Consider the following 144,179-nt stretch of genomic DNA (forward strand, 5'->3'; position numbering starts at 1 on the left):
GTCGAAGAGGACGACCTTCCCAGATAGAGGAGTACCGATCTTCGGTCAAGGGTATACGATAGCTGCGCTCCCCTGCTAGAACCTCCAAACAAGCTAAGCTCAAGGTCCATTTGTAGGAGAACGTAGGGTAGTCAAGCTTCCAAGACTCCAGACACATCCAAATGAGGCGCTGCATGTGGCAGTCTGCCTTTCTTTTTCTCTATTGCCCTGCATCATAGAAGTTAGCTTTTAAATAGTAAAATTTAATCAGCATTGATCACGGCACTTTTGAGAGCTCAGGACAGAAAAAGCAAGTCTAATCATTTTACACAGGGGGAGTAGAGGCAGAAATTGTGATTTGTTCCAAATTACACAAAATGCATGAAGTGCTGCAATACAAATGAAACAGACCAATAGTTAAAGTTTACTGACATACAGGCTAGCAACATTTGCCCCTGTAGTTCTATAGATGGCTGTTTAAGCTGGGGGTTGTTACATATACCTGATTCACATTAAACATTGAAACCAGGAAATGAAAGCTAATCAGGACTCATTAATGAGTCCCACCTCCCGACCACCCCCACGACCAATGACCACGGAATAGTAATAATGTATATTGATAAAATATTTCTAGGATGTTTTATTTCACTATACAGAAAAACAGTTTATTAAAATATTTTGCATTTGGCAATTTTAGAGGTAAACATTAGAAACAAAATAAAGAGGGGGAAGAAAGCAAGCCATGCAGACAGCTCCTAAGAAGTAACCAAAGTTGCAATAACAAGGACACCAGCAATATTGAATACACAAAGAGGAGTAATATTAATTGAGCCAATGAACAACTCAAAGACAGAAAAGCTCTTTTTCCTCCCCACCAAGGAACAAGCCCTAGATTCAGGCTATTGGTCTTTGGAATGGAAGGGGTAGGAAGCAAGTGCTAGCAGCCTGTGGCTCTTACAGAGTATTCCCCCTACCCATCAGTAGTACCCAATGCTTTTATAAAAAGGACATATACAATTTGAACATCTCCACTGACAACTGTGGCAGCATGTCACAGAAGAGATGTGATCTTGACCTAGAATAGGGATGAAATAGTATAGTTGGTTAACCAATTAACCAGTAAGCAAAAGCTTATAGGTTAATGGTACAGGCAGTCCCCAGGTTACGTACAAGATAGGGACCATAGGTTTGTTCTTAAGTTGAATTTGTATGTAAGTCGGAACTGGCATCCAGATTCAGCTGCTGTTGAAACTGACCAGCAGCGGCTGAATCGGACACACCTGGGGCAGAGCAGCTGGGGTGCTGCTGGGTTGGTCCCACCGCGCTGCTCCTCGGCGCTACTGGACCAACCCGGCAGCACCCCAACTGCTCTGCCCCAGGTGTTCCCAAGTCAGCCGCTGCTGAAACTGACCAGCGGCTGACTACAGGAAGCCGGAGGCAGAGCTGCTCTGCCCCTGGCTTCCTGGAATCAGCCGCTGATCAGTTTCAACAGCGGCTGAATCTGGACGCCTGGGACAGAGCAGCTGGGGCGCTGCCGGGTAGGTCCCCGCAGCGCCGTACCTCGGCGCTGTGGGGACCAACCCGGCAGCACCCCAGCTGCTCTACCCCAGGTGTCCCCAAGTCAGCCGCTGCTGAAACTGATCAGCGGCTGATTCCAGGAAGCCCGGGGATTCAGCCACTGCTGGTCAGTTTCAACAGCAGCTGACTTGGGGACGCCTGGGGCAGAGCAGCTGGGGTGCTGCTGGGTTGGTCCAGTAGCGCTGCACCTCGGTGCTGTGGGACCAACCTGGCAGCCCCCTAGCTGCTCTACCCCAGGCATCGGCGAGAAAAGCACTAGCTGCGCCCCCCCCCCCCCCCCCAGCAGACCAGGGCGACGCGGAGCGGCTTTTCTTGCCGCGGAGGATGTGGGCGGCAGGACGGTGGCGCATCTCGGCAGTCCCACCGCCCGCGTCATCCGCGCCGAGAAAAGCCACTCCACATCTCCCTGGTCTGCTGGGTGGGGGCGCTAGCTCCGCGTCTCCCTGGTCTGCTGGGGGGAAGCGCCCTCTGCGCCGCCAGAGGCAGCGACAGTGGGGGAGGCACCCCGCACTAGCAGGCCTCCCCCCAGTTTGTAACTAAGGGTCCGACTTAAGTCAGACTGACGTAACCCGGGGACTGCCTGTATAGACTACACACATTTCTTTCCCCCTCCGCAGCCAGTTAATTTTTTAGCTGGCTGGCCCACTGCCCAGCTCAGTCCCAACTCATGCTGGGTCTGGGACCTACCACCACTGTGGCTCTGTATTGCAAGTGTATTAGGAGCCAGGAGGGCACTGCTTCCACCTTATCAGAGGCAGCAGTACAGGGCAACAGGCAGCCAGTCTGTGTGGGGAGCTGGATTTTAAACTGGCTCCCCTCACAGACCAGCTCCCACCTAGCACCCAATGCTGTTCCCTCTGAAACAGACAGCAGCGCAGAGTGGCAGGGGGCTCCTCAGTAGTGGGCCAGGAGCGCACTGGCTGCCAGCCCTGCCCCCAGGGCCTGTAGAATAGTCAAGTAACAGACAAGAATTCATGAGGTTAATCAACTATTCAAGTAACCAACATTTACCATCCCTAGTTCACAGACCCTTTAGAGCTTTATAAACCATGAAGAACATGTTAGAAACTATTTGGGCAGGAGCACTGATACCACATACTGCCAATGTCTCACTTACTGAAGGATTCTACACCAGCTTCAGTCTTGAAATGGGCTTAAGGCCTATATAGTCTCATGCTACATGCTGAAGGAGACCCAGGGTTGAGAAAGCAAGCACCCCCCCCACACACACACACAAGCCCCAGCAGAGGTTCCTGAGACCAGCTCCATATTGTGGGTATTGCTACTGTTTGCTTGGGGTTTCAGAGCCAAATCATGTTTGGCCCTGCCATCAATCTGTAACTCTTAGCTTTAATTGAGATGACTCCTTGTTTACCTGTAAGGCAGCGTTTCTCAAACTGTGGGTTGAGACTCCCAGGGGGGCCCCCCAAGCAACTTAGAGGGGGGTTGCGCAGCTGGATTAGATTTTTCACTTGTGACCCCTCTATCCCGGGCCGAGAAGAGCGGCGGGGCGGCAGAAGGCAGTCACTGGCAAGCCGTGCAGCATGGCCGGGGCCCCGGGAATCCAGGAGCACGGCTCAGCTGCAGGAGGCCGCAAGGTAGTGGGAGAGTGAAGTCGGAGCCAGTGCAGGAGCTGACGCACGAGGGGCTGGCTGGGGCATGGTTCTCCCAGCTGGGAGAGGGTGGGGTCCCTCAGGCAGCGGGCTGGGGGATTGGGTCAGGACAGAGGACCCAGAGGTAAATAAGGGCATGTGGGGGTCAGAGAAGACACGGGAGGGGAGGGAGGGGAGGAGAAAGAAGGCAGGAACCAAAGGGATGCGGAAAAGAGGCACAGAGGAGAAAGAGATGGGGGAAGGAGCCTGCAGGGGGGGAAGGGCATTGAGGACCGCAAATGCCTTAAAGGAACCCCAGGAGGACAAGGAGTCTGGTGAGAAGGGGGGAGGAAGTGACCCAGGGCAGTGAGGGTGGGGGGGGGGTCAACACAAATTCATTTAGTATTTTAGGGGGTTGCGGTCTCTCAAAGTTTGAGGATCCCTGCTGTAAGGAACAGAAACTTCCAAAATGTCACATAAAATACATACTTGGATAAAAATAATAAGATGGAACTTGTAATGCAAAATTGAAAAGGGATTAAATACAAAATTTATTATCTAAAAATATATGTAACTATCCCTAGATATTAGTACCTGAATGGGGGAAAAAACAACACTTAAGTCAACATCTCTTCAAGGAGTAACTTTATTCTGGGCAGGAGGCTCTTTATACAGAAGGAATTAAACATTCTAAAATATCCCCCACCCCCCTATCACCACACATGGGAAAAAACAAATAGAAAAATCTTTGTTTCTTTCAATAAATAATTTTGCCTTCATCTTATGTTACGTACTGTTTCACTAGAGCAGTGTTTCCCAATTGGTGCTCTGCGGAACCTCGGGATTCTGCAAAGCAAAAGTAAGGATTCTATGAGAACCCAGCACTCCCCCGCCTCCTCTTAAAGAGACAGAGACAAATTGCGGTGGGACTTGGAGTTTTTTTTTTTTTTTGCTCAAAAAGTTTAACCTTGGCAATGCTAGGGGTTGCTTGAAATTCTTTCAAGATGAAAAGTGTTCCATGGCCAAATAAACTTGGGAAACACTGCACTAGAGTCATCTGTAGTGTGAACTGGGGGAGAGTTTCTGTGCTAATTTCATTTTATTCTCTGTGCATAACTTAAGAAAAAAAATCAAGATAATAGAGAGTAATATGCCATCTCAAGGTCTGACTCCTTCATATTAAGGTCATTCGTACTTACTACACATGAGTATAAGAAAATGTAAATTGTAAAATAAATCAAAATATATGTAGAATAAAAATGCGGTAGAACCTGCAAAAAGATAGGTAATATTTTGCATGTGATATGTTTTCTTACAAATCTATAGCTTTTAGTCAGATTTTCAATGTAATATACAGCCTCTATTTTTTCATCTAAGTGTCATAAATCAGAGAAAACAATACATTAAAAATGGTGTAGCCCAACCCTGCTGTCCTTATTCAATCAAACATCTTTTGAACTCAGTGTGAAAGTCTGCCAGAGTAAAGACTAGGATTGTGCCCATGATACACTTGCTGCTCAATTAATCTATTATATATCTGTTTAATTTACAATTGAAGTCAGCAATTTTTGAAAGTGAGTGGTTTTAGATTTGACAGAGAGGCCCCATATCTGCAAAGGGGTTTGTATGCAGATCCTTATTCCTGAACCGAGTAACCTTATGAGGCTGCCTTTACAGGATACCTTTGCAGGACTAGTGCCAATTCAGAACCCCTTACTCAGGCAAATTTCTGCTTGTCTGTGTAAGGGTTGCAAGATTGGGCTCTAAGTGCTCTATTCTGCCAATGATAGGCCCTATGACCATTAATGAGAATTTAGGGCATGTGATCAAGCAGAATAGACTATTTATGATCAGCTAGTTAGATATTTGCATAAGTCCAAACATCTCCCTTATTACTGCCCATTCATTCATTATAAATAAATTAAAACAATCTCTAAATATAAATGCAGATTTTGATTTCCAGAGAGGAACAGTCAATTCTTATTCTATTTTTTTTTTAAGAAATGTAAACACATAACTTTGTCCTTTTTCACTTGGCAAACATTTCTTCTCCCATCCCACTCCTTCTCCCAGTATATGCCTCTAATGCTGCTTAATTCAAAATGGCTGTTTTACTTCCTTGTGTTTACATTAACATTATAGCACTGTTGAACTCTCAAACCTATAGATATTTGCTAATTAACTGAAAATATAGCCTAGGTTGTTCTGTGAAGGACCTATGTATATATATTAATTTTAAAATAATGCATAGACCATTTTACTCCTTCATTGCATTGTATAGAGGGCAACATATGCTGCCCACATGTGGTCACCATACATGGAAGAAAGGCACTGGCCTCTTACAGCTGAGTTAGCAGCTGCTCTTTCTCTCTCCACATGAGCAAATTATTGGTGCTCTGCTGATTTTAAAATGGGACAGAGAAATTACTTGAGGGTACACTTTCCATGCAAAATGAAGTGGCTTTTGTAGGGAAATCCAGCAGAAGTAAATACATGGACATGTATTTTCCAATTTAGCTTCTGTCCTTTGGAAGGTGAGGCAGTGTGCAGGTAGAGATGGGGGAAGCTGCAGAGCAACGTAGCCCTAGGTTAACTCAGGAGGAAAGAGGGTCTGAGTGCAAAGAAGAGGCACTCAGCATGGATGCACTGGGGTTGGGCTCACGCATCCCTGTGGATGATCAGGCTCTCTATGAATACAAGGCCGTTACCAAGCCCTTATCACTGAGATATCAGGGAGGGTTTTCTGTATAGTAAAAGACAGATTTGTTTTTCCTCTTTGTACCTTTTTGCTAAGAAGGGGGAGGTGTCCCTTTCCAATGCATCTTGGTTTTTTTTTAAGCTAAGCATTTAGAATGGAGAAGACATTGTATCTGCACTGTTTTCTATTTTCCTGTCAGTAACCCATTTCTTTTGCTTGTCACTTCTCTCCCTCCTCTACCAGTCAAATCCCATCTCAATTAAATCAACTGAGATTTTCCCATGGAGACCAGTGGGCCAGGATTTGACTGTAAATGCTTACGATAGCAAAATCGCCAATAAGACCTTATTTATGGAGATTGAGAATTAACAATATGGGGCGGTAAGGTAAATCTGCACTGTAACTATTAACTGAAGTTTACTGGTCTATGAAAACAGCATCTGGATGCATTAAAGGGAATTAGGCTGGAAACAAAGCCATAGAAATTAAGTCAGCCACATATATAATTTTTTTAACTTTGCTGCTGGTGCATCACAAATACTATTATTCTGCCTGTGAACCAGCTTTGTCATATTCAATATTGCCTCCAATATTTTTCCAACTCCTATCTGCCCTACAAAAATAGGGCTTGATTTTGCTTCATAGAAGTCTTTAAGAATGTTATAGTTGACTTAAATAGGAACAGCCCCCTATGTAGCATGAACAACAACACTTAAACCTGAAGTGGCACTTCAGGCCAGATGAGAAAAACCCACCAAATACTCTTCAAACAGACAGCATTAGAAAGACAGGTGGAATGTAGTCAAACTAGCAGCCTGATCCTGCTGGCCTCATTCAGGCCAAACTCCCAGGGAAGTTAGTGGGGATTTGGCCTTGGGGTTGTAGGTAGGACAGGTCCCAAAACGGACAGGCAAGAAACATTTTCAGACAAACACCAACAAAAGCTAAAGCAAACTGGTTGATAAGCCTGTGATTGGGCCTTAAATCAAACAACCTCCCAAAGGAGAGCAATATCAGGCATTCGTGTTGTCAGCCCAAAGCAGTTGACTTTGCACTTTAGCACCATCCAGCTGGCGCAGCATGGTGCTAAAATAAAGCTGAGTTATTCAGTCTGACTGATGGCCTTGCCTCATACATCCCAATCAGAACGTAACTTGATCACAAACAGTATTTGGTGAATGCCCCTTTCTGAAAATTGCATCTCTGTTGCAATACTGCCTCAGTCTGCTACATTTATTTACTTGTATAAAATATTTGGACCTGACAAAGGAAAATATTAAATTTATCAAGTTCATTACAAAGTTTATCATATAAAATGCCCAAACCCCCAAGACAGATATACAAAATGTATCAGTTTTAAGAAAATAATTGGACCCAATCATATAACAAAACAATTTTATACAAAAAGGTGTAAGATTATATTCAAATTAATACAACTAAAAAAAAGTCTTCAAATGTCTTGCTCAAAGAAGATAAGGTTTCTTTTAAAAAAATCATAGGTTTACAAAATCATGGCAAATGGTCTAGAATTGGTCACCACTTCATGAGAAATGTGCACTGGTTCAACAGAAAATACTTTCTGCAAATCACCGGTGAGCTCCGTACTTTGAAGACCAGTCAGTGCGTCCATGGATTGGCTGAATTGGCGGTGGACGCGGCATTAATCCCGGTGTGCTCTTTGAAGGTGTATTAAATGATGGTCGCCCAATCTGAGGTCTGACAGACTTCAGAGAAACGTAATCTACAGGTGAGAAAAAGAAAAGCCATGAGATAGTTTCAGTGACTGGTTCAGTTGGAGGAATTACTCCTTTTAAGACTGAGGATATAGGATCGGGATACTTTGTCAGGAGCACAACTTCAGAGTCAATTTTTGTATTTTTTCTCTTAAAAAAAAAAAAATCAGGATGTAGAATAATATGGTGAGCCCTGTGCCAAGATTCTTATTGAGGCCAGATTCTCTACTGAAGCAATTCCCAGCTTTTTTTTATACCAGGGACCAGCAAACCTATTCACAAGCTTTTGGCGAACTGGCAACATTTTATTTGCATATTAATTATGCAAATGAATATTCAAATATGCAGATAAACGTTGCCAGTCTGCCAAGAGTTTGTAAATGGGTTTGCTCGTCCATGGTATAAAAAGCACCGGCCCCCAGTGTCAGCCCTAACCCCTAAAGCCCCTCCTCCCTCCCCCACCTTCCCTGCCCCAACCAGAGTCTCCTGCACCCAACCTCCCAGTGACAGCCTCTTGCTCTCAAAGTTCCTTAGTGCTAGCCCCTCTGCCCCAAACACCTCTGTGCCAGCCTCATGTTTCCAAAGCCCCACTGCACCCATTCCCCCATGGTCCTTCATGCCAGTCCCCAATATTAGCTCTGTCCTGCCCCCTCTAGTCCTCTCACTACTAGCCACCCTAAGTACCAGCTCCCCATGCTGGATGTCACAGTGCCCCTCAATGTCAGCCCCTCTGCTTCTTAGAGTCCCTCCACTGCCAGAGCCCCTCCAGCACTAGCCCCACCCCCAAAGCCTTTGTATCTGCCCTTCCCCCCTCACCTAGCCCTGCCGCTGCCTTCCAGCTGCCAGCTGAGCACAGATCACTTCACTGTGTGGCGGGAGGGCTGCACAGAGCCCACAGTGTGCTGGGACCCTGCTAAGCGCCGTTGCAGCCAGACTCCATGTGACGCTTGGTTCCAGCTGAGTGTCGTGGCAGCTGGGCCCCTGCTGAGCGCAGCTGCAGCACTCAGCTGGGGTCAAGTGCCATGTGGAGTCCTGTTGAGCACTGCGACAGCTGGACTACACATGGTGTTTAGCCCTGGCCACGCACTGCAGCAGCCCATCATGCAGCCCCGCCAGCCGGGCCACACAGCAGCCAACAGAGCTGGAACTAGGGCCACAATGAGGCTGCCCTAGTAGGGACAGCCTCACTGTGGGCCCAGTTCCAGTCGCAGCACACCTGGTTGCCCACCAGGCCACTCACCCTGCTGCTGTGTGGAGAACCCCTATGGGCCAAAATCATTAGCAGCTAGGGGCATGGCCTGGAAGTGTGCTGCGGCCCAACAGGTAGGGGTTCATGGCCTGCCACTGGGCTGCAGACCAGTGGTTGGGAACCACTGCTCTACTGTGCCAGGTATATGTTGAATGCAGCAAAAGATAGGGTGCAAATGAACGAATTTGCAGCTTGCTGATTTTATGACCACAAAGGATTACCTGGTACCACTGAATAATGAGCACAGTAGCTCTTTCACTCAAGGGAGGAGTGATACAGAAGTGGACTACTCTGGCTTTGTGCCAACAGTACAGTCCCCCATAACGAAGGAATCCCAAGTTGAAGAGATGTGGTTATTTTACAGCCCCTTTGTATTGATAAAAGCAGTAGAGGAGAGTTGGAGCAGAGCATTAATCTTTACCCAGTGTTTACTCTGCCTTTATTCAAGCTATAAATGGACAATTTAGTGTGGGGGTTCTGAGACTTGAGTTCCTAAATCATTACAGTGCTTCTGAAAATCCCACTGTACAGGGCATTCACCCCCACATTGGCAGAGAAGGGGTTAAAAGCAGCTGGGGGGGAGGGGGGTGCGCAGGAAGCAGCCAATAGGATAGGGACGGTGAAGAACAGCCATTCTGGGCCCAATAGCCACATATATTAAAAAAAGAGCAGAACTAACAAACAGAGTTAGCCATTGGCTGGAGCTCAAGGAGTGAAGCCTGTTTCTCTAGCAAGCTGAGAGACCTGCAGCAGCTTGGACAGAGCAACTGCTGGGAGAGACAGGGAGAGCTAATGGAGCTCCTGGCTGGCTGCTGAGACTGGGTAGTTGCAGGCCCCAGTGCAGGGTGAAGAAGGTGCTGGGGCTACGAAGAAGAGGCCTAGGGGGACATAGCAGTGGTGTGTGACACCAAGACTTGGGGGGTAATAATAGTTGTGCATTCGGGGAGCTATTGTGGGGCACAGGCTATGCTTTTGTTTAACTGGTACAACTGACATTTTATAAACAGTTTAAATATATCAGAATAAACTCAATCCTGCAACGTGAATAAGAGTTGCAAGATTGGGGTCTATAATTAGTGACTTACTTCTTTACAAAAAGTCAAAATATAAAACCTGAGGATTCATTCTATACATGCAGTGATGACATATATGCTAGCCAGAATTCTAGTCAAAATATATATTATCCCCATGATATTAATATATATTAAGCACAAATCTAGTAACAGTAATATAGCCTAAACTAGCCTGTACCATGATCCTATTCACTAAGGCTAAGTATCCCATAACACCTTGTGTTAGCTGAAGTAATAGGCATAAGTAGATAGGAAAAAACTGTCAATATCAGGACATATAATCATTTCTTCATAGCCACAAAAACAGATTTACCCTCACAGATCTATTTATCCTGGTACAAGCCTAGGCGGTGTCTTCAAGCCCCTAAGAAACTGGAATGCATCCACCCAGATGCATTCTGATCTGGAACATGTGGGCTTAAAACAAATAGATAAAGGGGTACATCATGGTATCGGGGGGGGGGGGAATCTAGTTGCAGGTGACGCATAGTACCTTTTGGAATGTAATTTTGGGGAACACACTTGTGCAAGGTGAATGTAACATCACTGCACAGAACTGCTTTTTGGATACAGGTTTTATATGATGCCATTCTCCTGTATCGTCTTAATAAACGTGGCTGACATTGCTTATTTGGTCTCTTAAGTATATTTCACAATGAAATAAAGTGTGTCCAAGCAATGTTAAGTATGGAGTTTGACAGACAGCATTATTGTCCAAATGAGCAACCAACCAAGCTCATAAACTTATACTTACTAGAAGACGGATCTGCAATTGGTGCTAACTGAACCCTCTGCCCAGCAGAGCCCACTTCCTTTTTCAGAAATGAAGGGATATAACCATCTGTCAACCTGCTTGATCCTGAGTGCCCTGAAAGAATTTAAGTGACAAGAAACACTTGAAGTCAGTGTGCAATGTCACATGCACACACCTTACCTAACTGCAGATCTTGCAAAGATACTTCACAAATGGTGAACACTCAAAATTGGGTTAGATCTTACCTGGTGTAAGTCAGTAAGTCAGTCAATGGACCTATGCGGATTCACACCAGCTGTGGATCTAGTCTGTATTTGGCAGGAAGCATCCTCACTCTAAGGCCTAGGCTGCTCTTGAAAGTTAGGTCAACCCTACTATGGCTGAGTGCCACATCTACAATGACCTAACTGCTAGCATACACATTGCTTGGGGAGGTGCAGTTCCTATAGCAACAGAAACCCACATTTAATATTAATTAAGCTAGAGAATAGATGAGAAAAATTGTTTTAGGATATAAAGGTGTAACACCAACCATTTAAACGGTTAATCAATAAGCATCAGCTTCTCAGGTTTCCATTACAGTTACATGCTGGCTCCCCGAATGAGGGGCTGGCAGCTGCTCCCAGAGGATATGTCTAGACTACAGGGTTTTGTCAACATAAGTGGACTTTTGTTGACAAAACTATACCTGCGTCTACACTACCGCTGAGTTCTGTTGACAGTAAGTCGACAGAATGCGGCAGTTTTGTCGACTGCGGTAAACCTCATTCTACGAGGAATAACACCTTTTTTTTGACAGTTATGTCGAAAAAAGGCCCTATTGCATCCACACTGTGCTTTTTCAAAAGAGAGCATCTAGACTTTGTCGAAAAAGCGGCTTGCTTTGTCGACAGAATGGGCTGTAGTCTAGACGCTCTTTTTTGACGGAGGCTTTGTAGACAGTATCTGTTGACAAAGCCTCTGTCAAAAAAAGCCTGTAGTCTAGACATACCCAGGGAGGCTTCGCTGCAGGCTCTGAAATATAAAGCTTATATATAAAATTTTATACTGCAGAGCATGTAACCGTTAGGATTTTTAACAGTTACACAGTCACATTTTTAAAGGGCTTTTTACATCCCTTCTTTGATTACTTCATACAAAGTGCTGTCGAATATATTATCAGTTTAATTCATTTTTCTATACAGTCAATTCTCCCCAGCTATGTGAACTGTTTACATGGCAAGAAGGAGAAGGGAAAAAATTGGAAAGATAATGATTTTACAAAAAACTGGCAAGGGAACTCAGAGACTACATAAAATGATATTAACCAGGTTAGATTTCAAGCCTCCAGTCATACTAAACATTGGGTAGATCAACTTGGCTTTTGGGAGACTAAATTGGGTTTGGGTAACTAGGAGGCCATTACAAAAATTCTCACCCCATTCACAATTCTCTTAGAACGCCAGAGCACCATTTCTTACCTGCATTCGTTCCATTGACCCCTACTCCCACACCTGAAGCTTTTCCAGGCAAACTAGAAGTAGGCCATGGATTAGGCGTAATAGAATCCTTACTTGAACTGGAGACTATACTATTCCTTGTGCTTATCCCTGTTGGGAAATGACAGGGAATTAACCATTAAGAAATCCTTGTTTCACAGACATGCATTATATAGATTTGCACCTGTATATAAATGGAGTTGTTTGCCCCAATAACCTTATCCAAAAATCTCTTTACATTCTACTGTTCAGCATCTACTATACTTGTATCACTTCCTATCCTCTCACACCAGCTGCTTGTTAATGGTGTTACATGGGCCCTATCCCTGCAAAGATAACCACATATTTAGGCCCTTGCTACTATATTGAATCTCACTGAAGTCAGCATGAGTCCATGTCAGAATAAGGATCTAGATATTTATATACTTGTCCTAATCCTACAAGAGTGCTTTGGTATCCTGGTGGGTGAACAATGCTACTTAATGTAAATTCTTATTAAATATCAATATCAGCATAAAATGCTGATTACCAATATTAAGATCTCAAATTAGGAGAGAATTCAAGGTTCTCACAATACCCTCTTCTACTGTGTAATGTGCCTCTTATACTGAAGTCAGAGTTGTGCGCACATGGCAGACTTTTGGGGACAGGTTCCAGGCCTCTTTCTTTTTTAATTATATGTGAGGGCTTAGAGCACGTTTGGGTATGATGCAATACATTATATGTAATTTATTTGAGCTGACTGACGTAGATCTTAAAATACAAACAGCATAACTAGTGATACCAAAAATTCCATTAAAACACCAAGGGTTCCCTCACTGCCCCTGCCCCCTTTGCCCTCTTTTTCCCTGATGCCCACCCCTTCACCATCCTCTGCCCCCATTTCCTTCATGCCCCTGTGTCTCACACGACTTGCTCCATCCTGACCTTCCTCATGCCCACCCCTTCTTTCAAGCCTTCTCCCAGCACCTCCTCCTCCAGCCCCCAACGCCCTTACCCTTTTCCCTCCCAGCATCACCCTGTCCCCGCTCCCAATGACACCTCCCCTCCTTCCTTTTTCCTCATTGTCTGCACTTGGCCCCCTGGCATTTGTCTTTCCTCTACCCTGTCCCTTTGGTGTCTTCCCCTTTCTTTCCCCATCCCCTCCCCCTCCGCATAAGCCCTTTCCTCTCCCAGCCCTCACCCTCCCCTACCTTCCAGTTTGCGGGGCTGGAGTCTGCGCTCTTTCCCCAGACTCCGAACCCTCAACTCAGCCGCATGGCACAACGCTCCAGCACCAAATATTGGTGGAGCCTGGGCACCATGAGCCCATACAACTCACTGTCCATGGCTGCATGAGAAGAAGCTGCTTCTGACACAATCATCCTTTTCTAGCATGCCAGCAGGCATGATTTTCCTCAGTTTCTGGAATGCTAGAACCATCTCATTGTGCTACATAGTCCTGTTTTTTGTTTCAGCTATGCCAGACTAACGTAGCTACATTTCTATCTCATTGTTGTGAGCACCCTTCCATTACCAAAGCAGCCTCCTCTCGCTCCAGTGTTTTTCTTCAAAGCAATAGCTCTTCGCTCTAAGCCGAAGCCGAGGCCCAAAGTATCCATTACCACTTCCCACCGCAATTAAAAAAAAGTCAATATTTTTATACTAACCAGGTAAATACCTAGAATGTTTCAAGTAATGCTGCTTGGCTGCAGAAACTCGCAAGGTGGGTGTGTCCTGCCGTGGAAAGGACACATGGGAAGGTGCACTGTTGCCTGAACCTAGACTGTCTGGAGGCTTCAGATCCAAAATGCTTTCAAATCTGTACCAAGAGAAATCACCATGCTTAGCCCCAAACTCAAAGCTCCACACAGAGTGTTCCTTTCACCTCACCTCCACAAACTATTTGCCCCAGATAAAAGACGATATTGCAGACCATTGGCAAAGTGCCTAAGGGCAGGTTCATGCCACATTGTAAACCTGGGCTTACACTTGCTGGCCCTGGAGCTCACAGACATACTAAGAAGTCTGTATTGCACAGACCTTTGGTCAGTGGCTTGAAATAATTCCACAGTGCAGAATGACAATAGTTGGACCCAAGTCCCAGTGCGACTCAGTTTGGTCCACCTCTGCCCTCCCAGCAGAGTCTTAGGACTCATGTTATAAGTGTTTGCTGACTCACATCAGACTGATGTGCACGCATAAGTTCAGAAAGGGGCTTGGTCTCAAACAGGAGTAAGAGACCAGGTTCAGCGTGCAGTTAGAAATGCCTTAAGTCACGTGCATACCACGGACCTATACTCAATAGAAATAAATCGCTCAAGAGTGGGGGAAAAAGCCATGCCCCTCAGTGACATAGTTATTTCAACCTAACTCCCACCCCTCCCCACCCCCATGTAGACAGCACTATGTCGATAGAAGAAGCTCTCCTGTCAGTGCAGGATAGATGTCCCCAAACTTTTTACCTCATGTTCCTCTTTCCCCTGTCTGTACCCCACCCATTCCTGGAGTTAGGAGCAGGGCTGCAGCTCTGGAAGCAGGGGGACTCAGGGAGGGGTCTAAGGTTGGGCCAGGAGCAGAGCCTTGATCAATGTGCGTAGGGGGTTGGCATTGGGAGCTGGGTGTCACTCCCTTTTCACCTCAGCCATGGCCCCTAGAATGATCCTTCCCACTCCCCTCTTAGAGATTGGAGACCTCTGGTATAGGAGCATCTTCACTTAAATGCTACAACTGCATTGGTGCAGCTGTGGCAATGCAATGCTTGAAACACAGACCAGCCTTTAGGAGCTTAAGTTTTTCCCATTGACTCTGTCCCATGGAAACTGGAATCCCGATTCAACACACAGTACAGCTCAGGCTGTAAAGCAGTAAAGATACATTTTGAGAGACTGGCATAGAAAAATTTCACATGCTAAGCACGCTGGCAACAGAAATCGAACAGAAGAAAATAAAAGCCATTCCAAGCATAAAGTACAGCACGGAAGACTAAAAAAATGCCAAGAACCAGCTGAGAGCACAGTTGTAAATGATCTATTGCCAGTACTATACCTAGGCAGACAGAGCACAGGGAGAGAATGCTAAGGAGCAAGAACAAATGTAGGAGAAATGAATGCAATTAACTAGCTGCGATGGGGTGAGAAGAGGAAACATCAGCTTACCTACAAAGAGCTTCCTCACTCTGTCGCCTCTTGTTTTTCAGATCAGTTCTAGGGAGGGAAGAGCTAAAATCAAAGTCTTCCAACTCATCCCAATCTTCAGAACCTTTCATTGTTCTAGTAATGTGCCCCCATCTTCGCCTAGTCTTTGGTTTAAGTTCACCGTTTGTGTTCTCAGTCCCAACTGGTATTTTCTGTTATTCAAACAAAAAATCCAAAACATTTGTCATACATAGCAGCAGTAAAACAGTTTTTCCTCACAAAGAGTGGTGATCTTGCTGTAGCAGCAGCCCCCCTTCTCCCCTACCAGCTCCTCAATATACTGAGGACCTGGGTCTCTAACTAGGGCCCTACCAAATTTATCCATTTTGATCAATTTCATGCTCATAGGATTTAAAAAACCAACAACAAATAATTTCATGATTTCAGCTATCTGAAATTTCACAGTATTGTAATTGTAGGGGTCCTGACCCAAAAAGGAGTTGTGGGGTTATCACAGGGTTATTGGGTGACAGGATTGCGGTACCGCTAACATTACTTCTGCACTACTGCTGGCAGTGGCTCAGCCTACTGAGCTGAGCCCTCAGTCACCAGCTGCCATTCTCTGGCTGCCCATCTCTGAAGGCACATGGTCAACAGCCACCACTCTCCAGTTGGCAAGCACAAAAGCAAGAGTGGCAATGCTGGGACTCCCCCTAAACCTTGCAATCTCCCTGCAGTTACCTTTTAAGAAAGGACCCCTAATTTGAGAAACTCTGGTTTCCCCCATGAAATCTGTACAGTATAGGGAAAAGCAGACAAGACCAGATTTCATGGTCTGTGATGTGTTTTCTACAGCCATGAATTTGTTAGGGCCCTATCTCTAACAGGAGGAGATGCAGAAGATAGTATGAACACCTGTCTTGGTGAAAGTCCTGTAATGGCAGAAGTATGGAGCTCTTAAGTCTTTTATCTTCAATTTCCATACTTCTTTCACTATACGGGCTATAAAAAGTCATTAGCTCATTTTGAATTTTTAGCCCCAGACTCCACATGTGGGTTTAAAACTGCATGCACATTCATGTGCGTACACTTCAGCTGTCAGCATCCACCAGTGCAGCCTATTTGTCTTAACAGATTTTGCAAGTGCAAATTCTGATATTCATGTCCTCGTGGTTCTTTGTATTTTGTGCAATTTTGCATATGCACAAGGTGAAGGTCACTAGATCCTGCTGAAGACTTGGCTCTTTGTTTCAAATACTTGTGGGCCCAATTCTCTTCTAACTTGGGCCTGAGTGTCATTTACACCAAGACCACTTCAAAATTACTCTGCCACTGTGAAACGGCTTGACGTGAGTAAGCTACAGTTACATCTTCTTTAAGGCTACTTTACAATGCCAGATCAACATAAAGTGGACTTGAAATAAGGCCAACTATTTGTTTTACACTAAAAACACCACTTACTTCAGTGGAGCTGCTCCCAGTTTATACCAACATGATAAAAGTGCCAACCTAATCTTTACCTGTATTTCTCTCCTTTTCATTAAGATACAAAGATGGCAGTGTTGGTTAAGGTACAAACATGCACCCACACACCCCAAATCCCAATTATGGAAAAAATGCACAAAGTCATCAACAGGTCTATCAGTTATCCCAGACACCCCCTCACCTGCTGAGGGACTTGACTACGAAGAGCTGGCAGAACCACCTGAGCAGGCTTGTCCTCTCTTAAATTGGTCACATGGTCAGTCACCGAGGAATCTGCTTTGTATGGATACATGAGGTACTGGGAAGACTGGCTTTGCTGGAATGGTCTAGACCCGAGACGGGCATGGGGCTTTGGAGGGGGCTGTGAAGGAGGGACAGGTTTAACATGGTGCAGTGCTATTTTATCATGGAGATCTTTTGTCTGTTTGCCCAGGTCCTGAATGCAATGGGAGGTGCCCAAGGCACATCCAACCTGGAAGTAGGGATATCGAAGTGCCTAAAAAACACAATAAAGTCAACAGTATTCAATAGGGGAAGCTAGAGTCTGACTTAGCTTAGTCATAGGGGACAGTTCCCACGTTACCTTACCCCTTTTTTTCTTTCCCATGACTACTGAGATATTATTACTAGGCACAATACGTTCTCTTTTGCAGATAAGAGTAAGTATAACCAGCTCACCTAATGTGGTTTGCTGTCCCATTCAGTGGCACTTACACCACAGCAATACCTAAGAACAAGTAACGTCTACAACATGGGCTGAAAGCCAGCTAGGTTTTAGCTCAAAGGCTCCTATACTAAGCTCCCAGAGGCCCATGGTTCAAATCTGCCCAGCGGCAGTTATATAAACTTTAGCAAAGGTTTAACCTCTATGCAAAATCTTGTTCATGTAATGCAAAAGCAGTTTAAAAAAAAAAAGGTTTCCATGCTAGCTTCTCACTACTGTGGCAAAATGCAGTTATTTACTTTGTAGTGCAATAGCGTGCAAAAGGCACTGGTCAGGATCACAGGCAGTGCACAGAAAACAAGAGAAAAAACATCCTCAAGAAATGAAGACTTAAATGTGAAACTATAATCAATAAATATGCTTCACTATGTGATTGAAAAAAAACTGCTAGCACATGCCCAACTTGTATTTGATTCTGGGAGGCACCAGCATTCCCAGTTCTTAAAAGATGTGTCATGTAGCTGTAACGGTTGTGCTCAGCTTTACAGATAATTAAGTAGCTGCTGTTGGGGGTGCAAAAATATTCTTCTCCCTAGCTTCTGCCAACTAGAACAGGCTTCTAACATCTCTCTTCCTCACAGATTCCCCACTGCATTACAATCTTGTCTCATCTGTTTCACAAGAAGCACTCTGTTTGTAATTATTATTATTACTAAATTATCTAAAGAGAGTTAATCTTGCCCTCCCGTCCAAGTTTCCCTCTTCCTAAATTTTGTTTTGTAACTGCATAATTTAAATTTACATATTTTTGCATGAAAGACTCTGTGCAAAATAATGGTCTAATTGTGCTCCCACTGAACTCACAGGGAGCTCTGACCTAAGGCTGGGTTTGTCCACCAAATGCTTGTTTCATTACATAGTGACCTATCATGCACTGAATTCCTTTAGCTGACATTGAAGTCAATGGACTAATCAGTTATCTGCCATATTAATTTTTAAAGCTCATGATTCAACCCTCAGCTCTTTCTGACTTGCAAAATCAAGTCTTTTCTATTATTAAATTAATAGATAAATTCAAAAAAGAGCTTTGTGATAATCTAGTCAACCCTCCTCAATTACACAGGACATAGGACTTCCTGAATTAATTTGTCTGAACTAGACCATCTCTCTCTTAGAAAGACCTCTAATCTTGATTTTAAAATTGACAGTGATTGTGAATCCACCATACCCATCTTAAACTGTTCCAAAGTTTAATGACTCACTATTAAAAAATTACACCTTATTTCCAACCTGAATTTCCTTAGCCTCGATTTCCAGCCTTTGGACCATGTATCCTGTTTAGACTGATCAAGTCCCCCCTTCACTTTCTTTTCTAAACTAAACAGTTTGAGCTCCTTGAGTCTCGCAATCAGGCACGTTTTCTAAACCTTTAATTATTCCTGTGACTCTTGTCTGCACCCTCTTCAATTTACAGTCAGAAGGATAATTAATGGCAGTGTGAGGCAAAGGTAAAATGCAGTGAATGTAGCTAACAGTTGCATAAAGACAGAGTAAAAAAAATGAAAACAAACCTGACTAGCTGTTGGTCGCTTTTTGGGGTCCCATTGCAGCATGTCTCGCATGAGTTGAACAGCCTCACTGCCAGCATTAGGAATTAGGGTCTTTAGGTTGTTAGGTACACACTGGGGCCAACGAAAATTCATGACACCTGCAAGTTGGTAGCCTTCAGGCCAGTTGTTCTGAAAGAATCAGTATTTTGATCACTGAAAAACTCAGCCATAAAGAACTCGGATGTCTAAGTGCCAATACTGTTCACTTTGAACACCTCTCAATGGTCTTTGAGTTCTTTACAGGCTAAATAAATTAACCTCAAAGCACTGCTGTGACAAAACTATTTTTTAAACATGCCATGAAACTGGCCATACAGGATCACACAACAAATAAATGACAGACATGGAAGCTGAAGACTGTTAAGTCTTCCATTTGTTCTACCACTGAACCAGAACAGATGTGTGCACCCAACTGTAAATGAGACTTTAATTTCATAGTAAGGGCCTGAGGACACTGGAAATTTTAAATAATTTTGTCATTTGACAAAACTCTTCTTTTCTGGACACATTTTTTCCTCTCTCATGTCATGATTTTCAAGGGCATAAATTTTAACAATTGACTTCACAGAAAATGAAAGTTTTGTTATTTTTCCCCTGAGATCAGTACTAGGCTATGAAAATAATAAGTATGATGAGGATAAAGTGAAATTCTCTCTTCTATCCGAGGCACAGTATCACTGCGGCACTAAGCAATGCACATTCAAGATTTAGTTATCACTTAAGTTACCTTTTTCGGTGTCCCCAGTACTTGGCATATCTTGAATATAGTATCGATTTCACTGGCACCTGGGAAAAGAGGCCTTAAGGTATAAACCTCTGCCATTATACAGCCAACAGCCCAGATATCAATGGGAGAGCTATAGCTGGTGGACCTCAGAAGAACTTCAGGAGCCCTATACCTATAAAAACAACAGTTTATAGCATTCACAAATCAAACAAGTACTACAACATGGTTCTCTCAAGTAGGACAGCTGTGATCTTTCCTTCTTTGTCTCACTGGAGACAGAAAGCATCCTTTAAAGGATTCCCAGCAAACCCCACCCAACATACAAGATTGTATCTCTTTTAGAGTCAGAGTTCGAAGCCACACAATGTTCCCGGAATGTTCAATTCATCCTGTCACATTCATCCATATTTCTTAGACGCTGCACATCCTTAAGCAATTTAAAAGCCGAAGGCCTGAACCTGTGAGGTGATTCTTAGCTCACTTACTCCCACGTTGCCAATGATTGCAGAATGGAGCCCTGCGTGCAAAATACAGATTTATTCTCAGCAATTGAAGTTGTGTGTCAAGTCTCACACTTCCATTGCTTTTATAAAAGTTGATTTTCAGTGAGGTTTTTTTTGTTAAAGAGAGGACTGAACACAAGCTATACTGAAGATACTGGTCATCAGTGACAAGATTCTAACCTTGATTATGAGGAAAAACACTGTTCCAGCCTGTGGGTCTGTATCTCAAGTTGAAATAAATTTGGAAGTTTAGAGATGGGTTTACACTGCTCCTTTCTGCTGAAGCATGATGTTAGATTTTGCCTCAGCCACCTGCATGAGATGATGAGGGAAGGTGACAATGAAGAATGGATGCTTTTTGTTAAAGATTAAAAGGATGAATGTGAGTAATCTATTAGGATTTGGTGAGTATTTGGCAGGAGCATCTGATTAAACTTGATTCTTTTATCTTCCAATTCCATGCTTGCTTTTACATTGACAGTTTTCCCCTCTGCCACCTAATTAGACTGCCCTACTAGTACCGGAATAGCCTTTTCAATCAATTGCTCCATAGTAATTGTGGTGGCTCTGGCCCACTGTTGGTTTTGGAGACTATTCTTCATATGCACAAGAGATTAAAGGATATCTATTTACTTCAGCTATGCTACTGTCATTTGTCTACATATCCATCATCTTACACATTTTGAAGCCTTTTAATTATTCTAAATTAAAAATCTGATTCACTGCATTTATGGACCCAACCTTATCCTTAGGTTAAGTTAAAACATAGCCAAACATTTACATTGCACTTACCATCTTGTAGATACATAGTCTGTGTAAGGAGGTCTAGATCGGATTTCTCGAGCTAAGCCAAAGTCTGCTATTTTCACAAGTTCTGGTCCCATGCAAAGAAGGTTTTCAGGTTTCAAGTCTCTGTGAAAGAACCCTGCAATTCAAATTAAATGCCAGTTAGCACTGCAGTTTTACATTTATTTGTAGCCTTTATACTCCACCCACTCCCATCTAGATTCCTTCACTTCAGTTGCCACTTTTGGAGGTCCAACAACAGGTCACAACAACCAGAAATAAAATTTAACCTTGCTAGTTTTCATATTTTAGTTATCCCTGGAGGATATATACACAAAAATTAAGATTTTTTTCAAGCAGTGTGTCCAGTTTCCAGCCCATCTTTCTTTAATGGGAATCGAAGATGTGCCATTTTATAGTTAGCATTATGTTGTTTTAATTTTAATAGAAAGCGTGTGGTAAAAATATTAAAATTTCCCCTAGTTTAAACAAAATGATTCTTTATATTACTAGAGTTTCTTCCATCAAAGGCTCTCTAAACATTTCGCAAATATTTAGCTTCCCAGCCATGGTGTAGGGATACTTGAGCTAGACTGAATACAAATGGGAGGGAATTGTAGAAAAGTGGTCACTATGAGTCTGACTACAGAATTTGTTTCCGTTCTTGCTGTGCCAAAGCCTGGACTTCTTAAACGTCTGGGCATGCTGGAAAACCTGTCCTCTAGCAGGCATTTAGAAAGGTGGGGGGAGAGGGGAAGGGATGGGAGCAGATTTCATAAATGGAGGGGCTGGAAGTTGAAGGAGGATTTTCGGGTTATGGCTGAAAGGAATGGTTAACGGAAAAATTGTAATTAAAACTGATTAAAGTTTTTTATTGAAATTTTTAATTTGTGGGTTTTAAGCTTTGGAAAGTGCTTAGAGATCTGGGTAAACACCAAAGAAACACGGAAAAATAAATTAATACACTTCTGTACTCGGATATAAAATATCAAGTATGTGGATATTTTACAATTGGTATAACAGTAAGAATTGTGACTTGTCTGTCTGTTGCAGAAATAGAGAGAGACCCCAGGTCTCAGAACTTGCAGTCTTATGCCATTAGCCAGAAGGCCATATTTTTATTTATTTATTTTATTTATTTATTTAAATATTTTTACCCCACCTTTCTATTTAAAATATTGCCTTCTCTGTGGCAAAATCTTCCAACACTTCCTTGTGACTGATTTCCCAACATTGTGGCAGAAATTATTACAATCAAGAGTACAAAAGATCAGCATAATACACTGGTTTGTCTAGAACAAATTAGTTATATTTTGTACAGCAAAAATATGCAGAACAGACATACAAAATATTCTGCATGCTTGTGCTTTCTTTGCCATACCAATGAGGACTTAAATAGCTGTCCACAACTCATTTTACATTAATGTTTTAAAATATTTTATTTTCCTGTTGTGACAGGTAGAGATTGCTTCTTCCCTTTCAGGGGCATGTCTGAGATCCAATGGTGTGAATGGAGGAAAATAAAGCCATTAGCAGGACATATTTTACAGAAGTAAAACCTAAGAATGTTAAGTAATTTTCATAGGCCATAGTCTCTCCTAGGGATGTGAACGAGTAGTCGATTAACCAATAAGCCTAGGTTATTGGTTAATCTTGTCGACTACTCATGTTGCGCTCTCCCGCTGCCTCTGTATCTTAAAAGTCAGGTCCCCCCAGCACTGGGTCCATGGTGCTCCCTCGCTCGTCGCCGCCTCTATTAGCCTGGGCCCAGTGTGGACAGAGGCTGCTTTGTGGCAGCCTCCCCCACCCCTTCCCCAGCAGTCTGTCTATAGGGAGCTCGGACCCTCCGCAGACAGGGCCTGCTGCCACGCCGCACTGCTGCCTCCATATCACAGGCAGCAGTGCAGGGCAGCAGGCAGCTGGTTCGTAATTGGAGGTGGTTTTTAAATTGGCTCCCTTCATGGACTGGTTCCTGCCTGGAGTGGGGACGGATTTCACTAATTCATGAAGTTAGTTGCCTATTCTATTACCTGCTGTCTAACATCCCTAGTCTCTTCCCCCACCCTCCTCCACTGATCTAGCCTACGGAACTTCAGCTATGCAAATAGCTTAGCTGAAGTGGCGTACTGACTGCAGTGTCATCCACATGGTAAGGTTGGCAGGGGCTGCTCTCCCATCAGCTCCAGCTACTCGACTAGTCAAATAACCGCAATTTATCATCCTTAGGGGAAACATTAAGAGTAAATTCTAAAATTTAAAAAAATAGCTTGATTCAGACAGTGGTTTACTTAGGTTGGTCTTATTAGTGCAGGTTGGACGACAGAAATCAGTTCTTACTGTTACCCTAAGGTTATCAAAGCTATTTATCAGAAGGGTATTTTATCATAAAGTATAATAATGTATGGATAAATTAGATCGTGTATGTGTAAAATGTAACAGTCTGGAGAAGTGCCAGGTAATAAACTCTGGAGATGAAAACTCTCATTTGTCCAAAGAATAGGTACAGCACAGAGAGCAACGGTGCAACTCTTGTCCCGATGTCTCACCAACATGCCTTAGCCTTCACCTGAAACAGTCACCTGGAGGGGCAAAACGATAATTTAGTCTTGAAGCCCAGTCTTTGGGGGCTTTCCTGGGATAGTCAATAAAGACACTCATTAGTGCCAGTTGTACTGGTAGTTTTGTGGTGTGGAATATTCTTCATTAAGATCTGGACAAGTTGCCAGCTTTGTTGAATATCATAGGCTACCAAACCCAACCTGGGATAGATCTGAAAGTCAACAGCTTGTCTCCTATTAGCCCCCATCACTCCATTTAACAGAGGAATTGTATTATTTATTTTAACACCAAACATACAGACATTATCTTGCTCTGTTCAAAATATTTAGAGCCAAAATACAGCCTACCGTGTTTATGGATAAATGCAAGCCCTTGCAAGATCTGATACATAATATTCCTAACTGTAGATTCAGGAAAAAGTTTGTTTCTGTAGGGTAAAAAGGAAAGAAAATTACTTATGGGCCACTGCATCAGATTCTTAAGCTCCTACAGGAAAAGGAGCAGTTAGAAGATTCAGGAAAGCAATTGCAAGCAGCGTACTTTGCCTTTCAACAAGAACCTGTGGTATTTAAGTACCTTTGATACTGAATGCTACAAGTAAAAAAGCTAGTCAATAAACTGAATGGCATGACGTCTAAGACTTCAAACAAAACAAGAAAGGCTTCAAGTGCATCCCACAATAATGTAGCGATTCAGAGACAGCCCTTCCCAGTGGAACACTTTTCACTGTACTTTTCCTGATGATCTTAATTCTGCCACACATCCATTTTACTTTACGCTTTATTGATATTAGGGTCCTCTTTATCACCTTTCCTGGTTTATCACCTTTCCTCTCACCCCTATGCAATAGCCTCCAAGAGGATCTGCTAGGGCAGCAGGTTTATGGATAGCCTTACTGAGGAAAAGGGGGAAAAATCAACTCATGGGCTAAGTGATAAGCACCTGCATCCCAAAGCATCTCAGTAGGCAGGGCAGTGGCCTTGGTTAGTGACATGTTTTGTTAGTCTCTAAGGTGCTGCAAGACTATTTGTTGTTTTTCACATTTCACTGAAAAAAGAGCCTTCCAGTAATGAAACAAGAGGCCTGGACATTTGTGGACTCCTTGTGCCGGATTCCTCCATTAACTCATTGGCCCATCATGTATTTTAAAAGAGAGGCCAGCAACTAGAGTCACACTTCCATTTTAAACTGTAGTGGAATGAAGTTGAGTTTCTTTTCTCCCCTTCAAATGTGTCAACAATTGACAGTTTTAGCTTCGGTTTCAAGAAGTGATCAGAGTTCAACAGGTTTGTAGTTTAAAATTCGTAATCATTTTGTGGGATTTCAGACGTACAATATTTTTTGCACAACAAAGGTCTTGAATGCTCATGTGCAACTGTCTCATGCTCTTTTGTTTCCATGAGTATGCAGAATCAATAAATGCTTGCTAAAAAACCATTTTGTGATACTATATAGGAATAATTTGAATTTGTGGTAGGGTAATCCTCAACTCAGTCAGAAGGAGGATAAGGAATGCTTGGGGGCACAATCAGCCATAACCTAGCAAATCTGGAAAGTTTGCCAACCTTGAAAAGGGGTGGGGCTCCAAAAGGGAGGATCCAAGCCCAGTAAGGATTGGCAATATGTCATAATCTGAGCTAGACCATAGTGCACAGAATGCTTATCGGCAAAGCTACAGAGGAGACTCTGAATAAATACAGGGGCTATCTTTGCTCTGCTGCATTCTTTAGAGCCCAAGGTGGTTGGCCTGATATATAGACAGTGAGTGAAAGGGACATGGGTTTCCAGCCCCCTGAGACTACTCACCTTTTGGCTTATAGAGAACAGCAGTGTGAGCCTGGCCCCTTTTGAGGGCAGGAAGATTATTTTGGTTTGCCCACTTCATTAATGCCCCCAGATAAGGGAGTTCTCTAAAACTTGCATCTGAAGGACCACATCCAACTTCTACAGGAATGTCACCATTCAGGAAAGGACATCAGAAAGAGAGGCCCAATCACAGTACTGTGTAAGTACTCATTTTTTTGAGGTTCAGAGCATCATACAATAAAGGCCTGAGCCTAAACACAATTCCATCTAATTTAGTGCACCAGATCACATCTGGGTATGCATACTAGGCATTCAAAATGTCATCTCAGTGCAGGGAAACTCAACACATGGTCTGTTTGTTTGCGGCCCACGGTGTGTTTTAGGTTTACACAGGGCTCAATATGTGGCCTGCAAGTGGGAGCCAAAACAAAAAAGTAGTCAATATAATGGTCTTCTGTTGATATGCATTTTAGTAGTTAAATTCCTGGACTGTCATTGCTCATTAAAAGTGCTGTCATATGGATGGAAATCGGGTAAATACTGAATTTTATTAATATCAGCAGAACTAACTTAAATGGGGCCTGTGTGTTGTGTGGTCTTGCCTTAATCTTTGTATTCATGCCCATCAGTGTAAAATAAGCTATTTGCATATATATTTGCATGTACAGGCAGTCCCCGGGTTACGTACAAGATAGGGACTGTAGGTTTGTTCTTAAGTTGAATCTGTATGTAAGTCGGAACTGGCGTCCAGATTCAGCTGCTGCTGAAACTGACCACCAATTCTGACTTACATACAGAATCAACTTAAGAACCCCAAGCGTCCCCAAGTCAGCTGCTGCTGAAATTGATCAGCAGCTGATTCCAGGAAGCCCGGGGCAGAGCAACTCTGCCTCGGGCTTCCTGTAGTCAGCGCTGGTCAGTTTCAGCAGCGGCTAAATCAGGACGCCTGGGGCAGAGCAGCTGGGGTGCTGCTGGGTTGCTCCAGTAGCGCCGCTCCTCGGCGCTACTGGAGCAACCCAGCAGTACCCCATCTACTCTGCCCCAGGCGTCCTGATTCAGCCGCTGCTGAAACTGACCAGCAGCGGCTAAATAAGGACCAGAGCAGCTGGGGTGCTGCTGGGTTGGTCCAGTAGCGCCCAGAGTGGCGCTGCGGAACCAACCGGCAGCGCCCCAGCTGCTCTGCCATAGGCATCCGGAGAAAAGCCTAGTCTGCTGAGGGGGGCGTACTAGCTGCGCCCCCCCCGCCCCCCAGCAGACCAGGAAGACGCGGGCGGCGGACCGAGACGCACCGCGGTCCCGCCGCCTGGGTCCTCTGCGGCTTTGCTGCCCGTCTCCCTGGTCTGCTGGAGACCAGCAGACCAGGGAGACGGGGAGCAAAGCCTCAGGGAAGCCGGCAGCGGAGCAGCCCAGGATCCGCGTAAATCGGATCCGCGTAAGTCGGGGACTGCCTGTATATGCAACCACACTTAAGTTGCAGCCCTCGGCATATGCTGCAAGTACCATTGTTGCCCCCGGGGCTTCCAAAGTTAAGTAGCCCTGTTTTAGTGTCTAAATATCCATTTCCATGTGCATAAATGCCTAGTTTGTGTAGGCAATTGCAGACCCTCTGTCTTTACTTTATGAAGGCTCAACTTATTAAATGACCTCTACAAAAGGCTAGTTCACACTAGGGAGTTTTACACTGGTTTTGCTACACCATTGAAAATCCCTAATCCAGATGAACTGCACCCATATGAAGAGGGGCTTGAATAAGTTTGACTTCCTTTGCTGTTCACTGGTGCAACGTGTGCGGAATGAGGATTTGCATCAGATGTATTTTTATTGATGCAAAAATCCCCGATGTAGCTGGGCCCTAAAACTGAGCAAGACCCACATTTTGTACTGTAACTTAAAACTTAAGATGGTGTTTGGAGGCTAAATAGAACTGCATCCTTTAAAAGACACGAATGTCACAGACAGCTGAGAAACATGAAGTCATTTTTATAGTTTAATTTAGCACAGAAATGTGTTTATGATGTAATTTACATACCTTTCTTTCATCAGTTGGTAAAGGTTTTCTTTCATGTATTCAAATACAAAGTAAAGATGATCATTTTCCCTGATAACTTCTTTCAATTTTACTATATTGGCATGGTTTAATTTCTTCAAAGACTGGAAGCACAAAATACAAAAAATCTAATACACTGTTATAAACAAGGATTCCTTTTCACTTAGCTTGAAACTCTTGTTGCACAAGCTAAACTGTTGCAGGTAGCTACAGATTTAAAGACTAGATTTCCAAAGAAAGCCATTCACATAAACCATTGCAAGTGCTCCGAGTTGTGTATGCAAGCTGATTTGTGCAAACGTAATGGCTTTTAATTGTGCTTAGACATACCCAACTGGCTCATTTTTATACACCCTGATTGACTGCATCTCCTTCCAACACAACTTCTCACCAGAAGACCTTCCATTCTACTTGTGCACCTGTACTGCTAGACGTCAGATCAGATTTTGGAATGAACTTAGTCCTTACTTCACCTTTAGGTCTTTTCCCTATAAAATTTCCCACCTTTTCTATATAGGAACAGCATAGACAAATCCTGATTTAAGTGAGTTTAGAATATAAGTGATTAAAGTTGTCTACACTTGTGCTCCCACTGACACTACAGCTATTGGAGCTGTGCTAGTGGTAGCAACATTTGGAAGTTATAGAACAACAGCTGATAGTAACACCCTCGTAGCATGCACCCAGACTTTAGCTGACATTGGCACCACAATTGTTTGCTGTCTCTGGCCTAGCTATCCAGGAACTGAACTAACCTGCATGGAAAGGAGTGCCTGCACAGATGCTGTTGGTAGTGAAGGGAATATATATATATAAAAAAAACTTTTAAAAATCCATACTACAATGCTACTTTCAGCTCCTGTTCTTACAGCACAGCCCTGCCAAGGGAACAGTAAGAATTCAGATGGCTATCTTCTCCCTCGGACAGCTGCTGCTGACTTCAGGTTTGTGGGCAGAAGCCTACTCACCACTAGCTACAATCAATAGTTTTTTACAGGACTAGGAAACAGCATGCAATTGTATTAAGGAAGAATGAGGAAATGGCAAAGCTACCACATACTCCACAGCTCTTACTGCAGTGACTGCTAATGAGGCTCTTCTCAGCAAGGCAGCTAGAATGGGTGTATGTAACTCGTAACTGTTCTAATGTGAAAGGCTGGGTTGAAAAAGTAACCATTCTTGGAATTAACAAGTACCTTAACCTCGCGAAGATTCATGCATTCCTCCCAGGAGTAGAACTTTCTCTTCATCCTGCAGGAGCAGAGGGGAGAGAAATATGGCCAGTGTCACTACAGTCTGAGCTCCATAAGACACTGCACCTCAGTTTCAAACTATTTACATTGCTAGATGAAGGGAAGTTAGGTATTCTTCTACAGTGTGCTATTATTTTGTATACTTTTTTAGCATTCAGAAAACATGCCACAATTTATGGTAAGTGATTTGGATCCCCACATGTAGCCAAAGGAAGTAGAGCGTGATTGTTTTTGTAAACAACTTAACATGTAAATCAGATTCAAAATGCTGAACACAGTAAGTCTATTAAAAACCACTTCTAAATAAGGTCTATTTTTGTTCCTTCTTTCCCTTGCTATTTCCTCCTTTTCTGCACCTGGTGACATAGGTTTGGGACCTTTCACCTAGATAGATGATGGTAAGATTGAGGGACTCTCCATGGTACAGGCACTTCCAAGACCACCCTCGGAGGGTATGTCTACACTACAGCGCTAATTCGAACTAACTTAGTTCGAATTAGTTAATTCGAACTAGACTTAAAAACTAGTTCGAATCAGCGTTTTGCTAATTCGAACTAGCATGTCCACACAGAGTGGACCCTGAACAGAGGTTAAGGATGGCCGGAAGCAGTGCCGGCAGGGCATCAGATGAGGACTTAGAGCGTGGAGCTGCTGTCTCAGGCTAGCCGAGGGCTGTGCTTAAAGGGACCCTACCCCCACCCCGGACAGACAGTTCTCAGGGTTCCCTGCTTGCAAAGCAGTCCTGGCTTGGAGTGCCCTGAGTGCCCACACGTGGAACATCACAGCACTCGACCATCACCCCGGCTGCACTTGCCACAGGCTGCCATCCAGGGGGGAGGAGGTAATCGGGAGGCTGCAGGAGAACTTCCACCCCGAGAAGCCCGCAGAGCCAGCCCAGTCCTCCCCATCAGGGGCGCGTACCCCATTCCTCCCTCACCTCCTTCCACTTACCCTTCCCTAGCCCCCCTTCCTGATGTACAAAATAAAGAAAACGTGTGGTCAAAAATAGAATCTCTCTTTATTGAACAAAACTGGGGGAGACTGGGAAAAAGAGGTGGGAGAGGGGAAGAGAGAGGCTGGGAGAGGGGAGGGCAATTAAAATGATCAAGGGTTTGGAACAGGTCCCATATGAAGAGAGGCTAAAGAGACTGGGACTTTTCAGCTTAGAGAAGAAGAGATGGAGGGGGATATGATAGAGGTCTATAAAAGCAAGAGTGGTGTGGAGAGGGTGCATAAAGAAAAGTTCTCCATTAGTTCCCATAATAGAAGGGCTAGAGGTCACCAAAGGAAAGGAATGGGTAGCAGGCTTCAAACTAGTAACAGAAAGTTCTTCTTCACAAAGCAAAGAGTCAACCTGTGGAACTCCTTGCTGCAGGAGGCTGTGAAGGCTAGAACTAGAACAGAGTTTATAGAGAAGTGAGATCAAGTCATGGAGGGGTATTAGCCAGGGGGTAGAAATGGTGTCCCTGCCCAAAGTTTGTGGAAGGCTGGAGATGGATGGCACGAGACAAATCGCTTGGTCACTGTCTTTGGTCCATCCCCTCCAGGGTACCTAGGGTTGGCCGCTGTTGGCAGACAAGCTACTGGACTAGATGGACCTTTGGTCTGACCCAGTACGGCCATTCTAAGCTCAGGGTTGGGAGTCTCAGTGGACCACCTTGATTTTCATGCCAACCTGCTCCTGGGTGGCCAGGCTGGCAGCTCTCCTGCCCTAGACGGCCACTTTCCTGTGCCTAGTGCGGAGTTCGTGGATGAGGTCCACGATGTCTGCACTAGACCTGGCGGGTGCCCGCCTCTTGCGGTCCTGGCCAGGCTCCCGAGAAGAGGCGGAGGGCTGGGGGGCATCGGGTGGCTGGCTCATGGCGTGCCAGGTGCAGGGTCTGCTGGCTGGGTGCTGGCAGGCTTGCACCTGGCACAGGCACCGTAGCCAGCCCGTGCCCCTTTAAGGGCTCCGGGGCCGGGAGGGGGGCATACGAGTTTCCCTGGTGGTGCCCAGAGTGGCCACCAGGGCAAGATGGGGAGGGCTAGCCTCCCACTAGTTCGAATTAAGGGGCTACACAGCCCTTAATTTGAACTAGTAAGTTCGAACTAGGCTTAGTCCTCGTGCAATGAGGTTTTCCTAGTTCAAACTAAACGCCTATGAAAGTTAATTCGAACTAACGTCCGTTAGTGCGAATTAAATTTGTAGTGTAGACATACCCAAAGTTAGTAGGTACATCACTACTTAGAAAAACCCAAAATAACCGGTTGAGAACAGACCAAATAACTGGGTAGGAAGGAAATAATCCATGCGATAGACAATCACAAAAGATCCATGGTAAAGAATTGTAGCATATGACAGCAATGTAAGCGACTAGTCGACTAGCTGATGAGTATAAACTTAACAGCTAGTTGACTAGTGATGTGACTAGTTGCTTCCCCTCTCCCTTTCTGCCTCTACCAGAGAGAGGCAGCAGGGGACATGGGAGAGATGAAGAAGAAGGAGCCAGTGCTGGAGAGAGCTGACTTAAAAGCTGGTTCCCCCCAGCACTGTCTCTGCAGGGTGCAGGGGAGATAGAAGCACAGCGGGAAAACGGCGCGAGCGAGGACTGAAGCATTCTCTGCTTGCGCCACTTCTGCTGTGATTCTGCTTTTGAAGTGTACAAGAGCCCGCTGGGAGCAGAAGCATTTCAAAAGCAGAAGCCCCGCAGAGAGCATTTAAAATAGGAGCATTTTAAAAGCAGAAGCCCTGCAGAGAGCATTTAAAATAGGAGCATTTTAAAAGCAGAAGCCACGCGGGCCATTGCGTGACTGTACATTTCAAAGGCTCAAGCACCACAGGGAGCTCAGAGCCAGTTACCTGCTGGCCCCACACTCCCTGAGGGGCTTCCGGTTTTGAACTGTAGCAAGAGCCCAGCAGGACTCTTGCTACAGTTCGAAGGCAGAGGTGTCCTTATAGACCAATCGAATAGTCGATGGAAATCCCATCAACTATTTGATTAGTTAATCAATCTAAATTTAACATCCCTAGCACAGGATAATAAATTGAGATCAAGGATATACTGACCTATTGGAAAAAGACACTTCACCATTAGTAAGATGAGAAAATACAAATAAGGAAAAAAAGGAAACTTCCCCAACTAAATATGCATCAAACATACCAATGTCAGCGTAACGTATGATAAAAGTGACTTCCCAGCCTAGGGGTGGTTGGAGAAAGAGATGTAGTCCTTGGGAGGTGCTAGAATGATGGCTGCTGGTGATGATGGGGAAAGCGAAGGTGATGAGGAAGATAATGGCTAACACCTTGGGTTGTTCTAGAAGGAATGGTGTGAGTATATGGTGTGGAAGTGGAGCTGTACATTACCTATTTATCTTATGAAATTGGGGTGTTTGTGACTGTGCTAAATTAATGAATTATCTATATTTGCAAATATACAAGAGTTCCTATGGCATGAATGTTGCATCTGTGCACATCAGGGTTCCCGACCATTTGAACATTTGGCCTGATCCTGGGAAAAAGGACCTGTCAATCCTAAAGGTGGTAACCAGAAATTTATAAGCAATCTTAGATCAGGCAACAACCTTGATTACCTTTTGTGCCCTGTATTCCTTTCCCCTCTTCGGCTACGTCTAGACTGTAAGCCTCTTTCAAAAGAGTATCGAAAAAGAGCGTCTAAACTACAACCCCCCAAAAAAGTCGCTTTTTCAAAAGAGAGCACCCAGGCAGTCTGGATGTTCTCTTTCAAAAAAGCACAGTTTGCATTACATAACTCCTTTTTACGAAAGAGCACTTTCGGAAAAAAAAGATGTTATTCCTCGTAAAACAAGGTTTTCCATGGTCAAAAAAACTGCTGCATTCTTTCCATTTACTTTCAAAAGAACATGGCAGCAGTCTGGACACGGGAATTTTTTTTTTTGAAAAAAAGGCTTGTAGTCTAGACATACCCCTTCTATTCCTCAATTGCTTCACTGTCAAATATCCAGGTTTCTACACCCTTTTTAATTCCCCCTTTCCTGAAGAAATTGTCTCTTCCACTGACCTCACTGAGACCTGTTTTCCTGTCCACTTTGGCCTGCCTCTCCAGCGTGTTAAACAATACGGCTTTAACACAGTTTCAGAGATGGGTCATTCTTTCCTTCCAACTTGCAATAGTACATTTATTGTGTAAAGCATGCTCATTTATTTAAAATGCAGCTAATTTCCATAGTGTAAATGGGCCCAATGTTTTCAGACATAGCTACATGACCTACTGTGGGCAGAACCAGAGTGGGCATGTGCAAGAGCTTGGTCTCACTATTACTGTAGCCATTTTTCAACTTGAAAAGGACCTTGACATTCTGAGTTTTTAAAAATCACGCCAGTTGGCTTTGTTTTGCAGCAATTCTCTGTGCCTGAAGATGCCAGGCTATAGCTTCATTCACTATGCTGGTTTGTTCCACAGGTTCTGTTTGACATGATGGTGAAACCTCAAAGGGAAGTAGTCTCCAGCAAGGTTTTGTGATAGCAAAACCCACATTCCACAAGTTACATGTGCAAACCGCGTTACAGTCGTGATGGCTACAAGAATGGTGGAAAACATTGCTTCTAACCCTTATTATCTGATCTATGTTACTTAGCAGTGAAGATAAGACTGTTGTAGTTTTAACTTGCGTTAGCTGGTTTAAGTAAACTCGTAGGCAGTGCTACCATGTATCTTCACTAGAATGTAAAGTAGGCTAGTTTAACACATTTAAAATATGCCTTTCTTCTTCTAGTGGAAGCACAGCTCCAACATTCATTGACATGGCTAAACAATTACTGTGAAAGCCCTCGGCTAAGTTTAAAGAAAGTGTTATGGCATAATCAGTTGATGGGGAACCTAAAGCTCAGGGACCAGATGTTGCCCCCATCTTGCCTGGATCTAGCCTCAGAGGCTTAGGCTTTCCCTCAGCACTGCGGTGCGTGTGCTGGTGCTCCATCTCTCCCACTGTGGGGCTGGAGCACACAAAATGTATTAGCCTGAGCCCCTACTAGGCTCTGGTGTGTGAGAAATGTCTGTCCTTCTCAGTCCGGGCCATGTCAGTGAGGATTTGGGTTTTGGGTTTTTTTTTGGTGGTTCTCATTTGTGTGCTGCCCACAAATGTGACCCACGAGTAATTTTTCCTGCAGGTCAGCAGCAGGGTTCCCTATAAGGTGCACGCCCAAAAATTTCAGTCTCATTTAAGAACCATGCAGCCCTAGCTGTTCCTAGAGGTGGGGCCACAGCCACGTGGCTGGTGGCTGCCCCGTCCCAGGAGCAGCTGGACAGCCACCACACAACCCGCCTGGCAGCTGCCAGGGCTGGAGCTTGGGCTGCGATGCTAAAAATAGCACTGTGGCCCTGACTCCAGTCCTGGAACATGAGGCAGTTACCTGCCATGAAGCCCTGTCCTCAGGAGCAGCTGGTACTGCAGCTGCTGGTGCCAGCACCGGGGTAGTAAAAAATAGCACCCCAGTCCTGGCTTGAGGCAGGCATCAGCAGTCCCTGTATGTGTGTGTGTAGGGGGGGCCAGCTCCCTGCTGGGACCCCATGGACAGGGACTACTTCAAAGCAGCCTCCCCTATTCCTCTGGGGGGAGGTGGACACGGGGGGGGACGGACGGACGGACAGGGCAGCACGGTGCTGGGGGGAACTGGCTTTTACACTGGCTCCCCCCCCCCAGCACCGACTCCTGTTCCCTGCCCTTGATGTCTCTCAGAGGCAGCAAAGGGGAGGGGCAAGTGAGTAGTCGATACTCCAGTTGATTACTTGCTAACATCCCTAGTAGGCTGAGTCTACATTAAAAGATTACACCAACATAGTTACACCATTACAGTCCCCATAGCACTGATACACAAAACATTAGTTAAGGCTAGAGTAGATACCCCCCCAAAATTTGGGCCTGTCTAAAACACCAACTCACTCACGACAGCTAATATAATCTAATTAGAAAACAGTGTAGACATACCTTCAAATAGCTGATTGAGTCACTTAGGCTACGTCTAGACTGGCCACAATTTCCGGAAAAGCCATGCAAATCAGGTAAGTCAGGATAGGGAAATCCGCGGGGGGATTTAAACATCCCTGCGGATTTAAATAAACATGTCCGCCGCTTTTTTTCCGGCTTGGGGGAAAAAAGCCGGAAAAAAAGCGTCTAGACTGGCGCAATCCTCCGGAATAAAGCCCTTTTCCGGAGGATCTCTTTTATTCCTACCTCAGGAATAAGAGGTAGGAATAAGAAATCCTCCGGAAAAGGGCTTTATTCCGGAGGATCGCGCCAGTCTAGACGCTTTTTTTCCGGCTTTTCTCCAAGCCGGAAAAAAAGCAGCAGACATGTTTATTTAAATCTGCGGGGGATATTTAAATCACCCCGCGGATTTCCCTATCCTGACTTACCTGATTTGCATGGCTTTTCTGGAAATTGTGGCCAGTGTAGACGTAGCCTAAGTGAACTTTTTGCCTGCATCTTTTCTCATGGCAGATTCACACTAGTAGCTCTGCCTTCTGATAGCATGAATCTTTGCTCACAATGAATCTTTGCTCACAGTCCTTGCAATGGCCTTGAGAATAGCCCAGCTGACCTGTTCTGTCCCCTGACACTTGTGTGACCCACAAATTTGCCTCTTTTGTTGTAGAGAAGGACGGGGTGGGAAGTAGGAAAAATACCTGTTAATTACAACCCTACCAACTACCTTTGTGTGTCCAGCTGCTGAGCATTTGCAGAACCAACTGAAGTCAGGTCCAGTTGTGAAAACCTGTTACAGTGTTCTACACTGTTCTCCTAAGTGCATTACTGAATGACAAACAATATTTTGTGGAGGTTCCTCCAGTACTCTGTGCCTATCAATTAAGCCATGTCTGAACTAGTGGCATACCTATGCCACTGTAGTTCTATAGTTTAGATCAGTGTTTCTCAACTTTTTTTTTTAAATAAAGTATCCCTTTTTCACAAAAAAAAAAGTACCCCCAGTACCTACAGTTTTCAGACATGCAAATTTTTTTCTACTATTGCAACACATTTGTTTAAACAACTTAATTGTAGCCAGGCGAGTGATGAAATTTTTGGGCGTAAAAAGTACAAAAATAATAAAACGCTGTAAAATTTTTAAAAAAAATCAGTTTTCTCCAAATTTCAGTTGTGTTGATGTACCCCCCCAGACTTTTATCAAGTACCCCTAAGGGTACTCGTACCACTGGTTGTAAAACACTGGTTTAGATGCTTCCTATGGCAACAGAAGGGGTTTTCCCATTATTCTAGGTAATCCGTCTCCTGGAGCAAGGACAGCTAGATTAAAGGGATTATTCTTCTGTCAACCTACCTGCATTAATGCCAGGGGGAGGGGAGGCATTAGTTTGGCATACCTATCGCACCTCAAGGATGTGGATTTTACATAGCTACCTTGCTCATGGGTATGTCAATTTACATTTTAACTGTAGATCAGTCTTAGAGAGGTGGGCCATTTAAAAAACTCGCTATGTGAATGGCTAGAAATTAAATAGGTGCCAAACAATTTTGGTGAAATGCGAGGACTGTGTATTACAATGGGACATATGTAACAGACAAAAAGAGAGTACTGATTGGGTCACCTCAATATTATAATTGTCCTGGAGTGATTAGACCGTTCATTTCACGTTTCATATAAAGGGGCTGAGAATTAAGATGCAGAGGTGTATATTCTCAGACTTTGTTGCAAAACCAATTATATACACACTGAATGTATGATGTATATTAGTTGACTGTGTACCAGCATAAGACTATTACATCAAGGAATAAAGTGACTCACTTTTTAATGGCAATTAGCTCTCCAGATTCAATGCTTCTCCCTAGGAGGACAGAGCCATACGTCCCATCACCAAGCTGCTTGATAGTAGTGTATCTATTCATGATGTGGATCCTTTAGCTGCAAATTCATTTCAGTCTTTAGTACACGCTTCCCAGTAGCTGAGGTGTTTCTCCTCTGAGTGTAACCAGTTCTTTCTGTGGCAGCATAAATACAGAGTACTCAGGACTGCATGAATAGCCACAAGAGTCATGTTTTCAAGGCTTAGCCTTTAATCTGAAATACAGAACACAATTCACTGGATTTGGGATTTTTGCATTTTTCAAAGTTGGCTTGTTTGCACTCTCCTTTCTTCCCAAAGACATCCAGGAGTACAAATGGGCTATTTTCCTGATTGCCTAAAACTAAAGAGTGAGATTGCGCTCATACTAGTTTAAAACTCAGAACCAGGACCACCTTCCACTCCTTTACACCCTCCTCTCCCAGAGGCCAGCTGCAATGGCAGGGCCTGTAATTTGCATCAGATGTGATGGCAACCCCAATAGGTAGCAGTAAGTAATACTGTAATTACCAAAAGCGCAGAAAGAGTTCTCATGGCCTAGAAATAGCAGTCCCACAGCAAGAGCACTGAACATCTCTAATTATGTGGCAGGACATCTCTCTTGGAAAAATTATTTAGCAAACAAATCAATAACTCACAGGTCATACTGCAGTCAGTCCAGAGCTCTGACAAACCACCTTACCAAGATATTATTTATTTATTTAAATATTTTTACCCCACCTCTCTATTTAAAATATTTGAGGCGGCTTACAAAAAAAAAAATGTTTAAACACAATACAAATATATATACAAATTTAAAATACAAGACCCCAGAGGGACATAAAACCTGCTAAAAACATATAGAGAACACACACATACAGACTCAAACATTAATAAAAGCATGACTCTGAAACTAGCATTGGCAAAAAAGGGTGGCTTTAGCCTGACTCTGAAACTAGCATTGGCATCATGTGAATATCCCGAGGAAGAGAATTCCACAGCCTGGGAGCAAAAGCTGAGAAGGCCCGGTTCCACGTAGATGTTAATCTTATCTCCACAAGTGGGGGAACACGAAGCAAAGCCTCCCCAGCTGACCTCAATCCCCGGGCAGGTTCATATAGGAGAAGACAATCCTTCAGATACCCTGAGCCCAACTCATTTAAGGCTTTGTAGGTCATAACTAAAACCTTAAATTGTTCTCAGAAACATACCGAAAGCCAGTGCAGCTGCAGAAGCACTGGCATAATGTGCTCTGTATAACGAGTATTAGTTAAGACTCAAGCAGCCGCATTCTGGATCAGCTGAAGTTTCCGAATACTCTTTAGAGGCAGCCCCACATAAAGTGCATTACAGTAATCCAGTCTAGATGTAACAAGAGCATGGGGCGCTGTGGCCAAGTCATGCTTGTTCAGGAAGGGTCGCAGCTGGTGGATCAAACAAAGCTGCCCAAAAGCACTCCTGGCCACCAAACGAATCTGATTTTCAAATGTTAAAAAAGGATCCAGGACTCCCCCCAAGCTGCATTCCTGTTCTTTCAGGGGGAGAGTAACCCCATTTAGAACAGGTGCCATGCCACATTCCTGAACAGATGACATCCTGATTCACAGGACCTCAGTCTTATCTGAATTAAACTTCAGCTTGTTTGACTTCATCCAAACCATCACCACCTCCAGACACCGATTTAGATCAGTCACCGCCACACCTGGTTCTTACGTCAGAAGGAAATAGAGTTGCGTGTTATCTGCATATTGATGGCACTGTCCTCCAAAACTCCTTATGGTCTCTCCCAGCGGCTTCATGTAGATATTAAACATCATAGAGGACAAGATGGAACCTTGCGGGACTCCATAGCACAATCACCACGGGGTCAAATAGCAGCTCCCTAGCTCCACCTTCTGAAAGCGTCCCAACAGGTAGGACCAGAACCACTGCAAAACAGTGCCTCCAATATCCAACTCCTCCAGGCGTCCCAGAAGGATATCATAGTCGATGGTATCAAAAGCCACTGAGCGGTCTAAGAGAATCAACAGGGATGCACTCTCCCTGTCTCTCCCCGGCGTAAGTCGTCTACCAGGGCGACCAAGGCGGTTTCAGTTCCAAAACCCAAACAAAAGCCAGACTGAAATGGGTCTAAGTAATCTGTTTCTTCCAAGAAAGCTTGGAGTTGCAACGCCACCGCCCGCTCAAGTACCTTGCCCAAGAAGGGAGTATTAGCAATTGGGCGACAGTTATTCAAAAAATTTAATCCTGGATGAAGGGGGATGACCTGGCTTGTATCTCTGAGACCTGACTGGGAGTGGAGGGAAGCATTGATCTTTCTGAATTGTGCCCAGCTGGGTTCTCCGTACAGCATCAGCCGCGGCTTAATGGTCGGGAAGGTGGGGTGGTAATTGTCTATCGAGATACTATCTCACTGGTTAGAGCCTTGGTCCAACAAAGTGTTAGATTCGAGTGTTTGTACTTGATATTGGGTGGTCAGGATAGGTTGGGTATGCTGCTTTATCTCCAAGTTCCCAGGGATAAGTTTGGCACTAGGAATACATGATATATCCAAATTACTTACCAGACCCATGTCCCGGGTACAATACAAATAAAAGAATACATAAAAAATAAAGATGAAAAGTACTTATTTACCATCATTGGCAGGGATAGAACTACAGATATCTGTGCTTAAATCAAGTTAGTTACAAAAAGGAACAAAATATGACCTATACTATGTAAATTAGACATACCCTTGGAATTAAGCTAAATAGTGGGAAAATAATCACATCTACATGCTCTGTGTTATGTCAGCTTCATGCCTTCTTACACCTCCATTACTAAGAGCTTAATAATATAGCCGAGTAGAAGAGCAGTGTCTTTTGCTATTGTAAACTGACTGTAGTCAACAGATTTGCTGCAGTCGCTTTATGTCCAGGCATGCTCCCTTTGCTGCCTTAGTTGGGAAAACAGAGGACCATATTAGTGATGGAGAGAGTTGCAAATACATTTCCTGCATCCTCATTTCCCAGTAACAGGAAAGCCTGACCAACCTCTGTTAGTACATAAAGATATATTCTGCAATGTTCTGATGGGAGAAAGAAATGTGTCTGATCTGTAAACTTAATGTGCTGATGGGAGAAAGAAATGCGTTCAGGTCAAAGCAGCTGACCTCAAAAAACAATTCCTCAGCTCTCATCCCCCAGCACTGTTCCTTTACTTATGCTACATTGACATAATCAAATGGACCCATGGGAAGGAGACCCTTGAAGAATTCTACAGGGATTTCAACAACTTTCACCCTACCATCAACCTTACCCAGGATCAGTCGACATGAGAGATCTGCTTCCTTGTCACTGCAGTACAATGAAATGATGGCCACATTACCACCACACTATACCAGAAACCTATTGACCATTCTTACCTACATACCTCTAGCTTCCATCCAGGACACATCACAAAATACATTGTTTACAGCCAGGCCCTACGATACAACCGGATTTGTTCCCACAAACAGAGACAAACACCTACAAGATCTTTATCAGGTATTCTTAAAAAACTTAAATACCCAGGTGGGAAAGTGAAGAAACAGACTGACAGAGCCAAACAAGTACCTAGGAATCTGTTTCTTCAAGACAAGCCCAAAGAGGAAAATAACAGAACACCACTGATCATCACCTACAGCCCCCAATTCAAACCCCTCCAGCACATCATTGAAAATCTACAACCGATCCTGAAAAATGAGCCCTCATTTTCACAGGGCTTGGGAGAGAGGCCAATCCTTGCCTATAGACAACCCCCTAACCTGAAGCAATTTTTTTCCAGCAGCCACACATCACACCTCAGACACACTCACCCAGGAACCTACCCCTACAATAAGCCCCATTGCCAACTCTGTCCATACAGCTATAATAGTGACACAATCACAGGACCTAACCACATCAGCAGCTCATGCAACTGTACATCCTCTAGTGTGATATGTAACACCTCTGCTTTGTATATTGGCCAAAACACAAGTGAAGAGTGGAAGCACAGCTTTATCTTCCCCTTGGATAGCTGCAAAAATCTGAAGGGAGGCCTAGAAGAGTCATAACTACAGCAATGGCTTCCCTGATCGGGATGTATCTGACACTGATATAACTACTGCTGGAATACTGTATCCAGTTATGGTGTCCACAATTCAAGATGGATGTTGACATTTTGAAAGTGGTTCAGAGAAGAGCTATGAGAATGATTGACAGATTAAAGTGACTGAGCTCCTTGAGTCCATTTGTTTTAGGATTGAGTTGTGACTTGATTACAGGCTAAAAGTACTTCCATTATGGAAGTATTTCATTATAGGCTTTTCCATCTAGCACACAAAAGTATAACTCAATAGGCTGGTTGGAAGCTGAAGTTAGACAAATGCAGATTGGAAATAAAGTGTAAACTTAACACTGAGGATAAGCCACTGGAAGATCATTGTAGATTCAACATGTCAGGAAAAGTTTTTTAAAAAAATCAAGGTTGAATGTTTTTCTAAAGGATGTGCTCTGCACATTATTTTGGGGATGTTCTATGGCTTGTGTTGTACAGGAAGTAAAACAGATTATCATAATGATCCCTTCAGACTTTCAAATCTGCAAAGTAAGGCTAGGTCTATATACTACTGGTTCTACAGCAGCACAGCACATTTCAAAAGCATGCTACTATAAAATTAAATGAAAAAAATGTTAAAAATCATACTGTTGCAGATGGAAGTTAGTGAGGCTCTAGATGGCCACAAATATCCATACACATGTTGATCAATGGAGGATCAGGGCCTACTTTTGAATGCCAGTTTGCAATATCTGGAGCCTGAAGTCAAATAGTGGCATAGGGCTTTCTGAATCTTGGAAAATCTGGCCCACGTGTTTCAAGTTGGCTAAACAGTGATTTAAGTACCCAAAATTAAAGGATACTTTTGAAACTTTTGGCCTGTTTGGACAGAGAGATGGACAGACACACGCAAAAACAATGGTCAAGTTGAAAAAAAGATGCTGGTTTTGAGTTTTTAAACTTGACCATACTCTATTACTAACACCAGGTGGGCCTTGTCAACATGGAAATATTGTACCCATTTCATTAAGTCAGTTTCTAAGCTGATTTATCTCAACCAGTATAAAGTTTTCTTGAAGAGGCCTTAAGTTTTTAAGCTTGTTTCAGTAATCCAATTTCCTTTTCACTTTGTAGTTCCCTCAATTTGAATCATGGGCACAGCCTAAACTTGGATGCTCCACGCAGATGGAGTCCTACTGAAGTCAATGTGACTTAGCAGTATCACAAGCATGTTCCTGTGTAGATCAGCCCTAATCAGTTTCATTGTTGTTTATCTGATTTACTTTCTGGCTGCCATGGGGTAAGTAAAAACTGCACAATAATATTTGAGGCAGAGATCAGGGAAGTGGAGTTGGCTTGGAATTAAACAAAATGACAGTTTTGTTATAACTTAAAAAAAAAAAGACCTATCACATTGAAAGTCACTAAACTCCAAATAACCCTTTGCTTGTAGCCTAAATTTAAAAGGACACAGTACCTTAAAACAAAACAACCCCCTGCAACTTTGTAACTTCGTTATTGCACATCACCCTGCAAAGGAAGTCTTGATTATTATATACAGGGCATTGTCAACTGAAATGCAACATAATACCTTTTTGTAAAGCCTAATCAATATAAATGATTCCCCAACACTTTTTAAAGTGTCATTGGGACAGTACTTAAGCAAGTAAATATTCCCCTCTTGTGTTTGCAATGAAACAATACAACACCAAGAATCAAAAGTGAAACTGACTATAAAACAAAATGCAACCAATTTCCTTAATTTGCACTGTCAAAAGAGAAATGCAAAAAAACCCAGCATAAACAGTGACAGTGAATTTAAAAAAAAATTCTATTAGATAATTTAAGTTGTTGTTAGTAATCTTTACAAAGAAATGTGTTGTGTTTAGCTCAGTCTTTTGTAAAGCAGGTGTGGCCAACCTGAGCTTGAGAAGGAGCCACAGTTTACCAGCGTACATTGCCAAAGAGCTATAGTAATTTGTCAGTAGTCCCCATCAGGTGCCCCCTCTCCCGTATCTTTTACCCACCAGCAGCCCCACCTATCAGTGCCTCCTCTTCCTTCCCCATGCCTCTTGCCCACTGCAATCAGCTAGTTCATAGCACTCAGGAGGCTCTGTGGGAGAGGGAAGGAGGGAGGGTGCAATATGCTTGGAGGTGGAGCCAAGAGTTGAGCACTGGAAAGTTGGCACCTATTGCTTCAGCCCCAGAGTCAGTGCCTGAACAAGGAGATGCATATTAACTTAGAAGAGCCACAGGTAGCTCCAGAGCCACAGGTTGGCCACTCCTGTTGTAAAGCATTTTGAGATATAAGAAAAACATTACAAACACAAAAAAAACCCTTCAAAGAATCTCTTAAGAATGAAAAGCTTCCATAAACATTTATGAAATTGTCCAAATCACATCCTCTCAGCCCATTTGAATGCCTCTTAGCTGTAACAGCAGGTTAGCCACAATCCCAAAAACAAGTGAAGTTGAAGGTGAGGAGCCTATGACCCCCAAAAGAGGGAGGAGGGCTGATTTAGAGTGCCATCATGCAAACGTGTATGCAGGTGAGTAATTCCACTGAAATCAGAGACTTCAGGTGGGACTACTCATGTGTAAATTTACCTGCATGCACATGTCTGTTAGAAAGAGTCAGGAAATGTTACAAACAAACATGTATGATACTGAGTTGGATTCCTGTGATGGTGGATTTTTCTGTTGAAGAATAGCTACTTTAAAAATATATATATAGCAAATGAGACAGTGCAAACACCTATGACCGAGTATCAGATTTATTATTTGTTCTTAAACCCTGCAAGGATGGAGACAAAACAGCACAATATTTATGAAAGTCTGGCTCGCTGTAGAGATTTTATCTGAAACCTAGTAACTAATAATAGTTAGTTTCTTAACTAACAGCACTTTCCATGAACAACCATGCCATGTATTAGTAAATTTAAATTTTTTTTACCTTTGATCAATCCAGCCCATTGTATGATAGTTACTCAGTATTACACAACTCTAAAAGAAAAATAATTAAGCTCCGTTAATAAGAATTTTCTGTACTGTGTATGGAGAGAACAATTTAACATTTGCCTTATGATTCATGTAATAACAGTTAAACTATCATTTTCAAAAGAAAAACAGACAAATTTGTATTAACTGATCATATTTGTAGGCCATACGGTGTGTTCCTATTTGAATAATATTCATGTACACTCACATAAATGAGGTCATACTAAATCAAAACACCATCTGCAAATCAAATAAAAAATGGTTGCTACTAAACAAGAAATTAGTATTTTGAAGTCTCTCCCAAAGCAGATGTGGGCCTCCTCAGAAAACTTTCATGTACAGCTCTGTTTTAAATGTCACAAGAAAACCTAAAATCATGATATTGGGAGGAGGGTGGACAAATTATTTTAAAAACAAGAAGTGTAAACACAAATCCAGCTGACATACTCCTTTAAAACCTAGCTATTAGAATCAGGGCAAGAAAAACACAGAGGATTAATCTGATTCTCAGCGCTTCCAAATCTGTCATCCTGTCTAGTGACATTTATGTTACAACCTAACAGTACTGCTCTCAAAGACTATTGTTAATTGCTCACAGAGTCCTTGCACTAGATTTCCAGCAATTTTAAAGTAACAGAAAAGCGGTTAAGACAGCTTGTACAACATGCTGTCTACACGTAGAAGAAAATTACACAACAGCAGTAAATCACAACATACATAGTACAAACCCTGCTACAAGAAGCCATGCGGCAAATCCATCTGAGAGAAGCCTGGGCTGATCTAGCTGCCAGAGGCTCATGGCACTGACGCTGAGAAAAAAAGTGTTTTCAGCTCGCCAACCAGCAGAAAAACAAACAAAAGACACTGTGGACAACCAGGAGCTTTCCCTGGCGAAAACTACCCAGCAGCTCCCCTGTCTGGCCTTTCCTTTGCAGTGTTCTCTCTCCAGGGCACTGTAGCCAAACAGCATGGCTACAGACATGTCTTTATTATAGACAGTCACAGGGTAGGTTTTTTTTTCATTAAAAACAATCTCGATGTAAGATAATCCAATTAATTTTAAGACAAATTTAAATATAAAAAATAACAAGCTAATGCAAAAAAATTCCCATTAATAAATTGATATTGAGCTTATATTAAGGCAGTAAGTGTGAATATTTTGTAATGATCAGCCCAAACCCCAATCCTACAAGTTTCCCCATTTTTAATTACTTTACATAGGGAAACTGAGGCATGTGATTTCTCTAATCCCTCCCCCAGAAAACTATACAGGGCAGTATCTGAGTTGGGCTTAAAACGCAGGAATACCATATGCTCAGCATTACATAACAGTGTAGTGGCATGCATACATTTAAAAAGGCTGACTTTGCATAGTTCAGTGACATCAAGTAATAGCTATTTTGCAGTGGCATTCTCAAATTTCATTAATTTGAAAGTATGATAAAACTTCTAGAAATGTGGTTTAAAGATCTGAGAAGTTAGATTTTTATTTCAGACACAAATATCAATAGATCTTGATCATTTAACTTTACTTTTTAATTAACACAAAAAATGAAGTGTCATATTCTGCCAGCAATAAGCATGCATAATTTCCTGTGAAGCCAACAGTCGTAGTATATGCTTATTGAAAGGAAGAATATGGCATTAAATCATTATTGTGATGTCTCGCAACTTTGTACATAACTCTATACCCCAAATGAATAGGCTAGTAGAATTTTATAAAACTGCAGTAAACTGTAAAAAGAATATGATAATATAATGAATTAATGTTTTCATATTCATTATTGAGAAGAACACAAACATATTTTGTGTGTCAGATGATAAATCTTCATGACAATTCTGCAAAGCTGCCCTGTGCTCCTCATTTATCCAAAACTCTCAGTTGTCTAAAACAGGGTCATTTACCCTGAAGTCTATTTATATTTACACTGAATGTTGCTGAATTTATGTGTGTGTGTATACAAAATTAGGCCCAGATTCTACAAGAGACCTAGATCCTACAATTTGTTCCATGTGGGATACGTCCTAGTGCCCATATGGATCCCCAGAAGTCAGTGGGGCTGTGTGTGGTTATAGAGGTCATCCTGTATCAAAAAAAGTGATCAGAGCTTTAGAAATATGTTTTAGGCTTTCATATTCCTACCAAGGACTTTGGTGTTTTGCTGTTGACTTACAGGGAAGCAGAGAAGGATTATGAGACAGAGCTACAGACAAGACTTCCTCTTTTGTCAGCCTCAGTAATGATATTATTAGATTACTTGGGTTTCAAAGAATTTCCACTGTAAGAAGCAAACTTTGATACAAAAAAGGGCAAAATTTAGTCCTCAAAGCCTGGAGCCTGTTTAAATCAATGGGAGTTTTCTGCAATGAATTGCAATTGAAAAATGATCAGGTACTAAATCCATATTTTCACTTGTTCATAACTTTTTATAACATTTTTGAAGTGGAAACTTTTCATCTTTATTTTCAGACCACAAATAAAATAGGTTTGGGAGACTAGAGATATATATTTGTAAAATAGCATTTAAGTTTGTGTGGTGAAAGGGTTGTCAATTATATTTCCTTTCGATTCCATATGCTACTTCAAATGGATTTTCAGAAGTCTGCTTGGCCATGAACTTGCATCAGAAAGGTTGCCAGGTGTCCAGTTTTGAACTGAACAATCCAGTATTTGAGCTTCTTCTGTTTGGGAAACAAATTGAGAAAATATAAATGAGAACATATAAATGTCCGGTATTGTCTAAATAAGATGTCATGTAGATTGTAATGTAATGTCAAGTGTGTTCGGTATTTTTGTTGAAACCATTTGGCAACCCTAGAAATCCCCATGAAAACATGGACTCCGGGTCTTATGCAAAGTCAAGAGGACCTCATATGCTCCAGATCTGGGCTGATGCCTACACTGTTGTGTGGCCCTGTTAAACAGCTGCCTATTTTACCCCAGAGATGTCTGCTTGTCAGTGGTGGGTACAGCGATTCAGATACCTACAGTAATAAAGTTTGTTAGATCAGTTGGATTCTACAGGCTGCAAAAGTGCTGTATCACCAGGCCATTGTACATTATTCTCTGGCCCACTAAGTAATTCTACACATGGCCTTCAACAGTGCTTGGGCCTGGCCTGCGGGCAGGCAGACAAAGCACCAGGCGAACCTTAGCAGAAACACACTCACTGCAACGTGGAGCGGCAAACAGCAACCCCCTTCTTAGCCCTAACTGCAGGGCTACCGCAGCCCGCAGGAACGACGGGTCCCAGCAGCCACTGCTCCCATCTCTAGTTGAAGTACCCACGAGGAACTACATTTCCTAGCATTCCCTGCTCCCTCTTCTATTTGATTGGTCTGCTTAAAAAAAACCTGTAATTCCCAGCGTGCAATGCTTCTCCTCGAGCGGAGGGGCCCACGGAGACTACATTGCCCAGGAGGCAACGCTCCACCTTGATCCAAGCGAAGAACCAGGCAGAATGGCGTGCTGCATGCCGGGACTTGCAGGCCTTACGGCCGACGCTCCGTACTAAAGCGACCCGTGCGCCAGAGAAGCGACGCTCTGTCCTTTCTCTCAGTGCTCGTGGGGGTCCCTCTGGCTAAGGTCTCGGCTGCTCCGGGTCCTCCTACCCCTCACTCTCCGGGAAGATGGCTGCCGTACGCAGGGCCCGCAGTTACTCCCGCTGCGTGGTGCGCTTCTCCGACCGAGAACTCTGCTAAGTCACCCTGCGGGGAGGAGACACGGACCGAGCAGGGGGGCAAAGACCCCGGACAGCGCCGCCTGACCGACTGCAGCATGGTGAGCAGCGCCCGGCCCGGCCGTGCCTGCTCCCTGGTGGCTGCTGCAGCGAGGGCCCCGGGGCTGGGGGCAGGGCGCGGGCCCGAGGCGGCAGTTGTCATTGGCTGCCGGAGGGGAGGGGGCGTCCCTGGCAACCGTCAGTGGTGGGGGTGCGGGAGTTGAGCGCTGGAAGCGCGGCCCCCTCCGCCACTGACCTCCCCGCAGGCGTAGGCCCGCGAGCGCTGTGTCCGGTGGGGCGAGCTCCCTGCGACCACGCGCGCCCGGAGTGTGGGGAACCTCAGTGCGAGGTACTGGAGGATAATGACGTCGAGATACCACCTTGTCCCCCGGGCCAGGCTGGCGGCGTCCAGCTGTGGCGCCTGCCCCAGGCCGGCAGGGGAATAGGAAGCAGGACTGCCCCGCCTTCACAGCCAGCCGCGGAGTAGTCATTAGCCCTATACGTGTAGACGACCCTGTCAGTAAAACGCAGTATAGAGAGACTGAACTCTCCAGGCTGGTTTGAAGGACCAGGCCCCTGCATAGTGCAACTGTTTGCTGCACAGTTCAATCTTGCTCCTTGGCTCTAAGCAAAGCATTGGATACAGCAGCTGTTGGCCTAAGGACTATACTTCCATATGAATTTCTTAAGACCTCAGCTGATCTAATACCTCAACACTGTGCTGGTAGTGGCAGGCAGAAGATCTCAAAACACTTTACCCCCAAGCTGAAAATTATTTCCATTTTATTGGAAATGGATGGACAACATTTTATAGTCTGTTATGGATCTAAGAAGAACCCATTCACTCAGATTTCAGTTCTGTGCTTTAAGCTCATTTTTGGGAGGATATAGTTGACACAAGAGATGGGCAAGCTTCTAGGCCCAAGGGCCACAGTTGGGTAGGGGAAATAGCACGGCGAGCCATGAATGTAGGCCTCGAGTTGTAGGTTAGAGTGTGAAAAAGGGTTGGGGTAGAGGTGCAGGCTCCGCCCAAACAACTATTTACCTTATGCAGATCCTAGTTGGTAGTGCAGTGGGGCTAAGATGGGCTGTCGCTCCCCTCTCCCCCCATTGTGGTCTCTCATCATTCCTGGGTGTGGCCAGCACAGCTGGTGGTAGCAGTTCCTGGGGGAGAGAGGCGCCAGTGCTGCTTCCACAGCTTCCATTAGCCACAGTGCCCTGTTCCCAGACAATGGAGCTGTGTCTACATTGGCACCCTTTTCCAGAAAAGGGATGCTAATGAGACACTTCGGAATTGCAAATGCCGCGGGGGATTTAAATATCCCCCACGGCATTTGCATGAACATGGCTGCCGCTTTTTTCGGGCTCGGGGCTTTGCCGGAGAAAAGCGCCAGTCTAGACGGGATCTTTCGGACAATAAAGCCTTTTCCGGAAGATCCCTTATTCCTGATTTTAAGAGGAATAAGGGATCTTCTGGAAAAGGCTTTATTTTCCGAAAGATCCCGTCTAGACTGGCGCTTTTCTCCGGCAAAGCCCCGAGCCCGAAAAAAGCGGCAGCCATGTTCATGCAAATGCCGTGGGGGATATTTAAATCCCCCGCGGCATTTGCAATTCCGAAGTGTCTCATTAGCATCCCTTTTCCGGAAAAGGGTGCCAGTGTAGACACAGCCAGGGAGCTGCAGGGATGGCATCTTCTGATGAGGGCCACATGCACAGGAGGGGTGGGCAATAATTTTTACGGTGGGTCCACTTCACCCTTTTTGGTAATGGTCATGGACCAGCTCCGTCCCTGGGAAAGGCAGGGCCTCAGACCAAAGGAAAGGGCCTCTGAGGAAAAGAGCCGTTCCCTCCAGGTGCCATATGCCCCTGGTGGGGGGGGGAGGAGACTTCACATGCTCCCTCTGAAGCAGTTGAGGGCAAGCAGAGCACACAAATTCTCTAGAGGTGCCTAGAGGGAACAGCTGGTGGTTTCTTCTAAGTGCCACATGCTCTGCTGTCCCCAGGCCAGTCGGGGCCTGGGGGCAGGGGAGTGCCCAGTCATTCGCTGTTTCAAATGGCTGGTACCTCCTAGGTGCCACGTGCCCCTGGTGGGGAGGAGGGAGCTGCCAGCCGCTTTGAACAGTGAACTACTGTACGCGCTCCCCTGCCCCTGATCTCGATTGAGCTAGAACTGGTGGAGTGGCAGGTTGGGCCATGGGCTAGTTAAAAAAGCTTGGCAGGCCAGATTCGGCCTGCAGGCTGTATTTTGCCCATTCCTGGTACAGAACCTTCTGCCCCTTCCAGCTGCTGTAGGGACATGCCAGCCACTTCCTCGACTGGCCCAGGACCACAGCAGGCAGGGAACCTACCTTAGCCTCCCTCTGCCACTGGATTGGTAATCCTAAAGGTCAGATTGAAAACCCTAGGGGGCTGAATGCAGCCTGTGGGCTGTAGTTTGCCCAACCTGATCTATACCAACTTGTGGACATTTCCCAACTGCCCTTTCGCTGGGCAATATATAGATGTCATTTGACTGAATCTGTTGTCTACTAGTTTTGACTCATGTTTAAGGAGAGTATTTGTGAATGAGAGATCTTATTTGTAAAGAAATATCTTGTGAGAAGTCCTTAATCTTCGCAGAGCTTTTTCTAACCAGACCCAAATTAAAATGCTCCTTAGTTACATGGAGAAAGGTTAAAAAAATAACCCAAAGAAATAATAGCCAGGGCAAGGAGGACAGAGATTTTCTTGTGTCTAAATGTGATGATGTAAAATAATCAAAATTCTGTAAACCTCAGATTAGCTATGGAAAGATGAAGTGTGATTTATTTTAGATGAGTTGAGCATAGTAACGCTTAGTGATTCAGAGAGGCTCGCCTTGTACAGTTACTACTGGTCCTGTGAAGGTCTTAGTTCAGATCTTGGCTATAGTGGTGTTAAATGACAGTGGAGTTTCTTCAGTAAATGGCAGCCTTTGTATTGTCTCAGGAATGCATTGTACAGTTCTGGTTTGCAAGACAGTGATAATTGAGCTCCATGGATCGACAAGCTTATGGGATGTAGCAAGTTCTTTGTAATCAAACCTGAGTTAAAATGACCCAACTTTTTTTAGATTTTGATCTGTATAGTCAGCAAACAAACTGGCTTATTAGTGCCATGTTTCCCCTCGTGACTCTTCATTTCTCTTAACATTCAAAATGTAAAATCAGGGGCTACATCTACATTGGCATGATCTTGCGCAAATACTCTTTAACGCAAGAGTTCTTGTGTTAAAGTATTTGCGCAAGAGAGCATCTACACTGGCATGTGCTTTTGCGCAAAAGCATCCATGCCAGTGTAGACGTTCTCTTGCACGAGAAAGCTCCGATGGCCATTTTAACCATCAGGCTTTCTTGCGCAAGAAATTCATGTTGCCTGTCTACACTGGCCTCTTGTGCAAGAACACTAATAAACCATCTTGTTAGTCTTTAAAGTGCTACATAGTCCTGTTTTTTACTCATTACACTAATTAATTGGAATTTCAGTCACATCAGTAGGAGAAATATACATTTGCAAATTAGAAGTGACTAGTATTTGAATATGTACAGAGTGCAGGTGAAAGGGAGACCAGCGGAATTCAGAACTCAGAGGGTGTAACGGCATCTTGAATGCTCAGCAGTTCTGACAGTTGGTTTTGAGTAGGCTCTTGAAGTTCAGACATTGTGGCAGACTTGATTGCTTGCACTGGAAATGAGTGAGTATAGAATTCTCCATTCCTAACAGTGTTGAATTACACCAAGAGACTACTGATCAGAGTGAAGTCCCAGTGGCAGTGAGGAGTGGTGTTCTTTGCACAAGAAGAGTGAAAATACAGTTGGCTGAAACATAGACTTGGAGGGGAAAAAAAATTCTACCAAAACCATCATGTAGAAGGTTACTTAAAATAACTTGGGTATTTTGCTCCAAACAATTGTCCTTTCTAAAGTTTACCAATTTGTTTAGTCAAAGCAGCCAGTTACTTGTGTAAGTTTTATTGGAGTCATGTCCTCCCTTCCTTGAAGATATCAATTTTTGTTATGTTTATAGAACACTGTGATATAGTGATGGGGCACTGTAGTCCAGTACAGTATACAGTGTTGAATAGGATGACAGGGCAGAGTTCCATTATAATCCAAATTTATGAAGCACTGTTTGTCAGCAGAGTGAAATATGCAAATGACATCTAGCTAATCTCTGCGTTAACCCATTTAAGTGAAGTGCAAAAAAGGTCATTATCAGTTTCAATATCATTTCCCATTCCATTATTCTATCAGCTTAATATCAGACTAAATTACTTTTAAGTGGCAATAGAGACATGGAGGCGGAACAAGGTTTTCTTGTAGTGTGTGTGCGCATGCGTGTGCGCATGCAGAGGTTACTCACAAAGTAGTGAATGTGCATTTCGCGGCTTCATATTAATGAATAACTGTTCTCTATTAGGCAGAAGCTGAAGAAGATTGTCACTCTGATCTGATAAGAACTGATGACAATGAAAGGCCTGGTGAAGCAAATCTTCAGGTACATCTAAAGTAGCATTCTCATTTTAAAACATATTTCACTTGGCATTTTTTTCCACAGTAGAAAAAATGTTTCCACCTTATTAACACAAAAAAGACAAACTAAAACAGCTTTGGAATTTAGATTACTAAAATACACACTGAAGTCAAAATTAAATGAGGGAAGCATAGTATGCTGACTTCACTTGTTTTATGCCACATGATCCTCCCCATGAAAAGGCAAACTACAAATTATAACCTTTATCATAGTCAAAGCTAATTTACAATAATGTATTCATAACAGTAATAATTTTATATAGAAAAATGGCTTAAGATTACTATAAAACGATTTTAGCTATTGTTTGCTTAAAATATATATGAATGAGTAAGTAGACTTATTCAGACATCTTCAGAAATAAAACAATGAGATTGTTTCTATGAATTTAGGCCAGAATTTAGTTGTTGCACAAAGCAATCGTGGTGATTACATTTTCTTCTTCACGCTGAATGATTCAAACAGAAGCAATTGCATTGGTGGAACTAAACTGTCCATAAGCCATAGAATGTGTGAGAGACTTTTCTGGTAATTCCACTGTAAATGCGACGAGGAGTCCTGTGGCACCTTATAGACTGACTGAAGTGTAGGAGCATAAGCTTTCGTGGGCAAAGACCCACTTCGTCAGATGCATGTAGTGGAAATTTCCAGAGGCAGGAATAAATATGCAGGCCAGGATCAGGCTGGAGATGACCAGGTGGATCCAATCAAGGAGGATGAGGCCCACTTCTGGCAGCTGATCTGGAGGTGCTAGAAGTGGGCCTCATCCTCCTTGATTGGATCCACCTGGTCATCTCCAGCCTGATCCTGGCCTGCATATTTATTCCTGCCTCTGGAAATTTCCACTACATGCATCTGACAAAGTGGGTCTTTGCCCACGAAAGCTTATGCTCCTACACTTCAGTTAGTCTATAAGGTGCCACAGGACTCCTCGTCGCTTTTGCAGATTCAGACTAACACAGCTACCCCTCTGATACTTGACACCACTGTAAATGACACCACAGGAAATGCTAATTCTAATCTTTGCCTGAATTTGCTAAATAGTCTCTATATTTACCCTTATATAGTTAGTATTGTACATGTAACGTATATTCAAAGTTTTTATTTGTAGATTGGATCTTTAGAGACAATGTCATCTCTTGTACAGAAGATATGTCTGCACAGAAGATGTTCAATCAGAAGCTATTAGGAGTTAACGTTTCTGCTTTTTTAGGCAGAGCTCCAGATGTTTAGAGCTCAGTGGATTTTTGAACTTGCCCCAGGCATGAGTTCTGGTGGTTTGGAAACTGTGTCATGCGCAAGAGGGCCTGGAGTAAAGGCTGTAGATACCAAAGGAAAGCAGGAGCTAGCAAAAGAGGAGAAGGTAGGAAAGATAACTTAATTTACTAATAGACTGTCTTTAAGTTAGCATTCCATTAGCTATTAACATTGAATGTTTAATTTCTGGTTAAACCTTCAAGAGATCAGATAACTTCCTCACTATATGCTAGATTCACAGAGTTGCTGTGGTGCTTAACTTTTAGGTGCCTAGAAGAACACTGGAAGTCACAAATTCTGAGTTAATACTCCAGCTCCCCTTACAATGGGGAAATTGCCTTAAGTATATATGTACAGACACTACATGTGTGCCCATCTTGTCACAGTGAAAGAGAGGTTGAATCTACACTTGAGTCTGTGGTGTGGCGCGACATGCTTCAGTGAAGAACTCTGGCAGAGTGGAGTTGGAGCCTTTCAGTGCAGGAGGGAGAGCTTTTGGAAGCTGGCTACAACACTGCTAAAAATAGCATTGTAGATGTGGGGTGCAATTCTTGGGTATTTAGCGAGCCCTGTAGGGTACATTCCCTTCCATCATGAACTCTCATGGCATTCTTATCTAAACTGTATCTCAGTCTATAGCAGAGATGTTACAAATTCATTGAAGTAAACATGTAGCTGCTGAAAAATTCAGCGATTACACACCGGGTGGGCAGCTCCACAGGAACCAGTACACATGGGGAGATGGCTTAAAACTGGCTCTCCGCACACACCGACTACCACCTGCCCTCCTCTCCCCTCACGCGGTGGCAGGGAGGAGGGGCTGCGTGTAACCATGCATGATAACCAGTGATCCCAGGTTCATTGGTTAACAGTTACTTAGACATTCCTAGTCTACAGTTCTAGTGATACTCATGCTAGAGGGGGGGGTGTGTGTGTGTGTGTGTGTGTGTACAGGCAGTCCCTGAGTTACGCGGATCCGACTTATGTCGGATCCGCAGTTACGAACGGGGCCCTCCCTCTCCCTGGCTTCCAACAGACCAGGGAGAGGAAGCAAAGCGGTGGAACACGCGGGCAGCGGACAGCCCAGATGCGTCTGGGCTGTCAGCTGCCTGCGTGCTCTGCGGCTTTGCTCTGCTTTGCAGACCAGGGGGACGGGGAGCAAAGCAGAGCAAAGCCGCGGAGCCTGGGGTTCTTAAGTTGAATCTGTATGTAAGTCAGAACTGGCGTCCAGATTCAACTTAAGAACAAACCTACAGTCCCTATCTTGTACGTAACCCGGGGACTGCCTGTACTGTGTATACTGCTGTAAGTATAGATGTATACCAAAAATTGGATTCCCAAAAGCCAGCACACAGAGTGAGGAGTTGTCTTAGCTAGTAATGGGAGACAGCAAAGAGAAGGTATCCTAAGCACCTTCCAAGGAGTTACGGTCATAAGTCTGGGCTGCAAGAGTGTGCCATTTCCTGCTTGAGATTCTCCACTGTGAACCACCCCTGGACTAGAGAGTGTGCGAAAATGACTCTGTAGATCTCAACAGTCTCTGGAGTTCCAGGAGCCTCCTTCCAAGTGAGAGCCCTAACCACAAAACTATAAAGTGCAACAGCATCAACAGGGGGGAGAGGGCATTTTCAGCCTGAGGGTAGACTTGAATCCAGGTCTCCCATGTTCTGGGGAAGTGTTCTAAAAGTTGTAAAATAGGCACCACTAGGGATGTTAAATTTTGATTGACTAATCAAGTAGTCAGTATAGTTTGCTGGGCTATTGCTACACTTCAAAGGCAAAAGAACTGCGGGGAGCGTGGAGTAGTCCCCCACTGACTTGTGCTCCCTGCAGCGTTTCAAAGTGGCAGCACCATGTAGAGCCCGAGGTCAGCTGGGGACTCCCCCGCTGACCCTGAGCTCCATTCAGTGCTGCCACTTTGAAATGCTGGGTGCAGCCTGCGGGCTCTTCAGCTGGCCCCAGGCTTCACGCAGTGCTTCAAAGTGGCAGTGCCACGTGGAGCCCGAGGTCTGGCCCCCCGGGCTCCATGCGGTGCTGCCTCTTTGAATCACTCCCTCTTCCCCCACTGCTACCTCTTTCTGATAGAGGCAGCAAGGGGTGGTGGAATGACTACTCAACTAGTCATTCACATCCCTAGGCACCACTGCTACCACTCCTTCCTCTGGCTAGATTTTGAATGGTCCCTGATTATGGAGGTAGATTTCAAATACACTTTGCTGGATTAGGCCCTGCAGCTGAGAAAGGTAGAGGAACTGCTATCTTCCTCTACTTTGTGGATTTTTCTGGGGTTTAGATGTTGAGATGCTTAGTGAGGCAGCAGCATGCATGCATGCATGCACAGCAGCACAGAGTTAGGCATCCAGAAGTTTTGCTACAAAAAAGTTGGGGCAGTTTAGTCACTTACAGGGTTAGGTGGTAGCTAAGCAGGGGTTTTGTGAATGCCAGAGGTGTAAAAATGTCAAAGTTGGACACCCGTGTCACTTTGTGAATCTAGCCCTCTGTTTCTACATTTTACCACCTTTAAAACCAATCCCCTTTTCTTCCTCCTCATACGTGACTTTGCCTCCTGCACCAAAACATATGTATCATGACAAGATGGAAGCCACTATACTTAATACTGAGTGTTATGTAGGTATGTAGTCCATTTGAGTGATGTCTTGGACAAATTGTCCTTTTAACTATCATCTTGTGTGGATATATACAAATACTAAAAACTGCTGAAGTTCTTCTGAACTAGGTCAATAACTAATGTTTTCCAATTAAACAGGAGAGAGAATTCCAGTTGAACTCTCACTATTCTTCAGTTCAGCAGACGGGATTTGCAATTGACATGCTTTTGCTCCTGTAGGTCAGCTCTGGATTTGACTTCTTAATATCTGCCAAGTGCTCTCTGCCTCTCTTCGTGGCTATTAGTTTCACCTCTGGAATGGCTTTGTACTTTTTTTTTTTTTTTTTTAAGAACAAAATTGAGTTAGAGCCAAAGTGTCTTTAGGAAAAGGTGTGATACTTGAAAGAAAGTCAAGATCTTCACTCCCCTGCCAGTTTTGGTGAAAGTCATGTTATAAAGTTTATTGCTTTGCAAAGAAGGCTTGATAAAGCTCTCTCATTCCCGAGACTAGGTTCCTTTCAAATAGAAAGTCAACCATGGCAGGTTTCTTTAAAAATAAAGAGGTATTAGTTTGCAAACCTATGAAAATAGGTTTATAAGGGAAGTGCTACATCAGCCATGGCTACAGTGATGCTAGAATTTATGCAATTCCTAATTGATAAGTGCTTCTTGCCCTGCTTTAATTAAAAAAATATAGGCAAGATTAGAATAATGCTCTATGACAGCTTGGAAATTCAGTTAGAACCTGAATGTTACCTCCATGTTATATGCCGTTGTGGCAAAGAGAATAGTAAAAGCATTTCATAGTATACAGTTGTCATCTTGGATGAAAATTCTGTTAACTAGATTTGCTTGAGCACTTGTAACAAGCTTTTTAAAATGTTCTATGTAATTTATTGTGCAGGCAAGAGAACTGTTCCTGAAGGCTGTGGAACAAGAACAAAATGGGGCCCTTTATGAAGGTAACATGCCATTTTTAGATTACAAGTCTAGTGCCTATAAAATACCATATAGGTGATGAAGCCATTTTTTATTAGTTGCTAATGAAATGAGAGCTGTGTGCTCCTAATAAATATCTGGAAAAGTTTAAATTACTACTAAAGAACTGGAGTACTGGTGACCCGAAGACTCCAAGACTAAATTATCTTGCTAAGAAAGGACATGAATGCCAAAAAAAGCATTATTATGGTCAGGGCTTGACAAACGGCGACGAAATCTGCTCTCCAGCCCCGCACTGCGCATGTGCGCGCCGCCACCGAACGACGCGACCGGCTGAAATCTACTCGCCATGGGCGAATAGATTCAGTGATTTGTCGAGTCCTGATTATGGGTAAGATTAAGGTGTACTAAGAACACTGAGTCTTATGTTTAGCCATATTTAACAGTAATTCCACAAGTTTCAATGTACTGAAATTTCTCCAGAGCATTTGCCATGGACAGATTCATTAATATGAAAGTTCAATTTTAGTTTGCTTTGCAGTTAATAGTTTTTGTATTTTTAAAACAAACTGATGTTACCACATTTAACATGTTCAAAGCTTTCTTGTAGATGCCTTTTTGGAAGTATTACAGGATCAACAGATTTTCATCTTTAATTTATCAAGTTTTCCCCCAAAATTGAATATTCCCATGTAATGAAAATTATAGCAATTACGCAACTGTGGACAGCCTTCCTTCTTGTTCCTGCCCCCCTTTGTCTTAGGTTGTAAAAAAGGAGGTTCAGAATAATTGGAAGGAGAGAAACCTGTACCTAAACCCTAATTAGAGTACTTAATCATGTGCTTTCCTTTATGTATCCATATTTCCACTGACTTGCTGTGGATTTATCCACATCTGTTAAAGATAGGTACATGATTAAGTATCTTACTGAACTTGGTATTAGAGCTTCAGTCAGGATTCCCTACATTATGGGTCACAACTTCTGAGATCATGCAGTGGCTTGAGGCAAAGGGTTCTCACAGTAAAACTTTGCAAAAATTTACTAAGCTTAAAGAATAGACCATTAGGACTTGTACACAAGTTATGCCAAAGTTAGTGTTCAAGTTGCTCAGGGGAGAGGAGAAGCCAGAGGAAAAGGAGTAAATTCAGACACACACAATGATAGGTTAAAATACTGTTGGGAACAGAGGCATCTGTGTGCCTGAATTTATATTTTTAAATGAGTAGCAATCTTAAACTTCTTGCATTCTGCTGCATCTAAATCATGCATGCAGACATACTGTCAGCTGTAATTGCTGAGGCCCAAGTACACTGAATCTCACTTTACTATTGCATCTGTCATTCCATCTGTAGAAGTAAATTTTGGCAACAAGCAAAGATTACTTCATGAAGGACAGTGAGTTCTAATGATTGCTAAGAGGACTGCAGAAAAGCAATGGCTTCATGTTGATCCAGCAGCTTTGAGACAGAACCTCAGAACACAAAGTACACTAGTTCATAACTACATCCCACTCTGTCCTGAAGTTGTTGCAAAGTGCGAAGCCTTCAAAATTGTTACAGTATTTAGAAGACATACACACAGATAAACATGAGGCTTTTAAATCAACACATGGACTTTTCAACTATCAGTGTTACACACGCTCTTTGGGCAGGAGGCAAATGTTACTGAAGAAAGGTACCTTTTTCCTACTCAACAGACATGGCTTCATAAGCTATAGGTCCTACAGTGACTACATTGAAAAAGTGGCTCTTCATGTGTTGCACTGTATTGGTGATATGGTAGACTAAATTAGAGCAATTACTTTCAAAACTTAGGAAAATGGTCTAAAAATTCAGCTTGAGGACTTACCAACTGGTGTGGCACAGCTTTCAGTTTTTGCAGTACTGTTGTGTTAGTTCCGATGAAGACTTCCTCTTATGTAAAGCTGTATCAAGCAGTAGTTGAAACTTTCCACATTCAAGAAGAATTTATTGCAAGCTCTACAGATTGTTGTGGCAAAAATATGTGAGAACAGCCTGATCAGAGATCTCTCACCCATCACAACTAATGCTGGGATGTTACCTGTACTGACCTGTTGCTACTAGAAATGCCTATAAAGTAGAATCCGGACCTTCAGTAATCTAGTGAAAATAGCAAACTTTGTTAAAAGCAGTCCAGTGAATTGACTTCATGCATTATTCTGATGCTAGGTTGCTTTTACAGGTAACTTTAACATTTAAGTGAGATTACTCAACTGGATTAGTGTTTCCAGTTCTGGGCACTATAGATGTGGATATATTGGAGAAAGTACAGAGAAGAGCAACAAAAATTATTCGAGGTCTAAAAAAATCATGACCTATGAGGCAAGCCTATTTAGTGACTTACGTAGGAATGAAGATTTGCCCTGAAATACCTTACATCCCTAGCATCTCCTGTCAGCTGAAGTGATTAGTCAGCTACCTGATAAGCAAATGCTTATCAGGTAGTCGAGTAGGAACTCGACTAGTTGCTCCCTCAGAGAGAGGCAGCAAGGGGAAGGGCACAAGCTTACAAGCTGGTTCCCTCCCATCTTCAGCACCGTCTCCATGGGGGGCAAAGGGCAAATGGCGCAAGCAGGATTGAAACAGTCCTGCTCATGCCAGTCCCACTGCTGCTTCTCTCCCTTTGGAATGTATAAGAGCCGACAAGAGTCAGAGGGGAACCCGTGCCAGCGGGAACTGCTTTACTTCCCGCTGGCACAGGTTCCCACTGCCTCTCTCCCTTTGAAATGTACATCAGGTGCCATGGCTCTTGTATATTTCAAGGGGAGAGAGGCAGCAGGTTTCATCTGCCTTTGAAATGTACAAGAGCCGCAGGAAGCTCTTGTACACTTTAAGAGGAGAGGTATGGTAGGATAGCAAAATCATTCCCTATCAAGTTATTGATGGAAATTCCATCAACTACTCGATTAGCTGATTAATCGAAATTTAACATCCCTAGAAAATGCTGTAGCCTGTCTGCCTAGCAGACAGTGTTCTGCTGTCTCCACTAACACACTGGCCTATTGAGTGGAGTCCAGTTAAAGATCTGGGTACTAATGTTCAAGACTCAATCAACCGATAATGTTGATAATCAAGTGAGAAACTATTACAGTAAGGGAAACTTTGGACAGGGTATCTTTTTGTAAGGCACCATGGCTCTAATTAAGGAAAGCACTTATACATGTACTCAGATCATTTGCTAAACAGGGATTATGTCCTGAAATGGCACTTGAATGAGGTGTAACATTGCCCTTAAAATGTTAAGAATCTATTACAACTCTCAACATTTTTCAGATGTACTGAGAAGTTACTGTCACATGATGGTGTAGGGTTGATACAAAAATGAAACTAACAGTGGATAGAAACCCTTCAGTGTAGTGATTCCTATTTTGTCTTGGACATGTCAACTCAAGCTAAGTTTTCCCTGCATTCCTTCAGTAAAGAATATTTACTAGAACAGTGGTTCTCAAACTTTTGTACTGGTGACATAAGCCTCTGAGTGTGACTCCTTTTTTTGTTTATAAAAGAGGAGTCACAGATCAGTACTCAGCAAATACATTAAAACAAAATGTTTAACACCATTATAAATGCTGGAAACAAAGCAGGAATTGGAGTGGAGGTTGATAGCTTGCTACCCTCAGTGCATTAGCTTCTTGAAAATGGTTCCTCTAATTTTTTTCATCCATGTGCAGAATAAATTATATGCATTGAGGCATGTGCAGATGTGCACCATCAGTAGAAATAGATGCTGCTGGCTGTGGCACTCTGCTAATCAGCTGATGGCATTGGACTCTCTTCTGGGTGGCCACTTATGCACTCAGGTTACAGGGGACACTGATCCTAGCCCCCAGTTTGAGTGTGTCCCTGTGATAGAGCTTGATAGGTCCATTCAAATATAGTATATTTAAACAGTGATTAGGTTGTTGCAAGAACATGATTCTTATACTAGACTGTAGCGGGACTTTACTGAAAGCTTCCCAGCAAGCTCTTTTATATAGGGTACAATAGTGGTCTTTATTTTGACCCAAGTTAATACTTTTCAGACTCTTGAGATACATTAATAAGTTAATTCATTTGTTCATGTAGAAGTGAACTAATACAAACTCTAAATAACTGAACAAGCCAAAATTAGAAAGTGCTGTACTGCCCATAATGCTTGTCATGTGATTAGTGGAGCTCTTCTCCAAGCCTTCCTTACAGCCATTCGATTTGTCTGACAGCTTTCATATGAATAGAGTTCTATTCCTGGTGGCTGTAACTTTAGGTTCTATGATTAGAAGAGAATAAGATTTTAGTAACTGATCCTTCCTCGGTTAAAATAGCAAGATTGATTACTCAAACTCCAATCCGATTATGAGCCCCACCTGAGATGTTCAAACGATATACTATAAATCTTAATACAGCAGGGAAGAATTAGGTGCTGTACAAACAAAAGGGAGATAGTGCCTGCTATGAAGAACTTAGAATTTAAATAGACAAAACAGAAAATCTATATGCAATATGCAGGCAGAATTGGACACTCAGTATCTTTCCCCCTGTCTGTTTACTCCCTACCTCCTCTCAAACACACACAGGTCAGAACCCTATTAACTTTAGTGAAGAGTGAAAAATGAGCTTCCCAATTTTCAGCAAAACCACTAAGGGTCTTATTAGAGGGTGCTGTTTAGGGAGGTAGGCACATCCAGGGTCCCCTAACTTTATACTTGAAATATTGCTTTATCTTTGTATCCTAAGGGAATGTCATAGGGTACACCACTCACCCCTCCTCTGGCATCTCTGCCTGATCTCTCGGATGATCAACTCTTGAGGTAGATGCTCTCTTCCCTGATTTGTGTGCCATTACTCATTCTCTCTTTCTGGTCAGCGACTCCTTTTTTGCTTCAGGACCCCAACAGCCTCATCTCTTCCTACACAGGTGGGCCTGGCTCTGATGAGCTGCCTCCAAAATAAAGCCTAATTAACTGATTGGGCCCACCTAATCTAATTCTGCATTTGCAAGGCTAATGTGGGAATCCCACTCCATCATAGTACAAATCTGATGTTACTGGAAAGCAGGCTTTTCTGATTTTCACCACAATACAAATTCTGTCCAGTAGTGCCTAGAATACTCCCTGACATTCTAGAATGTATTCAATGCAGTTTTAAAAGTTACTGATTACATATATAAACAGAAATGCTTTTGATATGTTTGTAGGACCTTGCTTTGCTTAGGCAATAAGTGTCAAAGGAACATGGTTCAGGTTTTATTATTATTCCTCTAGTTATCTACCCTGAATGGTCTTACAGGTCAAGGCTGATCTGTGCTACTATTATTTATTTCATGTGTTCTGGTCATCTTAGAGCCGTGGTGTCTAACCAGTTCTAAATCAGTAGCTACTATAGTGGCTACTGCTATAGTGAACTAGCCATGTTATTCTGAAAATATTAATAATTTTGTGAGCCAACTAGCCACACTCAATAAGCCAAATAGCTACATAGTAGCTAGCGGGTTGGACACCATGGCCTTAGAGAGAGATTCTGGGTCATTCTGAGCATGTATAAAGGAAAAGGATCTCCAATTGGATGGTGCTTGTTTAACTTCCTACTGAAAGTAATGGAAACCTTTGCTAGGAACTCCAGCAGCCCCTCCCCTCTGAGAGAGTATAGGAGGCATCTGCTTCATCTTTGAGTTCCCTGGGTTGCCAGCAGGCACCAGAGGTCTCCAAGGATACATCTAGACTGGCAAGTTTTTCTGGGATACCAGAGCTATCCTAGGAAAACATCACCGTGTCCAGGGAATGTGTTTTCTCTTCAGCTCTTCCCCCCCCCCCCCCTTTCGAGGAGCCCTGTATATCTTGTTATACAAGGAATAAGTGCTTTTCCGGAAGAGGCTTTTCTGCCATTTGGCCCTGTCTAGACAGGGCCAAATGATGGAAAAGCCTCCTCTTTCGGAGGAGCCATCAGAAAAAGCTATGCAGATTGGAGAGTGCAATTTACTTAGCTTTTTCTGAAAAATGGCGATAGTATAGACTCCGCACACCTTATTTTAATGAAGGGTATCAGAGTTTTACATCAAGCAGTCTTCTTTCCAAAGTTTTAAAAAAGACCATTGCCATCTTTACCCTAAGAAGATCATTTTGTCAATTAATTTTATTGGAAGAGTAGTGCATTTTTCCCTTAAAGCTATCAAAACCCAATTATTATAGTAGGGCTAGCTGCTTTTCTTTGGACTCTGAACACCTTGCCCAACTGCTTAATGAAACCATATCAAAATGACAGATTTTTATCTGAGCCGTACTTTACCCAACCAAATAGGGTAAAGTTAATTCATACAGTGGTAATAAACTTCAGTTCTGCATAGTAGTGTCACATGGGCTGTGTCTACATTGGCATCTCTTTCCGGAAAAGGACTTATTCCTACTTGAAAGGGATAAGGGATCAAGTAGGAATAAGGGATCCTCCGGAAAAGGGCTTATTTTCCGGAAAATCGCGTCTAGACTGGTGCTTTTCTCCAGCAAAAACCCCGAGCCGGAAAAAAGCGGCAGCCATGTAAATGCAAATGCCGCGGGGGATATTTAAATCCCCCGCGGATTTGCAATTCCGAAGTGTCTCATTAGCATCCCTTTTCTGGAAAGGGATGCCAATGTAGACACAGCCATGGAGTTCTTGTAACAGCCAGGTTTACATTTGTTCCAGTAAGATGAGCTATTTCCACGCCATTATTGTAGTATAGGAACTGTGCATTGAGGGGTCAGCCTGAGTCAGGATGAGAAGTAAGGATAGAGGCTAGGTTACCACTACTTTCATTTTAGCAGTAGTGTTTCTTTGAAGTACTGTAGCACTTAAAGGTTATGTTGTATAACTTCTTACACTAGTTTAGGTATTAATATCAACAACTAGTATCTTGTGGCACTTTAAAGGCAAGAGTTCATGAGACAGCTGTACAACTAGATAAAGTGCTGGCCTGTCTGACCTCTGAGCTGAACTCTGGCTTTTCCCAATTAAGCTTTTGCCATCTTTCCAAACCTTTCTGTTGCCGCCGTTAAAAGTAGGCTAGTCAGTGTAAGTGACATGAGTCTCAGTCCAGTATACCTCCTTAGTCTCCTCTGTTCAGATGCCAATAACCTGTGAAGAAAATTGGGCAGTCAAGCAATTTTAAAAACTGACACTTTGAAACTCAGCGGCGGTGTTTCCAAGTGGCAGCTCTGCACAAAGCCTGGGATCAGCTGGAGTCTCCAGCTGATCCCAGGCTCCGCATTGGGCTGCCCCTTTGAAATGCCGCAGTGGCGTTTCCAAGGGACAGCGCCACACCGAGCCCAGGATCAGCTGGAGTCCCCAGCTGACCCTGGCTCCGTGCAGCATTGCCCCTTGGAAACACCGCTGCGGCATTTCAAAGGGGGCAGCGCCATGGGAACCCAGGATCAGCTGGAATCCCCAGCTGATCCCAGGCTGTGTTGCACTGCTCCTTTGAAATGCCAGGGTGGCGTGTCAAGGGGCAGCGCCTCACAGCTCACCCCAGGCGCTGCTCTTTTGAAATGCAGCTGCTGCATTTCAAGGGGTCAACACTGCCTGGGGTCAGCTGGGGACTCCAGCTGATCCCAGGCTCTTCTTGTGCTGCACCTTTGAAACATCCTGGTGGTATTTCAAAGGGGCAGCGCAGCGGCACCACCTGCGTTAATTGCAGGCATTAACCTGTGTTAATTGACAGCCCAAAAGAAAAGACCATCTTATTACAGAGTCCAGGGGAAAAATACAACCTTGTTTACAGATGGGATTTTTTTGGTGCTGTAGTAAACCCCCATCTCCCAGAGGTTGCAATGTTTCATCAGGGTAGTTAGGACTGTGACCCCTCACACTTAGCATGAGGAAGTTTTTTCTGTGTCTGCTGTGAATCACCTCCCTGAAAATACCAGCTTTTGTCAAAAAGGACTGGCACACCCTGTACACATTGGTAGTAGGACACAGGAACCCGAATCCTCTGAGCATCCCTCTGAACTGCTCTGCCCCTCTTCTGCTGAATACTGACAGCACTGTTAGATCTACTATTTTTAAAGGAATAATGCATACCAGCTTATAAGATTCAAAACTTAACATATAGCACGCAAGAATAAGTTTGAGAACAGCCATTCAACTGATCTAAAAAGAATGTTGGGAATAAATGGTTACATATAAAACAAAATTATAGCATGCTTTCTAGAGCTCAAATTTAACGTGGCATTTTCCTGTCTCCTACAAGATAGCTTACCCTAAGTGCTTTTCCTCAATATTTACTCTTAGTTTGCCTGAGATCCCTTTCATAAGATCAAGCTTGCTGGCAGTTTGTCCTCATAGATTGATGGAATGAGGGTTTATTACCTGTATAACTCTTAATTATACCCTCAAAAGTTCATTATCCTTCATTGTAAACAGAGTTCTTCATTGCTAGTTCACTTCTTCCTGTGAAATTTTGTTTTTGAAGATTTCACAAGCCTTCACTAGGATTTGGCTTAGACTGTATGGATGCCCATTATGACCACTATAAAATATTTAATTTACATGTAAACAATACATAAATCCTGTTTTTTTTACCTATCAGTCTTTAGATATAGACCTAAATGTAATTTTCAATGTATATACGTTTAGCATCTGTACATGTGGTTTGCAATGGTACTGATAAGCAGTGCGACACAGGCTTTCATTAGAGATCTTTCTTTCAGTGAATCCAGGGACCCTTGAATGCCTGTGCCCTCTGGCAATTGACACCCAGGGGTTCTTAGGTCACAACTGCATCTACAGGGGGGCTAAGATCAACCTAACTATATTGTACAGCAGTGGTCTCCAACCTTTTTACACCCAAGATCACTTTTTAAATGTCAAGCCAAGCCCCACCCCTTCCTTAAGGCCCTGCCTTCTCTGCTCCCTTCCTCTGCATCATTTAGGGTACGTCTAAACTACATGCCTCTGTCGGCAGAGGCATGTAGATTTGTTTTTTTGGCAAAGGCAAATGAAGCTGCGATTTAAATGATCGCGGTTTCATTTACATTTACATGGCTGCCGCGCTGAGCCGACAAACAGCTGATCAGCTGTTTGTCTGCTCAGCGCGCTAGTCTGGACGCTCCCCTGCTGACATCAAAGCCCTTTGTCGGCAGCCCCGGTAAACCTTATCCCACAAGGAATAACTGGGCTGCCGACAAAGGGCTTTGATGTCGGCAGGGGAGTGTCCAGACTAGCGCGCTGAGCAGACAAACAGCTGATCAGCTGTTTGTCGGCTCAGCGTGGCAGCTATGTAAATGTAAATGAAGCTGCGATCATTTAAATCGTGGCTTCATTTGCCTTTGCCTATGTGTCTAATCTACATGCCTCTGACAACAGAGGCATGTAGTCTAGACACAGCCTTACTGTCCCCAACCCTTATACACTCTCACTGGGTTGAGACAGGAGGTGAGGGCTCTGGGGTGGGAATAAGGGATTTGGGTGTGGGAAGGGGTGAGAGGTGCAAGCTCTGGGAGGGAATTTGGATGCAGGAGGAGGTGGAGAAGGGGATGCTGGCTCAGGGAAGGGGCTCTAGGTTGGGAAGGATTAGGGTCAGGTGGAGGGTTGGGGAGTTGAGCAAGCCACAGGCTTGTGGATATGAGGGTGCAGGAGTTTGGGTTGGGGTGTGTGTGGGACTTAGGGCAGGGAGGTTGAGAGTATGATGGGCTCAGGACACAGATTTATAGTAGGTGGATGGTGCAGAAGTGCTGTGGCACAAGACTGAGGATGTGGGGGTGCAGGAGTTTGGGCATGTGAGAGGCTCAGGACAGGGGGATTCCAGTGTATGATAGGCTCAGGTTTGGAGTCTGGGGGGGGGCGGGTGCAGGAGTGTTATGATGCTGCGGCCAGATGGGGGCTTGGCCCCAATTAGGGGCTTGTTGGCCAGGTTTCATTTTTAATTAAAATATTATGTCAAACAAAATGTTTCAGCATTGTCTTTATTTATGAGAGGGGTGGGAAACCTGTTTTGAGTCAGGGATCACTGACCTACCGAAAAGTCAGTCAGGGCCACACAAGTGGGATGCAAAAAAATAACCCCGCCAAAACCCCCCAAGCCTCACTAATGTGGCCCCAACTGAGACAACTCGCTTGTCACTCCAGCCCCAGGCCAGATTAACTCTCTGGTTCCAGGGTTAGTGGCATTTGTGGGCCCCTCTACAATCTGAGGTGGGGCCAAAAATAATGGATCCAGTGTGCGGGACAGGGCTGCCAGTGAGTGGGATAGGGAGAGGGTACAGAATCTGGGTGGAAAATAGGGTACAGGAGCAAGCTGGGGATAGGTGTCTGGCCAGGAGGGAGGGGGCAAGAGCAAGGTGCTTTTGTGGTTCTGGCCAGGGGGCAGGGTGCTGATGGGGGCTGGCGCATGGTGCTAAGGCAGGGGGCTGGTGGGGGCTGAGGCAGGGTACTCATGGGGGGCTGGGTGGAGGGAGGGGATAGGGACAGCTCAGGCCAGTACCTGGGGATCCTGCAGCTGTGCTCCAGGTCCAGGAAGTGTGCAAGCTGCTCTCCCCTTCCCCAAACAGCCAGCACGTTTCCTGAAATGCTGGTCCATCACATGCCAGGGACTTCCTTCCCCCATCTGCCCCCTGCCTCCTGCGCAGGGCAGGTAGGAGAGGAATAGGAGTCCCAGGGTCTCTCCAGCTCCAACTGTGTTCACTGTTGTAGGGAGTGGAGGAGAAGGGCGGGCACTGCCTGATCAGTTGAAGTTGGCGCAGTCCCGGGACTACTAACGCACACACGCAAGTAGGCAGCCAAGGGAAGGAGGTCCCCGGCACACGACGGACTGGCGTTTCAGGAAATGCACCTGCTGTTTGGGGGAAGGAGGAAGAGCAGCTTGCATACTTCCTGGACCTGGCATGTAGCTGCAGCACTCCTCTCCCTCCCTTCCCCCCCCCCCCCCCGCAAGAAGCCCGTGCTACCTCTGTTGTCGCTGGAGGTAGCATCAGCACAGAGCTCTTCTTGGGGGTGGGGAGGAGTGAGGGGGGGGGTCCCCGAAAGCCTTGCGATTGACTGGTAGATTGCGATTGACGGGTTGGTGACCACGGTTGTATGGGGTATGAAATTTTTTACAGCTCTGAATGATGTAACTAGATTGAACTAAGTTTTAAATGAAAGCAGGTCTCAATCATAGAACTTTGCCCATAGTCTTCCAATTCTCACAATTAAGAGGCTTGAATGCACAAATAAATAAAATAAAATAAAAACTTCAGGCTTATGTTACTGGACTGAAACATTGTTTGCTAGAGCCAGCAGACAATTCTGGATTTTAAAAGTTTTTCAAATTTAAACTTATGGCCTAATTGTATTGCAAAACATGGAACTTCCCAAAGTGGTCTTCAGTGCAGCACGTACAATGTTGTCTTGAACTTTTTTGAACAGACTGAATAAACTTTCCACAAACATTGAAGAGTGCACATAATGTAATGATTGGCTTTCACTTTTCTAGTATTTAAGTGCTGTTAAACTGTTATCAAAGAGCACTTCACATGATATGTACAAGACGTAATCATGTTTGAACTCTTCTGCCAGGCAAGGAAAAAATTTATGGAATATTTTTATAGTTGCTAAAATTACATGACATGAAATTTGCACCTTGAAAAATGGATACACGCTTTACAGTTGGCAAAAAGAGATCTTGTTCCATAGAGTCCATTGGGTACATAGTGAGACATGGTTGCCTTCAGTTTTCTTTGAATGTTGATGCAAACACCAACGTTGCAAATTAAAGGAGTTGCCATCGGGAGACCATTGACTTAAAGGCCAGTTCTTTGAAGGCATCAGAAGCAACTTGTAAATCATGATGAAGTGGTACATTTATTTCCTTTGCAAATGAATCCCATAACTTCCTCTCACTCTTTCCCTCCCCAAAAATAAAGGAAAAATGAATCTGAGCACGGTTGTTGCTGGTTTCCAGTGCTTTTGGCATTGTTGTAATGTCTTCTTCAAGGTAACTATATCGTCTTTCCTAATGAGAGAGTCTGTCACACTATCCCAGTGTACAGGCAGTACCCGGGTTATGTCAGTCCGACTTAAGTCGGATCCCTAGTTACGAACGGGTGAGGGGAGCCAGCTAGTGCGGGGTGCCTCCCCCCACTGTCGCTGCCTCTGGTGGCACGGAGAGCACTTACCCCCAGCAGACTAGGGAGACGCGAAGCTAGAGCAGCAGACCTGGGAGACATGGAGCGGCTTTTCTCGCCGTGGAGGACGCGGGCGGCAGAACTGCCGAGACGCGCCATGGTCCCGCCGCCCGAGTCCTCCGTGGCGAGAAAAGCCGCTCCGCGTCTCCCTGATCTGCTGGGGGGGGGGGGCGGGGTGCAGCTAGTGTGCCCCTCCACAGCAGACCAGGCTTTTTTCGCTGACGCCTGGGGTAGAGCAGCTGGGGGGCTGCCAGGTTGATCCCACAGCGCCGAGGTGCGGCACTACTGGACCAACCCAGCAGCACCCCAGCTGCTCTGCCCCGGGCTTCCTGGAATCAGCCGCTGATCAGTTTCAACAGCGGCTGAATCTGGACGCCTGGGACAGAGCAGCTGGGGTGCTGCCGGGTTGGTCCCCGCAGCGCCGAGGTATGGGGCTGCGGGGACCTACCCGGCAGCACCCCAGCTGCTCTGTCCCAGGCGTCCAGATTCAGCCGCTGTTGAAACTGATCAGCGGCTGATTCCAGGAAGCCGGGGGCAGAGCAGCTGGGGTGCTGCTGGGTTGGTCCCGCCGCGCCAAGGGTCGGCGCTACCAGACCAACCCAGCAGCACTCCAGCTGCTCTGCCCTAGGCGTGTCCGATTTAGCCGCTGCTGGTCAGTTTCAACAGCGGCTGAATCTGGATGCCAGTTCTGACTTGCATACAAATTCAACTTAAGAACAAACCTATGGTCCCTATCTTGTACGTAACCCGGGGACTGCCTGTATATGAATGAATGCTGCTGTCTTGAGCCAGAAAAATTAGTGTAATGGCACAATATGAGTTGCACATACAAACCCATTGAGCTCATGTTGTTCACACAAATTTAAAAAAAAACTTTAAAAATGCCCGCTTTTGCCTGTTGTCATTTTCTCAATATCACTGGAAGACATTACACAAATATGCTTACTATGATCAGTGGGTACATGCAAAAGACAAATCTTGAACAAATTTAAGATTAAGATGAAATAAATGTATGGGATTAGTGAATTAAATTAAACCTTATTGAATTATAGTTGACATATTTTTCGTTAAAAGTATTTGCGCAAAATCATGCCAGTCTAGACGCAGCCATATTGTATATGGAGCCTGGGTGTCTGTTGATGGGTAAGGATCACACTGGGTAGCAGGATACCTAAAAGTTAGATGTTGCAACACTCAGCATTGCCGCACAGTGACTTTATGGCTCTAGCCCAGAGTGCATAGTACACAGGAAAATCAAGACTAGCTCTGCAGGTCTACTCTAAATCAGGTTTTTGCGATCTCTCCATAAACTTCAGAGGATGCCTGATATTTGGCATATCTCCCTTAGTCATTTGTTTTAATAATAATCTTTTCCTCTCCTTCTCCTACATGCCTTTTCCTTCTCTGGCTTGCACTTTCTCAAGCCCTGAAGAGAAGTGGAACTATATCAATCCTGGTCCTTTACTCAAGAAATATTAAAATAGATACAAGTGAAATATATGCATGCTGAACTTAACTAGTCAGTCAGTCAGTGGCTTGGTGCATTCCAGCTCTCCCTATAAACAAACACTAACACAGAAAAGGAGAGCTTTGTCTTCAAGGTCTTCTGACACTTATTCTTCCTCTCTATTCCCTTATCTTTTCCCCTTCATTTGTTTTCTCTCTCCCTTTGTCTCACCATACCCAGTCTTCCTGCTCTTTCTTTTCTGTCCACTTTTACCCAGGGCATGGAAATTTGCTCTGATACCCAGTAACTAGAGGACTCAACCGCTAAGTAAAGAGAAATACAGAAGATAGAGGCTTTGGGCCTGGTTCCACATAGGTACTTAGGCACCTAAACCCTAGAGCCATAGCAATCCATAGAAACCTGTGCACCTAAGTTCCTGCATCTGGATATGTACACTGCTGCCTCAGACTAGGTCTTACCATATAACTGAACCCCACTGTGACCCGCAAAGTGTGGGAAGATACATAGAGGAGCACCTGGTTTACCCATAAGGTCTGATCCAGTTGGTATGTTCAGAGGCCATCTATGGGATTGGGTCCCATACAAAATCAGGGGCATAGAGTATGAAAGAGAGCAAATAACTTCATAACCTGATGTTAGAGCAACCACCAGGGAGGTGTGAAAACCCATGTTTCCATCTCCCTAGTCCAGAGACTAATTGTTGTACCAAATAAAAGCAAGCAGGATCTTATGAGGGGGATAAGGCAAAAAGCCACATTTATTGTAAAGATAATAATAAAAAATAAAGAAAAGATAGAAGCAAACAACGTTGTTTAACTACTTATTCCTAACACTACTTAACCCTTATACACTTTTATATATATATATATATATATATATATATGACCATTCATTCATACATCCATTTATTCATTCAAGTTCTCTGTATAGTTACCAGCCTGGAAGTTGCTTGTGACAGAATACTGGCCAGGTATTCTGTACACAAGTGATGGTAGTGGGGAGCGAAGTCCTGATCAGATGCGCATCTGAAGCTCCTGGTGGGCTGGCAGCAGAACCTTGGACTCTGATTCCATAGTTTTTTAGTCCAGTTCTTATAGGAATTTCTTCCTATGCCAGTCTATGGAAATTGCTGCATCATGCTGATGTCTCCAGGGTGGCTGCCAGGTGCTCGTCAGTGATCTCATCGGGTGGACCTCCAGTACTTGGTTTTCTGCACTTGACACCTTTTGGTTGCACTGGCACCTGACGCCTTCTTCAGCCCTTTGTTGCTGTATTCTCAGGCTGGCACCTCTCAGAACCATTCATTCATCGTCCAAGCACTCTCTCATACATTCATACAGTATTTTGTATAATAATAAAAGTTGTAGTTACAAAAGTTTCTGGGTGGTATTGCTTAAAACATTCTCTGAGTGCTGAGTAAAGTTACAATGTTTTAAAGAGAACAGGCGTCAATTATGTAACAATGCCCTTAGTCAATTACAGGGCTTGGCTCCCATAGCAGAGTTAGTGGCTTGACAATGCATTGTTACAATGTATCTCTGCAATGTCAATTTCAAGCAGCCCCTTGCACAAGCTTGAGCATGTCCTGGGACAGGGGGGGGGGGGGGGGGGGGCTGTTTCTGGCTACATAGGATTATATTCTTAACAGTTACATTACCTAATACATTATATTCTAAAGGGTCAATAATAATGATAAATCTAAACATTTAACAAACTTAACAAATAATAATAAGAATAAGAATAAGAATTAATAAATCTAAACACTTTAAGTTGTGGGGAACAAATTATGGGGAGTTACTTCCATTTGGGGGAATCATTTTCAATACATTAATATATTATCCCTACATAATGATTTGTTTAAAGTGAAACAACTTCAGTGGGAACAATTGAGAGAGCTCCATATCAGAATACCCCATATCTCAATGGTTAGAACATTCTTCTGAGAGGTAGGAGACCCCTTTTCAAATCTTCCTCCCCCCCCCCCCACCCTGCAGAGGGGGAAATTGAATAGGTCTCCCACATTCACAATGAGTGCAATAACCACTGGGCTAGAAGTTATAAGGTGCAGCAGCACCTTCTCCTTCAGCTATTTTATCTGGAATGAGGCAGACACCTCATTTGTTCTTACAAGAAATAAGCTATCTGACTCAAAGAGGAAGGGTTCCTAGTTGTGGATCACAAGCAGAGTTAGGTGCTTCCCTGCCACCTGGATTGAGGTACTTATCTGTGAGAAGGGTAGGGTGGGACCTAGGACACCTCTCTTATTGGCATTTCCTGTTGGCTAATTTAAGTGTCACTCTGCTAGCATGCTCCCTTTATACAGTTGGGCCTAACTCCTTAAAAACAAAACCCACTTGAAAAACAAACCTGCTATCTCTTTTTTCCCCTCCATGCCCCACTAATAGAAAAATTGCAGATCTCATATTCCTAGTATACTAAGGTGCTTTTCCTAACTCTTATTAAGGGATGCTCCATCTGAATGTGAGTCTTTTATTAGTAAATATCTGTAATTAGAAGTATTTTCTCTGGATGCTAGAAACTGATGTTTCCCCCATGCAGCTCTGTTCCCCATCCCATGCAGAGCCATTTGGCTGCTTGCAAAGATTTTGGGATGATCTCTGCTCCTGTATATATCTTTCAGCTTGCTTTTCTGTACTTTGGAAGGAGAGAGCCTTCCCAGTGACTAGTTCCAGTGCCTGCTTTCACTGCTGCTGCTTGCAGTGAGCAGTAAAGTGAATTGACCTGATTCTTGTCACTGATATCTACAGGGTTGGGAATAGTAGCCTATTTTACTCTGCTGTTACTTAATAAAATTATTAGCATCTGAAAGAGTGATCTGAAAGCATTCGATACTGGAGCCATCTGTCTGCAGACTTCCAGTGCGCTGCTATCATCCTTTCACACTCAGTTCACATTTGGAAAATTCTTTGCAGCCATAAACACATAGAAACTTTGTGTACTATGGAAGTGAGTAAAAGTTGGGTGTCCAACACTTTTGGAAAAAATCAAGCTTTTATAAATGTAAGTGTATAAAACACACTTTCAAGCCTTAACTGGCACTCCCATAGCAGATTTTGAATGAAAATTAATTATGTAGAAACTAATGGCATGTGTCTTGGAAAGCTTCCTCCACAAAAGGAGCAAGTGGATTTTCAAGCCATGATAAGTGCACCAAAATTATCCATCTTCCCCACTAAGACTGACATTTTTATTCTAATCACTGTAGGTTAAATTTAATAGTAAAGAAACAACTGATAAGGAAGGGATTAATATTCAGTCTGGCACCCTGATCAGCAGCTTCGTGATTTAGGAAAAATTTGATTTTTTTTAAAGTGTAATGCTACAGAGCCTTCTCAGCCTTAGTTACAGCTAAAGGTATTTCTCAGAAGAAGTGCAATTTTGATCACTATAATAGATATTAAATGTGTTCCAAGTTGTAAATATTACCTTTGTTTTCAGCCATCAAGTTTTATCGTCTAGCCATGCAACTTGTACCTGATATAGAGTTTAAGATCACCTATACATGGTCTCCAGAGGGTGATGGTGTTGGAAAGAGCTAGTAAGTATGACAAGTTTACCATTGAGCAACAGAGGAATGCACCAGTTTACACATTTTGTTTCTAATCCAAAGACATTATTTAAGGTGTCACCTATCTGTTTGTAATATAGTCATCTAATGTTTGAGAAGCATCTTTTTGTTTAACTTAGATTTAATTAGTAGACAGGGTTATAGAAAGTTATATACATCCTTTAATGGGCCTAGGAAGACATTTTATACCAAACAATACAATGATATAGCATTCTTAATTTGTTTGGAGTCGATTCAAACTGAAATTCAGGGATTAAAATAATAGAGCAGAACATAGTTGCCTGGCAATTTAAAAATAGAGAAGCCACCATATTACTTTTTACTCTAAGATTGGGGTTTGTGTGTTATCCAGTTAGGATTATTTTAGCTAGTAATGCTGGTATATTGATTCTGGAGAGTTACATTGTTATATTAGAAAATTCTGCACTTGTAAGCTTGCAGAAGTTAGCTAATACTCTCAAAGGAAAATAAGTATAAAGAGTATAGGACGGGGTCTTAACCTTTCAAGAAGAGCCTTTTTTTGTTTTTGTCTTTGACAAAAATATGTGGAGAGCTGCATCACATGTAAAGCTACTTGCAGTCATACACAAAGATAGTAAGTTCTCGGAGAGGGGACATGGGTACAGAAGAAGGTGTTGGCTCTGGGAGGGGGAGTTAGGGCATGTGGCTGTGGTGCAGGAAGAGGTGCAAGCTCTGGGAGGGGATCAGGGCTGAGGACTGGGGTATAGGAGAAGGTGCAGAGTGCTGGCTCTGGGAGGAGAGTCAGAGTGGAGGATTGGGTGCAGGAGCGGGGTGCTGGTGCTGGGAGAGGGGTCAAGGCAAGGGATTGAGATGCAGGGGGGATTGTGGAGTGCTGGCTTCAGGAAGAGGATGGGGGTTGGCATTCAGTCTCCCGCTGGACTGCTCTTACTGCTGGCAGCTCCTGGTTGGTGGTATAGTGGGGCCTAATACTGTCTTCCTGCATGACCTGGCCCTGTGCTGCTCCCAGAAGGGGTCAGTGCACCCTGTGGCCCCTGACCGTGAGGGGTATGGGGCACATGGCTCGACGCACAGCCTCTGTCTGCCAGCACAACTCCCTCCAGTCCCGTTGGCCACAGTTCCCCATTCCAAGCCAATTGGGAGATACTGGAATGCTGCTTGCAGGAGCCACGCACAAAGACCCTGCCTGCTGCAGGGCTGCGCTGGCCTCTTGGCGACAGCACTGCTCCATTAACAGAGCTCTTGCGCGACTGGGAGAAGGGACAGCCGAAGAGCTACAGGTTACCAATCCCTGGTAATAGGACTAGCTGGGTGTTTGAATGCACCACCCTTAACATCACACATCAATAAAGTCAGAAAAATACTAGATTATAGAATATAGTTTTATAAAGTTCTTATATATTCCTACTATTTCCCCTCCCAGTTAAGCAACTCTCCTTTAATCAGTGCCATCCATTGAAGAGTACATGAATTGCCATGTGGTCTTTTAAATAGTTTTTATTGCCTTTTCCCAACTCCAGGTGATACCAGGACTGAAGCCAGCTCTCATATTCTTCTCTCTTATTTGTTTTATAAAGTAGCATGTGTAAAGTATACGCCTCTAATATTTTTGCTCTCTAAACTAAAAAGTTGTAGACATTCTGTCACATCAGCATAAACTATAATAAGCTACTATAACAATGGTCTGGAACAGTTGCTGTCTCTTCCAGTAATACCAGATAAGTAATAAACACTATTTTATCAAGTATCACGCCCTGTCTCCATAACTTCTTACTAGAGTTTTAGGCTTAGAAGTCCAAAACAGAGTTTTGTCTTCTTTTTACAATACCTTAAAGATCCTTTACTAGCATAGCTGGAACATGAGTTCCTTGTGAAACATTCAGGCTACGTCTACACTGTGCATTGTTGTGCAATAAGATATGCAAATGAGGCACGGGAATGAATATTGCTGTACCTCATTTGCATACCTGATGAGCCACCATTTTTGCAACACGGGCTTTTGCGCAAGGAAGAGCTGTCTACACTGCTTCTTCTTGTGCAAAAAAAACCCCTCCTGCACAGAGCCATTCTGCCGCTTATTTTCAGGAAGAATGGCTCTGCGCAAGAGGGGTTTTTTGTGCAAGAAGGAGCAGTGTAGACAGTTCCTTCTTGCACAAAAGCCCGTGCCAGAAAAATGGCGGCTCATTAGGTATGGAAATGAGACATGGCAATATTCATCCCTGTGCTTCATTTTCATATCTTGTTGTACAACAATGCACAGTGTAGATATAGCCTCAGGTTACAATTAAACTAACCATGCAAAAGAGAAATAAGTAAGCATCTGGAAGTTCTGTACAAACTATGTGTTCTCACAGTGAGCTGATTAATCTTAAAGGCCATGCAGCACCTCATGAGTAAGGCAAGGTGGAGTGGTATTGTTTGAGTGGCTACTTGTACACACCTGTGTCGAATGGTTGCACCTGTTGTAGAGAACTCAGATTTAATCTGTTTCAGTAATAAAACATATTACACAGAGTTCATTATCCCTTTCTCCTAAGGTGCAATCTACAAAGGTAGTTAGATTCTTAAGTCTTGTTTTTAGGCACCACTGTGATCCACAGAACTCCCACTCAGCTGCTACCATACCCTGTAGACACCTGAACTCACTGAGTGCTGACACTTTAGAATCTGAGTATGCACTCTGATTTACAAACTAAGAAGATAGTTGTTCAGCCACCTGAGCCATATACACAGCCTAATCTGATGGGCATGCTCAGGGAGTGCCAACTGGATTGGATCTCTCAGAAAATGGGGGAAAGGATCTAGGAGGACTTCTCTTACAACTTTTATCCCAGTGATTAGGCACTCATTCAAGATGTGTGAAACTCCTGATTCTTGTAATCCTGTCTCCTGAGGGTGAGAAGGGATTAGAACAGCGATCTGCTATATTTTAGGTGAGTTACTTAACTACTGAGCTATGGAGTAGTCTGATAAGATGCTCCTTCAATCTTCTGTACTGAATTTATTCCACATTAACTGAATCATTAAACAATGATAATTGGGCCAGAGAGAGTTAGAATGACATTCTAGTATCTTGCTGAGTCAAAGTAGGTGAGATGATATCTTTTATTATCAACTTCAATTTATTATCAAGGCCAACTTCTGTAGGTGAAAAAGACAAGTTTTTGAACTTAAAAACACTATTTCTTCCTATTCCTTATGTTGAAGGTCAAGTACCTAACTCAGGAGTTGTGGATTAGTGTTGTTTCTGGGATTTTTCCACAATGCTGAGTGTTGCCATGCCAAAGTCCTTTTATCCAACCACTTCTTCTAAAAGATCAACATGTTTCTGAGGAAAGTCACAAAGGGACACTATCCATGTAAAAAAATAAGTGAGCCTGTAAATCATTACAATAATTACTATAATGAGCTCTATAAAATATTATTTAATTTTCACTTGTAATGCTTCTATTTTATTGTGTATGTGTTGTTCATGTTAGATGACAAAAATAAACTAATTGCTTTAATATTTTGCTGCTAATGGACTAGCACAGTTCTTCAGTGATTATGTTGCAATTACTGTAGATGAACATAGAAATCCAGAGAGAGAAACTGCTTGGTTTGGGATTAAAAGAAAAATAACTACAGAAATGTTTCTCTTAATATCATACTCTCTTATAAACACTTTGTTTTTATCAAAACCTAAATAAACCTGATTAGATCGGGGGGGGGGGGGAGGTTTCTTGGCAAATTATCATCATATGATAAGAAATCTTAAAGGAATTACAAAGTACAAATCTGAAATCTTATCAAATAAGAAAAAGGTTGGCGTGATTGCTATATGTTGACATGTTTTATTTTTCTTTACTTCAGCATTGAGGATGGTGATGATGATGGCAAGATGGCTGATCTTTTGTCCTATTTTCAGCAGCAACTTGCTCTTCAAGAATCCTCAGTCAAACTTTGTCAGCCTGATCTTGATGTCAGTCAGACTCATATCTCAGGTGTGTGATTGATTATGTCATAACTTTGTAAAGAAGGAATTTTTAGAGTCATATGTTCAAGCTCAGTTTTAATAAAATGTTTGGGGTTTTTTATTCTAAAAACTAAATTTAAAGAATGTCATTGTAAACGACTCAAGGTATCTATTTGTTCATTATAATAACTAGATGTTTGGGAATAAAGTTCAACTGTCTTACCAGGTCGGTCTTCATACATATTCTTGTACCTGTAAGCTACTCCATGCAGGCAGACTCATGCAAAGCGGCTTGCAAAATCAGTGCTTCACTTTAAAATTCCTTTAGCTAGGATGAATGTTCAGTGCTCTTGTCTTGTTTACCTCTGACAGTTATGTTCAGTATGTTGAGATTGGGAGAGGGAATAGGCTGACATATATTTATTTATTTTTGAATACATTGAAGGACTGTCTTAACTGTTAAGGTACAATCCTAAAAGACATAAGCAGGTGTTCTGTCCGACATACTATGAGTAGTCCTATTGACTTCACTGGGACTACTCCCAAGGTGTAAAAGTTAACATGTACAAGTCTTTGCAGGAGTGGGTCCTAAATTCTGATTTCTTAACATTTGTTGTCGTGCCTCTTGCTTTTTTTTTAAAAAAAAGTTGCTATTTACCTTTCCTTAAAACTGACTTTGTTTTAGGAAAATTGAAACACTCATGTGTATAAGAAAATGTGAAATTGCTATAATTTTGTGAATGAAAGTGATTTGTTTTATGTAAGTGGATCTTTTATGTTTGCTGATGGAGAGTGTCAGATTCCTTTCAGTGAAAGCAAGCATTTTCATAGCTGTTGCTATAAATGAATCAGTTCATACGCAGATTAGAAAACTTTAGCCATGGTATTTGAAAATGAGCAGTGATATTTTTTGGGTGGAGGGATAGGGCAGGGAAATGCCTCCATTTTGAGGCATCCAATTTGACAGTTACAGTAGGTATGATTTTTGGTGGATGGTGCTCAACACTTTTAGATAATCAGACCTTTAACCCTTTCAGATAATTAGATTTAAGAGTTTGTCTTGGCTTGGGCAAAAAATAAGGAACTTCAGCAGAACTTTGGCATTCTTTGCTGTCATCTGCTATGTTTTTAACCCTTCCCATTTAGACCAGTTTTCTTGGTGTGTGTTTTGTTTTTGTTTTTTTTAACCCCCCCAAAATTTGGAAGTTTGCACTTAGTATATTATATTATATCTCTAGGGTTGCCAGGTGTCTGGTTTTGAACTGGACAGTCCAGTATTTGAACTTTCTGTTCAGGAAACAAACTGAGAAAATATAAATGTCCGGTATTTTCTAAATAAGATGTAATGTAGATTATGATGTAATGTCAAGTGTGTCCTGTATTTTTGTTGAAACCATCTGGCAACCCTACATATCTCTGCCTGAGTGGGAGAAGGCCTCAAGATCTCCTCTCCTTTTTAGTATTTCTTCCTAAGTCTCCATGCTATTCCTGTATTTTACTGCGCTTCTCTGCTTGTAGTAGAGTTGACAGTCACTAACATATTGATCTTTAATACATTTGTTAATCGGGTGAAGGGATCACTATTGATCATTTTTGCAGCAGTTATAGAGCCACTGGCTTAGGGAGAAAAGTATGCTGGATGTGAAAGAGAACTTGGAATGGCTTCATTTCTTGTGGTCACATGTGCATTTATTATTCTACTAACACCAAAAAGCCAGGCTCAAGATCTAGGTTTGCAAGATACAGGCAGTCCCCGAGTTACGCGGATCCGACGTATGTCGGATCCGCAGTTACGAATGGGGATTTTCTCGCCCCGGAGGACTGGAGCGGCGGGATGCCTGGTCCCGCCACCCGCCTCCTCCGGGGCGAGAAAAGCTGCTCCCCGTCTCCCTGGTCTGCTGGAAGAGCCAGCAGACCAGGGAGACGGGGAGCAAAGCAGCGGAGGACCCGGGCCGGACCCGCGGCGCTGATCTGGAAGGGCCGCGGGTCCGGCCTGGGTCCTCCGCCACTTTGCTCAGCGTCTCCCTGGTCTGTTGGGGGGGGACGCAGCTAGTGCCCCCAGCAGACCAGGGAGACGTGGAGCAAAGCCCGGGGCCTGTGGTAGAGCAGGTGGGGCGCTGCCGGTTGGTCCCGCAGCACCGCTCCTTGGCGCTATTGGACCAACCCGGCAGCACCCCAGCTGCTCTGCCCCAGGAGTCCTGATTCAGCCGCTGCTGATCAGTTTCAGCAGCGGCTGAATCAGGATGCCTGGGGCAGAGCAGCTGGGGTGCTGCTGGGTTGGTCCAGTAGCGCCGAGGAGCGGCCGCGCTACTGGACCAACCCAGCAGCACCCTAGCTGCTCTGCCCCAGGCGTCCTCAAGTCAGCCGCTGCTGAAACTGACCAGCGGCTGACTACAGGAAGCCCGAGGCAGAGTTGCTCTGCCCCGGGCTTCCTGGAATCAGCTGCTGATCAGTTTCAGCAGCGGCTGACTTGGGGACTCCTGGGGTTCTTAAGTTGAATCTGTATGTAAGTCAGAACTGGTGTCCAGATTCAGCCGCTGTTGAAACTGATCAGTTTCAGCAGCGGCTGAATCTGGATGCCAGTTCCGACTTACATACAGATTCAACTTAAGAACAAACCTACAGTCCCTATCTTGTACATAACCCGGGGACTGCCTGTACTGTAAACACATAAGACACTGTCTATGCCTGGAACATGATTCCCTTATTTTTACAATATTTAAATGCCAGCAAAGCATTCTTTGATTGTATTTCTATTCTGTTTTCTTTAGCTACTGTCTGGCATACAGAAAGAAATGTAGAATGTAAATAAGAGAACACTAATCAAAGATGGCAGTAGCATGTGTGCGTGTTTGTTTTTTGGAGTGGTGATTAGTTCTTGATGCAAGAAAGCTGGGGAAGATCAGACTGCTACTATTTAACATAAATGTTAGATTTTTATATCCCACCAAGAGTGTGATGCATTTTTTTAGAAAAGCAAATAAGATATTTATGATCTCACCAGAAGTCTAACATTGCTAAGATACGTGCATTTTAAAAAATTCTTCAATTGACTTATGAATCTTAAGTGTTTGTGTTTAATTTCCTAGATTTTGCTAAACTAGAAAAGAATATAAGCATCCAGGTTCACTAGCTTTGGCTGACTGACCAGTGATAATTATCAGTGTTGTTCAAATTAGTAGGCACCAATTTGCCAAAGGCTCAGGATTTTTAAGGTTTTAGCTGTTTAAGCAGCAATATTACATTCTAAAGAATTACAGCTAATGCACCTTCCAGCACTTAAGTTGCCAAAGACTGTCTGGAGCCTGTTTATGTACTGTATTGCTATGAATGTATATCAATAGCATACATGTGTGTACATAAAGCTAACAGTGGTAAAGGAGCATGAGCTTTATAGTTGTTAGCATAGCTGTTTTTAACTGCATATGCCTCCAATGGTATTTTTGTAGGTACTTGTTACTAAATTCGGGGTTTTCAAAATGTAGCAAAGGCATGATTCCTCAGTTAGTAATAATTCCAAATTGAGTTTTAACTTCCAAAGTTCAAGTGTTTGTATCAATGAACAAATCATCTGGGATCATAAAAATTAGTTTTTTCCCCTGTCCATCTCACTACTCAAATGACTAAATGCTATTTGCTCAGATTTTCCAGAAAAGTCACCTAAGGCTGAGACCAAATATCAAAACACTTCCGTTCAAAAGAGCACTTTGTTTCCCTCAAATCAGTTAACATATAAAAACAGTTACTCAATAGAAATAGTTTTGTAGCCTTAACTACAGCATCTGTCACTGGTGAGTACTACGCTTCTCTAGCAGTTTTTACTAAGGGATCTCAGAGCAGTTTAGTCTAAACAAATCTCACACTTTACTTTTGTTCATCCCTAGACAGTAGAAAGCAGCAGCTGTTTAACAGCATATGCCAACACTCTTAACAGTAAAGGCTAAGGTAATAAAGAAGATTATATCCAGCTAAAACTGCAGAAAAAAATTAGGGAGGCAGAATGGAAGCCGATAGAATCCTGACTAAAACTCCAGGGTTTTCTTACTCTACCTTTACTCGGATGAGAATTTTCTTAGTATCTCACTTGTCTGTAACTTTGATTAGGATATTTATTTATTACATAATTGGAAAGAGTCCTCCAATAATACCTTGCTATCTGACACCTTCTGGGTCCAATTCGCTCAATACTGACAGAGGGACAAGTGATAGACTATTGATTAACCAACACTACTTCATACAGGTTATGTGTTCCTAGTAAAGATGTTAAGTAACCGTTAATTTACGAGTCAGGTGGTTGATGGAGCTGCTGGGGCTCTTGTATATTTCAAAGGAGGAATGCAGAACTCTGCCTGCAGCCCGGGGCCAGTGGGAAGTCCCACTGACCCAGGGTTCCATGCACGGTAGCCCCTCACAGCTGATCCTGGGATCAGCTATGCAGCATTGCCCCTTTGAGTGCCCCTTCTTCCTCCGCCCCCCTCCTTTGCTGATAGAGGCAGCAATGGGGGTGGGGGAGGAATTGACTAGTCCCTAACATCCCTAGTTCCTAATGGTGTCCCTTCCAAGTACCAACTTGCTTGAACCTTCTTAGCTTTTGATATCAGAGGGCATCACAGCTTGGCTCACACACAAGATATAAAAAGTGTGTTTAAGAAATACATTTTACTTTACATGCGTGGTAAATGCTTTACATGTGTGGTAAATGTACAAAATGCTCTTTTATTTATTTATTTATTTATTTATTTATTTTTAAATCTCTGGAGAAATAATTTTTATAAAATTATCTGATATACCTGTTGTCTCCTGAAAAGAAATGTAGCTGTGTAGTCCATATCTGACAAATGTTTTGTTACCATGTCATGTTGCCTTTATATTTGTATATTATATGCAGTTCTTACTCTGGGGGCATACTGCTTGACTGCACATCCACAGAAAACACTTCCCCCCTCTTCCTCCTGGTGAATTCCTGTACTGCCCTACAGAAAATGACAGAGAAGCTGTGCGTTTCAGGCTGTGGGGGTGGGAATGACCATGGACTCAGTTTTGGGGGAGAATTTCATTGCCCCCTCCAAACAGAGGTGAGGCATAGGCAGGCACACAGTTATGTGACACTGGGTTCCCATGTGCATGTGCGCGTGCATGCACACACACACCCTTCCACATCAGTTTCTGTAAGAGTAGAGCTACTTAGCTGAAGGAGATTGTGTCTCTGCTCCATTGATTCTGCAACTGAACGCTGCCTTTTGTGTCCTAGTGCCAGTCAGGCTCCCCTTCTGTGTGCTGGGAGCCTTCCTGTTTTTTGTTCAACAGTGAATGCCTGCAGTGGGGTTCGATAAGGGGCTGTATTGGAAATGAGGGAAATGGGCTCCCCTGTAAAGCACACCCATCAAACCCTCATCCTGACATGCTTCATTCACCAATCCCCTTCACTGAGCCCCATCTTTCCACACCCAAACCCCCATTGATGAGCCCAAACCATCTTCACTTGGATCTCCTGCAGAGCTCCATTGCCCCTGTGCCTGGAATCCCCAAACAAGCCACTGTGCAACCAGATCTTGGAGTGAACCAAACACACTCAGATTGCCCCATGCTAAACCCCTCCATACCTGAATTCGGCTGAGTTAAGACAGCTTGTCCACACACACAGGTTGCACCTTGCTCAGAGAGGCAGGCCCCATGATGTTCCTGAGCGGGGGAGGGGGAGCGGGGGGGGGGGGAGGCCCAGCTCTTGCACTGTCAGGGTCAGGTGCAGCTTCACTGCCAAGTTCTACTGAGGGAAGTGAGGTCTTCAGGTTGCTGTTCTAAAGTGGCCTCTGCTGCTAACTGTCATGCTGGAGCCTCATATATTTATTGCCAAATAAAATTGGCAGAATTTTAAAATATAGTATATATTTCTTTTGGTGCAGAATTCCCTCAGGAGTAAGTTGTTTATCATGAATTTTTATGTAAGCTTTTTGGTTGGCTATTCCCAATCAAATTTGTTCTCTAAATTCCCGTGAAGAATAGGATTTTGGTAGCTATAAAAAAATTAAGGAAATAGTTTTTTGATAGTCTTATGACAATGTGATCACTTAATTATGTTCTTGTTCACAGTGCTGCCTATGGAAGTGCTAATGTACATTTTTCGATGGGTGGTTTCCAGTGATTTGGACATAAGGTCACTAGAGCAGCTATCTATGGTCTGTAGAGGATTTTACATTTGTGCCAGGTACAGTTGAAACTTTATCCATATTGTGAGAGATTTACCTTCTGCTCTTTTGGGTTGAGAACAAAGAGATTTTCTGTGCTGAACTAATAAAACAGATCTTAATCTTAGGCTTTAAACTGGTTACTAGTATGCAATTAGTAGACATTTAGGTAGAGAAAGTCACTGTGGGAATTGGAATTAGAAAATTCCTGGTGGCACTTACCTCCTATTGACATTTTCTTGAGAATACTGTTTAAATAAACGTGAACAGAGGCTGTATATTGAGCTATAAACAGTTAGAATTGCCAAAAACATAGTTTTGTGTATAATAACCCTGCATAATGGTTCTATTCCTGTCTCTGTCATTAGCTTGATGATGACCTTTCCCACGTTTTTTTGTTTCTTCATGCCTGCATCTGTAAAATGGGGATAATAATATTGACCACCTTTGTGAAGTGCTTTGAGATCTGCTGATGGGGTAGAGGCGAGGGGGAAATAGGGATGTTAAATTGTGGGTAATCAGCTAATCAAGTAGTTGATGGAATTTCCATCGACTACTCAATTAGTCAATAAGAGGGGAAAACTACAGAGCCTCAGCAGGGTTAGCGTCTAGCCTGGGAACTAACCCCATTGCAGCTCTGCCTTTTAAATGTATTAAGAGCTGCCAGGCTCTTAATATATCTTTAAAAGCAGAGGCACAATGGGGGAAGGGGGGTAGCAGGCGTGAGCTGAGAATCAGCTGATTCCCAACTCGTGCCTGGTCCCCTGCTATGCCTCTCCTCACCCTCCTTACCCCCTGCTCCTGAGATGGTGCTGGGGGGAATTGGCTTTCCCATGCTGGTCTCCCCCCAGTATCAGCTCCTGCTCCCTCCCCTTGCTTCCTCTCTCTGATAGGCAGCAAGTGTGGGGGAAGCGACTAGTCCAGTAACTACTCAACTAGTCACTTACATCCCTGAGGGGGAGGGCGAAACTACATGAGAGGTTGATATAATTAGCATTGGTATAGAATGACTTGTAAATTCATAGAGGAAAGCAGCCTGTATTAAGAGTATGTATGTATTTATTTTAGGCTGCTAAATCCTTCTCTCTGTATTCATGAGTATTCTATGTTAAACTCTTGATAATACTAATCAAGTGCTTGAATAACTCTGATGATAGTGATGTAAACGTCTGGGTAACTAGAAGCTATTAGTCAAATATCAACTAATATGTTTTGGTGATATTTGAATGTTTACAAGCAAGAAGCACTCTTGCTCACAAAAGAGAGGGCATATTTTCAAATGGAGAGGAGAAGTCCCAAAATAATAGTACAGTAATTCTTCACTTAACACGTGCCCGCTTAACACGTTTTTGCAATAGCACATATATATATATATTTATTTATTTAAAGGGAACATTTTTCAAACAACATGACCCCGTCCCCACAATAACACAATTTCCCCTAGGGCCGGCCTAGTGGCCGGCAGCTGCATGAGGCTTCCCCTGCCTCCCTGCAAAGCGGCAGAGGTTTGCCGCTTGCAGCACCGTTCCCCGGTAACCCTGTCTGGCCGGACACAAGGCATCTGGCTAGAGGGGGTCACCAGGGAACTGCACGGCGAGCGGCAAACCTCCGCCATTTTGTAAGGAGGCAGAAGAAGCCCCGCGCAATAGTGTGTGACTTTGATAACCATATAGACATCGCAGAGTATTGCTGGGTGAACTCACACAGTGTTCTGTGCTGTATTGTGACTGTATCATATGTTGTACCTTATGATGAGAAAATGGCTTTCTAGCTTCTCAATGATTCCAAGCTCTAAGTGGATTAATAATTTAGTAATTAAACAGTCTTAGAAAAGTGCTTTTGACTCTTTCAAGACCTCATCTACCACTATGTTTTTAAAGTTCCCCACTCGTCTTTTGAGACTTGATATTGGAGTGCTGTAAGATGCTGTAAAGCTGTGAGTTTTGCTTTCATATTTTCACCAGGGATCCTGAAATCTGGCGTCAAGCCTGTTTAAGGGTTTGGGGCAGAAGCTGTAATAAACTTGTTCCCTATACCTCCTGGAGGGAAATGTTTCTGGAAAGACCCCGTGTTCGATTTGATGGTAAGGGTTATTTTTGAAAACTGAGATGTCTTCATTGTTACTTTGCCCGACAAAACTTGCGTCATGTTTTATTTCTGGCTTTATCTACACATAAAATTGAACAAAAAAATGTGTTGTTCCTGATTGGTTACCCCCCTATCCCCCAATAACAAAAGTTTTGCCACAACAAGTACAAGTGTAAACATTGCTTTATTGGCAGGTGCACTCTCCTGTCGATAAAGCAAAAGCCACTCGTAGGGGCTGGAAGTATTTTATCAGCAAATGTGCTGACAAGCAACATTTACCTGTGCCGACTTTTAGTGATAGGGCTGTGTCAACATAGCCTTGTCGCTAAAAGCTGAGTTAGTCTCTGTCTAATTATATAGTGGCACAAATGTAAGTTTATGTGCTTTTAAAAGATGTTTACATTTTTAGATATTTATTTTCTTGTTTGCTTCTTTTCTGTAGGTGTGTACATCAGCAAGACAACATACATACGCCAAGGAGAGCAGTCTCTTGATGGTTTCTATAGGGCATGGCACCAAGTGGAATATTACAGGTAGAACTGTAGTAAACTGAATGAGCTTATCTCGTTTCTTCTCTCCGGCTACGTCTACACTGGCCCCTTTTCCGGAAGGGGCATGTAAATTTCACTAGTCGTCGTAGGGAAATCCGCAGGGGATTTAAATATCCCCCGCGGCATTTAAATAAAAATGTCCGCCGCTTTTTTCCGGCTTTTAAAAAAGCCGGAAAAGAGCGTCTAGACTGGCCCCGATCCTCCGGAAAAAGTGCCCTTTTCCGGAGGCTCTTATTCCTACTTTGAATAAGGAATAAGTAGGAATAAGAGCCTCCGGAAAAGGGCACTTTTTCCGGAGGATCGGGGCCAGTCTAGACGCTCTTTTCCGGCTTTTTTAAAAGCTGGAAAAAAGCGGCGGACATTTTTATTTAAATGCCGCGGGGGATATTTAAATCCCCCGCGGATTTCCCTACGACGACTAGTGAAATTTACATGCCTCTTCCAGAAAAGGGGCCAGTGTAGACGTAGCCCCCAAGTATTGTTCATTTAAATATAAGTCTCAGTATTGCAAGCACTTGTCAACTTAGTGTGTAAAGTTACTTGACTGAAGGATTTCCAGGATCATGGTCATAAGGAATATTGTTAGATCTGGTCAATAGATGTAGGTTTATAAACTAATTTTCCTCCTCAGTTAAACCTTCTGCTCATGTCAGTAAAACTAGAGCTTTAAAGATATCACAGATTTCTCCCAGTCCCCAAATCATTCCTTCCTTTCTGTTCATCAAAATAGTGTTCAACAAAGAAAAATTGAGATTAAATAAGAATTGCTTTTAAATCTACTCAGGTAAGCTGCTTGTTGTAGTCTAGACTCCCTGTGTATGGTTGTTTCCCAAACCCAAAAGCAATGTTCCACTGTGGTCAGCACCTCTATGAATGCCACAAGAAATCTCATATCATACAAATGCTGCTCAGACTCCTTATTGTCACTTTGCAGCTTCAGGAATAACTTGACTGCCATGTATGATGTGCTAGTGAGACCTGTCGGCATTTTCGTCAATAGTTGGGGATCCATTCCTGCACACAGAGGAGGCAGAACACACAAGCCATTGAAAGATGGCACCAAATATGGACGGAAGTGTAAAGATTGCTGGAATGTGAAGTGATGCACGATGAAGTGTCAGACAGGGCCCAGGATGCCCCCCATCTCTTCCCACAAACCTCTGTGGCAGAAGAACAACAAGTGCTTGGAGTGATAGCTGCCCAGAAAGCGCCTTTCAGACCAGTGCAGCAAGTGCCGCGAGTGTGGTCATACTAATGCACTAGCATCTGACTATATGGACACCAAATAGTGTTTTGCTTCTGTGCTCCGTGAGCAGTGCTAAGGCCATGTGTATTCTGGCATATACAGTGTACAAAAATGGTTCAGCTTGCACCAACTGGTGGAGACAGTTGTGTGCATTCATTAGAGGCAAAGATTTTATCTCCTCACACCCCAATTTGTACAATTGAAAGTTGAGAAACACTTACAAGTTTTAAAAGTTTGAGGGAGTAGCTGTGTTAGTCTGAAACTGAAAAAACTTAACAAATAGTCTTGCTGCACCTTAGAGACTAACAGAAATGTAGATGATATCATAAGCTTTTATGGGCCCAACCCACTTCTGAATTCATCTGAAGGGGTGGGTTGTGCCCATGAAAGCTCATGATACCATCTACATCTTTTGTTAGTCTCTAAAGTGCTGCAAGACTATTTGTTGTTTAAGTTTTTCCAGATAAAGGATAAATAAGGGCTCCACTATTTCGAATTTATTTCAAAATAGCGGTTTGCCTGTGTGTAGACTCTATTAAAGTTAATTCGAAATAACTGCTGTTATTTTGAATTAACTTTGTAGTGTAGACATACCCCTAGAGAATGGGAAGTGACTGTGTTCAGGAAGGTATACTGCAGAAAGGGATCTAGGAGTCATAGTGGACCACAAGCTAAATATGAATCAACAGTGTGACACTATTGCAAAAAAAAAAAAAAAAAAAAGCTAACATGATTCTGGGATGCATTAACTGGAGTGTTGAGAGCAAGACACGAGAAGTCATTTGTCCATTGTACTCTGCAACTCTACTCAGTTGGAGTATTGTGTCCTGTTCCGGGCACCACATTTCAAGAAAGATGCGGAAAAATTGGAGAAGATCCAGAGCAACAAAAATGATTAAAGGTCTAGAAAACATGACTTATGAGGGAAGACTGAAATAATTAAGCTTGTTTAGTTTAGAAAAGAGAGGACATGATAGCAGTTTTCAGGTATCTAAAAGGGTGTTACAAGGAGGAGGGAGAAAAATTGTTCTCCTTGTCCTCAGATGATTGCAGCAAGGGAGGTTTAGTTTGGACATTAGGAAAAACTTCCTGCTTGTCACGGTGGTTAAACGCTGGAATAAATTGCCTATGGAGGTTGTGGAATCTCTCACTAGAGATATTTAAGAGCAGGTTGGATAGACCTAGATCAGGGGTCGGCAACCTGTGGCTCACAAGCCAAATATGGCTCACTAGGGAGCCAGATATGGCTCTTCTGAAGCCGCAGCTCAGCCTCTCTTTACTCCCCTCTGGAGCAGAGAGCCAGCGCTGGTGCAGCCCCCCAAGACTAGAATGCCAGCACCTGCTTCCTGCGGGTGCAGGTGAACGGAAGAAAGTTCTGAGGTGAACGGGAGAAAGTTCTGCACTGGATCCAGCATACAGAGAACAAGCAGAGCTAAACATGGTTCAGTGCAAAAGCTCTTTCCTTCCCCCAGCATGGGGGAAACCCAGAACTAAAAATGAGTCCAAATGTTGCCCATTTCCTTCTCTTGGAAACATTTCCTGGAGGCTTCCTCTGTGAATGGGAACCATGGGATGCGTGTTACACTGTTTCTGCCACACGGTACGAAAACAAGTGCTTCCCCTCCCCTACCCCCCCACCATCCCTCATTCTCAGCCTCCCCTCCATCCCCTCACTCATCCTCCCCTCCAGACACCACATGTCCCCTGCCCGGACACCCCTTGCCACCTTTCCCTGGCTAGACAGCCCCTGCCCAGACACTCTGCCCCCACCAGACAGCGCCTGCCCCCTGGTCAGTTACCTTACCTCACACCTTCATCCCCTTCCATACCCCACCTCCCGCCCAGACCTTGCACTCCCATCCGTATCCCACTGCGTGGCATCCCGCACACTTACCCCTTCATTTTTGGCCCAGCCCAGTACTGAACAAGGCCTACAAAATCCACTAACCCTGGTACCCCAGAAGAGTAAATCTGGCCTGAAGTCTTGAACCTCAGTCATCCCTGCCCCTCCCCCTTTATAGTGCTGGAGCACTTGGGCAGTGAGGGGTTTCAGTTGGTCACATCAGTGAGGGTTCGGTTTGGTTTTTTTGTTTTTTTTTTTTTCTGTTAGTCAATGGCCTCTGACCCAAAAAAGGTTCCCCATTCCTGCCATAAATAAATACAATGTTGAAACCTTTTGTGTTGGACGTTATATTTTATTTAAAAATGAAGTCTGGCCAACGAGCCCTCAATTGGAGCCCAGTACCCATCTGGCTGCAGCGCCATACCACTCTTGCACCCCCCACATGCCAACCCTGAGCCCATCAAACACCTGGACCCCACTGCCCTGAGTCCCTCATATTCTCACATCCCTAGACTCCTCTACCCTCACATGCTCAGTCCCCTGCCATAACACTTCTGTACCCCCATGTACCCCAACCGTGTGCCCTGAGTCCATCATACACCCTTGAACCCCTTGTACACTCCAGACTCCTGCCATAAGATTGACAGTGTCAAGACAGCCTGAATGTGTGCATGAAGGTGGATTTGACCAGTTATGTAAACTTCAAAGAAATGTACAAAAAGATGCAGCAGCAGAAGTCCATTAAAGAAAGTCTGAGAGTACAGTGTTTTCATTTATGCTATTATTAATCATTGTCAGTAGTAGCACGAACAGACTCCACCAGCTAGTAGAATAGAGGGAGTTGATTGCTTCTCCAGGATACAGCACAGATGTAATCTGGTTACAGGGCAGGCCTAGGATGTCTCAGCTCCCCTTGAGATGGGGGAGAATGGGGCCCTAAATCCCAGCTCCTTGCTTAGGCTGTTTCCTCCATGCTTCCAGACAAACTAAAACCCTCTTCCAGCCCGGCCCCCCAGCAAGGTGTTGGTCTCCACCCTCCTTCCTTTCTCTCCCTCCCTGGGAGGCTGAGCCTGGGTGTCTGAGTTAATACACATTTGGGAGAGTCAATGAGAATCTCCCATCACAGCACAGGGGAACCCCGGGTCACAGAGCAGACAGCACCCCCACTTCGCCATACCTGCCTTAAGGGTTGGACTTGATTCTATGACTTACAGAATATCAAAATAAAAGAAATTTAATTTAAATGAAAATCCAAATATTTGTATTTTAGGATATGTCTACACTTGCACCCTCTTTCGAGAGAGGGATGCAAATGAAGACATTAGAAATTGCAAATGAAGCCCGGGATTTAAATATCCCGGGCTTCATTTACAGAGCTCGACAAATAATGCAATCTACTTGCCTGTGGCGAGTAGATTGCAACCTGGAGGAGCCGGGTTCGGGTGATCTGCACATGCGCAGATCGCCAGACAGCGCGGCTGGGGAGCGGGGCTCGCCGCGGTTTGGCGAGCTCTGTTCATTTGCATAATCACGTTATGGCGTTATTTCACAATAATAGACGCTGTTAAGACACGGTTATTCTCTCGAAATAACTGGTAAACCTCATTGTATGAAGTGTAAGCGTTATTTTTTGAGAGAAGGGTTTTCTCTCGAGATAACCGCATCTGTTATTTCGAAATAGTGCTATAATGCAGTTATGCAAATTAAGCTGGGATTTAAATATCCCACGCTTCATTTGCAATTTCGAATGTCTTCATTTGCATCCCTCTCTCGGAAGAGGGTGCAGAGTAAGTGTAAACTTACCCTTACTTTTTATGTGTTTAGGAAATGCTGAATAGTCATAATGATTTTGTTCCCCTGTATAGTAATATAAATAAATTACCAAAATAAGTGAAACTGGTATGATATTGCATTATTTTGACAAATAAAAATGCAGAATTTTGGATATTTTGGCACAAAATTCCTTTTGGAGTATTCCGGTACAGAAGTATTATTAAACAGATGTCTTCAGATTAATATGAGTTAAGTGCTAATTACACTTCTCTCTGTCGACGCTGAGTAGAAAGAAGATCCCAAAGTTTATACGAGGTTCATCTTGGCTTCTGGTCATTAGCTCTTTTCCTGTATTCCTACTCTGAACAAAAGTTCTCAGCTTCTGTGTTCTTGCATAATTCTACACAGTTTGGTCCCAAACCAGGTCTTTTGGTTTCTGATGAGCTGTTTCTATGCTTTTGAAAATGTGGAAGTCTGTATTCAAATGCTAAGAATGTAGCATTGTAGGTGCTAACCTGTGTGACTGCCATGAGAAAACATAAAGGCTGTGTCTAGACTGCACCCCTTTTCCGGAAAAGGGATGCAGATTAGCCACATCGCAATTGCAAATGAAGCGGGGATTTAAATCTTCCCCGCTTCATTTGCATAAACATGGCTGCCGCTTTTTTCCGGCTTGGGGCTTTGCCGGAGAAAAGCGCCAGTCTAGATGGGGATCATTCGGAAAATAAAGCCTTTTCCGAAAGATCCCTTATTCCTGATTTATATAATTGTATTTTTCAGATACCTGCGATTCTTTCCAGATGGTCAAGTAATGATGCTAACAACTCCTGAAGATCCCCAATCTATTGTTCCTCGTTTACGGACTAAAAATACAAGGTATGTTGAAATTGTCCATTTGTCTGCATCACCCCTTCCCTTTTCCCTTACAGAAAAGGGACACTTTTCACTCATGTTAGCATCTATATTTAGGATTAGTAAAAAAATTAATATAATTTATTATTTCCATTGTGGCATAGATATTCGTCACCAGGGCTCACCAGCCGCATGGAAGTGTACGCTGCGCATGCGCAGACCGTGCTGCACTCTTGCTGACCGTGCTACGCGGCCCTGCAGAGTTAAAATCTACTTGCCACGGGCAAGTAGATTGCCTAATTTGTCGAGCCCTGTTATCACCAATAACAGGGCTGATGCTTTACAAAACAAAGAACTGTTCCCTGGCTCAAAAACTTATATCCTTAAAACACATGCACAAGTCAGTAATGAAAGGAAAAATAGAACTTACTAGCCAGTCTTAACACTTATGTGTTTTTATAACATAGTAAAGCTACTAGTAGAATCATAGAACCATAGAGCTACAAGAGACCTCAGAAGGCCATCAAGTCCAGTCCCCTTCCCAAGGCAGGACCAATCCCAATTAAATCAACCCAGCCCGGATTTTGTCAAGCTGAGACTTAAACACCTCTAGGGATAGAGACTCCACTACTTCCCTAGGTAACCCATTTCAGTGGTTCACCATCCTCCTAATAAAACAGTTTTTCCTAATATCCAACCTGGACCTCTCTCACCGCAACTTGAGACCATTGTTCCTTGTTCTGCCATCCGCCACTACTGTGAACAGCCTTTCTCCATCCACTTTGGAACCTCCCTTTAGGAAGTTGAAGACTGCTATCAAATCCCCCCTCACTCTTCTCTTCTGCAGACTAAATAGGCCCAACTCCCTCAGCCTCTCCTCGTAGGTCATATGCACCATCCCCTTAATCATTTTTTTTGCCCTCCGCTGGACCCTCTCCAATTTGTCCACATCCTTCCTATAATTGGGGGCCCAGAACTGGACACAATACTCCAGAGGTGGCCTCACCAGAGCCGAATAAAGAGGAATAATCACATCTCTGGATCTACTGGCAATGCTCCTCTTAATGCAACCTAATATGCCATTAGCCTTCTTGGCTACAGGGGCACACTGTTGACTCATATCCAGCTGTAATCCCCAGGTCCTTTTCTGCAGAACTGCTACTTAGCCAATCAGTACCCAGCCTGTAACGATGCTTGGGATTCTTCCGTCCCAAGTGCAGGCCTCTATACTTGTCCTTGTTGAACCTCAGATTTCTTTTGGCCCAGTCCTCTAATCTGTCCAGATCACTCTGGACCCTATCCCTGCCCTCCACCGTATCTACCTCTCCCCCTAGCTTAGTGTCATTCGTAAACTTACTGAGGGTGCAATCCATCCCCTCATCTAGTCCATTAATAAAGATGTTGAACAAAACCAGTCTCAGAACTGAACCTTCGGGCACTCCGGTACAAACCGACCGCCATCCTGACATCGAGCCGTTGATCACTACCCGCTGGGCCTGACCTTCCAGCCAGCTTTCTATCCATCTTACCATCCATTTATCCAATCCACATTCCCTTTACTTGCTGGCAAGAATATTGTGGGAGACCGTATCAAAAGGCTTGTCAAAGTCAAGGTACATCATATCCACAGAGCCAGTTACCTCATCATAGAAGCTAATCAGATTAGTCAGGCATGACCTGATGTTCATGAATCCATACTGACTATTCCTGATCACTTTCCCCTCTTCCAAGTGCTTCAAAATGGATTCCTTGAGGATCCCCTCCATGACTTTTCCATGGACTTAGGTAAGACTGACCAGCCTATAGTTCACTGGATCGGCCTTCTTCCCTTTCTTAAAGATGGGTACTACATTTGCCTTTTTCCAATCATCTGGGATCTCTCTCCATCTCCACAACTTTTCAAAGATAATGGCCAAAGGCTCCGCAATGAAATTTGCCAACTCTCTCAGTAGCCTCGGATGTATTAAGTCCAGACCCATGGATTTATGTACATTTAGCTTTTTTTAAGTAGTTCCTAACCTGTTCTTTCCCCACCAAGGGCTGTCGACCTCCTTCCCATACTGCGTCACTTAGCACATTAGTCTGGGAGCTGACCTTGTCTGTGAAGACAGAGGCAAAGATAGAATTAAGTACTTCAGCTTTCCCCACATCATCTGTCACTAGGTTACTGCCCTCATCCAGTAAGGTCCCCACACCCTCTCTGATCACCTTCTTCCTGCTAACATGCTTGTAGAAACCTTTCTTGTTATCCTTCACATACCTTGCGAGTCGCAATTCCAATTGCGCTTTTGCCTTCCTGATAACTCCCTTGCATTCTCGAGCTATACATTTATACCACTCCCTAGTCATCTGTCCAAGTTTCCACTTTTTGTAAGCTCCCTTTTTGTGCTTAAGTTCAACAAAGATTTCCCCGGTAAGCCAGTCTGGTCTCCTACTATATTTGCTTCTCTTGCTACGCATTGGAATGGTTTCTTTCTGTGCCTTCAATAAGGCTTCTTTAAAATACTGCTTGCTCTAAAAGGTAGATGGCTCAGTCCCTCTTAGGAGGGATTCCCTGACCACTACCACCCACCTTCTTGTTTTGGGGGTGGTGGTCATGGAACCCCCATTCCTAGGACTATGCATTCCATGCCTTCTGGTAGGATTGGTTCCCTTCCGATGTCTTCCTTGTAAGGTCCCTTCCAAAGCATTCACCATCACAGAGCCTGTAGATAGAGCCTGAAGGCGATTACTTACCTCTGTAGGAATGGGGGATTCCTGTGCAGGCCTTTTTTTCCCCTTCTAGTAGTTACATGCTACCAGTTCTCTCCCTCTTCCTGTACTGCCCTCTCTGGCTCTTCCTCCTGCCTTGTTTGCAGGATTTAACTCTGCCTTCTATTGAGGAAGTCTTCATCCTGTTGGATCGAACAGAAGATTGACACCTGGGCCTCCAGTCCTCTTAATTTTTTTCCTCCAAAATGGCAACCAGCTTGTACTTAATGCAGATGAAATCCCTTCTTTCTTCCGGGAGGAAGACAAACATGGCACATGCTGTGCAGGTAACAAAAGCAAAGCTATCACCATCCATACCTGCTGTCCTAAAAAAGGGTTTAAAGGAAAGGCAATAGTACCTCTCCTGCTTCCATCTCCCCTTCCAAACTCCCTGTTTGCAGTCACCTGTTCGCAAGCACCTGTTTGCTGACTCTCTCCTTTCTAAAGCCCTGGACTCCCTGATAGTCTCTCCCCCTACCAAGGCTCAGCCAATCAGCAGAGGCTTCTAGATTTCAAGCTTTAATTAGAAGCTAACAGTTTCCAGCTGCCAGTCACAGCACACGCTCCGTTTGGGGGAGGAGGGCAGGGAAAGGGGGTGAGGGACCCACCACACTCACAAGCACAAACTCAGCACACAGCAAGAAAATCCCAAACACAACACACACTGCAGACAGCCACTTCCCTCGAGTCCTGTAGTCACTTCTCCCTTACCTGGAGAACTCCCTCTCTAAACGCCGTGTTTTAACCATACATACTTAAGACCATCCCTTTTAACTTTCCAGAACTGATGCAATCTTGCTTGGCCATTATCGCCTCTCCCAGGATACGGACAATCAAACCAAAGTATTTGCTGTATTAATGAAGAAGAAGGAAGAGGTAAGTACCAAAATAAAGTACAGAGAAATGAGAAAACAAGAGGGTCAATAAAGTGGGATTATGTTAAGGCTTTCACACAGTTGTGTTCTTAAAATGCGCATGAAGATGTGAGCTGTACCAGAGACTAGCGATGTTATGTCAGATATTTTACAAGGGCTCTTTGTGGTAATTTAATAACTTATTTGTCTCTGTCCAAAAATATATTAACTTTCTGAAGCAAGAAAGCAATCTGTCTGCATCAGCATACTGTGTCAAGCCTATTTGTTTGCTGTAAGATGATTTTATTCACACTTAGACACCATTTCTCTCCTAATAAGCCCTCTTCCAACAATTCCCCAAGCTTGGTTGCTACACAAGGCCTGTATTAATTTGTAACAGCCTTGCTAAATTTAAAAAGATGTGTATACCTAGTTCACAAGATTGTGGCATGAGAATTAAGCCAGAGGAAGAAGGAAAAAGGTGGGAAGAGCAACGAAGACCTTTTTCAGACACCACCTTTCATCTGTATGGAACTTATTTCTGCAGCAATTCAATAAATGAATCTAAATAAAAACCAGCCAAGAGTTTAATGGGGAGTAACTATAACTTTCAACAACAGGTGTTGCACAAAAAAAGAAATAAGTATAGTAAGTAGCATCCAAATAATTACAAGTGCTGTGGTGTTGAACATCCAACTTAGTCTAGCTTGGTATAAGTTAAGCACTTTTTCAAGTAACATTACTACTTAATTCTAGCATTTTCTATGTATGAGACATTTTAGAATGTATAGTAAATAAGGAGGTGGTAAAATGAGGTTTAAACCAATGATGTAAACATAAAATAATTATGGTCTTGGTTTGACATTTTCTTAGCATGCTCTTCATTCTAAGAACTTAAAGGATCATAATGTTTTGGCAATGTAAAATATGTGAAGGTATCCTATGTATGAAGGCATGGAGTTTTTCTCTTTAAACCCTTATTTAAAGTATTATAGTAGTAGTAATAATACCAGAGTAGTGCTGTATATTCTTTTTATGTTTCTAAACTTCGTGTTTGTTGTACAGAAACCAATTGACTACCACAAATACCGGTATTTCCGCCGTGTTCCTATACAAGAAACAGAACACAGTTTTCATGTAGGTCTACAGCTGTGTTCCAGTGGCCGCCAGAGATTCAACAAGCTTGTTTGGATCCATCATTCTTGTCACATAACTTATAAGTAAGTTAATATGCTTGGAACAAGAGCAAGGAAAAATGTTTGTTAATGTGGCAGGAACCCTAATCTAATAATCCTAACCCTAATCTGTTTAATGGTAAAGTGTGATAAGAGTTTTTTGGTTTAAAAAATGACTTGAATATAAATAAATAATGGTCTTGGTTTGGCATTTTGTTAGTATAGCTTTCATTCTAAGAACTGAAAAGATCACTACTTTTTGGCAATGTAAAACTATCTGAAATATGAAGGCATGGAGTTTTTGCAGTGTATTAAAATTTGTGACTAGTATTTGATCTATTGTACCTGACAATCTTCAGCAGAAATATTTTTGTTCCTATTGGAGATGTTTTTCAAAACTGCTTTCTAGAACTACTTCTCTTTTTACCTATGGGCTTGTGAAGTGTGAAATGTAGGGAACACTGCAAGGAGCCTCTGCAAGGATACTTTCCAGCTCCCGGTCTGCTGTGGAGTAATGTGCCCTATTACTATGTCTGTCTGTGAGAGATAAGGGCAGACTCCATTTGCATACCCACTAATTCAGACCTTTGAGTTGTGGGGGCACAGAGGGCTGTGGTCATTATTCTTACCTATTAATTACAGCAGCAGCAGTCATAGAAGGGCTACTCAGATGTTCCTGATTCTGAATTGTAGGGAAAATTGAGGCTTCCCAACACTTTCCATACTTCCCCACATGTTTTCTGCTTAGGCTTTGCATAGGGACCAGTTCCTTAGTGTAGTGAGCTTGTAGTTAATAATGAATGAGCAAAATAATTGTTTTCATGGTGTGGAAAATAAAATAAAAATCCCGCTTCAGGGAAGTAGTTGATACTTTCACCCTGACTAATCCTTGAAGGTTGTCACTCTTACACTATGACTTGTTTTACAGGAGAAGTTCTCTTGATGGACAGCACAAGAACTATGCAACATTTAGATCCTAATTAAGCCCAGTTTGGGGAGCTTATATGTTGCATAGCCCTTATGCTGGAGTTCTGCCAAAGGGGAGGTTTCAACTGGTGCAGACCAACAGAGTTGCACATATCAATGCATAGGTCAGGAGGCTATCCTCATGTGCTAGAGAACATAACTGGGAATTTAACCTATGAACATTAAATAGGCTAATAAGATATGGTATCACTTTACTGTAGTCTACATTCATGGTTTTCACTGAAACATGCAAAAATAGTATTTTTGCTTTAAATTTAAACATGCCTCACTTTACCTGCTTAACAAGGACAATTTCCTCCTTGTATTCCAAATTGTGAATCCTATGACAGGAGAGAAAAATATAATGCAGCATGGAATGACATTTCTTTATCTTGATAATCATTTGTCATTTTATTAATAATATACACACACATATTGGTTAGATGGGAGAGACAAAACACAGGCCATGTTTTCACATGAAGTGGTGTTGTATATACAAGGTTAGCTTGTGTGTCTGTGACGTTATGCACACTTCACATTATGAAAATACTGTATTACTCCTTATCACACTCCTGAAATACAGGATTGAAGGATTTAAATGGCAATTTGTATTTTGTGAAGGTATCTCACTACTTTTTTTTTTAACATTCTTTGTAGATCTACTGGTGAGACTGCAGTCTCTGCTTTTGACATTGACAAGATGTACACCCCTCTGTTTTTTGCACGAGTGAAAAGTTTTACTGCATTTTCAGAAAAGCCTCTCTAAGAAATACATCTCTCTTCTTGCAACTCTTGCATGAATAAAAGATAAGAGCAAATGAGCACTTAAGTTTTACATCTGTATATATTTGAAACTTATTTTAAAGTTCTGGGAATCTTTTTGGAAGAATATATACTGGTAATATGTTCTATTTGATTTAGGGTGGCTGGGTTTTTATTGTTTTGAAATCAAGCTTATGAATTGTTTTAAACATTTATGTTGTGAAAAGACTTTGATAACATGAAAAGTTTTTACGTGTCATTTTTCATACAGAGTTATGAACCATTCTCTCTAAAATGCAAGTCTTCATCTGCCTATGCACCTTAATGATATTTCAGTCCAGGAAGAATTGTAATAGAAAAACTTACTGTACACGTGATTTAGTGTGTGCACTCTGGTATAGGCTCCAAATGTGAAATAATTTGTCCTCCATCTGTTTAAAACTGTGTGTGACTTGAGAAGACAATTTTTTTCTTTTAAAGTAAATGCGTTTTGTTTGCCTTTAAGGAATGACAATACATTAAGTGCAAACATCAGTCTTCTGAAAAGCAAATCAAGAGCAAAGAAACCTGAACAAGTGTGAAGTTCAATCATAAAATTCAGCCATAAATGCACCATATGATAATGCACCAAATGATAATGCACCATAAATGTAAGCTGATCTTAATATCGGCCCATTAGAGCCTACCATCCCTGGGTGGCAGACCACTGTCAGGAGTAAGTCTGACGCAAGGGGCATATGGTGGTGCAGGGAAGTCTCTGAGAGTGCATGGTTCTGCTGGGATGGTGATTGTGAACTGTTCAGATTTGATTGCGCTAATGAGAACAGGGCTCACTCTAACATGTTTGTATTTCGTTGCTAATCCTTCATCTAGCTTTGCTACAGAAACTGTAAATTCATTGGGCATTTAACTTCTGGGGCTGCTACAGATTTTTAGGTACCATGTATTGCTTATCATAAAATATATTCCTTGGCTTTTCATGCAGGCACTGTATGTGACTTTGGATTTTGGTGCAGAAACTGTATGCTGCTTATGATAAACATGTACTTTGGGTTCTCAAACAACTGAAGCTTCTACATTTGTTCTACTAAATTCATGTAAGATTTCTTTTCTTAAAGCAATTCCTTACAAATTTATCTTCTGAACAACTTATTTCAAAATACCGATTAGGAATTAAGAGGATGCAAGTACAAAAAAGTTGTTAAATGAACTTTATTTGTTCCAACATTTGTAAAGTGTACCCTTGCATGGAGCTACACTGTTTAAAAATACATCAATAAATTAACATTTTGCAAATAAATTAATTGTTATTTCTTAGTGACTTATGAGTACATTTACTTTTTTCACATAGTAAAATGTTCTGTGTTCAGTAAGGAGCCTGTACAACACACTTATACTCAGTAAGGATTACGTCATGTTTCAATACGACTGAGATTTAAAAATATCAGTTGTTTCAAATCTCAGTTGTTGGTCTTCAAGACAATGAAGTTCTATTAAATACATAAAGTAAGAGTGCCTGTTATGAAATTATTCATTGTAAGGGTTATGGTAAAACCTCCGATTTTTAGATTATTTTTAGTTGGTCTGCAATTGACATCTGTATGTAAAGAAATACCAATGTTTAACTTGTATGGAAAGGGTTAAAGATGTTAAACTTTTTATCTAGGTGACATTCAGTAGTTCTCAATTTGGTCACTTAGTGATACTTCAAACTTGATGCACACATATGCAGTGTGTAATTGTGTGTAAACTAATCTGAGTCTTTAGCCTGTACAATAAAAGCAGTCTGGGGCTTTAAAAACACTCTATCTGACATTTGCCTGCTGCTTCTGCTCTTTTGTTTGATTTCTTTTACATGTACATTTTCAAGGTTTGGGGGGTATTTTCAGGTTGTAACCATGTCCTGGTGTAGATTCAGAAGCTAATCACTCATACAGCTTTACAGCAGAGAGTGATGGATTGAATCATAGAAGCCCCTTACATTTGTTTGCTGGTGTGCTGTTAATGCCACTGACTCCCACCTTCCTGCTCTCTGGGGCTCTCCACCACCCTGTCAGCAGGCCTGATCCTGTGGTCTCTCCCCAGACAAAGCACAGAGTTGGAGTTACTACCCCCCTGGAGAGCAGCACAGACACTGAAACAGTTCAGCTCTGGGAAGACTCAGCCATAAGGGCTCAGCTCCCAAGCAACCAACTCCCAAAAGGGACTAAAATCCCAAATAAATCCGTCTTTCCTCATGTATATGTTTTGCACAAAGAAAGCTTGTAAAGTCCATTCACTTTATCAATGAGAGATGCACAGTGGGTTGCTCTCCTACCCCCATCCCTTGCAGGTAACAATTATTTACAGTGGGCTGGATAAAAACACTTTTGTTTTTAAGTACAAAACTTAGGATATAAGTGGGCACAAGTGAAAACAGATAAATGTAAATTACTAAATGAACAAAAACACTTAGAAACCTGTTACGTGCAAATTCTTACCTAAACAGCTGTTCTTATCACGGGGAAAACTTCTAGTCAGAGCTGATCTTTACTTTGGCTTGGGTTTACAGCTTCTTTGTAGTTCTTTATATCCTCTTAGGCTGTGCCAAGCAATTTCATAGGTCATCTGAAGACAAAAGACTGACTGCTTCTCATTGCTTAAATAGACTTTTCCCCCAGGGTGGGAACCCCCAATCCCATGGAAAATACCAGGTTCAAGATGGATTCCAGAACTAGGTGACATGGTCACATGCCTTTCTAGGACCAACCACAGTATGGTCTTACAGGACAAACACGTCCATCCACAGGTTGTTGGTTTGAGTAGTGAGTCATTAAGTAACTAAATTATCACTAATTGCCCTCATTAACACATCCACACTTCATATTTCTAATTTCACGTACAAAATGACACATGCACAAAAATAGGATATTCAGATTCAGCGTATTGTAACGGTAACACTGATACGTTACATGACTTGTTTTGCCTAAAGCATCTTTGGCTTATGGATATGTATAACTCAGTCTTCATAAAGCAAGGTGTGGGGGCGTAGGGAGCTGACATACAGGTTTCCAAGTTTTTCCATACTAAGGAAACACGAGGATCTTTCTCCATCTAGCTGGGGAATGGCTGATCTTATGTCCTCCACATCCCACTTATTAATATGGGAAGGACGAGGTGGCTTGCCCGTATCAAAATCTACTAATATTTGTTCGTATGCTAGCATTAAAAGTATATATGTGCTTCAAGTGAAGATACTGATTGTTTGGTCCCGTATTTTTTACTCACCCTACCACTAATGTTACCTGTTTATAGATTTCTAATGTCCCAAGGTGTAACCTCCAGCTAGTAAGGCGATATGCTCTTGCATCTAGTATTTCAGCACAACTTGCCCTTAAGGTTTCATATGATAAATAAACAATTAGGGACACTAGTAAATATAGTCAACTGTGCTGATGGGACACATGGTTTTCAAGTTTATTTGTGTATATAAGTAGCATCCAGACAGGAGCCATACCCTGGTGGGGTTTCCTGCTGAAAACACAAGACAAGATGTGACAAGTGGGTATAATAAAAAGTAGGACTGTTAGAATGATGATAATGAACGTTTTGTTACATGTGCTTGTAAATATATTGAGGTAGAGTCCACAGAAAAGATTTTGTGATCAAAAGAGGAACAAGGGGATTTTTATAGTGTGTGTGCTTTACCACAAAGGGCAAAGAATCTCAACTGGTTTACCTGGTCTGAGAACTTTCTCAACATCTCTGAGTTTTATCTATTATTCACAGTTTGCTGAAAAGTGCTTTTTCCTCTGATAGATCTAATAGAGAATAAAATAAATTAATGGTCCCATCCTGGTACATAATTGGCATACTTTGTATTCTTGAGCACAGAGATAGTGTGGTCTAATAGACAGAATATAGGATTCAACTCTAGGGCCCAAATCTATAGGTGGGTGCCTAACTCCTAGATTTAGGCAATTAAATCCCATTTTTAGGCATCACTGCACTTCATTATATAGTCATTCACGATGATTCAATTAATATTTAATAAAATTGGAACAATTTTGCTAGACTGAAGGAAATCCCCAGCAGAATAGTTCATAGTGCAGTGGTTAGAGCATTCACCTGAGAGGGAGCAGATCCCTGTTGAAAGAATATTTTCTCCTTATCAGGTGGAAGGGGGACTTACACATCCCATGTGAGTGTGCTACCCACTGGGCAGCTTGCACCAGCACTATCCTTGCTATTATAGATATGGATGGCCTACTAGTTCATGCCCTATGCGCTACTTAGGCAACGAAGCGTCCATATTTAGAGCCCTGCAAATACACAGCTATCTTCTTTATATATGTGGGTATCTGCCTCCATGGATATGAATGCAGATATCCACAGCTCATTTTTGCAGCTACAGATGTAGATGCGGATACATGTTTTGTATCCACACAGGGCTCTATGCATCTTCCCCCACTTCATCCTTCATTCAGACTTAGGCACCTATCTTCATGTCAGGAATGAGAGTTAGGGCACATCCCTTTTGTCCACATTTTCTTGTGGCAGCCCCTTCTTAGCACACTGGTTTTGTAGGGTGCATTCTTTTGTCCCTAAGGGTGCGTCTCTTGAAATAAACTACGCAAATTGAGCTACATGAGTTGCGTAGCTTATTTCAAAATAGAGCGTCTACACAGCACTTATTTTGAAATAGAGCACTCTTCCTCCAACTTCCCTTACTGCTCGTGGAATGAGGGTTACAGGCGTCAGAGTAAGAAGTCCTCCAGCTTGACAGTATTTTGACATTATTTCAAAATAACTGCCTGATGTGTAGATGCAGACAAAGTTATTTTGAAATAACGCTAATTATTTTGAAATAATGTTGCTGTGTAGATGTACCCTTTGGTAATACAGTGCCTGGAACTGAATATAACATTCCCAGCGTGGCTGCAGCAAATGACCTATTTTTCTCAGCCTCGGTTGCAGAGGTTAACTTTGCCAACACAACTGATGCAAACTCCTAGTTAGCTGATGTAAAACATGTTTAAGAAATTCAATAAGAAGAATCCATAAATAACAACCAGTCTGGTGGTGAGTGCAATTTGATGAATGGAGATTTCTTGAGAACACTCAGGGAAATATTGTGAGAATCCTGAGACAATATCTTAGTTTTGTGACAAAATTCTACAACCATATACAGGCTGAACCTCTCTAGTCCAGCACTATATGGTCCAGCAACATCTATCATCCAGCATGATTTTAGTGAGCCAGATGTCACTTATCATGAGTGTGGTTAAGTTTCCCGCAATCCCGTTAATAACTAGTGTTATTTCAAAATAATGTTGCTCTGTAGACATACCCTAACTCTGGTATCTTGAGTTATTCCTAGGTGCCTAATAGAAATCGTATATTTCCAAATTCTGAGCCCTGCCACTTACTGTTGGGAATCAACATGATATGAACTAGGCCAGTGGTGAGCTCTTCTGAAGAGCCTATCCTTAACTTTTGTCTTGGATTCTCCAGTTGTAAAATATGCAATGCTACCCAGTTTCAGTGGATAGTGCAAAGGCTAGTTAACATAGGTTTAGTGCTTTGTGAAATGATAAGCATTGGGGAGTGATGCTAAGTGTTATTTCCTGTACATAAAATATTGCACAGATTACAAAAGCTAATTCAATTATTATGTACAAATCAAATTTATTGCATTAAAGGCAAAATCTTTCTGAAACTGGATGCACCATAGCTCCTGCACCATTGTGTTAATGAAAAAGTCCATATGAAAAAATTGGAAAGGACTATCTTGGTCCAATAAAAGCATATTTTTTAAAAGTTTCAGTGGAAGATTCAGTTTTGATTTCAGAATACATTCCCCAGCAATGTATGTAACCACAATAGCTCAGTGATTCAAGAGAACATGAAAATAACTAAATTGACAAAACAAAAGTGAAATTGCCTAGTTATTTTCATTGCCCAAAACTGAGGAAAAATGTAAAAAGAAAAACTAGTGAAAAGTAAGATTTTTTTGAAATTAGTTTTACTTTGATAAGGTAATTAAATGTGACTTTTAACTTGATAGTACTATCCAGACTCCATTGAATCCTGAATTGCAGCTTTGCCGCCTCAGGATAAGTTTGGTTGCTTTTTCATGGTAAAATAATCTCTTGCACAATGGTTGACCTAAAAGAAATAGAACAGTTAATGTTATGCTGTAAAGTTTTATCTTGTTGGGAATGTAGCTGTGGGGCTGTTACATAGCTCCTATTTGAGCCTTTAAAATCAATACAAAATCACGAGTTCTGGAGAATAGCAATTCTGTTGCTTCAGCTGGGAGAGAAAAGCTAGAAGCTACTATTACATGGAGACTTTGACCATGAATAAATTATACTGGCATTGTACAATTTAGCCCAACATAGTTTTAGATGTCTGTGTCATTTGACCTTAACCCACAATCTTAGGCAGAAAAGTTCTAAATGTTTTCTTTAAAAAGGTCCTTACCAAAGAGTAACCAGTTCAAGGAAATCAAGGACAAAGCTCAGTGTTCCTTGAAAGTATTACATAGTATACTTTAAAGCAAAAATAAGAATTTTAAAGATAGTTGCATATGAAAACATTATTTTCATCAGGCCTTAGAAGATACAGGTCATGGGACATTCTGTATTTGAAAACGAGCAATTTTGTGATTAAATTTGCTGGACTGGGAATCTGGAGACAGGCAGCTCTGTCATAGACTTTTTTGTGACCTTGGGCATGCCATTTCATCTTTCTACTTCATTATTCCATTGTCAAATGGGAGTAATATTTCTCTATCATAGAACAGTGTTCTGAGACTCAGTACAGGGACTCAGTACGAGAGCTAGATGGAAAATAGGTAGGACAGTCACCCTACTATTTAGTTACATTTAACTTAATAGGAATGTTTTCATCATTTACTGTTTTTAAACAACTAGATTGTTTACAGCCCAAACATCATATGTTGAGAACCTGAAAGTGAGACTGTTTTCCTTGATTTTTGATTGGCCAAGATGAGAGATCTATAGAAAGTCAGACTTAGTTCTGTCTTTTGTTTCAGCTATACCATACTAACACGGCTGCATCTCTGTCACTATTCAACATCTGTGGTAGTGACTGATAAACAAATGTAAATTTCTATTTTTAATAATGACATTATTGGCAAAGAAATTCATTTGTTTACAATACTCTACTTTTAAATTGGCTGTCCCTCGACTCATTTAATCACATGCTGCAATCCAGCCATGAACACTGACTTCAGGGTGATTTTCTAACCTGAGCCATTATTGCAAACTAAGCATATTGCTTTGCTGCCACTAGATGGCCCTCAAACTCTGACATTCTGTTTTTTTATAAAGTTTTCATTGCCCCCAATCTCTTTACAAATAATTGAATGTTCCACTAATAATGGTAAAACACAGCAAGTTATGCCTTAGTGTCTGACCTAACCCTAGGCAAGTGCCAAGCATTCAGGTCAGGAGTGGGCAATCATTTTCACAGAGGGGTCACTTAATGAATTTTGGTATGTGGTCACGGGCTGTCTTCATTCCGCCCCCTCCCCCCCCGCACCCTGGAAGGGATGGGGCCTGGGGCAGAAGGGGCGGGGCTGGAGACTAGCCTTCCCCCAGAGTTGTCTGGGCCCAAAGGCTTTGATTTAAAAACACAGCAAAGGGCTCGTGGCTCCAACCTCTGCCACCACTGCATTGCCTGGCAGCTGCCTGGGGTTCCTGCAGCTATTTAAAGGGCTCGTGACTCCAGTTCCTGTCAGGGTAGTACCACAACTTGGAGCCATGAGCCATTTAAATAGGATCCTGCTGCTCCAGCCATCAACTGAAAATTTGGTGGCCTGGGCAGCAGGATATAAATAGAAAGCAGACAGATGCAGCCCGTGGGCTGGTTCAAAGTGTTAGGTAGCCCCCAGGCTGCATTTTGCCTAGCCCTGATTCAGATGGATAGCAAGAGGCATCACTACGCAACCCCCTCATCATAGAACTACAGCCTTCCCCACTGGAGGGGAATAAATATAAAACACTACGACTCATTGCAGCTGCAAAGTTCCTCCCTCTTCTAACTAGGGGTATGTCTACACTACAAAGTTAGTTCGAACTAACAGACATTAGTTCGAACTAACTTTCATAGGCGCTACACTAGCGCTCCGTTAGTTCGAATTTTATTCGAACTAACGGAGCGCTTAGTTCGAACTAGGTAATCCTCATTCCAGGAGGATTAAGCCTAGTTCGAATTTACTAGTTCGAATTAAGGGCTGTGTAGACCCTTAATTCGAACTAGTGGGAGGCTAGCCCTTCCCAGCTTGCCCTGGTGGCCACTCTGGCCAACACCAGGCAAACTCTACTGCCCCCCTCCCGGCCCTGGAGCCCTTAAAGGGCCACGGGCTGGCTACAAAGTTAGTGCCAGTTGCAAGGTTGCCAGCACCCAGCCAGCACACCCTGCACCTGACACCCCATGAGCCAGCCACCCGATGCCCCCCAGCCCTCCCCCTCTTCCCGGGACCAGCCTGGCGGCTCCCAGGAGCCTGCCCGGGGCCGCAAGAGGCGGGTGCCCGCGTGGTCTAGTGCGGAGATCGTGGACCTCATCGAGGTTTGGGGGGAAGCTTCCAATGTCCACGATCTCCGCACTAGCCACAGGAACGCGGCTGTCTATGGCCGCATGGCTGCCAGCCTGGCCGCCAGGGGCCACCAGCGCAGCCGGGAGCAGGTGCGCTGCAAAATCAAAGACCTGCGGCAGTCCTACTCCCGGGCCTGCCTGCCAGGGGCCGACCTGGAGGCCTGCTCCCACTTCCACGCCCTGGACCGCCTCCTGGGGGCTCATGCCGTCCCTGCCCCCCGGGACATGATAGACCCCGGGGCAGAGGGACCGCTCCCAGAGACGGAGGAGGAGGAGGAGGAGGGCTCCGAGAACCAGGAGCCTGCCGGCAGCCTGCCCAGGACCCGGGACCCCCAAAGCACCCCACAGAGCCGCTCGCCTGTGTCGTCCGAGGCTGGGGAGGCGTCCACATGTGAGTACCATCGTGCTCCCCTTATGTGTATGGGGGGCTGGGGCGAGAGGAAGCCCTGGGACCGTGCGCCTGGGCCTTGCCCACCACGGAGCAGCAGCTGGGGATCCTGCAGGGGCCCTGGCCTTGCAGAGGGGAGCTGGGTTTCACACACCTGGGCCCCTGGGGTAATTGACCGCTGTTCTTGTTGCACCACAGCCGCAGCACCTGGGACTGCAGGGCGCACCACCCCGCCTGCAGCAGCCGCCCACGCCCGGGCCAGCAGGAGAGCCAGAAACCAAGAGGAGTACCAGAGGCGGCACCTCCGGTTCCTGGAGCAACAGATCCGTATCCAGGACCACTGGGTCCAGGAGGACCTGAGGCTGCGCCGGAGGAGTTTGGAGGCCCTGGAGGAGCAGGGCCGTGCCCTGCGAGGCCACCTCCAGAGCCTGCTAGACCGCTTCCCAATTCCTCCTGCTCCTGCTCCCCCTGCTCCTCCTCCTGCTCCCCCTGCTTCCCCAGCTCCCCCTCCTGCTCTCGCTCCCGCTCCTGCTTTCTCCACACCCCCCGTCCCTCCTGCCCCACCCTCCACAACCATTCCCCACCAACGCCCCTGGACCCGCAGAGTTGCGAGACGGGAGAGGCAGCCGAACTCCCACCCCTGAGCTTTCCTTTCCCTTCCTCCCTTCCCTCCCCTTCCTGCTCCCTCGTCCCAGGTTTCCCTCTCCCCTCTCCTACCCTTCTTCCTCCCTCCTCCCACCCCAGTTATGTAAAATAAAAAGACGTTTTTGTTTGAAAAACAGGTGTCTTTATTTGACAGTAGGTAGGGAGGGGAAAGGGGAAGGGCGTAGGGTGGAAGAAGGCCCCAGTGGGGCATGCAAGGAAGAGGTCAGTCCTCCTCCTCCACCAGGAAGCTCTCCCGCAGGGCTTCCCGGATCCAGACGGCCCCCCGCTGGGCTTCCCGGACGGCGGTGGTGCGGGGCTGACCGTAGTGTCCAGCCATGCGGTCAGCCTCAGCCATCCAGGCTGGCAGGAAAGCCTCCCCCTTTCTCTCACATAAATTGTGGAGCACACAACATGCTGCCACCACGGGAGGGATGTTGTGCTCGGCCAGGTCCAGACGGGTGAGGAGGCATCGAAAGAGGGCTTTCAGTCACCCGAAGGCCCCCTCCACCATGATGCGGGCCCTGGTCAGCCTGGCATTGAAGGCTTGGCGGGAGGGATTGAGGTGCCCCGTGTAGGGCTTCATCAGCCACGGCTGCAGTGGGTAGGCAGCATCCCCCACCAGGCAGACGGGCATGTTCACGTTCCCAACCCTGATGTGGCGGTCGGGGAAGAAGGTCCCGTCCTGCAGCCGCTGGCACATGGAGGAGTTGCGGTACACCCGGGCGTCGTGTGCTTTGCTGGACCAGCCCACATTAATGTCCGTGAACTGTCCCCGGTGGTCACACACGGCCTGCAGAATCATGGAGAAGTACCCCTTGCGGTTCACGTAACGGGACGCCTGGTGTTCCGGGGCACGGATGTGGATGTGCGTCCCGTCGATGGCCCCCCCGCAGTTGGGGAAGCCGAGGGCGCCGAATCCCCGGATGACAGCGTCTGGGTCGGCGAGGTGGACCACCCTGCGGAGCAGCACCCTGTTGATGGCCTTGACCACCTGCGGAGAGAGACACAGCAAAGCGTCAATCAGTGGGGCGCCCGGGTGGCTGGGAGCATTCATACCCTGTCAGTGCCCCACGCCCCACTCCCAGAAGCAACCCCCCTGGCGGCGTGTAGTACGGCCTGGACAGACCGACCCCTCCGGAGCGGGGCGCTTTCGCCTCCTCCCGCCCCCCTTTGTCCCTGGAGTGGCCCATCCCCTCCTTGCAGCCCCCCTCCCCCTCCAGCGCAGTGGCCGACGAGTGCCATACCTGCATGAGCACTGCTCCGACGGTGGATCTCCCCACGCCGTACTGGTTCCCGATGGATTGGTAGCTGTCTGGTGTGGAGAGCTTCCAGAGGGCGGTGGCCACCTGCTTCTGGAGGGGGATGGCGGGCCTCATGCGAGTGTCCCTTCTGCGCAGAGCAGGGGCGAGCCACTCGCAGAGCTCCAGGAAGGTGTCCCACTTGAAAGGGAATCCTCTGAACTGTCATTCATGTTAAAATTCGACACTTACCACCAGGGACTTAACAAGTCTTTGAACTTTCTCACCCATTATCAAGACAGTTTCCCCAATTATCACCTGTAATACCATTAACTCACAAACATCCCACTCTCCCTACCTTTAATATCAGCAATTCACAGACACTTACCTTCCTTCCTCCCCCTTCCCACCCCCCCGCATCCTCCTTCTGTTCTGCAATGTGATTTGTCCTTTTCATATTTGTTCATTTTTTTAAATTGTATCCTTTGGTATATATGGTTGTGACTACTTTCTTCCACTATTTGATCTGAGGAAGTGGGTCTGGCCCACGAAAGCTCATCATCTAATAAACCATCTTGTTAGTCTTTAAAGTGCTACATTGTCCTGCATTTTGCTTCCTCCTCATCCTGAAGTTCTGGGTCCACTGTCGGTCTTCCCAGCGCTCCAGGACGATGCGGTCCCACCAGTCGCTGCTGGTGTCCAGACGCCAGATGCGGCGGGGCACGCCGGTGCCGGAGCGCTGCCGCGGCTCCTCCACGGCCCCCAGGGCGGCCAGGTGGAGAGGCAGGGGGCTGACGTGCACCAGGTGGTGCCAGGCAGCCTCGAGCCATTGCTGGCAGGCTTGAAGCAGCAAGTCCAGAAAATGCACCAGAAGGTGCAGGGCGAGCTCTGGCTCCATGTTGCCACCTGCGGCGGCGTCCCCGAAGGGAAACACCGACACAGACTGGCACAGAGACCAACGCTTTGCTGTCCCTCGGCGAGGTTGGCAAGCAAGCAGGAAAAGCTGAGAACCGGCTGTCCAGGGGGGTCCCTTTAAGCACGAGTCACCAGGATTTAGGCCTGGTCCAGGCGGGCATTAAGTTGCAAAGAAAGTATTAAGAGGCAAAGAAAGTATTGAGTACTTCAGCTTTTCCCACCTCATCTGTCACTAGATTACCTCCCTTATCCAATAAGGGCCCTACACCCTCTCTGATCACCCTCTTCTTGCTAACATGCCTGTAGAAACCTTTCTTGTTACCCTTCACAGCCCTTGCTAGCTGCAATTCCAATTGCACTTTCGCCTTCCTGATAAGTCCCCTGCATTCTCAAGGAATATATTTATTCTCCTCCCTAGTCATCCATCCAAGTTTCCACTTCTTGCAAGCTTCCTTTTTGTGTTTAAGCTCACCAAGGATGTCCCTGGCAAGCCAATCCAGTCCCCTACCATATTTGCTTTTCTTGCTGCACATCGGGATGATTTCTTTCTGTGCCTTTAATAAGGCTTCTTTAAAATACTGCCAGCTCTCCTGGACTTTCCCCTTCATGTAAACATACCAGGGAATCCTTCCCATCAGTTCTCTGAGGGAGTAAAGTCTGCTTTTCTGAAGTCCAGGGTGTGTATTTTGCTACTCTCCTTTCTTCCTTTTGTCAGGATCCTGAAATCTACCATCACATGATCACTGCTTCCCAGGTTGTCACCCACCTCTACTTCCCCTACTAGTTCCTCCCTGTTTGTGAGCAGCAGGACAAACTGCACATGGCCCCTGGTCGGTTCCTCAGCACTTGTACCAAGAAGTTATCCCCAACATTCTCCAGAAACTTCCTGGATTGTCTGTATTGGTCTCCCAACAGATGTCAGGGTGATTAGAGTCCCCCATGAGAACCAGGGCCTGCGATCTGGAAGCTTCTCTCAGTTGTCTGAAGAAAGCCTCGTCTACCTCATCCACCTGATCTGGTAGTCTATAGCAGACACCAACCACAACATCACCCCTGTTGCTTTCACCTCTAAACTTAACCCATAGACTCTCAACAGTCTTTTCTCCCTCTAAATACTGGAGCTCCAAGCAATCGTAGTACTCTCTTACATACAATGCAACTCCTCCTCCTTTTCTCCCCTGCCTGTTCTTCCTGAACAGTTTATATCCTTCCATGATAGTTCTCCAGTCATCTGAGTCATCCCACCAATTCTCCGTTATTCTAATCAAATCATAGTTCTTTGACTGGGTCAGGGCTTCTAATTCTTCCTGTTTGTTTCCCAGGCTTCTTGCATTTGTGTACAAACACCTTAGATAGCCAGGTGATTGCCCTACCTTCTCCATTCGAGTCGGGGTCCTCCTTTGTTGCTCGTTCCTCCTTTTGTTTCTTCCGCATATCTGACTTCACTTATCTCAGGGCTTTGGTCACCATCCCCCAACGAACCTAGTTTAATGCCCTCCTCACTAGGGCTGTGTCCAGACTCCATGCCTCCTTCGACGGAGGCATGTAGATTAGCCAGATCGGAAGAGGGAAATGAAGCCGCGATTAAAATAATCGCGGCTTCATTTAAATTTAAATGGCTGCCCCGATCTGCCGATCAGCTGTTTGTCGGCAGATCGGGGGAGTCTGGACGCGATGCCCCGACAAAGAAGCCTTTCTTCATCGACACAGGTAAACCTGGTTTCACGAGGCTTACCTGTGTCGATGAAGAAAGGCTTCTTTGTCGGGGCATCGCGTCCAGACTCCCCCGATCTGCCGACAAACAGCTGATCGGCAGATCGGGGCAGCCATTTAAATTTAAATGAAGCCGCGATTATTTTAATCGCGGCTTCATTTCCCTCTTCCGATCTGGCTAATCTACATGCCTCCGTCGAAGGAGGCATGTAGTCTAGACACACCCTAGGTTTGCAAGCCTGTCCACGAAGATGCTTTTCTGTCTGGGATAGGTGGATCCCATCTCTTCCTAACAATCCTTGTGCTCAAAACAGTCCCATGGTCGAAGAAACCAAAGCCCTCTCTGCGACACCACCTGCGCAACCACGCATTTACTTCCTCAATTCAACGATCCCTGTCTGGACCTTTTCCTTCAACTGGAATGATGGACGAGAACATCACTTGAGCTTCAAATTCCTTGATCCTTCTTCCCAGCGCTACATAATCTGCTGTGACCCGCTCAAAGTCATTCTTGTCCGTATCGTTCGTTCCTACATGGAGAAGCAGGAAGGGGTAGTGATCCAAAGGTTTAATCACTTTTGGAAGACTCTCGGTTCCATCCTGAATGCGAGATCCTGGTAAGCAACACACTTCTCAAGATTGCAGGTCAGGATGGCAGATGGATGACTCAGTCCCTCTTAGGAGGGAGTCCCTGACCACCACCACCCGTCTTCTTTTGGGGGTAGTTGTCGTGGAACCCCCATCCCTAGGATTATGCATCCCATGCCTTCCGGTAGATGGTGTTCCCTTCTGATTTCTTCCCTGAGAGGTCCCTGCCAAAGCATTCTCCACCACAGTGCCTGTGGAGAGAGCCTGAAAGTGGTTACTTACCTCTACATGAAAGGGGAATACCTGAGTTGGCTTTCTTCTTCTCTAGAGGTTACATGCTGCCAGTTTTCTTCCTTGTCCTGTACTGTCCTGACTGGTTTTTCAACCTGCTGTGCCTGCAGGATTAAACGCTGCCTTCTATTGAGGAAGTCTTCATCCTTTCTGATGGAATGTAGGGTCAATACTTGGGCCTCCAATCATCTAATTTTTTCTTCCAAAATGGCAACCAGCTTGCACTTAGTGCAGATGAAATCCCTTCTTTCTTCCGGGAGGAAGACAAACACAGCATATGCTGTGCAGGTAACAACAGCAGACCTATCACTATCCATACTTGGCTTCCTTCAGAGAGATTCCTCAGATGTTATTTAATGCCTCCTTGAAGGGCAAGAGCATAGCAAAAAGATTTTAAAGAATGGAGAGTGTATCTCATCCCCTTCCCAACTCCCTCTCCAAACTCCCTGTTCGCAAGCTCCCTGTTCGCTGACTGACTCCTTTATAAAGCCCTGGACTTCCTGATAGCCCCTCCCCCTGATTAAGGCTCAACCAATGAGCAGAGACTTCTAGATTTCAAACCCTGATTAGAAGCTCCCAGCTTCCACCTGCCAGCCACAGCACGCACTTCGTGGGGGTGAGGGAAGGGGAAAGGGAAAGGAGAAAAAAAAACCAAACAGCCAAACACAAGCTCAGCAAACAGCAAGAAACCCCCAAACACAAACACACACTACAGACAGCCACTTCCCTCAAAGGTCCTGTATTAGCTTCCTCCTTCATCATGAGAACTCTGTCTCCAAACTCCCTGTTAGCACTCCCTGCTCTGGTCCAGGTGGCCAGTATAGGGTTTCATAAGCCATGGCACGAAGGGGTAGGCTGCATCCCCCATGATGCACAGTGGTTTTCTGCATGTCCCCAATGCCAAGTTAATGGTGGGAGAAGAACGTGCCCACCTCCAGCTTGCTGTAGAGGCTCAACTTTCTAAAGGCATGGTCATTGTATGCCCTCCCCGACCACCTGACAAAAATGTCTGTGAAGTGTCCACAGTGGTCCGAGAGCCTGTAGCACCATGGAGAAGTAGACTTTCCTATTAATATACTTGGCTGCACAATGTTCTGTTGTTCGGATTGGGATGTGGGCCCATCTATGGCTCCAGTGCAGTTCAGGAACTCCAGGACAGCAAATCCAGCCAAGATCGGGTCCAGGTCTTCCAGGTGGATGACCCTCTGCAACAAGATGGAGTTGATGGCCCTCACCACCTCAGAAGGATACAAACACACAAAACAGAGAATGAGAGAGGGAGTGCCTGAACCATTGGGAGGTGCCCACTCCCCTCTCCTTCCATCCCCTCCCCCAAATATCCCAGGAACCACCCCCTATGAAGCCCCCCTCAGCAGCAGGGCTGTGTGAGGGCAGGATGGCTCAACCCCCCAGGGACAGGGCTTCCCCCCACTCCCACTCCATCCCCTACAGCTCCTAACCCCCCTTTCCTGAGGGTCCCCCTTTTCCAGGACTCTCCTTCCTCCCCCCCCACCCCATGCAGGGACTGCAGTCCCAGGGTGAGCCATGGGGAGGGCCCTGATGGTGGAGTTCCCCACGTCAGACTGTTTGCCCACTGACCAGTAGCTGTTGGGGGTGGCGAGCTTCCAGAGGGTGATTGCAACTCGCTTCTCCAGGGGGATGGCGGGCCACAGGTGGGTGTTGTGTCTCCAGAGGGCAGAGGCAAGCCAGGCATATAGTTCGAGAAAGGTGGCCTTCTGCATGCGGAAGTTTTGGAGCCACTGCAGGTCATCCCACCCACTCCATGACCAGCCAGTCCCACCAGTCCGAACTGGTTTCAGGACTTCAGAAACAAGCTCGGTCAGGACCAGGAAGGCAGTTGGCACAAAGTGCTGCAAAAACTGCAGAATGACCATGTGGGGCCATCGCATGCCATAGGGCAGCTCCGGCTCCAGGGCACCAAGAGAAAAGCTGTGGCATCCAAAAAAGCAGGCACTGCGAGAGCAACCACAGCAGGCACTGTGAGAGCTTTCCTGTCCCTTGAAGTGGTAGTAAGCAGGCAGCAGAAGCAGAGAAACGGCTGTCCGGGGGGGTCCCTTTAAGCGCATGTCTCTGCAAGGCTCCGGCACCAGCTTTTGGAAGCAACTGGTGACCTAAAGCCCTGGCTGAAGTAGTTCTGGGTGGCCTTTTATGCGAGAGAGCATCCAATCAGTCTGGATGCTCTCTTTCGAAAAAGCGCATCGCTTTTTCAATGTGCTTTTGTGTGTGGACACGCTCTTTTGGAAGAAGTTTTTTCTGAAGATCTCTTCTGAAAAAAGCTTCGTCCGAAAGAAGCCTCAGTCCAGAAGTAGCCCCACATAATTAACACTTTTTTACCAATAGTTGCAAAAGTTATTTTTAACCATTAACCATGCCCAGAATAGTATTGACAAACTTAATGGTAAAAGAGACACAGGGACTTGTAGTGGTGCAAACAATACTAGAATGGGAATTGTGGCTGCAACATTCTAGTCTACACAAGGACCTGGTGTGGCTGGTACCAACTGTGTTAGGAGTAATTTCAGCTATAGATGTAGTTAAGCTAAGTTTAACAGTTGTTTAACAGGTTAAAACTCAGAGTAGGTTTAATAGGCATAAGAATTAACATCATGGCTGCGTCTATATTGGCATGATTTTGTGCAAATACTTTTAACGGAAGGAATTGATGTTACCTGTCTACACTGGCCTCTTGCGCAAGAACACTTGTACAAGAGAGCTTATCCCTGAGCAGGAGCGGGAGAGTATTTGCGCAAGAAGCACTGAACATTACAACGTCAGTGTTCTTGCGCAAATACTCGTGGCCAGTGTAGACAGGCGGCAAGATTTTGCGCAAAAGCAATTGCTTTTGCACAAAATCTTGCCAATGTAGGCACAGCCCAAGTGTTGTAAGAGCCACATTGGTCCCAGGATATTGCATTAATAGCAAGAGCTCCCAGCCCAGACAAGTGCTTTCCCCAAAAGTCTGCTTCTACAACACTATTCAAGACAAGCCTGTGAGCTTAAATCCATTATTTTCTAGGCCGGAATGGAAATACTGGATTTATGCAGGAGTGGCCCGAGGTGGGCTGTGGCAGCTGGCACCCCAGGTGAAACACGTGATCGGCATTCCTGCCTGCATGGCCATCAATGGGGTGACATCATCATTGGGTGCTCCGAGCGCCCTGTGACATCATCATCATGTGCCGTTGAAGGCGGTGTCTTAGGCGACAGTCGAGTCGGCCTATAGCCACGGGCTGCCCCTGGATTTATGGCTTATTATGTCCACCTGTAAATCACTAACAACCCTACTCTCTCCCACCCCCCGCTGTTCTGCTGCCTCTTCCTCCCCCCTGTATAACTGGAAAGGTGTTAGAGGGTCCCTTTAAATATGTATTCACTATTTGCCCTAATCAATCTCTTCCACCATATATTTAGCTGTGATACTCTTGAGTAGATTTCCCATGCAGAAACAGAGCTCTGTGTAGCTCAAACACTTATGTCTTACCCAGGGGAGCTGACAGCCTTGCCAGGCCTCTGGGCAAGGTGGAAGGGCTGGCTCTGTGTACTGAAGGGGTGGGGCTTTGGGCAGAAGGGGTAGGACCAGTGAGTGGTAGGCAGTCTTCATGACCACCCAGACCACAGTGTGGCCCCCTCAACCCTTAGAGCTGCCCAAAGCATGCTCTGGTGGTGATTTAAAGGGCCCAGGGCTTTCGGCACCACTGCTGATGCAGTAGTCGTGGCAGCAGCAGGTAGGAGTCAATCACCAGGGCCTGTGGTAGTTGCCCCCTTTGTTCCCTCCTGTCGGTGTCACCAACGGAAGTTGATCAAATAAAAGATATTACCTCACCCATCCTGTCTCTCTTAAGGGTTAGTACACATCACTGGGATAATTAGTGACCAGGCTGATTGTTCCTTAAAGTTGTCCACTCTCTTAATTTAGTTATGAATATTTTCCCACAAAGCACTGAGATGACTGCCCCCACAATCTGCAAACCCCCAAGGTGGAGTTACCATCTGTCCCACTATCTTCACAACAGTCCAATTCCTCAGAGACCTGTCTCACTTTGAGTCATAGAAGTGTAGAACTGGAAAGGACCTTGAGAGGTTATTTAGGCCAGACACCTATACTGGAACACATATACCAGGACCATCCCTGACAGGCTAACCTGTTCTGAGACCTTCCAATTATGCTGATTCTACAGCCTCCCTGGAAAATCTATTTCAGGGCTTCCTACCTTCAGTGGACATGGAAAACAAGTGATCATCCTCTTCCTTATAATAACCTTTCCCATATCTGAAGAGTGTTCTCAAGTTCCCCCTCATTCTTTGTTCCCAAAGTTAACCTTTCTTATTGGTCAGGTATTCGGAACCTTTTATCATTTTTGTAGCGCTACTTTGGGCTCTCTCCAATTACCTTAAAGTGTCGTACCTTGAACTGGACACAGTATTCTAGCATCTACTATGCCTATGTCAAATTAAAATTAAAAGATCCTGAATTTCTCAGCACCATGCAATGTTAGTACATGAAATCACAAACATTATAAATAGTGGCGGGTAGGGTTTACAACCACCCTCAACCTAGAAATGTAATATTATACAGGTGAGCGGGTCCAGTATTCGAAATTTGCTATTAGTATTGCTCCTGTTGGTAGTATCTGAACAGGAGAGCTTACGTTAAGGAGTTGAATCCAGCTTGCATTTTGCAGCAAAAATGGTCAGGGCTGACTAGAAAATAAAAATGCAGTTTTGTAAAAAACTAAAATTAAAATTAAAAATATAAGCTTTTGAGATTTGGTTTTGTTCCACAATGGAATGAACATCAAATCTTCTGACGTATCCCAGAATAGCCAATTATAAAATCATAAAATCATACAATACTAGAACTGGAAGAAACCTCAAGAGAACATAAGAGTCCAGTCCCTTGCTCTCCTAGCAGGACCAAGCATCATCTAGATGATCCTTGATAGATGTCTGTCTAACCTGTTTCTTGTCCTGTGGTTAAGGCAGTTACAGAAATCACTAAGGTCTGTACACTTAGCATATGGCTCTACACATTTTGGGTCAGTCCAATATGCTCTTAATTTATAATTCTCCCTTTGCATTATTATAAAGTAAGAGAAACTGCTATTGAGGACACTGGGGTTATACCATCTTCAAATTGTGTGGCTGAGCAGCAAATCAGGTCCAATATGCATAATTAGATAGAGACACTGGAGTTGCTGAAAAAGCAGAATACAAAGGAGAAAGTAAACAAAAATCCTTTATTGCAGCAACATTTTTTATAAAAGTTAATGAACCAGGTAGGCGGGGCTACCACACTGCCAAAAGTGTCTAAACTAGACATATTAATACCTCTCTCTCTCGCTCCCTCTTTTTCTTCCAGGAATTCTATTCCAACATGTTTCTGTAGAAAGTGTCAGTTCGATGAACTGGCATTTTTTGATGAAAAACATTTCATTGGAAAAACTCCTGACCAGTTCTACTGGTAATAACAGTGGGAAGACAGTCCTTTCAACTGTCTGTACGATATGGATAAAAAAGTTGCCTAAAAGTGAAGTTGTTCAATCTGAAGCTAGTTCCCTTCTGTACTCTGGCCTTTAAAGAGAGATTTCAAAAAAATCTCGAAGAACCTGAAACACTGTAGAAAATATCAAGACAAGATGAATGTTTGTCTGGGTATGTAACTATACAGGAAGGTTCTGAATCAGGTTTTTCTTCTTTGTTTTCAAGGGTCTCTAATTAAGAGTTTTTTATGATAGCAAGATCATTCACTGGATAATAATTGTATATGATTACCACACTTCACCAGGGTAAACTTTCATCTTCAGGGCATAGTCTGTGCTAATCATTTTGTGATCTTTAGGCTTTAGAAACCACTGTTTCTGAATTTTACACTAAGAACGTGTCCTGCTCTACTGCCCCATCAGGCCTTGAAGATCTCTTTGCATCTGACAAATAGAAATAAATTAAGATTCACAGCACGCAGAGGTGGAAGAAAGTATTAGTTCAGTCTTACAGACAAGAAACCAAAGTACATGCTGGGATTTTCAGAAGAGCCTAAAGAAGTAAGGTGCCAACCTCCCTTCTAGCCAGGGGAATTTGCATTCCTATATCACTTGGGCACTTTGGAAAATTCTACCCACACAGCTATGAAGTGAGTTTCTAAAGAATCTGGCTCTCAATTAGCATCAAGTTCAAGGTTGCTGATATTTTGCAGTTACAGGCTGAATTTCTTTAATCCGGCACCCTCAGGACCTGACAGTGCTGACCCACAAAATTTGCTGGACCATGGGAGGTCAGTGTAATCTAGCAGTACTATCAACACTTCCACTACTTACTGGGCTCTTAGACCATAAGGGTAAATTAGAGCTAACTAATAGCACAGAACATTGAGAGCCAGGACTGGTGGCTGGTAACAAACTTTATGGGACTGTGGGAAACATGACCACATTCATGATAAGTGGACATCTGGCTAACTAAAATCATGCTGGACGGACCAGATAGTGCCAGACTAGAGAGGTTCAGCCTGTATATGATTGTAGAATTTTGTCATGAAACTAAGACATTGTCCCAGGATTCTCACAATATTTCCCTCTGAGTGTTCTCTAGAAATCTCCATTCACTTCTAGGTGCAAGAGGACACTAGTTGACACATTGCATAAGCACACTCATTAGGGGTGTGCTTTTGAGAAAAAACTACAAAACCATATTATTTGATTTGCCTGAAGAATGAGAATTGAAATTGGTGAAGAGTTTGCCCTGACATGGTCCCCCTCTAAGTTACATTGCTGGGCTAAATGAAAAGTCATCAAATTGCACTCACCACCAGACTGGTTGTTATTTATGGATTCTCCTTTTTTAATTTCCTATACATGTTTTACATCAGCTAACCAGGAGTTTGCATCAGTTGTGTTGGCAAAGTTAACCTCTGCAACTGTGGCTGAGAAAAATAGGTCATTTGCTGCAGCCACGCTGGGAATGTTATATTCAGTTCTGGGCACTGTATTCCCAAAGGATAATCTACACAGCAACATTATTTCAATATAACTAGCGTTATTTCAAAATAACTTAGTTCACGACTACACAGCAGGCAGTTATTTTGAAATAATGTCAAAATACTGTTAAGCTGGAGGACTTCTTACTTTGACTCCTGTAACTCTCATTGTTTGAGGAGTAAAGGAAGTCGGAGGAAGAGTGCGCTATTTCAAAATAAGTGTTGTGTAGATGCTCCCGGTTTCAAAATAAGCTATGCAATTGACATAGCTCAATGTGTGTATCTTATTTCGAGTTAAGCCCTGCAGTGTTGACACACCCAGAGAGATTACCACAAACAGGAGGGATTCAGAGGACAATAGCAAAATGACCAGAAGGCTGAAGGAAATGAGTTGTAAGGAAAGTACTAAATATGTATTCACTTAATGCCAGTGTTTCTTGTAAGACCACTGCTGCTCAGTTCTGATCTCTCCTCCCCACCTCTTTCTGGAAGGTAAAACTTCAAAACATGGCCCAGAAAGTTTCAAGAAGACTGTTCTATGGCAGCAATAGTAACATTAACACCACCTGGATTAAGGTTTAGTTCCTAGAGTTCCTCCATCTCTCCCCTCCCCTCATCCCAATTGTATACACTTTACTGCAGGGTCGGGGAAACGTTTTTTGATTGGGGGCCACTGACCCGCAGAAAAATCACTTGGAGGCCACACACAAGTGAAAAGCAAAAAAAATAAAAATAAACAAAACAAAACCCCTCACTGACTTGGTCCTCAACTGAGAAGAGAAAGACACTTCCCCCATTCTCCTCCCACACCACAGCCTAGGGGGACCCATCCTGGTAGATTTTGTGTGCTCCAGCCCTATAGTGCAGGGGAAGGAGAGGCTGGAGCACCAGCACAGGCTCCCCCATGCTGGGGGAGCCCCTGAGCTTCAGGGGCCAGATCCATGCAAGCCGGAAGCCACATCCGGTTCCCTGGCCTGAGGTTCCCCACCCCTGCCTTACTGTGTCTGGAGTTTGGACAATGGGGATGGGAGAAACCTACAGGCTTTTAAAGTAACTACCATGACCAACTATGGTTCAAAAGCTTCAGAAAGGTAGCCAAGTTAGTCTGTAACAGGAATACTTTTTCAAGTATTGTTCAGTAACCAGTCATTTGTTAAGTCACAGCTGTTCACACGTAGTAGTTGCATACTTTGCTCAATGTGTCTATGGACTATCTTAACAAGCATACGATCACAGGGGTCAGCAAAGCTGTCTCCATCTCAATATCAGGGGAGAAGTTGCAGAGCTGGCGAGAAAAACACTTGATCTTTTTGAATGCTTTGTACAGGCATTTAAAATACGGATTTTTTTTGTAGATTCAAAAGAGGTCAGCAGTTCTTTGCATAGTGTTTCTTGCCTGAAATACCACTTTGGCCTTGACATGGTACTGTTCCTTCATGTTCATGGAATCTGAAGAACCTGCTCTTCATTGCAAACATATTGCAAGCTCCCAGGACCTTGCAGGATCGGACCCTTCCCTAACAGTTTTAGTAGAAAACGCTATAGTAAATAGACTTGATGAGTAATACAAATAAAATGTGTCAAATTATATGTTGAGAGACGTCAGAATTGTGTTCAGAAAAACAAGTACATTGTGCAAGCCTCAGATACAGTCGACGTAAAAATATGTTATGATACAATTACCAAGTAATAACCATAATGGCAAGTCTAACATAAGGTTTTGAGAAATAACCAGAATCACCTAAAACAAACCCTTCAAACTTTTTAATACAAACATTTTAACTCAGTAATAAATAAAGCAATGAAAACCTGTATCCCTTTCTATTCAGAGCTGAAAGAGCAATGTAGTACACTGAATGAATGACTTGCTTTATCCCCTGCAGTAACTGTCTGGCATGGATGTTACACAATGGTTTTGGAAGTGATACCAATAGTATCAGATAATGTTCTAGAAAAAGATGCCCAACAGAACAGAATTTGCACTGTCGAGAAGTAAAGTGGTTTCCCGTCTTTCTGGAGAATCAACCACTAGAATGAGTAGATTTGATAATTCCACATTATTAGATTGTCTTTAGTAAGATGTATCTTCCTGAAAGAATGATCCATTGTATTTGCAGTCTGCAGCAGTTCTTGAAATCTTTAGAATTAATTGGGAACTTTGTTTAAGTGCTTTACTGACTTGGGGCTAAGGATGTTAAATATTGATTAATTTACCAGTCAAGTAGCCAATGGAACTTCCATCAACTAATTGACTAGTTGATAGGCACTTCTTACTCCTCCTTTGGTTCAAGAGTAGGGGCTCTTGAAAGTTGGAACTCTGCTTGCCAGCGGGAAGTCTCTCTGACTCTGGGCTCCACGCAGACATTTCTGCTTTGAAATGCATTTCCCAGAGGCTCTTGTGCATTTCAAAGCAGAAGCGCTCACATGGAGCCAGGGGTCAGCAGGGGGACCATAGCATTTCCATGGAACCTGGGATCAGCTGGGGACTCCCCAGCTGATCCTGGGCTCTGCGCAGCATTTCAAAGTGGCAGCACCGCACAGAGCCCGGGATCAGCTGAGGACTCCCCAGCTGAGTCCAGGCTCCACACGGTGCTGCCACTTTGAAGTACCCTCTAATCCCCTTTACGGGGGAGGAGGAAAGTAGTTTGATGTAGCAGAGGTGAGAGGTTCCTGTTTGGGGATTGCAAGGAGACCCAGGTGCCTCCCTGCAACCTAGACTTAGGCACCTACCTCTGTGAGAGGGGCAGAGTTTAGAAGATACCCCTCTCTACAGACATCTAAAATAGCCAACTATGCTGGCTTTTGTCAGTCATCTTTCTCCCTCCAGCCATTGTACAGGGAGAGTAGAGACTTTATTCCGGCCACTCCAGAGATTTTTCAAAGGGCCTAAAAGTTAGGTAGCTGGGATTAGTTGAGTGCTGAGAGGGGTAAGCGGGGTTGGGTGTAGGGGCAGATATCTTGGGTGCCAACTTTCAGGGGTGCCCAACTAATCTATTCTTTTCTTTTCCTTTCTTTCTGATTGTCTGGATATGTAATCTTTTTTATCTTCGGCTGACTGGCAAAATGGCTGAGGGCACCCCCACAGCCAAAGTCCCCTTATGGATGTAGGCCAGGACTACTCAACATGTGTCGTGGGCCACATGTGCCCCACAGCCCATTTGTTTGTGGCCCATGGTGCGCTTTAGATTTACGTGGGGCTCAACATGCGGCCCACGGGTGGGAGCCAAAATAAAAAAGCGAATATAATGATTTTCTGCTGATATGAATTTTAGTAGTTAAATTCCTGGACTGTCAGTGCTCATTAAGAGTGCTGTCATATGGGTGGAAATCGGGTAAATATTGCATTTTATTAATATCAGCAGAACTGACTTAAATGGGGCCTGTGTGTTGTGTGGTCTTGCCTTAATCTTTGTATTCATACCCGCCAGTGTGAAAGAAGTTATTTGCATATATATTTGCATGTATACGCAACCACACTTAAGTTGCGGCCCTTGGCACGTGCTATGAGTATCACTGTGGCCCCCGGGGCTTCCAAAGTTGAGTAGCCCTGATCTAGGCCTTAGGCACCCCATGCCTCAGTTTTCCATGTAAATAACAGGGATAATGGTACTTCCACCTCACAGAGGTATCCTGAGGATAAATAGACTGAGAATTATGAGACCAGAATTCATACTAGTAGAGGTTATGTATGTACTAGCTCCCTTAGTTTTTGTAATATATGATCAGAACAACTTTAACTTTTAGTATGTTTTGTTTACAAGGCTCACCCATGGGATTGGTATTTTCATACCATCATCCCAGTAACTGCAAATCTGGCTGCATAGAGCTTCAATGTACTGATTATACAGAAAATGCTGTGATTCTATACACCTGGGCTGTGTCTACACTGGCGTGATCTTGCGCAAAAGCAGCCGCTCTTGCACAAAAACTTACTGCCTGTCTACACACTGGCCGCGTGTTCTTGCACAAGTAAACTGACGTTCTAATGTGTGAAATCAGGACTTCTTGCGCCAGAACTCTGATGCTCCTGCTCAGGAATAAGCCCTTTTGCACAACTGTTCTTGCGCAAGAGGCCAGTGTAGACATGCAACATGAATGTTTTGCGCAAGAAAGCCCTATGGTTAAAATGGTCATCAGAGCTTTCTTGCGCAAGAGAGCGTCTACACTGGCATGGATGCTCTTGCGCAAAAGCACATGCCAGTGTAGACACTCTCTTCTGGAAGAGTTTTGCAGAAGAACTCTTCTGCAAAAGAGTTTTTGTGTGAGAACACGCCAGTGTAGACATAGCCCTGAGCTTTCATGGGTTGGCAAAGCCTGAGTGGATGTCTTGGGACTGGAAGCCCACAGATCTGAGCCACCTTTGTGTGACTTTAGGAGAATTATTCAGCCACTCTGTTCTTCAGTTTCCCTATCTATAAAATAGGGATAATAATACTTCCCTTCAGGCCTCTTCTGAAATCCATGTCTTTAATATTGTGATGTGTTTTGGAAGGCACTGAATCAACACCAAGGATTAGTTATTCCAACAACAGTAGAACTAAAGTCTAAGCAAATTTAGAAGATGTGGCAAAGAACACAGGAACTGAAAGACAGCATCAGACCAGCAGTTCCTTTAGCCCAGTGTTCAGTGTCTGGCAAGGCCTGGCACTAGAAGTTTTTGAAGAAGATTCCCAGCAGAAACAGTTATAGAATAACCAGCTCAAGAGAGAGCTCCTTCCTCACCTTCATCAATTAGTTAAGGGCTTATGTTCTGAAGCCAGAGGGTTTACCACTCTTTTGAATGTTTTGTATCTTAATGAATATAAACGTGGCTATTGTCATTAATTAACTTTAGCATCGAAGTATAGACTTGATGAATAATACAAATAAAATGTGTCAAATTATATGTTGACAGACTAATGAGAAGGTACCTGAAAAAGCCAACACCTAAAAGGATAATTTACCACACTGGAATCCTGAGATTTATGCAACTTTCCTGCTCATGAAAGCTACTGCAGATCCTTTTGTTTCACAAACTGCAATATGCATTTTGAAACATCCTATAAATATATTTTATCCTGCTCATGTAAATGTCACTAAACTCCACCCTGCCTGCTGATGGTACCATTGCCATAGTAACTAAATACTTCAAAGTAGAAAAGACAGAGAGTATCTAAAGAAAGGAAAAATGCAAACGAAAGAGAAGTGAATACACTGAACCTGTTTGACAGACACCAACTATTTCATTGTGTGAGGTACTAGAACAGTTTTATTGCCACTTATTTTGTAATACTCTTGATCCAGGTTAGTATCAATAAAAACTTTATAGCATCTTACATCATAACATATAATCTGGACATTGCTTGTAAGACTAGAGAATAGAGATGGACTCCATCACAAAGTTTGGATCTGGATCACAAAGCTTAAGGATGTTTGGATCCAGGGTTTTGGTTCATTCAGCCCATTATATTAATAAGAACCATCTATGAAATGTGGATCTAGATCTGAACTTCCTCGGGGTTTTTGGGTCCAAAGCAGTCTCTTCTAGTGATCACTGCTAAGTTCCAACTTAGTTCAGAGCTTTGAAATACAGTACAACTTACTGTGGAATGGAGAATAATGAAATAGAATCCAAAAGAGCAACAGAGATCACATACTTGTGGAAAAAATACACGGTCCAAGAGAAATGTAAAGAAGTCTGCCAAAATTGTCAAAAGGTATGTCAGCAGGAAATTCCATAGTTAGGCACCTATATGCTTGACTTGATTTTTCATGGGTGATTTGCATAATATACAGATGGGGTGGAATAAGGGACATTTGTATTCAAGGTCTGTTGCCACCTTACATGAGAGTAGGGTAAGTTTTGCAAAAGAAAAGTGGCTAATGTTAAGAACAATTCAATAGGGTGACAGAAGACATCAGTGGGGCGTTATGAATAGATATATCCCCAAACAGGGAGTAGAGACACTCCAGAGAATGATGGTAGGAATAAACTGGGATGGATTATGGCTCCCCTGCCCTGCTGTACTAGAGCAATGAGAGGCCTGAGGAAGGTGCAGGGTGGCTCTACTCTCTGAGCTTGCTTATCAACCTTTGTGCAGTCTTTTATGCTTGTGTCGAGTGAGGGGGTAAAGGGCTGCCCAGTCAGAAAGGCAGCATCTTACATCCACGCTACACAGAGCAGAGAATCAGGCTCACTTTTACAAGTGCAAGAAAGAGGGGACATTATACACCTGATCACCACAAAGGGTAGAGACTAAAAAACATTTCATTGTTGCAGTAATCCAGATTGGTGTATTTTCTTTCTTCTTCAAAGTCCCATTCATTTCCTTTAGTGTGTAGCAAAGGCTGTTGATGGTGATGTGCAGAGTTCATAATGAGGTAGGGATCCTCCGGAGTGAGCGGGTTCAAAGAAGAAGGGATGTAGCTGTTGTTGTAATTCACATGCAGTTTCCCTTCATAAAAATCATCTCCAGACAAGCCTGTGTTAGACCTGGAAGGATGGTAACCGGCCTTTGTTGTAGGTGGCATATTGGGAACATGATCGATACTGGAATCCGTACAGTTTTGTGAAGGAGCAATTTCACAATGCAGATCAGCCAAAGATAAGGCAGAACCATTGCAACACTTCTCAGTACGTGGATTCCTTTCAAGGGTAGTGTTCTTATTCTGGGCTTGTGACTCTCCATAGTCAGTATGCATATTGCTCAAAGAAGTTCCAGACAGGTCTCCACTAACATATTCCCTCATGCCAATTTCTTTGCACTTCTCATAGTATTTGTTAGATCCTATGTCCTGAGAGTGTTCTGTTAGGTAAGGGGTTCTTCCAAAACCATAGCTTTTGGCAAGAGACAAACAGTTATTTATTACTTGCTCTTGAGGGTGTTTGTCTATTAAATGTCCATTAAAACTGCAGGATGATAGGTAATTTTCCTGATTAGAAAGAAGTAAAGGCAAAGCTCCTTGACTTTGCATCTTACCTGTCAGGGACTTAAGAAAGAAAAATAAAATGTAATATTTAACAAAACAGACAAATAAATCCATATGATTAACCCACAGCAATTAATTCTGTTAATACAAACAACAAAACAAAACCAGTCAGAGTACCAAAGTACATCTTGGTTTATATTTCTTCTCTCCTTGGATTATGTTAATATTATGGATCTAGAATGGTGAATTTTAGGAGGCTGATGGCACAGTACAAGCAAATTTAAATTAGAAAGAAACCCATCCAGCGGAGTGTCTTCCTTTGAACTAGTGTCTGTTTCTCCATAATAGAAAAAAAGGAAGCAAAACCAGCAAAGGAAGGAGAAGAATGGCCATGGTGTTCAGATGTTAATCTGGGACTTTTAAGATTTGGGTTCTCTTCTCTGACACAGCCTTCCTGTATAACCTTGGGCAAGTCATATAATTATTCCATCCTGTCTGTAAAATGGTCAAAATAGTACTTCAGGTCAGGGTTGTGCTGATGGTGGCCATGTAAATATAGATAACTCAGCCTCCAAAGACTTAATGGAAAATGTACCTAGAATCAAAAATCTAGAATGTAGCAAAATAATACTTGTTAGTAAATGTATTGAAACAGCAGTTTCATTATCACAGAGGCTAATCTACCTATTTCTTTGGAACTTTGCTGCAGGTGAATAAGAAAGTGTTTTTTTTTAAAGGTTGATACATTTTGTTTAAGTTGATATTTTTCAACCCAATAAATATTATTCTTCAGAAATCTGTAAAAGTATTACCACTTATTTTAATTGACATTTTAATTTTTTTAAAATTCAGAGTTTCACAAATGTCCGTTTCATTCAATGAAGCTGCTGCACACTGAAAGTATTCTGCTAAGCATAGTTTTTGGGAGTTTTGCAATCTCTTTAAGTACTCTTATTATTGGATTATAATTTTACAAGGTTTAATTTCTTACAGAACACCTTCTTTTTGTGTATATTTAATGATTAGTGCTTACAGTTCTTTGTCATTTTATTTTTGCATCCTTTTAATTACTGCAACTTTATGACTTGATGGATCCAGCCACAATAAAACTCCCTTCACATATTCTGGAAATATCTGTATGAGGAAATTTCACTGAATGTACATTCTTTAGGGCCCAGCCCTGTCATAGTTGAAAACCAGCTGATGCCATATGGAAAAGTTTAAAAACATTCTATTGAAAATTGTTCCATTTCTAGATCACATAAATTTTTTATAGTTCTCCCCTATTTTTTGAAAGATTTTTCTGCTTCAGTAAGTTATTCTTCATCTAAAGTCAACAATCTTCTGTGACCTCACAGCTAGTTGTCGGAATTGTCAACATGTGACAGGGATCATGATTTCAAGAAAAGAAAAACACATGCAGGAACAAATGAGCCTGAGAGAAACAGAAGCAGGTGAGCAATTAAACAGTTATACTGATTTACACCGCTGAGGATCCGACTCGAATAGCATGTATTTATGGAGTCTTGGGCCCAAACTCTCATGGACGTTAATGGGAGAAGAACTGAGAAGTGGACAATGAAAGTTTTGCCTGAGTTTGAATAGCAGGATCAAGCACACAGGAAAAATGGCAAATCTTGTGCCATTGTGGGGGAAGAACTGCACCTCAGCAAATAAGGACAGAATCGAAACCATGAGAATCATTTTTTCTAGATCATTTTTTCCGAGTTTTACATATAGACTCATTGGCTTTTTCGAAAGTTCATATCCCCTGGTTCTCGTATCAGACATTAGCTGCCTCAATACTGCATCTTGTATTCTCTCCCTATTGCCTCAGAAGTCATTTTCTCCCACTCACTCCACTTTGTCATACCCTCCCAGCATAGTTTCACTAAATCACTTAGATCTTCCACATCACTGTTTCATTCTAGCTGCTTTAATCTCCACTGTTCTATCTTTGACTCCATTCTGTGGAGTTTCAAGGATTCACCGATTCGCCACATTCTTTCATGAAGAACTGAGAGATTGGGAGGTAGTTAGCTCCCTCTGGAAAGGATTCATACCATCTTTCAGCACCCAGAAGGTGTGTCAGTGTCTAACACCCGACCTGTGATAAGTGTCACTGTCTTTCATCCACCAAACAGCAGGTGCAGCTGGGTACCTGTGATATATACATGTACCTATAATGTGACCTCGCTCAAAGAATGCCAATAGCTCTGCTGACCAACCTGACTTCCTTATTCTGGGCTGGATTATAGTCTTGAGATCTGTGCATGGATGCTGCGTGTGGTTCTCACCATTTCCAGAGTCAGGGCAGGGAACAGCCGCCTCTGAATTAACCTTCTCTCAGCTCTGCAGAGAATCTCCAGGGGTCTAGAAACACTGGCTAAGCATGAAGGATGCACGTTATTGCTCACCATCCCTGCTGAATCCATAGAAACTGAACTCAAGGTGAGACAACATTAACTTTTATGTGCGGCCCCCTTGACATCATTAATAGGACCTGCACAGCAAGTGGAGAATGTCTTGGCAGCACAGCTCCCGTTTGGAATAGCATGGTGAGGTAGCTGGAGGAGGTGGTGGTGGGATGGAACCTGGAGCTACTGTACAGCTGTAGAGTCCTATGCCTCTTGTGGATCCTTGATAGCTACACATCATGGAGCTTTGCCGGTTATTTTGGCCAAATCCCAGCTCATTTTGCAGGGTGAGAGTCCCCACAACACAAAAATCTGGGGAGAGCGCTGAGGCAAAAGCCACAAAGACAGATGTCTCCACTTCTGAGGGCTTTTCTAAGGAAAGAGAGAATCTGGCCATAGTTTTTATTCAGGGGTACATGCCCAGGTTGCTGACTCTCAGACCCAAGGTCCAGGTAACTCAAGCAGCATGGTACATAGGACAATCCCTCTATGTTTTGTATATTAATCATAAATGTTACCTCAGCCTCCCGGCATCTTTTTAGCCTTGCAGAAATGGGAGCAACAGCTGTATGTGCTTTCTGTATTGATCTTCTTGCTTCTGCTTCTAGTTTGGTTTCTGGTCTTGGGTGATCATGGGCCCCCTTAGACTTTAAAAAGGAATGGGTTAAGTTCAAGTTTAAAACAGAGCTCAAATAGTAAATTTAGGAGTTCAGAACTTATGGTATGTATGTAAAATCCATCTAAGGTCTTTGTGTCGCAGTGGTTAGAGTCTTACACCTCACAAGATGCATGCAACTCAGCAAAACAGAATAGGGTGGTCTGCTGCTAGTGGACATTTGCGGAAATCACAAAACCATTGTACAACATTTACATGCAGGGCTCTTCTCAACGGAGTCCACACTTGCAGTGGTGCTGTCAGTTAGAACTTAGATGTGTAAGAAAGTTTCCCTCGTGGAAGATTTATTTATATATATACTATATAGATATATAGTATGATTAATCTGAAAATTCATTTCTATCTTTATTTCTTTGAGAATTAACTTGATATGCATGTTTGTAAATGCAGTATGCTAGTTATTAAAACTAAATATGTTTGGCAATGTCTCCAGCAGGTGCAAAGACCTAGAGGAGAGGAAGGATAGTTCAGAACTTAGCCTTAGACTTAAGAGACCTAGGGTTCAATTCCCTGTTCTGCCCCAGATTTCCTCAGTGATCTTTGGCAAGTCTCTGAGCTTCTCTCTGCTTCAGTTCCCCATCTGTAAAATGTGGATAATATCTGCTGCACAGGGTAGTGTCCTCAGGACAAATATGGTAAACATTATGAAGTGCTCATATACTATGGTAGTGGAGAACAAGTACTTACAAACAAAGCAAAACTGCATATTTCCCAAAGGGTCAGAGGAAAGCTTTACAAAATCTGTTTACATTAGTCAAGATCTGGCCCATTATTGAAATTTTTGTGCAATTGCTACTAAATCCTAAAAAGTACAGTGTGTATATGATGGGCTACCACTTACAAAGGCTTGGTATGACTCCTTACCGCTCTAAGAAATCCTTAGTCTTGCATGATGCATTCTGGGAAGGATGTAGCAGCAAAACAGCATTTCTGAAGCTGTAAGGGTCAGGGCTTTGTCTTATAATACTTTAAATTATGTCTGCATTGCAGCTGGGAAAACATCACCCTGCCTGGATAGACACAGGCTAGATCTGCTCTAGCAAGCATGCTAAAATAGCAGTGTGGATGGTAAGTACAAGCCTGCCTGACCTTCCTGGGTCTGTACTCGAGTGGCTAGTCTGTGCCATCACCTGTGTCACAACAACATCTACATTGTTATTTTTAGTACATTAGCTCACAGAGATCTAGTCCATTCTGTTTTCAGTTAACCTGATTAAATACCTTTTTAAATTGGTCTGGATAAAACTATTTTACACCAACCTGAAAAAATATGAATGGCCCTTCATGCCTCCAGAAGTTGGTGACAGGGTACCCACCATGGCCTCGACAGGAAATAAGCTTTAAAGGTCCACTGCAGTTTGGACAGCATTTCCCTGGAACAAGGGTAGGAGGATACATTTTCATCTGTGCAGGGCATCTAGCAGTCAGATGAATTGAATCGGTGAGAATGGTTCATTTGCAGTGGAATGTTACCTTACACTACAGTGCTTGTGTGCTCAAAAGATGTATTGAATAGACCTGTGCAAAAAACCCTTTCGTACATATAGAAAAATCAAACATTGGCAAAGAAGGACCTTTCTCCTGTTATGGTTAAGGTGATCTGCAATGGATATTTCTAAAAATTGTACTTTTTGACCTATTTTGGTTTTTCATTGAATTATTTTTAAAAGAGCAATTAATATTTTGGGCAATGAAGGTTTTGGTCTTCTGATTGTTTTTCAACTGAGAAGGAGGCCTGATTAAAATTTTTCTGAAAGAAATTTTCCACTGGAAAATGCTGATTCAATAAAATAAATGTTTTGTCAAACTGCGCCAATTTCATCAAAATGTTCATTGAAAAATTATCATAAGAATGGCCATACTGGGTCAGGCCAAAGGTCCATATAGCTCCATATCCTGTCTTCCAACAGTGGCCATTTCCAAGTTCTTCAGAGGGTATGAACAGAACAGGCAATTATTCAGTGACCCATCGCCTGCTCAGAGGCTAGAGACTTTCAGAGCATGGGATTGCGTCCCTGACTATCCTAGCTAATACCTATTGATGAACCTATTCTTCATGAACATCTCTAGTTCTTTTTTTAACCCAACTTTAATTTATCATTTCAACTAATATATTTTGAATGATAAATGTTGCAACAAAGAACTTCAACCTTATAAAAACAAAAAAATGTTGATCGGGTCATTTAGATATTTCTGTAACCCATTTTTTTGGCAATTCTCTTTCATGGGAAATTTAGAACTGTTGATTTTTCATTGTGATGTGGGAAGAACAGAAATGTTGAAATGTCAGAATTCCTGAGGAACAGAGGATCCAAACTTCAACAAGCTCTATTTAAAAATATCAGGAATTTCAAATCTGATCTTCCCTGATTTGGCTGGGAGACCAATATCCCTGTGAGAGCTCAGGGATATTTATTATGGATTCCAAAACTTCAGCTAGATTTGGAAGAATCTGATTTATTTTTAAAAATAAATTTCAATGGATAATATAGATGCTAATTTTCAGCATTTTAAAAATGTTTATTGATTTAAATTTGAATAGTTTTGCAAAATTATCAGGGGGATAACATCACATGTAAAATATGCAAAGCAAATATCCTTAAACCAAACTCTAGTATGTTCTCAATCAGCATTCTTCTTACTTTGCCTATCAGTAAGTTTTCATTATTTTTGAAGGATTTTTTTAACAATTAATATGTGCACTGTGAAATCAAAGTTTACTGACTTCTATCGATAAAATTTATTCTTTTCAAGCTTAAGTTTAATTAAAGTCTTTAACAAAATTTCCCTTATGCAAAATGTTCATTAGGCACCATTAATAAAACCAAATAATCAAAAAAGAATTTTAACAAGTCTGACTACAAATCCCTTCTCTTCTCAATTATTCAACTTTTGATCTCTCAGCTTTTGTGTTGTCCCCTTTTCCTGTCATTATAGAATCTGTCAATATAGACAGGAGCTGAATTTCTAACAGAGAAACGAGTTAAAAATAATCTTTTCTTTAGAAAAATATTTTTTCTACATCATTAAAAAAATCAGCTCATTTTTTCCTTTGGAGGTTACCTTTAAATTAAAATATTTTCCTATGGAAATGAGGTTCCTGTGCAAATTAGTATTCCAGGAACTCATCTGTATCAAGCCTTAGTTAACGCTAAATAGACAGCACAGGCTGACTTTTAAGACAAGCCAGGCTACAAAAGAAAGTTTTGAGAAGCCAAATCAGTAAAAATAAAAAAGGAAACAATACTCACTAGAATTCCTCTGAAATATACAAGTTGTGTTTAACAATAGGGAACATTGTTGCAATCCCAGTGGAAAAGAATGGATGTTGCAATAAGTCTCTTCCATCTCTAATTTCTATGATATTATAATCTTTCATTAAGTAGGGAATTAATGAGAACTAAGGCAGGTGTTGCCATCTCTACATATTCATACTTACTTTGCTGTTTTTGTCTGGCTTTATCACATATGGCCGGTCTCAGAGATATCTTCCTCCCATCTGTGGCCGAGCAGTCATTGCTGCAGACCACTACCCCAAGGCAGGACTTTTTTAAGATGCGAGAGTTGTGGTTATTGGTGTTTCTCATCGCCCAGCTACTCAGATGCCTCTGAGCATTTTTATCATCTGAGCTGTAGATATGCTTTACATAGGAATCTGGCCATTCTTGAAACCAATCTGTTTGTTTCACCTCCTGTTAAGAACCCAAAAAATGACACATTTTAGTCAAGGAAGAAAGTAGTTTCTCATTGTGAAAGCAATAGGCTAGATTGTCACTCTGGCAGTGTGTTGCAGGCCTAAATCCAGGCTAGCCAGTAACAGGAGGATTCCTTTAGAATACGCTTGGGGGATGGATGGGCACCATGGCCGCAGTTCCCCTTTGCTCCAAGGATTTCATCAGCTGTCAAAACAGTCCTTGGCCTCCAGGCTGCTCTCACTCATCCCAGGGCCCAGTCAGGTGCAGAGAAGCCTCAGGAATTGAAGGTCATACACTAAGTGGAGTTAAGCCGCCTATTTTAAATGACGTTTCCTACACAGCCCTGAAACTTAGCAATTATGAGCTGGATAATTTCTTGTGCACTCCATGGCTTGCTTCACCACTGCTATTATTTTACAGCATTGCACAGTTTGCAATCAGAGCCAAGAGTTTGCTTTTGGTTTAGCCTGACTTTTCATAGAGAGAGGATGAGCACTGAAGTATATCCAGACTCCTTCAAACCTTCCTGAGCTTCCTCATGCAGTGTTTTATTCAGGTCAAATGCTAGTTCTTAGATCATATTTCTGTTTTAACGTAAACCTCTCCCCTTCACCCCAATATACAACATTTCATTCAGAGCTTATTTTTCTGTTAGCGCAAGGGTGGGGAACCTTTTTTGGGTTGAGGGGGCTGCTGACTCACAGAAAAATCCATCCATAGGCCACACACAAGTGAGAAGCAAAAGAAAAAAAACCCCAAGCCCTCATTGATGTCTCCGCTCCGAGAAGGAGAAAGTCACGTCCCACATCCCCTCACACGCTAGAGCTTGGAGGCCCAGGCTAGTAGATTTTGTGTGCTCCAGCTTCACGGTCTCCCTAGTGCTGAGGGAAGGAGGGGAGTCCCAAGTCTCGGGGAGCAGATCCAGGCAAGCCAGGGGTTGCATCTGTCCCCCAAGCCTTAGGTTCCCACCCATGTTAGAGGCTGAGTTAAAATATATATTGTAAACAACAAATATAAAATGACACAAACAGAATGACATTTTAGCAAGGGGCCAGCCAGACATCAACACAAGGGCTACAGTCAGGACAAGAAGAAAATGTAAAAAGATTATAAAGAACCAAAAAAACACTCTGATGCCTTTATCAGAAACAGATTGTGACAACATGAACAAGTCTCATCAAAGCACTGTTTTGTTTTGTTTTTTCAGAAGTCCCAAGCTTAAAATGCCCAGGAGCTCTGAGCCTACAAGCCCTAGCTGGAGGGAACTCTCAGCTCCTCTCTCTGGGTGTGAGGCCTAGAACTCTGAAAGTATGAATTTCAGTTGCATCACATCAGACTTCAAGGTGCCCTGACTTTAGACACAGCTCAGCTAATAGATTTAGAGCCTGGCAGTCCTATGAATCCCACTCACGCTAAGGTCTTCCAAACTGCTTCAGAATTGGGTGTTGGAAGGCCTGTGTTGAGCTTCCAGTATTCATGATTGCTGGACAGCTTTGCCATCCAGACAGCTCCACACTGGGGGGGCCCAGAGTTTCCAGATTCCCAGGCCAGCTGGCTCCCTCATATACTGTACACCTGAGTAGGCTCAAGTATCTGGAAGCCTAGGGTCCCCACCATGTAGGGTCTACATGGTGATGCTGTCCTGGACCAGCAGACGTGGGGATCCAGATTGCTGCTGAATAAAAGTGACATTCTTGTCAGTTTCATGGCTATTAGCACAGATAGAAGCAGTGAAATCAAGAAGAATGTCAATTTCAAATATTTACTTTTGGAAATATTATGGTTCAGTGCTTCCAAAATGGCATTTTTCTGGCTTTGTTGGTGTAGAAAAGCTTGGTATAAGTGTTCTTGAGTCAGTTCAGAAGAAAAAAAAATCCAAAATACAGATGGGACAAGAAGTGGACCTGTGGGAGGAGGGCCAGATCAGGCAATCGATTTGGACAAGGGAGGATGGGTATTGAGGGTAATTGTGAGTGGGAGTCAGTTTGGGAGGGAGAATGATTGGATGGGGGCATTTGGGTTCAGTGGGTGAGGGACTGAGTTGGCTTGGCAAGGAGATTGGGACAAGGAGCCTGTGGGGGTGTTAGGATGAGAAGCTCAGGAAGGGAGATTGAAACTTGAAATTGATGTAGAGGAAGATTCAGACTCAGATGGGGAGCATGAAGAGGGAAACTGGGACTGGTATCAAGAGCTTGAGGGATCACTATTCATCTGCTGTCATAGGTGCTGACTTCCCCTCCAGGTGAGGGGAGCTTGACTTCTGCCCCAGGCCTTGCCCAAGGGTGCTGGAAGAATTTTTATAGTGGGGGTACTGAAAGCCATTGAACCAAACTATAAATCCTGTTTATGATGAAGACCACTTCAAGCCCAGGGGTGCTGCAGCACTCTCCCCTCCCCCCGTACCCATAGTTCTAGCACCTATGGCCCTGCCCATGCTCTTCTTCCACCCCACCCTATCTGACCCCTTCCCTGCAATGCTGATAACCCATGTTAGTGTCAATATGTTGCCACTTATTGGAGTTTCAGTTTTTTCAGCTTGCTTTTTTTTTTTTAAACCCAAGAAATTACACACATACAAAACTACATTAAAAGTGTCCGGTACCCAGACTGAACCTGGCTTTGCTTTGCAGAAGTGTGGAGTGCTCACATTTGCAAATGAAATCAGTGGCTTCTGTGCTTTTTGAACAGATAAAATGTGATATAGTGCAAAGTATTCTGAAAAATCAAGTCCTAGGCATCTCAAACTAGACACCCGAAGTTCCTGATCACTTTTTACCTTAATCTCTGTGCCTCTGATACCATCTATATAATGGGATAATACCATTTCCTTGCTTCACAGTGCTATTGTGAAAATAAATTCATTATTGTAGTGCAGCACTCAGATATTACAGTTCTAAACCATTGAGAAAATTAATAATTATCTGTTCAGAGCATGAGTGAATGGTATGTAATAAATAAGACATTCAACAGAGAGGATAAAATAAAATATTGACTAGCTGTTTAATTCAACCAGTGGACCAGAGAACTAGAGAAACTTTAGTATCACCACTTCTTGTAACATAGAGAGTTCTTTTGGGTGTATAATTCAAAGATACATGTATGAATGCTTAAATGTTTTAAAGAATAATTTTCTAGCTATTCAACAAAATGCCTTTTGCAATCTAGAGGATGGGGACTGGGGAAGTGGCAAATGAGGAAAGATGATAAAATATGGATGTTTCAGAAGGTATTCCATGATTGGTAACTTCTAACACACACACACACATACCTGAGGTAGTTTGATGTCATTGATATCCCAGTTTGTCATTTCTCCACTTTGAGAAGTGGCGTCCTCCTGGTCCGTAATATCATCTGCAACTTTCAGCATTTCGGAATTCCTTCCCAAACTCAGCAAGCAAATCTCCACTGCCTTCTTTTGAAATTGACTAGCTGTCACCGCTCTCAGGCAGTTTACACTGAGGAAGCTGTTTCCTGAAGCTAAGCGATAGAGAGGCTGCCCATTAAAGATAAAAATCAGTGTTCTTCTGCCAGAAAAACTTGTTCCATTAAAAGTTTTGCAAGCAGACAAAGCCATGGAAAATATAGCTTTGAGATAGAATGTGATCTTATGGAGGCATCATTAACTGAAAGCTCACGGTGGGTTTATAAATGGTTTGTTTTGTGCATTCTCTTTTCAGTCCAAATTTATGTTCATATAACTCTATTCCCATGCTTCTTTGTGAGATCAGAATTGCCCTATCTTTTCAGAGCCAAAATGACTGAGACGCTCAGTATTTGCTAAGGCCTCTTTTTCTTGTTAGTTACATGCTGGGATTTCCTCATACTGTACATTACAAAAGTGTGGAGCAATGGGTGACTCTGTTACATCATTTCAGTTGAAATGGTTCTTGGCCATGTCAAAAATTGCATGCATTTCTGAGAGCCCAGCCGTTAAAAATGGGTAGCACTGGGCAGCCTATCTCAACTAGCCGACAAAAAAAGAGAATTTGGGATGTTAGTTAAAAATGATGGTTGGCATTCCATATATTTCACATGCAATTTCTTATGCTTTCCCATCATAATTTCAGGATTAGCTAAGCATAGTACCACTTCAGCAATGTGCACACATATAAAAAATTCTTTTTCTTGAGGGAAATCATTATTAATTCTGAGAGAGAAGGCAAATCTGAAAAGTTTCAGATGGGGAAAATTGTCATAGCTTCATTATCTTCATTACTTTTATTTACGCCATGTAAGGATCAGATGTAGCATGCTGAGTGGTGAAATACATAACTGTAGCATAATAATGTATTAGAGAGTTTGTCTAATACCTAGAATAGGGTACTTAAGACATTATTTTATTGTTATTGGCTATGCAAGTGACAAGATCTTGGAGAGGTGCCTCAGTTTACCTAGCCAAGAGATGAGTTTGATAATACCTCTAAGGAGTGTTATGAGGCTCAGTGAACATTTGCAAAACATTTTGAGATCCATGGATGAAAGGTAACATAAACAGTATATTCGAAGTATCACTCTCCAATAAATAAATCAGAACATATCAATGGTGAAGGAGTAAGTGGATTACACATTGCTCGGATCTGATATTCACAGTAAAATGCATGCAAAAAAACGCTAAACATGACACATGGTATTTAATATTAATTGCTTAGTGATTTGATTGGCAATTTAATTTTTACTAAGCAACTAATTCATTTTTTGCTCCAGAAAAGATGTTAGAATAATCTTATTTTGGGAAAAGCTGCTTTACGAGAGCTACATACCAAGGGCTATAGAAAACAGCAGGTCTTTATAGATTCCCATATTATATGATGAGGACTAATATAGTCATTGCTGCAGACAGGGATAGTAAAATTAGAACAGACAATCTAACATGTAAATTGCGTTGGAAAGTTGTGCTGCATTTGTGAAACAAATTACCCTTGAATGTTAAGCATCCTGGAATACTAAATGACTGTTATATACTTCAGAAAGATAATCCAATCCTTTCTTCAAATACTTTTCAAAACAAACTGGCTTGAAAATTGAGTTTTAATATTTTTTTCATTAGAATGAATCCTTACCAATTTATAGTGTAGCAATTTCCTTTTATATTCATTTGCCAAAGAAAAAAGAATAATGAACTATTACTTTAAAATTCAGTGAATGACAAATGATGGCTTATTAATACAGAATAGAAGACAATTGCAGGGAACAATGTTATATAGTTAGTTGTTGGTATGGTCTGAAATACTTGCAAAATTTCTTCTCATAGACTTGCACTATAGCTTTTTAATTATTTTGATTGCTATTTGTTTATCTTCTGACTGAAGTACATCAACATTACAAAATTTAAATTTTACTTTATGGTAAATATGTTTGTATCCTTCGTTTTTTTTAAAGCAATCCTCAGTCAACCACCAGTTAGGACTTCTATCACATATCTTACCTCCTTAGCTTGTTATGTGGGTGAAACTGATGTGGTGTCATCTGAAGGAAGAGATTCTTTGAGGACAGAGCTCTCTGCCCTTAGTCACTAAGTCTAGGTAGCTGTACTCTATTCCATGATCAGATACTATATGCTAATGTGCTCTGGCTGCTGCCCAATCAAAACTTAGATGTGCACAGCCAGATACAGGTAAGAAAACTTGTAAAGAATCCAGATCGACTCATTTACAGCATTAGTAGGATGTAAGATTGGGGTATGAGTTCCAGTGAATATTGTCCTCCACATAAATTGTCCCACACTCCCTTAAATATTCAGATAGTCAGTCTGTGTTTGTGTGTGATAGACTGTCACCAGGAAGGCAGCAACATTTTCAGATGACAAAGTTATTCAAGTTAGTCAGTTCCAGAGAGGATTGTGTTGAAATTCAGAGGAAGGTGAATGGGTAACACAGTGCTAAATAAAATGTAATGCTGATACATATAAACTGGTTCACACTACAGGGAGATACCTAATTATTTCATATACCCATGTGTCACGTTATTTGATTTTGATAAGAAAATGTAGATCATTGTTGCACCCACTGTTGTGTGTTTGCCCCAAATTCTGTTCAAAGTGGGCCAATTGAGGTGTCTAAAGAAAGCTTGTGCTTTCCTGATTCTATTTATGTTACTCGTATACATGTATGATTTTTGTATGTGTAGCTATGAATATAGGATCTGTACTTGTATTTTAAATGTTTTCTGTCTGGAAGTAAGCAGCATGTATTGCCCACCTATTGTGAGGAGAGGTGGCCCAGTGAATGACATGGACAATGGCTCATAAATGTTGCCAATTAACACCTGAGTAATTCTGATGCAAACCTGCAGACCAGCAGGCATCTCATGGCTCCTTGCACTAAAAAGGACATGGACAGGTTGGTTGATCATGTGATCAGCTCCATTTTGGGAGGTACCGTCACTCAGGAGAACAATGAATTTCCCTCCTCAAGGGCAAGATTATAAAAGGATCCTAAGGGTTCCTACATCTTTGTGTTCGCTCTTGCTCTCTGTTCTAGAAGCAACTGTGCTAAAGAAAGCCAGCCAGGAAGGAGTGTTGAGTTGATCCATCCTAACATAGGATGTACTCCAGAGACTTTTAAGCCAGCAGTTTGTTACATCTGTGCTAAGAGCCTGTATCAGGAACTTGGCTATTGATGTATGTAATGTGCTTTCGTTAACATTTCTATTCTCAACTTTTCTTTCTTTTTTTTTAATAAACCTTCAGATGTTAGATTCTAAAGGATTGGTCCAGCGTGCTCTTTTGGGTAAGATCTGAGGTATAAATTGCCATGGGACTGTGGCTGATCCTTTGGGAGTGGGAGAACCTGTTCAGAGTTGGTGAGATTGGTTTTATAACCTCTCATTTGTGTAAGGAGTGGTGCAGGCTGAGGCACAGGTAACTCAGGGGTGCCTAAGGTGTGTGTGTGGGGGCAGGAGGGTGGGATTGCTTATAAGACTTATTGCTGGTCAGAGTGGCAGCTGGAGTATTCTTTGTGACTGGTTTGGTGCCTTATAGTTATAGGAGAACGACCCCAGTTTGGGGCTGTAAATAGCCCTGGTTCTAAGCAGTTTGCCCTGATTTGACCCTCACAGTGGTGCCCCCAGACCACCTGTTATATTACACCACCTTACAGGGTTCTAAATAAAGTGCATCAGCTCAGGAAAGGGCCTAGATGATCACTGTGAATAGCTTGGTGATTACCTCTGTTCAACATAAAGCCATTCTCAAAAAAGAAAACAAGATGTGAGTATAAATAAGGAACACGGTGGAAATAACAGAAAACATTAAATCCTATTATATAAACCAATATTGTGTTCTCATCTAGAATGTTGCGCAATACTAATTTCATGTCACTTTTCAGAATGGAAAGAGGTAAATAGTGGTGTCCCCCAGGAGTCTATACTGGGACCAGTCCTATTCCCTGTCATAAATGATCTGGAAAAACAGTGGGGTGGCAAAATTTGCAGATGATACAAAACTACCCAAGCAGAACATGGGAACGGCCATACTAACACAGACCAAAAGCCCATCTAGCACAGTATCCTGTCTTCTGACACTAGCCAGAGCCAGGGTTCGCAAGAGGGAATGAACAGAACAGGTAATCATCAAGTGATCCATCCCTTGTTGCCCATTCCCAGGTTCTGCAAACAGAGGCTAAGGACATCATCCTTGCACAACCTGGCAGACAGCAAAGAGCTACAAAAGGATCTCATAAAACTGGGTGTCTAAGCAACATAATAACAGAAGAAATTCCATATTGATAAATGCAAAGTAATGCACACTGGAAAACATAATCCCAACTACACATAATAATGGAGTCAAAATTAGCTGTTGCTGCGCAAGAGATTTTGGAGTAATTGCAGAGAGTTCTCTAGCCATTCTTATGTTCTTAGGAAGTAACCAGAGGGACAGCCATTTTAGACTTGATTCTGACCAACAAGAGGTGGAATTAAAGGCAAATTTGAAACTGGAAGGCAATTTGGGTGAAAGTGATTATGAAATAACAGATTTCATGCGTCTAAGGAAAGTCTAAGGAAAGAAGAACAACTGTCATCTGTTGTGATAGAAGAAAGGAAGAATAAGAGAGGGTAAATATGGGCTCATCAGGAACATTTTAATAACCAGAAAATCAAAAGAAATCGTACAAAAACTGGAAACACAGACAGATGGCTAAAGAGGAATAAAAAATAATAACACAAGCATATAGAGACAAACTCAGGAGAGCTAAAGCGCAAAATGAGTTAGCAAGAGACATACAAGGTAAGAAGAGTTATTTCAAGAATAGAAGGCACAAGAGCAAGCTGAAAGAAACTGAAGGTCCTCTGCTTAGTGGGGAAGGAGAGCTAAAAACTGATGGCATCAAGACAATTGAGGTGTTTAATACCTAGTTTATTTCAGTCTTGACATGTGTAACCTTTCTGCCAGGTAGTGCCAGCAACAGCCAGGGCTGGGTTCAATATCTAGGGGTCCCTTTTCATCCATCTCACACAGAACCAGCTTGAGCCCCAACCCAGTAGCCTGGGAAATTCACACACCCCTGAGTGCCAATGTTTCCCCACTTGCAAACACAGAGTCTGAGTGTAGAAAAGAAACTTTTAATGAAAGAGGGAGAGAGGTTACATGACATTAGCTTGGGAAAATACCATGAACAGAGTTCATAATCCCCCACAAGTAACCGTCCCAGCTCAAATAGACTGAGCAATGTCCTTTGCCTCTCAGGCTCACTAGTCCAACAAGGTAAGGGTTCCATTCACTTACCCAGCTTTCTCCGTTCTCCACTTGAAGTGCCCCACTCACAGCTCTGTCCAGTCAGTGCAGACCCTGACACATCACCCTGATGACTCCACTCATTGAGCCTGAGGCCATGCCACCTTTGTGCTGCTCCTGTGGTCCTCTTGCTCCACCTGCCGCTGCTCCTACTGGCCACTCACTGGTCGTTCCCACCAGCCACTCTGCTGGCCGCCCGCCGGTTGTTCCCACCAGCTTCTCCTCCTACCAGCCACCCGTCACGCCAGCCACTCTGCTGGCTGCAATGGGTCTGGCACTGGACCAAACCTGTGACTTCAACACTGTAGCCACCACCTAGGCTGTCAAAAGATTCCAGCTTCCACTGGAATAGCAAAAAGACTCCTGATAGTGTCTGCTTTAGGTCTAAGGTTAGAACAAGGGGGAGAAGGGTACAGAGAAAAGGGGCAGGCTGAACAAGTCTTACCACTCACACTTGGCAGGCATGAAGCAGGATGGCTCGCTCAAGCCCTTTCCCCCCAACTCAATTCACTCAACTCTGGAAGGGGGGAGACTTATTCATCTGAGATCCCTTACAATGATCGTGTCTCTACTGCAAGTACTGGTGTCATATTTTACAGTTCCCACATTTAGGGGCAGCATGATCTGTTGACCCCACAACAGCCCAAATTAATTACAATACATAACATTCCATTCTAACAACCAGTCCTCCATAGGCCTGGCTGAATTGGATTTACATAAACCCCGGATTCCTTCCCCATTCCAGCATGAGCTGTATTTGCATATCAACAGTTAATTATCTTGCAGGGCTAAACAACTTCAGCTGGATGCATTGCAAGCAGTCCTTCAGACCCCTGGCTTACACATGATACTCAAAACACAAATAATACTAACAATAAGGAGGTAAGGAATTCAAGCCCTGACCAAATTAGCTAATAGCCACTGAAGGACCTTTCCTCTATGGACTTATCTAATTATTTTTTTAACCCAGTTATAGTTCGGTCCTTCACAAAATCCCCTGGCAACAAGCTCCACAGTTTGACTGTGTGTTGTATGACGAAATATTTCCTTTTATTTGTTTAAAATCTGCTGCCCATTAATTTCATTGGATGCCCCCTGGTTCTTGTATTATGAGACGGGGTAAACAATGATGCCTTATTCACTTTCTCCAGATTATTTAGAATTTTATAGGCATCTATCATACCCTCCCCGCCTCAGTCGTCTCTTTTCCAAACTGAACAGTTCCAGTCTTTTAATCTTTCCTCTGATGGAAACTGTACCACATGCCTAATCATTTTTGTTGCCCTTCTCTGTACCTGTTCCATTTCTAATATATTCTGTTTGAGATGAGGTGACCAGAACTGCATTCAGTATTCAAGGTACCATGAATTTACATAGTGGCATTATGATATTGACAGTCTTATTATCTGTCCCATTCCTAATGGTTGATAACATTCAGTTAGTTTTTTGACTACCTCTGCACTTTGAGTGGATGTTTCCAGCTATCTGCTACGACTCCATGATTCCTTTCTTGAGTGTTATTAGCTAATTTAGACCATCTCACAGGAGTGGGCAATAAAAAGTAGACCTGCAGGATTAGTTCCAGGTGGAACTATGT

The 144,179-nt window shown here is 43.3% G+C and overlaps 3 protein-coding genes across 10 annotated transcripts; 1 reads left to right on the forward strand and 2 right to left on the reverse strand.

Annotated features, from left to right (window-relative positions):
• Positions 1-3,777: 3,777 nt before the first annotated feature.
• Positions 3,778-46,952, reverse strand: CILK1 (ciliogenesis associated kinase 1). Of its 8 annotated transcripts, none has more exons than XM_089777082.1 (15): positions 46,717-46,952; positions 43,502-43,551; positions 36,456-36,649; positions 28,634-28,688; positions 27,420-27,541; positions 23,932-24,011; positions 21,032-21,164; positions 19,737-19,908; positions 18,971-19,138; positions 16,917-17,231; positions 15,272-15,462; positions 13,784-13,935; positions 12,117-12,245; positions 10,657-10,770; positions 3,778-7,588 (listed from the first exon to the last, which is right to left on the reverse strand). In XM_089777082.1, exons 3-15 carry the CDS (start codon positions 36,554-36,556, stop codon positions 7,434-7,436), a joined length of 1,887 nt encoding a protein of 628 aa, XP_089633208.1. In that variant the 5' UTR covers positions 36,557-36,649; positions 43,502-43,551; positions 46,717-46,952; the 3' UTR covers positions 3,778-7,433. The 8 variants fall into 8 exon arrangements, with proteins under 8 accessions (XP_089633208.1, XP_089633207.1, XP_006137809.1 ...); XM_089777081.1 differs by having other exon boundaries at positions 36,456-36,728; XM_006137747.5 differs by lacking the exon at positions 46,717-46,952 and adding an exon at positions 44,274-44,455.
• A 209-nt stretch (positions 46,953-47,161) lies between these two features.
• Positions 47,162-100,102, forward strand: FBXO9 (F-box protein 9). Its single transcript, XM_006137744.5, has 13 exons — positions 47,162-47,326; positions 51,702-51,779; positions 53,026-53,175; positions 56,582-56,639; positions 73,672-73,771; positions 77,633-77,763; positions 83,826-83,940; positions 85,885-86,003; positions 86,451-86,541; positions 92,202-92,297; positions 95,807-95,900; positions 96,944-97,098; positions 98,677-100,102. Exons 1-13 carry the CDS (start codon positions 47,324-47,326, stop codon positions 98,783-98,785), a joined length of 1,299 nt encoding a protein of 432 aa, XP_006137806.1. The 5' UTR covers positions 47,162-47,323; the 3' UTR covers positions 98,786-100,102.
• A 25,327-nt stretch (positions 100,103-125,429) lies between these two features.
• GCM1 (GCM transcription factor 1) lies at positions 125,430-137,556 on the reverse strand. Its single transcript, XM_006137743.4, has 5 exons — positions 137,120-137,556; positions 133,596-133,848; positions 131,417-131,529; positions 129,999-130,127; positions 125,430-127,123 (listed from the first exon to the last, which is right to left on the reverse strand). The coding sequence occupies exons 1-5, from the start codon at positions 137,423-137,425 to the stop codon at positions 126,371-126,373; spliced, it is 1,554 nt and encodes a 517-aa protein (XP_006137805.3). The 5' UTR covers positions 137,426-137,556; the 3' UTR covers positions 125,430-126,370.
• Positions 137,557-144,179: the final 6,623 nt, after the last annotated feature.

The sequence above is a fragment of the Pelodiscus sinensis genome, chromosome 3 (genome assembly GCF_052426305.1).
Source record: "Pelodiscus sinensis isolate ZL-2025 chromosome 3, ASM5242630v1, whole genome shotgun sequence".
NCBI lineage: Eukaryota > Metazoa > Chordata > Testudines > Trionychidae > Pelodiscus > Pelodiscus sinensis.

What these genes read in the sequence shown, in the direction of transcription:
- CILK1 (XM_089777082.1), bottom strand. Translation starts at nt 36,556, where the DNA reads ATGAATAGATACACTACTATCAAGCAGCTTGGTGATGGGACGTATGGC. An exon ending in GAGCTAATTGCCATTAAAAA is followed by an intron (nt 28,689 to 36,455) that starts GTGAGTCACTTT and finishes CTGCTCCTGCAG; the next exon opens with GATGAAGAGAAAGTTCTACT. An exon ending in AGCGACCAACAGCTAGTCAG is followed by an intron (nt 17,232 to 18,970) that starts GTTTGTTTTCAT and finishes TGTGTTTTTTAG; the next exon opens with GCACTTCGATATCCCTACTT.
- FBXO9 (XM_006137744.5), top strand. An exon ending in CAGTCAGACTCATATCTCAG is followed by an intron (nt 77,764 to 83,825) that starts GTGTGTGATTGA and finishes TCTTGTTCACAG; the next exon opens with TGCTGCCTATGGAAGTGCTA. An exon ending in TCTTGTCACATAACTTATAA is followed by an intron (nt 97,099 to 98,676) that starts GTAAGTTAATAT and finishes CATTCTTTGTAG; the next exon opens with ATCTACTGGTGAGACTGCAG.
- GCM1 (XM_006137743.4), bottom strand. Translation starts at nt 137,425, where the DNA reads ATGGCTTTGTCTGCTTGCAAAACTTTTAATGGAACAAGTTTTTCTGGC. An exon ending in GGCCATTCATATTTTTTCAG is followed by an intron (nt 130,128 to 131,416) that starts GTTGGTGTAAAA and finishes TCCTTTTTAAAG; the next exon opens with TCTAAGGGGGCCCATGATCA. An exon ending in AAAGATGCCGGGAGGCTGAG is followed by an intron (nt 127,124 to 129,998) that starts GTAACATTTATG and finishes TTCTTTCTTAAG; the next exon opens with TCCCTGACAGGTAAGATGCA.